The sequence below is a fragment of the Sus scrofa genome, chromosome 2 (genome assembly GCF_000003025.6).
Source record: "Sus scrofa isolate TJ Tabasco breed Duroc chromosome 2, Sscrofa11.1, whole genome shotgun sequence".
In the NCBI taxonomy this organism is placed as follows: Eukaryota; Metazoa; Chordata; class Mammalia; order Artiodactyla; family Suidae; genus Sus; species Sus scrofa.
The window spans coordinates 8,248,474-8,361,284 of NC_010444.4; the positions used below are offsets into that span (position 1 = coordinate 8,248,474).

The following is a 112,811-nucleotide window of genomic DNA, read 5'->3' on the forward strand; positions in this document are numbered from 1 at the left end:
AAATAAATGTTTGCTTTTGTAAAAAACTGCATTATAGGCTTGTTTGTTACACAGCATTAACACAGCAATAAGCCAACTAACACTCTGGACCCTGCATTTTCTCCCCAACCCCCTTGGTTCTTCTTATTTTATTTATTTATTTATTTTTTTCCTTTTTTAAAATTTTATTTATTTATTTATTTATTTATTTATTTATTTATTTATTTATCGTCTTTTTGCCTTTTCTAGGGCTGCTCCTGCAGCATATGGAGGTTCCCAGGCTAGGGGTCGAATTGGAGCTGTAGCTGCCAGCCTACGCCAGAGCCACAGCAACATGGGATCCGAGCCGCGGCTTCAACCTACACCACAGCTCATGGCGACACCAGATCCTTAACACACCGAGAAAGGCCAGGGATTGAACCTGGAACCTCATGGTTCCTAGTCGGATTCATTAACCACTGCGCCACGACGGGAACTCCTTTTTTTTTTTTCTCTGTACAGCATGGGGACCAAGTGACACATACATGTATACATAATTTTTCCTCCCATTGTCGTGTTTCCTTTTTTTTTATTATTCCTTAGTTTTATTCAAGAACTCATAAGAAATATTACAGATAACTGAGTTTTAATCTTCATCTTCTTCCTCCTCTTCATCTTGATTAATCTGGAAATAGCATAATTCATAACTCTCTTTGCTGTTAGCAACAACCTGGAACCAATCAAATATTTTTGGGTGAGATATTTCAAATACTTTTTGGAAAAAGTCACCTCGGAAGTTACAGTAAGTAATCTTGCTTTTGCTTCTTTCCATTATTACAACCCCTCCTCCAAGGTTCCCAGCTTTTTCATTCACTGTGATTCTTTCCTGAAGAAACTGTTCAAAATTGGCCGCATCCATGATTCCATCTTCCACCAGGTGCGGGCAATCAAGAGTGAACTTGAGAACCTGCTTCTTTTTTTTGTCCCCCTTTGTCTCCAGCTTTTTCACGGGCGCCATGGCGGCAGTGGAGGCAGAAAGGGAGTTGAGTGAACTTCCCTTGTTCTTTTTTTTTTTTTTAATGCTGTTTGTTTTTTCCATAATGGTTGGTTTACAGTGTTTGGTCAATTTCTGCTGTACAGCAAAGTGACCCAGTCACACACACACACATATATATATACATTCTTTTTCTCATATTATCCTCCATCAGGCTCCACCATAAGGGACTAGATATAGTTCCCTGTGCTATACAGCAGGATCTCATTGCTTATCCACGCCAGAGGCAATAGTTTGCATCTTTTAACCCAAAACTCCCAGTCCGTCCCACTCCCTCCCTCCTTGTTCTTTTTGGAACAATTTTATATGGGCAATGGTGGCATTAGGGGAACCAACCCTCTTGGTTTCACTGAGTGATTGAGGGGTTTCCTAGGACATGAAACTTTCAGGTTTTTAAAATAAGCTTTATTAAGATATAATTTATAGGAATTCTCATCATGGCTCAGTGGTTAACGAATCTGACTAGAAACCGTGGGGTTACAGGTTCAATCCCTGGCCTCGCTCAGTGGGTTAAGGATCCAGCGTTGCCGTGAGCTATGGTGTAGATCGAAGATGAGGCTCAGATCCCGAGTTGCTGTGGCCCTGGTGAAGGCCGGCAGCTATAGCTCTGATTAGACCCCTAGCCTCCATATGCCGGGAGTGGCCTAGAAAAGGCAAAAGAAAGAAAAAAAAGACATAATTTTTATTCCATAAAATTCACTCTTTTAAAGTGTACAATTCAAGGGAGTTCCTGTTGTGGCTCAATGGGTTAAGACTCCGACTAGTATCCATGAGGATGTGTGTTCCATCCCTGGCCCTGAGTGGGCTAAGGATCCGGCATGCTGCAGTGCTAAGTTGCAGATGCAGCTCGGATCTGGTGTTGCTGTGGCGTGGCCAGCAGCTGCAGCTCTGATTCAACCCTAGCCTGGGAACTCCAGGTGCGGCCATTAAAAACAAAAAAAACAAACTCTGTAGGGATTCTCTCTCTCTCTTTTTTTTTTTTTTGTCCTTTTGCCATTTCTTTGGGCCACTCCCGTGGCATATTGGAGGTTCCAAGGCTAGGGGTCTAATTGGAGCTGTAGCCACCGGCCTACGCCAGAGCCACAGCAACGCGGGATCCGAGCCACATCTGCGACCTACACCACAGCTCACAGCAACACCAGATCCTTAACCCGCTGAGCGAGGCCAGGGATCGAACCCGCAATCTCATGGTTCCTAGTCTGATTCCATAACCACTGCGCCACGACAGATGCAGCAGAAACAAATCCGACTAATATCCACAAGGATTGAGTCGATCCTTGGCCTTGCTCAGTGGGTTTGGGATCTTGCATTGCCGCAAGCTGTGGTATAGGTTGCAGATGCAGCTCGGATCTGGCCTTGCTGTGATTGTGGGGTACACGTTCACGTTTTCCAGTATATTCACAGAGCTGTACAACCATCACAACGATCTAATTTTAGAAAACTTTCCTCCCTCCTAAAGGAAGCTCCAGAGTCATCAGCGGTCACTTCCCATTGTCCCCACCCCCCATCCCACAGCAACCACTCATCTACTTTCTGTCTCTATAAATTGTCATATTTTGGACATTTCATATAAAAGGAATCATGCAGTTTGGTCTTTCGTGACTGGTTCCTTTTAATTAGCATAAAGTTTCCCAGGTTCATCCTTATTGTCACATGTATCAGTATTTCATTTTTCTTATTGCTGGACAATATTCAATTATATGTGTAAATGTGTAAATCAGCTTTTACTCATCGTGAGGGACATACATTTATTTATTTGGATATTTTAGGGCCACACCGCAGCATATGGAGGTTCCCAGGCCAGGGGTCTAATCGGAGCTACGGCTGCCGGCCTACACCAGAGCCACAGCAACTGCTGTGCCACCAAGCTGTGTCTGCGACCTACACCACAGCTCATGGCAACGCCGGATCCTTAACCCACAGAGCAAGGCCAGGGATCGAACCCACACCCTCACGATTCCTAGTCGGATTCGTTTCTGCTGAGCCATGACGGGAACTCCAAGGGACATTTATTTTGTTTCCACCTTTTGGCTACTGTGAATAGTGCTGCTATGAACATTTATGTACAAGTCTTTGTTTGCACATCTGTTTTCAGTTCTGTTGGGTGTATGCCTAGGAGTAGAATTGCTGAGAGATACGGTAATTCTAAGTTTAACTTATTGAGGAGCTGCCAAACTGTTTCCCACAGCTGCTGCATGGTACATTCCTACCAGCAGTGTCAGAGGGATCCGGTTTCTCCACATCCTTGCCAACACTTGTTATTGTCCATCTTTTATATTACGGCTATCCTAGCGGGCGCACAGTGCTACACTGGAGTGGTTTTGATGTGCATTTCCCTAATGACTAATGATGCTGAGCATCGTTGCATGTGTTCTTCCACCATTTGTGTATCTTCTTTGTAAAAATGTCTATTCCAATCCTCGGTTCATTTTAAAATTGTTTAGTACTCTTTGGTTGAGTTGTGAGGATTCATTATATATTCTGGGATCTAGACTCTTACCTGATATACGATTTGTAAACATTTTCTCCTATTCCATGGGATGTCTTTTTACTCTCAATTTGTAGCACCAATGTTTAAATTTTTTTGGGGGGGGCCAGGCCCATAGCAGATGGAAGTTCCTGGGCCAGGGATCGAACCTGTGCCACATCAGCAGCAACCCAAGCCACTGCAATGACAACGCCAGATCCTTAACCCACTGTGCCACAAGAGAACTCCCAAAGGTTTTTACATTTTGGCGTAGAATTTATCTATATTTCTTTGGTTGCTTTTGCTTTTGGTGGTGTGTCTACCAGCCTCCTTGTTTGGGGCAGACATCTCTAAGCAGTTATGGCTTTTTTTGTCACTGAAACTGGATGCCACTTACCTTGAAAATTTCCTTAACACTGTGCTATAGGCATTGTTGTGGTTAAAAGCCCAAGCTCTGGGAGTTCATACTGTGGCTCAGCAGGTTATGAACCTGACTGGTATTCATGAGGATGAGAGTTCGATCCCTGGTCTTGTCAAGTGGGTTATGGATCAGGCGTTTCGGGGAGCTGCAGTGTAGATCATGAGACATGGCTCATATCTAGCATTGCTGTGGCTGTGGTGTAGGCTGGCAGCTGCAGCTCCGATTTACCTCTAGCCCGGGAACTTCAATATGCTGCAGGTGCGGCCCTAAAAAACAAAGAGGAAAAAAAAAAATGCCCAAGCTCTAGAGACAAACGGGATTCAAATCCTCATGAGTGCCACCACTTACTGGTGGTGCTTTTTTCACCTCAGGGTCACTTAGCAGGTGAGCACTATGCTGGGTGTAGGTAAGAGAAGTCAAGAATGGGGATAGGAGTTCCCAGGTGGCTTACCAATTTAGAGTCCAGTGTTGTTATGGCAGCAGCTCAGGTCACTGCTGTGACGGGAATTCGATCTCTGGCCCAGGAACTTTCAAATGACACAGAAGCAGCCAAAAAAAAAAGGAGTGGGGATAGATATAGCTTATCCCATGCACCCTCTTGCAATGGACTGAACTTAATGGAGGCTCTGAACAGATCTGAGAGTTCAGGACACAGACCATACAGGAAGCTCTGGTGCATTACTTCACATCTTCTCAGTCATACCTCTTTCCCAGCCACTGCTGCCAGCTTTGCAAGGTACAGCCTGACTGCACCTTGCCCACACTTTGCACCTCTTGTTTCTTGCTCTGGGGCTTTCCTGACCCCTCAGCATAGGTCACTCGGAGATCCACTCAGCACTGACCCTTGTGGGTGAAACGATGCCCATGGAGCCATCATTGACCAAAAGGAATGGGAGCAAGTGAATAAATGCTTCTGTATTTGTCTTTCGCTTTGTTTCCAAGGATGCCAAAAGAAGGGGTGAAGGATGCTGAACAGATAATAGCAACTTCTACCCACTTTTTCTGCTATGTCAGAATCTATAGGAATTCCAAGGAGTAATGAGCCCTATAAGCGACTCCTATGCACACTGAAAAGTTTGCAAAACACTGCATTAGGGCATTTTCTGAAGGGATTTACATTATACAAGCAGCAGAGATTACAATTCCGGTGCATTGAACATTCCCCTGATCACACAGGAAAGCGCTACGTGACCGTCCGTCTCCATCTCCGTCTTCAGGGATGCTTCTCCGCTTCTGGCACAGCTCTCAGGTCCCCGGGTGCACCCAGCACGTATACATGAACTTCCTTCCTAGTCTCTACCTAAGACAACTTCTCTCTTGCAAGGAATTCTTCGCCCCCCTTCGACAGGAGGAGGTTTTGCTTCTGGGTTCCTTCCTGCATCCTGTTGTCTAGAGAGAATGGGGTCCTGGGCTTCAGCCGGAAGGGCACTGATGGTCGCTTCCTACCCAGCTCAGCAAGCCCTGGGTGATGAATGGCCTCTGGGACCCCAAGCAAGGATGCTGGTAGTGGACCCACCAATTTTAGCATAGTTGGAAGAATGAAAGCATCAAGGCCTGCTGGTCCCCTAAGTAAACACATCTTTCAAAGGCCCCCAGAAAAGTTTTTGGAAGCAGTAAGGATACATTTCTAAAAAGATGTTTTCAGAGTTTCCTTTGCTGCTCAGGGGAAACTGACTAGTATCCATGAGGATGCAGGTTCAATCCCTGGCCTTGCTCAGTGGGTTAAGGATCCAGCGTTGCCGCAGGCTGTGGTGTAGGTCACAGACATGGCTTGGATCCCACATTGCTGTGACTGTGGTGTAGGATGGCAGCTGCAGCTCTGATTTGACCCTAGCCTGGGAACCTCCATATGCTGCAGGAACAGCCCCGGAAAAAAGACCAAAAAAAAATGAATCTGACTAGGAACCATTTCCACTGCACCACAGCAGGAACTCCCTACACCTCTTTTAACTGTTAGGCTACCAGGGGAACTCCAAGAGAAAAAAAAATTTTTTTGTCTTTTTGGGGCCCATCCATGGCATATAGAAATTCCCAGGCTAGGGGTTGAATCAGAGCTACAGCTGCCAGTCTATGCCATAGTCACAGCAACACAGGATCCAAGCTGCGTCTGCGACCTACACCACAGCTCATGGCAACACGGGATCCTTAACCCACTGAGCAAGGACAGGGATCGAACCTGCATCCTCATGGATACTAGTTGGGTTCGTTACAACTGGGCCACAGTGGGAACTCCCTCCAAGAGAAAATTATTATTATTATTTATGATTTTTATTTTTTCTATTCTAGTTGATACCAAGAGAAAATTATTGATGACACTTGTCAAGGGTGATAAGGCAGACTTTTTCCAAAGGGGGGGCTACTGCAATGAGGTTTTGTAGGAGGGGCAGGAGATCTGGATCAACTTGGAATACACCAAGGAAAAGTGGAGACTGATAGCCAAGGAGCAAGGGTGGGCAGTGGATGGAAAGTTACTAGGTGGAAACATCAGAACATCAGGGACGGGGGTGGGGATTCTGGCAAACCGACCTCACAGATCCTCGCTGAACTGAGTAACGCAGAGTGAACACAGAAGCCCCCAGGTCGGGGCAGAGTTGAGAAGAGAGTTCAAAGGAGCCTGACTGGAGTTTGTCAAGGAAAGAATCCTTGTCACTGATACCAACCTTCCTAGCTTTCTCCGTGCCCGGGGAAGGTCATGCAGCCAGTTCTGGCCCCCGAGAGGCAGGGGGATATTTGTGTGTGTGTAGGGGGGGGGCGGTTCTGAGAAGACTTTGTGTCCCAGATAAAAACGCAGAGCCCCCCCAACCGCCCCGGTGTGGGGGGTGCTTGTTCCCTGCACCTCCCTTCCTACTTGGAAGGTTGGTGGGAGCACATGAGGTTTGGAGCTATGTCTGTCCTGAGACAGCAAACCTAGGAGTAAAAAGCCAGCGTGCTAAAAATGACAGAGCTGGGAGTTCCCATCATGGCTCAGCGGTTAACGAACCCAACTAGGATCCATGAGGATGAGGGTTCGATCCCTGGCCTCACTCAGTGGGTTAAGGTTCTGGCATTGCGAGAGCTGTGGTGTAGGTCGAAGATGCAGTTCGGATCCTGAGCTGTGGCTGTGTGATAGGCCGGCAGCTACAGCTCCGATTGGACCGCTAGCCTGGGAACCTCCATATGCCGTGGGTGCAGCCCTAGAAAAAATAGAATAAAATAAAAATAAATAAAAATGATGGAGCAGAAGAATGGGAAGAGTCTGCGAAAACTCCGGAGACAGCAATCCCAGGGCTTCTCCCAAAAACAACAGGCTTACAGTCTAGCCTCTGCCTCCTGGGGCTTTGCAGCCACAGCTCCCCGGCTGACACGCCCCTCCCCCAAGGCTGCTTTTCTCCCCCAGGCCCACAGCTCAGTGAACTGCACCACCTCCTCGCCTTTCCTGCAAACCGGAACTTCAAGGTCAACCCTGAGGCCCCCTCCCTCCCCGCCCCCCCCCATTTCTGCGGCACTTCCTCAGGGACTCTGGAATCTGCCCCTTCCGTGGTCTATTCCCAGCGGCAGCTCCTCGTTTCTCTCCTGGTCCACTTCGAAGAAGCCTGTCTACCCGCCTCCTGCCTCCACTCTTTGTTCCCCGATGATATGTTTCCACAGTTCTCTTCAAAATATTAATCTGATAATGTCAACCTCCCCACCAGTGTTTAAAAACCCTTCGGGAGGAGTTCCTGTCGTGGCGCAGTGGTTAACAAATCCGACCAGGAACCATGAGGTTGCGGGTTCAGTCCCTGCCCTTGCTCAGTGGGTTAAGGATCCGGCGTTGCCGTGAGCTGTGGTGTAGGTTGCAGACGCAGCTCGGGTCCTGCGTTGCTGTGGCTCTGGCGTAGCCGTGCTACAGTCGATTTGATAGCCTGGCCCATATGCCGGAGCGGCCCAAGAAATAGCAAAAAAAAAGACCAAAAAAAAAAACCGAAAAAAATTTTGGTTACCTCCTCTTGCTCTGAGAAAACAGATCACGATCCTCAACCAAAGCTTTGCAACCCTCCATGCTTGGCCCCGCCTCCAGCCGTACCTCATCCCTGCTACTTTCCTCTTGCTAAGAGTCCGTTCCCATCCACCACAGGACCTTTGCACATGCTGAAATGCCCAGTCTGCTCTTCCCACTGACCCACTCCTGCCCTGCCTGCAGGTCTCTCCATTACCCTGGCTTTCTCAGCGAGCCTTTTTCTGTCCACAGAGACCTTCTCAGGCAGGAGATAGATGGGCTCCAGGAGAGAGATTTGCAACTAACCTCTTTTTTTTTTTGTCTTTTCTAGAGCTGCTCCCGCAGCATGTGGAGGTTCCCAGGCTAGGGGTTGAATAGGAGCTGGACAAAAGACCAAGAGGTCACGTACTTGCCACCCTCAGGGTCAGGGAGACCCCCACTACACAGGTGCAGAGAGACCCCTCTGGGTCAAAAAGGGAGGGGGAGGAGTTCCTGTCATGGCGCAGTGGTTAACGAATCTGACTAGGAACCATGAGGTTGCAGGTTCGATCCCTGGTCTTGCTCAGTGGGTTAAGGATCCAGCGTTGCCATGAGCTGTGGTGTAGGTTGCAGACGCGGCTCGGATCCCGCATTGCTGTGGCTCTGGCATAGGCCAGTGGCTACAGCTCCAATTAGACCCCTAGCCTGGGAACCTCCATATGCCACAAGAGTGGCCCAAGAAATGGCAAAAAGACAAAAAAAAAAAAAAAAAAAAAGGAAGGGGGTGCCAGGCCATAATAAGTCTAGCTAACCTTCCCACCATGCTTTGCTTTGGACCCATCTTGGCCAAAAGATGGGCATGCAGATCAGGGGAGGGCCCAGGGTCTGGTCAGGTGTGAAAGATAGAAAAAGATAACTGGCCAAAGGAAGACAAAGACCTGGAAGAATTGTCCCATGTAAGTGTTGGGTTTGTTGGGTTTTTTTTTTTTTTGTCTTTTTAGGGCCGCACCCACAGCATATATATGGATGTTCCCAGGCTAGAGGTCCATTCAGAGCTGTAGCCGCCGGCCTACGCCACAGCCACAGCAACAAGAGATCCGGCAACGCTGGGTCTTTAACCCACCAAGCGAGGCCAGGGATCGAACCGGCATCCTCATGGATGCTAGTTGGGTTCGTTAACCACTGAGCCCCGACGGGAACTGCCCATGTAAGTGGTTTAAGTCAGCTCTCTGGCCTGCGCCTCCTGAGGGGACACCCACACCCTCACTCCTGTGGGTGTGTCTCACTGCTTTGCTTCTGCCTTAGAGGAACAGACTACTTCTCCGTCGGCCCTCCCACATGTTGTACTGTGTGGATAACAATAAACTTTATATCTGTTTTCACAGTCTTTTCCTCCTTGAGATAGTCTTGCTTTCAACAGGGGGCAAGAATCAGGGCAATCCTGCTTTCAGCCTCTACCTGGTCTAGTGGCTAGGATTCCTGGGTTTCATCCAAGCTGCCCAGGTTCAATTCCTGAGCAGAGAATTGAGATCTTGCTTCGAGCCATCACTCACTGCTGTCTTTCGGAATTCACTTCCCCTTTGCTCTCAGGACCTAGGAGACGTCTGGCAGGATCTCTTCCCTGCCACCCCTGGAATTCTTTCTGTTGACATCCTTCTGCTCTGGGACAATCCTGCTGCTTTGCTTCTATGTACACAGGCATTCAAATCAACGGCCTGCTAATTCTCCCACAGCAGGGAGAACAAAAGATAAATTAACATTTCAGTATGTTATTTTGACATACAGATAAGAAGGCAATTATTTTATTGTATTTTCCTAACTGGGTTTTGTGGGAAAGCACAGTCCCAGATGTGGGAGGTCCTTGAAATGCCTGCGGGAAAGCTGAAAGATGAGGGAGGAGATTTGAACCTGGAGCAGAAGGAGAAATGCACCCCAGGCCGAGGGCACTGCACGTGCACAGCCGCCTCCTTGAGAGGTGGTGAGAGAAGAGGATGAAGGGCAGCTGCACGGGGAAGGAATGGATTCTGATCCTGAGGGCAACGGGGAGCCAGAGGGGGCTTTAAGCAAGTCAGATGCGACACCAGGTTTGCTTTAGAAATTCTAGCGCTGTGAGGGAACAAGACTGGGGCAGGGAGAAGAGGAGGCTGACGAAGTGGTACCGGAGAAAGGCTGGTGTTAAATTAATTGAACAAGGAGGCTGTTAGACTGAAGTGGCTCTAATGCCATGTCCCCCATGGAAGCGAAGCAAAATCTAAGCCTGTGACTCAAGGTCGTGAAAGGAAAACCTAAGCACAATCAAGCCAACTGGGGTTTACGCTGTAGCCGATCAACAATTTCCTTACTCTGCTTCCAGCTTTTTTGTTTGTTTTTGCTTTTGTCTTTTTGCCATTTCTTGGGCTGCTGCTGTGGCATACAGAGGTTCCCAGGCTAGGGGTCGAATTGGAGCTGTAGCCACCAGCCTACACCAGAGCCACAGCAACACGGGATCCGAGCCGCGTCTGCGACCTACACCACAGCTCATGGCAACGATCCTTAACCCACTGAGCAAGGCCAGGGATCGAACCTTTAACCTCATGGCTCCCAGTCCGATTCACTTCCCCTGTGCCACGACAGGAACTCCCTATTTGAGCATTTCTTTCTCTGGACTGGGTCTGGGGGTCAACTGACTTAACAGAAACTGAACTGGGTCTGAGGTCGGACTGGGTCTGACTTAAGCTGGACTGGGCCTAGTGTGAGGCCTCTGGTAATAATTGGGGGAAAAAGAAAAATTGGTTCTTCTGAGTTCAAACAATGTGAGACTCCTCCATCTTGGACCCTGGCTAACTGTGTTTTTCTGAACCACTGGGTTAACTTTACCAGAGGAAACCTTGCATTAAGGTGGCCACAGGGGGGAAATTTTAATCTAGATAAGCATATCTTTACAGGGCACTCTAGAGATAAAGGTGTCCCAAATCGCCTCAAAACAATGGGATGCTTTTGTTTTTTTTTTTTTTTTTTTTTTTTGTCTTTTTGCTATTTCTTAGGCCGCTCCCGGACACATGGAGGCTTCCAAGCCAGGGGTTGAGTCGGAGCTGTAGCCACCGGCCTACGCCAGAGCCACAGCAACGCAGGACCCGAGCCGCATCTGCAACCTACACCACAGCTCACGGCAACGCCGGATCCTCCACCCACTGAGCAAGGGCAGGGACCGAACCCGCAACCTCATGGTTCCCAGTCGGATTCGTTAACCACTGCGTCACGACGGGAACTCCGGGATGCATTTTTTAACTGTTATGCAGAAGCTTCTTAGAAACTAAATGAATTAAAAAATGCCTCTTTTGGGGGGGTGCATGCCTTCGCCCCCCCAAACCTGTGGCATGGGGAAGGAGGGATGGAACCTGTGCCACAGAAGTAACCAGAGTCACAGCAGTGACAAAGCCAGATCCTTAATCTGCTGAACTTATTTTTTTAATTTATTATTATTTAAAAATTTTATTTGTTTGTTTGTCTTTTTAAGGCCACACCCGTGGCCTATGGAAGTTCCCAGGCTAGGGATCGACTCAGAGTTGCAGCTGCTGGCTTACACCACAGCCACAGCAATGTGGGATCTGAGTCTTGGAACTCAACTTGGAATTCTTTTTTTTTTTTCTTTAAAAACAAATTTTTTTTTTTTAAATTACTCAAATGAATTTAACACATCTGTATCAACTTGGAATTCTTAACCCACTGAGCAGGGACAAGGATTGAACCCGCATCCTCAGGGATACTAGACGGGTTTGTTTCCACTGTGCCACGATGGGAACTCCCTACTTGTTTATTTATTTTCAAGGACGTCCTGCAGCATATGGAAGTTCTCTGGGCTAGGAGTCAAATTGGAGCTGCAGCTGCCAACCCACGGCACAGCCACAGCAGCACTGAATCCGAGCCACATCTGTGACCTACGCCACGGCTTGTGGCAATGCCGCATTGTTAACCCACTGAGCGAGACCAGGGATGGAACCTACATCCTATGGACACCATGTCAGGTTCTCAACCCATTAAGCCATAAAGGGGACTAACTCCTAGGTGGTTTTAGGTTTTTGCTTTTCCTTTTTTTGGCGGCATATGACAGTTCCCAGGCCAGGGATCCAATCTGAGCCTCAGCTTCAACCTGTGGCACAGCTGTAGCAATGCCAGATCCTTAACTCACTGGGGCAGGCCAGGGATCAAACCTGCGCTCCTACAGAGACAAGCTGAATCATTAAGCCACTACGTCACAGCAGAATTTCCCACTGGGTTTTTCGATAGGTAAGATCAGTGTTACAGAGACGAATGCGTGGTATTATAAATTCTTAATTAAATTTTCTACATTTGGTGAAAGCCCTCAGAAAACTTTTTTTTTTTTTTTGGTCTTTTTTATCTTTTTAGGGCTGCACCTGCAGCATGTGTCAAGTTCCCCGGCTAGGGATTGAGTCAGAGCTGCAGTTGTCCTATGTTACAGCCACAGCAATACTAGATCCGAGTCTCATCTGCAAACTACACCACAGCCCACAGTATCTCCGGATCTTAACCCAGTGAGTGAAGCCAGGGATCGAACCCACGTCCTCATGGACACTAGTCGGGTTCATTAATCACTGAGCCACATTGGGAACTCCCCTAGGAAACCTGGTTTTAGTGGATACTGAGGCAATTCAGGCAGAAATTTGGAATGTTCTATTTGGATTTTGATGGATCTTAATTTTCTTGTGTCCCTTGAGGAAGAAGCCCAGAGGCATTCAGGACTCTGAGAGTTCGGAGTTTTCTTACTCAATGAAAAGTCTCAATTTCATCACTTTCTGCTTTCAGAGAGCAGAGCACCTCAGGTTCAGGAAGGTCAAGAAATTCTAAGATGGTTTTTCCCTCTGAGTTAAATCTCGTAGACTTTTCCTTTTAGAAAGCAAATCTCATCCTAACAGGTTTGCTGGGGCCATGTCACACATTGTCATCTGGGCTAGTTTAGGACACAGATATCCTTTGCATTTGGTTAGTTAGAAACCCCCGGTATAGGAGTTCCCAGCATGGCGCAGCAGAAATGAATCTGACTAGCATCCATGAGGATGTGGGTTTGATCCCTGGCCTTGCTCATTTGGTTAAGGATCTGGCATTGCCGTGAGCTGTGGTGTAGGTCTCAGACCTGGCATTTCTGTGGCTGTGGTGTAGACCAGCAGCTACAGCTCCTATTCAACCCCTAGCCGGAAATCTCCATATGCCATAGGTACGGCCTAAAAAAGCAAAAAAAAAAAAAAGAAAGAAACCCCAGTATAGAAATAATCTCTTTACTCCAAGCAATTTGCTTTTTTATGAACGTAGGTTTTTTTGTTTTTTTTTTTCCACTTTTTTCCTTTTTGGCCACACCCGCAGCATGTGGAAGTCCCCAGGCAGAGCTCAAACCCACGCCACAGCAGCGACCCAAGCCACAACATCAGATCCTTAACCCACTGTACCACCAGGGAACTCCTGAAAGTGGGTGTTAAAGCAGCCAAAGTGGCAGTGGGAAGTACCAACACTGCATAGGAGTCTCCCCTGTTTACCTTAGTTTCCTTTGCCCATTTAGAGGAATCCTCAGGAGCAATTTGCCGGACCCCTCAGCGCCCCATCAATGACTATTGCTATTTCAGTAATCAAAATTTTTGACTTCCCCAGTGGGAAAACAGTCTGGATTAATAGGTAAAGGTCTTTTAAATGCTGGGTTCAGCAAGGGCATTGCTTTTCCCAGTGCCCTGATTGTATACGGTGAAGGCAAACACTTGAGGGACAGTATTCATTCTTTTTTTTTTTTAGCTGCACCTCCGAAATGTGTGGGAAACCTGTGCCAGAGCAGAGATGACGCCAGACCCTTAACCCGCTGAGCCACCAGGGAAATCCAGGGACACAGTTTTCCTGGGGGAGGCCCTCTAGGTTCTGGCTTGAAATGTGTACTAGGAGGTGCCCTCACCCTGGAGGTGCCCTCGCTCTTAGAACTGTTGTAAAGGCAGGGCCATAAGTTGATTGGCTTTTTGAAAGTCGTCTTGCTCCAAGGTCTTTTGAAAAGACTCAGTTAAAGCTGTTAATTCAGCAAGGAAGATGGCAGAGTTCTTGCCGTGCTTCAGTGGAAGTGAATCTGACTAGGATCTATGAGGACACAGGTTCGATCCCTGGCCTTGATCAGTGGGTTGAGGATCCAGTGTTGCCGTCAGCTGTGGTGTAGGTCGCAAGGAAGACGACTTTATTAAGCCACTCAGTTCAGCCAGAGATTGCTAATGGATCAGGAAGTGAGAGTGTTTTCTGAGCTTTCGTTTAATAAAGAAAACTCAGAATGTGTCATAAACCAGTGTTTCTGATTTTGTCTTCTAATCTGAGACTGCTTCATTCTTTTTTTTTTTTTTTTTCCTTTTGGTTGTTTGTAAGATTGACCAACAGACCAGTCTTTCAAGGATATATGTTATCAATACTTTCAAACAGGTCTTGGGCTATTTTTCTAGTGCCCTGTGAGCCAGCCCTAGCAGAGCAGTTTGTATGTGGCTCTTTAATATCAATCTCAGGATCTTCCCACCTTGGCTTCAAAATCAAGATTTTCAGGAGTTCCCGTCGTGGCGCAGTGGATAACGAATCCGACTAGGAACCATGAGGTTGCGGGTTCGATCCCTGCCCTTGCTCAGCGGGTTAACGATCCGGCGTTGCCGTGAGCTGTGGTGTAGGTCGGAGACGCGGCTCGGATCCCGCGTTGCTGTGGCTCTGGCGTAGGCCGGTGGCTACAGCTCCGATTCAACCCCTAGCCTGGGAACCTCCATATGCCGCGGGAGCGGCCCAAGAAATAGCAACAACAACAACAACAACAACAAAAAAAAGACAAAAGACAAAATCAAGATTTTCAGGCATTATCAGGTCCTGATGTCATATTTATATATGACAGAGCCCCAGATCATAGACTTCAATTAGAAGGCTAAGGCGTTCCCTCTGTGGTGCAATGGGATAGGTGGTGCCTTGGGAGCAGGGGGACCCAAGTTCAATCTCAGGCCCGGCACCTGCAACTTAGGTCAAAACTATGTCTCGATCTGATCCCTGGCTGGGGAACTCTATATATCATAACGCAGCTGGAAAAAAAAAAAAAAAAAAAAAAAAAAAAAAAAAAAGAAGAAGAAGAAAGAAAAAGAATTCTAAAATCCTCATAAAAATTTTGAGGATTCTCTTGAGGGTTTGGAAAATCTTCAATGGCCTGAATTCAGCTGGGGTGGACAAAAAAGAAAAAAAGGAGTTTCCTTGGACTTGTTGCAGATTATTGTAGATATTGAGTTTTTTTTTGTTTTTTTTTTTTTTTGTCTTTTTGCGATTTCTTGGGCTGCTCCTGCCGCATATGGAGGTTCCCAGGCTAGGGGTCTAATTGGAGCTGTAGCCACTGGCCTACGCCAGAGCCACAGCAACGCAGGATCCGAGCCGCATCTGCAACCTACACCACAGCTCAAGGCAACGCCGGATTCTTAATCCACTGAGCGAGGCCAGGGATTGAACCCACAACCCCATGGTTCCTAGTCAGATTCGTTAACCACTGAGCCACGACAGGAACTCCTAGAACTTGAGTTCTAAACTTGCGATTTTCCTCTGATCACTATTCCCATATGGGCTTACGAGGAACTCAATTTAGAGCCTTTATCCTGGGAAGATAATCATGAGCAATTCTTTCGCCAACTAAAATTAACCCTGCACCCAACTCCAGCCCTTGGGCCCCCGATTATACTAAACCTTTCACCTTATTTGTCCAGGAGCACGTGATGACCAAACTCGAGAAATTCTAACACAAAAGCAAGCAGGAAAAGAGATCTATTGCATACTCCAACCTGCAATTAGACCAGGAGCCAGAGTGCATTCAAACTGTTTGAAAGCAGTAGCAGCAGCTGAATTGGTGGACGCCTCAGCTGAATATTAGGATATGACTTATACTTACAAGAACCTCGTGCTGTTGTGTGGCTATTAAACTCTGACCAGATGCATTATTTTTCAGCCAGCAAACTAACATTCACCTCCTAACTCCATTTTTTTGTTGTTTTGGCCACTCTAAGGCATATGCAATCCCTTAGCCAGGGGTCAGATCGGAGACACAGTTGTGACCTACGCGTTGGATCCTTTAACCCGATGTGCTGGGCAGGGGATCAAACCTGCGGAGACGCTACTGATCCCCTTGCGCCACAGCAGGGACTCCCCAGCCTCCACCCTGAGTGCTGCAACTTGCTCAGTGCCGTTGCCCTGTTATCCTTGCTGGCAATGGTACGGAACACCATAGCCACGTAGACGTGGTGTCATGGTTATTGACCCCTTGCGCTGACTCACACACCATTAGAAAACCCAGATGTGATACCTCTTCAGCCCTGGGTCCCAAGCTAAGGGAAAAATTAAGCAGGATATGATGGAACAGCTCAGTAGGAAATGTTGAAAAGGGGAATACTCCCCAATTTAACTCCATTCAACCAGCAGAACTACAAGCTCCCTCAAGGATGTCAGCTACCCAGAGGGAAATCAATGAATCTGTATTTATTTATTTTTATTTTTATTTTGTCTTTTTGCCTTTTCTAGGGCCGTTCCCTCGGCATATGGAGGTTCCCAGGCTAGGGGTTTAATCGGAGCTACAGCTGCCTGCCTACACCACAGCCACAGCAACGTGGGATCCGAGCCGAGTCTGCGACCTACATCACAGCTCACGGCAACGCCAGATCCTTACTTAACCCACCGAGCAAGGCCAGGGATTGAAGTCGCAACCTCATGGTTCCTAGTCGGATTAGTTAACCACTGCGACATGACGGGAACTCCCCAAATCAATGAATCTTTATACCGACAGCAGATATACCTTTGGGGTGGCCCATGACCTTGGTATACTATGGAAAACAGAAAAGTTCCTCACGTCTAGTGGAAGGCTGATCAAAAATTGGCCCCAGTAAATGATACACTCTCTGTCATTCTATTGTCTAACTGAATTGCAATTATTTTTGTTTGTTTTGTTTTGCTTTTTAGGGCTGCACCCATGCGTGATATGAAGTTCCCAGGCTAGGGGTCAAATTGGAGCTGTAGCCGCCAGTCCACGCCACAGCCACAGCAATGCCAGATCTGAACCGAGGCTGTGACCTACGCCACAGCTCATGGCAACACCGGATCCTTTCACCCACTGAAAGAGGCCAAGGATTGAGCCCGAGTCCTCATGGATACTAGTCAGGTTTGTTACGGCTGAGCCATGATGGGGACTCCTATGACAATTTATATAAAAGACAAAATCAGGCATCTGAGATGGAGCAACAATGTTGGGACCAAAAAGGGTGCAAAGTTAACGTAAAACGAGGATTCATTGAGGGTCTGAATGGCCGCCTGGTTCTTCGTGAATCCTTAAAAATGTCATCACTAGGAGCTCCCGTCGTGGCTCAGTGGAAATGAATCTAACTGGTATCCATGAGGATGCATGTTCAATCCCTGGCCTTGTTCAGTGGGTTAAGGATCCAGTGTTACTGTGAGCTGTGGTGTAGGCCGGCAGCTACAGCTCTGATTCGACCCCTAGCCAGAGAACCTCCATATGCCATGGGTGCAGCCTGGAAAAAAAAAGAAAGACAAAAAAAAAAAAAAAAAAAAAAAAAAAAAGCTGTGCATTCTGCAATCCATGGTGGCACAGATAAAATGATCTAAATTATAAAAAAGTATTAGTGGACTGACTATTCCAAGGTCACAAAATTGGTTTTTCACCAATATCTGCTTGTCAAACTCATAACCTGGAAAGACCGTTAAGGTGTTAGATGGAGCATTCCCACCACCTTCGGGGTGGGTCATTTGAACACTTACAAGTGGATTTCATTCAATTGCCTCCCTCAATGGGTTATCAACATGTTTCTTGTGATTGCTTGTGTGTGTTCTCAGGATGGATTGAAGCCTTCCTATACAGAAAGGCTGATGCCACATCTCTGGCTGAGAAACTTTTCAAAAATATATTTCCGTTATAGGGCTTCCCCAGAGAAACCTCCAATGATAGAGGAATTCATTTCGCCAACACATATATTAAACAAATAAAGCACTGCTGACCCAGTGGCATTACAATTGTCCTTGGTCATGTGGTAAAGTCGAACTGACAAATGACACCTATATAACTAAAGCTAGGACTTCCCGCCGTGGCACAGTGGGTTAAGAATCCAACTGCAGTGGCTGGGGTTGTTGCGGAAGCGAGAGTTCCATCCCCGGCCCAGTGTAGTAGATTAAAAGGATGCGGCCTTGCTGAAGCTGTGGCATAGGTTTCAGCTGTGGCTTGGATTCAATCCTTGGCAAGGGAATTTCCATATGCTGTGGGGTGGCCAAAAAAGAAAAAACAAAAACCAAAAACCTAAAAATGCAAAAAAACCCAAAAAACTAAAGCTAGCCAAATTAACGGAATCAACTGGACTTCCCTGGCCTAAAGTTCTACCACTGATTTTGATTACAATTAGATCAACACCTAGAGGAGAGCATAAACAAATGTCTTAGGAAATAGGGATTCCCGTCGTGGCGCAGTGGTTAACGAATCCAACTAGGAACCGTGAGGTTGCGGGTTCGGTCCCTGCCCTTGCTCAGTGGGTTAAACGATCCGGCGTTGCGGTGAGCTGTGGTTTAGGTTGCAGACGCGGCTCGGATCCAGCGTTGCTGTGGCCCTGGTGTAGGCCAGCGGCTTCAGCTCCGATTAGACCCCTAGCCTGGGAACCTCCATATGCCGCGGGAACGGCCCAAGAAATGGCAAAAAGACAAAAACAAAACAAAACAAAACAAAACAAAACAAATGTCAGGAAATAGTAACAGGGAAACCTATGCCTTTGATGATAGAACCACATGGGTCTCCTGTATTCACAAATTCTGATATGACTCAATTTGTACAGCTTTAATGTATTATGCCAAAGTGTATTTCCACCCATAAAGGAAGCTTTCCAGGACCTTCCTACAGAGGGCTAAGTGCTCTATAGCTTAGAAGCTGGAAAAAAACACCAGAGAAAGTCTGCCCTTGATGATTGGAAATGACCGTCTAGGTCCTCACTGTCCAGACGGCAGCCAAACTTCAGAGACTTGAACCTTGGGTCCACACTTCTCAGTTGTAAAGTGCTCCTCTGGACTCTTGGAACTGCATACAAGCCAGAGATCTAAAGTTAAAATCAGCCAGGGAGATTCCTCCCCAGAAGCAAATGGATTTTTTTTTTTTTTTTTGCTTTCTAGGGCTGCACCTGCAGTGTATGGAAGTTCCCAGGCTAGGGGTCCAATCAGAGCTACAGCTGCCTGCCTACACCACAGCCATAGCAACCTCAGATCCGAACCGCATCTGCAACCTACACCACAGCTCACAGCAACACCGGATCCTTGACCACTGAGCGAGGCCGTGGATCAAACCCGCAACCTCATGTCCTAGCTGGATTCGTTTCCGCTGCGCCACAACGGGAACTCTGCAAATGGGTATCTTGAGGTAGACAGCTATCCCAAGATCAAGATCAAGCTCTTCATCTCCGGTGTGAAATCTTTATATCTTTTGCCTATTTACAGTCGGCTTTCTCTCTCTTTCAATGCATGAGAAGATAACACTATAGTTAAGATTTCACAAACAATAGCTATTGCAGGAAACTTAACGAACTGCTGGATGGGTCATGCTAAACCAAAGTCGGTACCTGAAGGGAGAGATGCCTTAGTTCACCCTGTAAGTAATTTCACTGGAATCCCAAATGCTATTGTGTGCCGAAATTGTTCTGAAGGTCCCTGTTATAAAGTTAAAATACTAAATCCACATGCCTCAATTTAACCCAAACCTGGGATGGGAAATTAGGATTCACTTTGTATACATATATACGACACTGCAGAGCAGCTAGTGGTAAATCGGACCATTTGTAGGCTTACTGTCAGGCCCGTATAGTTGGAGATCGTTCAGTATTTTGGGTCTTGGTTGACCGATGCTAACATCTCCATCCCAACAAATGAGTCCACAAAGGCTTATATTTATGAGGGAACCCTCTGTACACTGCCAGGCCATGCCTTTTTCTTTCCTTCTTTTTTGTTTTTAAGGGCCACACCAGCAGCATATGGATGTTCCCAGGCTAGGGGTCAAGTCAGAGCTACAGCTGCCAGCCTATGCCACATCTCACAGTAACACCAGATCCTTAACCCACTGAGCGAGGCCAGGGATTGAACCTGCAACCTCATGGTTCCTAGTCAGATTCATTTCCACTGTGCCACGACGGGAACTCCTACAGGTGGAAGTTTTTGTGTTCACCCCTATGCTTGAGCACCTCACCGTCTTGACAGCTGGAGGATGAGAGGGCACTAGGTTCTTGCAGCATTTACTGTTCCATTTTCCCTTCATAATACCTTAGAAAGTCAACATTGATCACTCCCTTGAATTTATACTATGGACCAAAAAGAAGTTTATCAGCAGATATTGACCCTTCTGGATCAGCATCATTTGGACAGTCCCTTCTTCTTTGTCTTGGAGTTCGTACAAACAAACATACAGTTAGGGAGTTCCGTCGTGGAGTAGTGGAAATGGATCTGACTCGTATCCATGAGACGCACGTTTGCTCCCTGAGCTCACTCAGTGGGTGAAGGATCTGGCGTTGCCGCGGCTATGGTGTACGCTCTGATTCGACCCCTAGCCTGGGAACCAACATATGCCTCAGGTGCGGTCCTTAAAAAAGGTCCACAAAAACCAAAAAACCCCAATAAACAAAAAAAACCTGTAGGATTAGAAACCTATCCATAACTCTGGCAACTGCAGCTGAGTCTACTTCTAAGGCCATGGCTGCACAACAAAAGTCTCTAGGCTCTCTTGCTGAGGTGGTTTTGTTTTGTTTTATTATTATTTTTTTCTTTTTGCCTTTTTCTAGGGCCACTTCCCACGGCATATGAGGTTCCCAGGCTAGGGGGCTAATTGGAGCTGTAGCCGCTGGCCTACACCATAGCTCACGGCAATGCCAGATCCTTAACCCATTGAGTGAGGCCAGGGATCGAACCTGCAACCTCATGGTTCCCAGATGGATTTGTTTCCACTGCGCCATGAGGGGAACTCCTCTGGTATTGTAGAAACTCAAATACAATAAATTAACAAACAAGCTACTTGGCTATAACAGGTTGGTACCACGTCAGGTACATTCTTTGATTTATTTGCTACCAACTGGTTTAGTTCTGGGGGCTCTGGCTAAGGAGTATATTTCAGTCTCTTAGTGTTGTCCTCCCAGGGGTCAATGTTAGAGTCTCCCTAGTGCAGAGTTGTCTCAAAGATCTGAAACGCCTGTTCGCAGTCAGCAGCAGCACATCAGATCACCGTGCTTGAAGAAACGGAAACAAGATGTACAAGGGGGTAAACAGCAAAACAATCCTTCCAAAGACCTGACGTCACAGCCTGTGAGTTTCAGGATGAGATAAGAGCAATTTAACTGGCATGACGACCGAGAGTGGTGTGACATTAAACTTTGGGTCACTCTCTGGATGACCCAAAGGAGAAACTGTCAGATTTCATAAGGAGGTAATTAGACTGAGGTGGCTCTAATGCCTCCGTGCCTACACAAGCAAACCAAAATGTAAACTTGTAAATACCTCAAGGTTAAGAAATCAAAACATAACCAATCACTAACAGGTAACTAGTGTTTAAGCTATGGCTAATCAATGATTTCCTGGCTTTGCTCCCACCTTTTCTCTACAAAAGCCTTTTCCCAGCTCCTGTCTATAGAGCACTTTTTTACTTTTATTTTTTTGTCTTTTTAGGGCCGCACCTGAGGCATATGGAGGTTCCCAGGCTAGGGGTTGAATCCAAGCTACAGCTGCTGGCCGACCCCACAGCCACAGCAACCCCAGATCCCAGCTGAGTGTGCAACCTACACCACAGCTCACAGTAACACTGGATCCCCAATCCACTGAGCGAGGCCAGGGATCAAACCTTCATCCTTATGGATCCTAGTCGGATTCATTTCCTCTGTGCCACAATAGCAACTCCTATGGAGCACGCCTAACCATTTCCCCAGGGATGATGCTCAATCTAAATGGATTTTTACTCAATAAATTTCTAACACTTTAATATGCCTATCTTTTAATAACAGGCCTTGCAAGTTTGGTCAGCAGGGAAAAGGTTAGGAGGTAGAATCTAGAGGCATTTGTGGTCGATTGGACATGGGGATGTTGGGGACTATTCACAGTCCTCGGAATTATTTTTCTCTCTCTTTTTTTTTTTTTTTTTTTTGCCTTTTCTAGAGCTGCTCCCGCGGCATATGTAGGTTCCCAGGCTAGGGGTCCAATCAGAGCTGTAGCCGCTGGCCTACACCAGAGCCACAGCAACGCAGGATCCGAGCCGAGTCTGCAACCTAAACCCACTGAGTGAGGCCAGGGATCGAACCCGCAACCTCATTGTTCCTAGTCGGATTGGTTAACCACTGTGCCACGATGGGAACTCCAGTCCTGGGAATTATAAAATTGGTAGAATCCCAAAGAGGATCTCAATGTCCAATAGCCCAGGAGGCAGGCAGCTTTTACGTATTCCTGCACGGCTGTCATCTTTGTGCACTGGGCGAGTCCTTGATTGCAGAGAACATGACATTGGAGGGCTGCTGTTTCACAGAACTTCCCAAAGGCTGCATACGAGCAACAGAAATTGCGTATATATTGTACGAGTAAGTGGGGAGATAAACTTTTTTTTTTTTTAAGGGCCACACCCTCCACATATGGAGATTCCCAGGCTAGTAGTTAAATCAGAGCTACAGCTGCCAGCCTACACCACAGCCACAGCCACGTGGGATCTGAGCCTGGTGGCCCAGCGGTTAAGGATCTGGCATTGTTACTGCTGTGGTGAAGGTTCAATCCCTGGCCTGGGAACTTCCTCAAAAAAAAAAAAAAAAAAGAAGTACAATGACCATTTTTAGTGAAGGGTTAAGGGAAAGAAAAGACAAAGAAACAGGCAGGAGGAGACATGTGCAAAGGGCAGTGAGTGCTGAGTGGGCCAAGGGGGCGGAGGTGCCCACCTGCCTGCAAGTCCCAGCAGCCCCCAAGCAGCTCCAGCTCCCCCCACTCTTCCTCTTTGTCCCATAACAAATATATACACACATGTGTATATATAGAGTGTGTGTGTGTATGTGTATATATATATATATATATATATATATATTATATTTTTTTTTTAAGGGCCATGCCCAAGGCATAGAAGTTCCCAGGCTAGGGGTCAAAACAGAGCTGCAGCTGCCAGCCTACAACACAGCCACAGCAACACCAGATTGACTCCAGTGAGTGGAGCCAGGGATCAAACCCTTATCCTAATGTATACTAGTCGGATTCATTACTGCTGAGCCACAAGGGGAACTCCCTGTAACAATATTTTATCACATAACTTAAATCCTTCAGCATCTTGCTTTTATCACTTTAACACCCGTGGATCTACATCATTCTTTTTCACTGCCACGTAGTATTTATAGCGGGAACATTCTCTGGCTTATTCGGCTCTTTCCCTTTTGAACGGCAGTTAGGTAATTCCCACGTCGTCATTATTACCTGTCATGCTGCAGAGAATACCCTTCATCCGTGACTCCTTGTGTGTCTATGTTTCTCTAGCATAGACTTGCTAGATCGGAGGGTATGTGCATTTTGCAAGTCATTTTTTTTGTTTTGTTTTGTTTTGTTTTTTTGCCATTTCTTGGGCCGCTCCTGCAGCATATGGAGGTTCCCGGGCTAGGGGTCGAATCGGAGCTGTAGCTGCCAGCCTACACCAGAGCCACAGCAACGCGGGATCCGAGCCGCGTCTGCGACCTACACCACAGCTCATGGCAACGCCTGATCGTTAACCCACTGAGCAAGGGCCGGGACGAACCCGCAACCTCATGGTTCCTAGTCGGATTCGTTAACCACTGCGCCACAATGGGAACTCCCCTGCAAGTCATTTTTAAAAATGTGAGATAATTTTAGATATGCAGAAAAGTTGCAAAGGGTACTGAGAGTACCTTCATCCAGTTTGCTCTGTGATCTCTTACATTATCCCAGTACCTTTGTCAAGACCTAGGAACCAACATTTGCATATGACTATGAACTAAACTCTAGACTTCTTTTGGATTTCATTAGTGGTATTAGCCTTCTCAGGCTGCAATAGCAGAATACCACAGACTGGGTGACTTAAACAACATAAATTAATTTTCTCACAGTTCTGAAGGCTGGAAGTCCAAGGTCAAGGTGCCAGCAGGGTGGGTGTCTGGTGAGGCCTCTTTCCTTGGCTTGCAGATGCCACTTTATCATGGTGTCCTCACATGGCTTTTCTTCTGTGCACACATGCATGGAGAGAGAGAGAGCGAGCAAGCTTTGATGTCCCTTCCTCTTGGAAGGGACACTAGTGCTATGGGATTAGAACCCCAGCGATATGACCTCATTTAACCTTAATTACCTCTTTAAAAGCCCTATCTCCAAGTACAGTAACATGGGGGGTTAGATCTTTTATGAATGAATTGAGGAGGGGAACACAATGCAGTCAATAACGTTAGTTTTTCCACTAATGTCCTTTATCTATTCCAGGAGCCAATCTATGATTCTCCATTGCATTCAGGAGTAGGTGCATTTCTAGATGTAAATAAATTTCAGAGTTCCCACTGCGGCTCAGCGTGTTATAGAAAAGGGACAGAGAAATCCCACATGTCCAGTTTTGACGCATTTATAGGGACAGGGATGAAGGCCTTGCTGGTCAATTACTCCTCGTTGCCTATTTCTGCTCGTGGCTGGGTCAAGGCGTTGCACCTTTATGGGATTTGTCTCTCCTTAGCCGGGTGAGGCAGAGAGAAGACGAAAATCCTCAAATGTTTGCGACAGATCAGGAGGCGAAGACACGGGGACTGTCTTGGAGTCACCCCTAAAACCAGGAGCTGGGGAGCCAGGAGTAGTCCTGCATCTGAGGCTGGTTCCAAGGACATTTTGATACATGCTTTTCAAGTCACTTAAGCCACAGCCCTCAGAATTCTCCTTCCTTTGGCACCAACAGGTAGGAGCAGGAAAGCCATCCTGTATTTTCTGAGTGATCATATCACTCCAGTAAATAGCTATATAGTCTGGGCATTAAGAATATTTCACTGGGGAGTTCCCGTCGTGGCACAGTGGAAACAAATCCGACTAGGAACCATGAGGTTGTGGGGTCAATCCCTGGCCTCGCTCAGTGAGTTAAGGATCCGGCATTGCTGTGAGCTGTGGTGTAGGTTGCAGACGCGGCTTGGATCTGGTGTTGCTGTGGCTGTGGTGTAGGCTGGCAGCTGTAGCTCTGATTGGACCCATAGCCTGGGAACCTCCATATGCCGTGAGTGCAGCCCCAAAAAGCAAAAATAAAAGCAAAAAAAAAAAAAAAAAAAGAATGTTTCTTTGGGAGTGAAAGGTACAAACTATTGGGTGTCAGATAAGCTTAAGGATGTATTGTATGACACAGGAAATATAGCCACTATTTTGTAATAACTGTAAATGGAAAGTAATCTTTAAAAATTGTATAAATACAAACATTTTAAAAAATTAAAAACAAATAAATAAATAAGTGTTTCATTGGATCAGTTCCTCCAGAATCAGAATGTGAGAACTAGGTTTTCGTCTGGAGTCACTCAGTGGCGATATCTGGTATCATTGATTTATATGGTTTATGAATACATGACAGTCAAAGCATTTGAACTTGTATGCGAATGCTAAGCACCAGCTTCAGGAAGGGCTAACTTGGGGAGGGAGGGAGGAGATGGAGCAGGAAGGCTTGCCTTGGGACTTCAACTGTCTCTGCGATATTTTATTTCTTAAAAAGCATTACGGGAGGGAGTTCCTCTCGTGGCGCAGCAGTGGTTAATGAATCTGACTAGGAACGATGAGGTTGCAGGTTCGATCCCTGACCTCGCTCAGCGGGTTAATGATCCGGCATTGCCGTGAGCTGCGGTGTAGGTCACAGACTTGTTGCTACAGCTACGATTAGACTGCAGCCTGGGAACTTCCATATGCCAGGGAGTGGCCCTAAAAAAGGAGAAAAGACAAAAAAACACAACACAACAAAACAAAGAAACAACATTATGGGAGGAGTTCCCACTGTGGCTCAGTGGACTAAGAACCCAACATAGTGTCTGTGAGGATGTGGGTTAGACCTCTGGCCTCGCTCAGTGGGTTAAGGATCTGGCATTGCCCCGAGCTGTGGCATAGGTCACAGATGTGGCTTGGATCCAGTGTAGCTGTGGCTGTGGTGTAGACCACTGCTGTAGCTCCAATTTGACCCCTAGCCTTCCATGGCAGTACCATGCTTCACCACTCACCCAAAAGTTTTACTCAGCATGGAGGAAAAAATTAAAATAACTCCCTGAAGAAAATTATACATTTTATTTGAGAGAGAGGGGGCTTGAGAGAGGAGATGAGTTGGTGCTGGGATGGGCTGACTGCTGTGCGTTAGGGGAGGAGAGACATTACGAGCAAGTGCCCCAACCTGGCCTGAGTGCAGTGGGAAGGGGAAGGGTGTAGCCTTGGGTGCATTTCAATAAACACGTGCTGGGACCTCCAGTGATGGGGTGAGACCGGGCCCTTAGGTCTTTCAAAAAAAAAAAAAAAGGTGCAGAATTTTTTTTTTTTTTTTTTGCTTTTTTTTTGCTTTTTAGGGCCAGACCAGAGACAAATGGATGGTCCCAGGCGAGGGGTCTGACTGGGGCTACGGCTGCTGGCCTGCACCACAGCTCACAGCAATGCTGGATGCTTAACCCACTGAACAAGGCCAGGGATCAAATCCGCAACCTCATGGTTACCATCGCATTTGTTTCCACTGCGCTACAGTGGGAACTCCCAGGTGCAGATGTGAGAAAAGAAAGAGAAAAAAAATTATGTGAGCTCCTGCTGTGGTGCAATGAGTTAGGAATCTGACTGCGGCAGTTTGAGTTGATGTGGAGGCAGGGGATTGATCCCTGGCTTGGACGCGGTGTTGGGGCAGCTGTGGCTTCAGCTGCAGCTGCGGCTCAGATTCAAGGAACTTCCATATATCATGGGTGTGGCCATTTAAAAAAAAACCTCAAACCCCATTATGGAGCAAATATGTCAAAATGTTTAAAAATTTTAAAGCCAGAAGGCATGAGACTATATATGAGTACTTATATAGTTTTTTTTTCTGTATGTTTGAAAAAATTTTTTTTGACAAGCCCATGGCATGCATAAATTCCCTGGCCAGGGACTGAACCTATGCCACAGCAGTGACAACACCAGATCTTTAACCCATTGAGCCAGCAGAAAACTACTGTTTGAAATATTTTATAATTTAAAAAAAAGTGTCTTTAGATGTCAGAGTTTTGGAGACTGGCAGGCTGGGGTTTGTACGCTTTTCCACAATTACTTGCTGTTTCTTTTCCCACCTGTGAGCGTCCCTCTTGGGATATGTCACATCCTCTTCACCTGCACTGAACACTCGATTAAGTCATCACTGGGAAATAGCTTGCCAGTTTTCTCTTCTCTTAAAAAAAAGAGGGGGGAATTGCGTTGTGATCCAGTGGTAACGATCCCAGCTAGTATCCATGAGGACTCAGGTTTGATTCCTGGCTTTGTTCGGTGGGTTAAGGATCCGGCGTTGCTGTGAGCCGTGGTGTAGGGCACAGCGAGGCTCAGATCCTGAGTTGCTGCGGCTGTGTTGTGGCTGGCCGGCAGCTGTAGCTCTGATTTGACCCCTAGCCTGGGAAGTTCCATGTGTTACAGCCCTAAAAAGCAAAAAAAAAAAAAAAAAAAAAAAAAAAAAAAAAGAAGAAGAAGAAGAAGAAAAATTGGAATTCTCTTGTGGTACAGCAGGTTAAGGCTCTGCCATTGTCACTGCAATGGTTCAGGTCTCTGCTGTGGTTTTGGGTTCAATCGCTAGGGCTGGGAATTTTTATATGCTGTGGGCACAGACAATAAATAAGTAAATAAAACAATGAAGTCAGCTATAATAAAAAAATTTAAAAAACAAATAGGCTGGCACTGAGGTACGGTTGACCTTTGAAGAGTCAGCCCTTTCTATTTGCAGTTCTGCATCCATGGATTCAATAAAAAGCAGATTGTGTAGAACTGTAGTGTGTACTTAGTGAAAAACGCCTGTGTGGGAGTGCCCATTGTGGCTCAGTGGTTAATGAATCTGACTAGGAACCATGAGGTTGCGGGTTCGATCCTTGGCCTTGCTCAGTGGGTTAAGGATCCAGCGTTGCCGTGAGCTGTAGTGTAGGTTGCAGATGGGGCTCAGATCCCGCGTGCTGTGACTGTGGTGTAGGCCAGCAGCTACAGCTCTGATTAGACCCCTAGCCTGGGAATCTCCTTATGCCGAGGGAGCGGCCCTAGAAAAGGCAAAAAGACAAAAAAAAAAAAAAAAAAAAAAAAGCCTGTGTGGAGCTCCCGTCGTGGTGCAGCAGAATTGAATCCGACCAGGAACCATGAGGTTGTGGGTTCAATCCCTGGCCTCACTCAGTGGGTTAATGATCTGGCGGTGCCGTGAGCTGTGGTGCATGTGGCAGACGCGGTTCGGATCCCGTGTTGCTGTGGCTGTGGTGTAGGCCGGCAGTTACAGCTCTGATTAGACCCTTAGACTGGGAACCTCCATATGCTGTGGGCACGGCCCTAAAAAAAAAAAAAAAAGGAAAAAAAAAAGAAAGAAAGAAAAAAGCCGGTAAGTGGACCCATGCAGTTCAAACCTGGGTTGTTCCAGGGTCAACTGCATACACTTTATCCACTCAGAATTATAATCACACTCAGGGAGTTAAAAAAAAAAAATTAATAACCCCTCCCCAGAATGTCATTGGCTGACTTTCAAAGCTGAGTGCCTGGGATTGAAATTCTTCCCCTCTTTCTCCTCTCAACACACACATACGTTTGACGTTTTGCTTACACCTGGAGAAAATCCTTAGGTTTGAAATTCCTTTGGAATTTTACAAGGGGTGATTTCATGTATAATCTACATGGAAAGTCCCTTTGACGCCTACAGACTACATGACCCATTGATTTTTGTTCTTTGAAAGAGTCTGCCCTCTGGAGAGCACTGAAAAGCTACTTTTCAGAACCAGTTTTATGGTTTGGAAACGTATTGGAATCCAGAATTGGTGGCATATTTGAGGCTAGTGAGGTGGACATATTTTTGGCTTTATAAACTTCCTTTAAGAACACTCTTCACACTTCCTTGTTCTCGTTTCTTTGCTTTGTCTTTTTAGGGCCGCACCTGCGGCGTATGGAAGTTCCCAGGCGAGGGGTCGAATTGGAGCTGCAGCTGCAGGCCTATCCTGCAGCTATGGCAACAGCTAATCTGGATGCCAGCTGCATTTTTGACCTTTGCTGCAGTTTGGGGCAACGCCGGATCCTTAACCCACTGAGCAAAGCCAGGAATCAAACCCGTATCCCCACTGACACTACGTTGGGTTCTTAACCCGCTGAACCACAGTGAAAACTCCAGTCCTACCCTCTTGACATAGCTCAATCTAGGAGCCCTGTTAGCATCTCTGGGGCCTTTGTCTGAAATCAGTTAAAAGGCCCCTCTCTGGGCTGGTGAATTAAGAAAAGATGCTTGCTCTGGGTGAAGGCAGCTTTCAGGTACTCAGCTGGCTAACAAACAGCTTGGGGGTGAGAAGAGGTGTCCCTTCCTCCTGGCAGACGCCAGGAGGCGTGGCTTAGCTGGGGGCACAGGCGGCATTTCACACCCTCCTCCAGTGCCCATGGGGGCGGTGAAGGTGGCACCACGACATGGTGTGACTCTGCTCGAATTTTTGGCCTGCTCTCCATCCGCAGCTGCTGCCTTAAAGCCCTTCTGCGGCTGGGGTGGACAGCTCCAACTGCATCCAGTCTTTCTCTTCTCTCCCTCCTCCCCTGTGTTCCTGGGCTGCCTCCGCACTGCCCTGCACACTGGCTCCAGGCACTCCCTGTGCCTCTGGGACAAACGCAGACTCTCAGAGGGGCACCCGAGGCTCCTGTCCCTGGTCTTTCTATTTCACCTTCTGCCTCTCCCACCAGAAACCTTCCTTCATCCCGGAGCCTCCCTGGCTCTGTTTCTCATCCTGGCAACACGTCCTGATCTTTCAAGACTTGGCTCAAGCCATGCCTCCCCTAAGAAGTCTTCCCTGGCTGGATGGGTGGCCTCCCCCTTGGCACTTGCCACCCTGGATTGCAATCAAGGCTGGCCAACCGATGGGGTGGGGGGCACCAGGGGCACAGTGCCTAGAGCCCATGATAATCTTAGGGACTCATGAAAATCTTTCAACTTATTTGAAAGTCAGAAGAAAAAAAATGAACTTTAAAGGTCAAAGAAAATGTGTTATTTTTTCCTCATCTCAGAAAAAAATTTGTAGGGCCCACAAAAATCCACTAAATCACTTTTCCTTCTCTTTCTTTTTAAATTTATTATCATTATTATTGCTTTTTAGGGCCTCGCCCAAGGCATATGGAAGTTCCCAGGCTAGGGGTCAAATTGGAGCTACAGCCGCTGGCCTACGCCAGAGCCACAGCAATGCAGGGTCAGAGCTGCATCTGTGATCTACACCGCAGCTCACAGCAAAACCAGATCCCCAACCCACTGAGTAAGGCCAGGGATCAAATCCACAATCTCATGGACACTAGCTGGATTTGTTTCTGCTGCGCAACACCGGGAATTCACTGTTTTTTTTGTCTCTTGTCATTTTAGGGCCACACCCGCAGCATGGCATGTGGAGGTTCCCAGGCTAGGGGTCGAATCAGAGCTGTAGCTGTTGGCCTACACCACAGCCACAGCAACGCAGGATCCAAGCTGTGTCTGCGACCTACACCACAGCTCACGGCAATGCTGGATCCCTAACCCACTGAGCGAGGCCAGGCCACACCCATGTCCTCATGGATACTAGTCAGATTCATTTCCACTGGGCCATGACGGGAACTCCTTTTTTTTTTTTTTTTTTTTTTAGAGGAAGATGCCCATGGAAGCAAAAGTATCTAGAGCCCATGAAAAATCATAATGTGGCCCTAATGGCCATTGTCTCACCACTTCTCATAGTAGACTCAGGAGACAGAGAGCTCCTAGGAAGTGAGGGACGGCATCTCCCAGACTGTGTTAGGTAATTTTTAAACCGTGGTTTCCCCAGTTCACTGCTAGGTACTCAGGACTGGCTCAGTCAATGTTTTTTGTTTTGTTTTTAATTTTTTTTTTTTTTTTTTTGGTCTTTTCTAGGGCCACACCCTCCGCATGTGGAGGTTCCCAGGCTAGGGGTCGAATCAGGGCTGTAGCCTCCAGCCTACCTCAGAGCCACAGCAATGTGGGATCCGAGCTGTGTCTGCGACCTACACCACAGCTCATGGCAACCAAGGGAACTCCCTATTTTGTTTTTAATTAAAAAAAAAATTCAAGCATAGTTGATTTACAATGTTGTGAATCAATGCTTTTTCAGTAAGTGGCTAAGTAAATGATTGGCCTTGGGTGAGACTCTTTAACACTCTGAGTCTCTGCTTCTTCATCTGCAAAACGAAGCTTCATCTTTGTAGGGTGGCTCTGGGGATCAAATGACAAGTGGAAGATGCCCTGGAACCCTGGAGCTTGGAGCCAGTCCTGAAGCTACATACGCAGGATGTGGGCAAGGAGAGGAGACAGAGGTTGTTAAAAGTGGCTCTAGGTGGTGTCTGTACCTTTTTGTTGGTAACAAATTCAATTATCTTATTTATACACAGAGAAAAACAACCAGAAGGACATTTATCAAAGTGTCTCACCGGAGTTCCCATCGTGGCTCAGTGGTTAACGAATCCGACCAGGAACTATGAGGTTGTGGGTTCAATCCCTGCCCTTGCTCAGTGGGTTAACGATCCGGCGTTGCCGTGAGCTGTGGTGTAGGTTGCAGACGCGGCTCGGATCCTGCGTTGCTGTGGCTCTGGCATAGGCTGGTGGCTACAGCTCTGATTTGACCCCTAGCCTGGGAACCTCCATATGCCGAGGGAGTGGCCCTAGAAATGGCAAAAAAACAAAAAGTGTCTCACCGTAGCCAACCCTGAACACGAGTTATCTTTGTAATTTTTGAAAAACCATACTTAGGAACGTGTGAAGGTCAGGTCTGCGTCTTACTTTCCCTTTGTGTCCCTGGCCTGGCATAGGTGAGGTACATGTCAAGGAAGGAATGCCCCATTTCACTGCCCCATCAGCTCCAGGGCCCCTGCCCCAAGTGGGTAAAGAAGCGCAGCTTTTTCTGGAGAAAAAGGCCAGCGGTGGAGAGAGCAGGGCTGTAGGATGGAGTCCCTGTCGACCCAAGGTGACATCTTTCACAGGTCATCATGGGGACTGAGGAAGAGATGGGACACTTCCAATGGTGCTAGACACCTTTTAGGCATTTTAGACATTTTAGTTCCTGGCCCCTCTTCACACTTAGGACACAGGCTTCCTGTCTTCCAATTAATTTACTATTTCCATTGGCTCCCGAAGGGATGGAATTGTTTCTTTTTTATAAGTCTTGGGTGCTAAGTCAGGAACAGTATCAGACTTTCTTGTTCACTGCTGTCTGCCCAGCGCCTAGGAGCATGCTGGCACACAGTAGGTGTGGAATAAGCAAAGGAATGAGTCCAGGGTGACTTTAACGGATTGCTGGGCACCTCCCCAAGGAAGAGAATAAAACCCACCTCTAGATAATAAGACCCTGCATGGCCTCCTGCACCCTGTAATTTGGATCTCTAGGAATCGCCTTTGTTGTGGGCGACCAACCACAGGCAAAGAAAGCACCTGCTCCTCCAGCTGGTCCCCGCGGAAGGACCCCAGGCTGCCGCACTCCTGGCTGCTCCTCTAATCCCTCCTCTCAGCTTTCGGGGACCTGAGGGGCTCCAAGGCTTCCGGGGGCTCGCACCCAGGGTCCGCCCCAGATCTTCCCAGCTGTGGTGGCACGCGTCCCCAAGTGTCCGACACCACGCCCGGGGCCAGCGTTCTTCGCCTCCTCATGCAGAGGGTCTAAGGCCCCGTCTAGGGCTTCGTCTGGCAGCCCCGGCCTGCGAGGACTGGAGCCTGAGTCACCGCGGCACACGCCCTCTGCTCCCGGCTTCCATCCTGGGGCCACCTCCTCCCGGCAGCGTCGGGCCGCGGCGAAGCCAGCTCTCGCCGGGTCTACTGCGCGCCCCCTCTCCCCGGCCTGAGTCTCTGCGGCCGCGGTCCCCGCCCCAGCTAGCTCCGGGGGAGCTTCGCCCGTCCCCCCTCCAATGCAGAAGACCGAAATCCCAGCGCTCGCGGGCGGCTCCCGCGGGAGGGGGCGCGGCCGCCCCCGCGGCTCCACCCTTTCGGCGGGGCAGCAGCCATCAGGGGCCCCTGCCAGTCGTGTCCGCTCTGGGGCCCGCGCCGAGCTTGCGCGGGAGGAGGCAGCCCCTTGCAGGGACCCGGGCCTCCCCACCCGGCGACCTTCCAGCCAGCGCCTGTGCGGGGAGCTGGGCGCGGAGATGCCCCGAGGGGGCAGTGGCTGCGAGCCGAACCGGGGTGGAAGCGCGTCGCAGCAGACGAAGCGCCCCTGGCCACCTCGGTGACCCTTCAGAAGCCGGGACCTGAGCCCGGGAGGCGGCGGCGCGGGTCCGCGAGGTCCGTGATTCTAACGTCCGCGGCGGGCACCGGCTGCTGAGCCTTGGTCTGGCTCGTCGCCTCCCGCCTCTCCCCCCAGCCCCCCTAGAGCTGGCAGGAGGAAATAGCGCGCGGCCCCTTTAAATTTACCCAGGAGCCCTTAAAGGAGCCCCAGGGGCCCCAGACAGGAATCCCCACCCCGGTCCAGCCCGCGCCGCCGAGCTAGCAGCCAGCCGTCCGTGCGGCCGGCCGCCCCGTGCATGCGCCCCGCGCCCCGGGGCCCCGCGCACCGAGCGCCGCGTGCGGGCCGCCGTCGGCCCCGCGGCCCCACGCCCCGCCGCCCCGGGGCCCCGCTCTGCAGCGCAGCGCATGGAGCCCAGCGGGGACCACCGGAGCCGGAGCGGCGGCGGCAGGGGCGGCCCCGGGCCAGCAGCGGCCTCGGCACGGGGCCGACGGCTGCCGCCCTCTGGATCAAGCGGCGGCGCGGAGCCGAGGAGGACGACGGCGGTAAGAGCTGGCTGGGGCCGGCAGCTCGGGTGGGGGCCCCGGCATGGGGGAAGGGAGGGCTGCGGCTCCGGGCTCCGGGCCCCTCTCCGCCGCCGAACAAAGGGGGGGACGCGGGCAGGGCGGCCGGGGGCGCCACCTGGCGGGCGCGGATCGCGGCTGCGGGGCCAGTCGGGGAGCCCCCCGCCCTGCTCCCGGGGTTGGCCCGCGGGGCTCGGGCGGATCCCCTCCCCCTTAAAGGGCCCCGAGGCCCCCGCCTTGGAGGCCAAGCTGGGGGGCCCCGAAGGGCCCGGCCAGGCGCCACGGGGCACGCGCTCTAGGCTGTTGGCTCGCGGCCCCCGCCCCTTTCTCTTTCAGACTCCCAGGTGGTCTCCCTTATCCGGCTGTCTCTTAAAAGTCTGCTCAGACATTGGGTCTCTTTCCGGGCTTCCCCTCAGAAGAACTGAGCTGGGGACTCCGCTGCTTTAAGTTGGGCTGTCTTCTCTTCTGTGGCCTTGCCTAGAGAAAGGAACCCTTTTCCCCCCGCTGCGTTCTCTCTGGGAAAGAGCATGGCTTGCGCCTCTTGGGGACCTACCGGTACCTTCCCAACGGCGGGCAGTTTTTGAAGGGATGGGCTCGCCCACAAAGGCATACACCCCTCCTGTCCGCGCGTTATCCCCTCCCTTCTTTTCAGAACATTTGCCACAATTTGTCAGCTATAGCGGGACCAGCCGGTCCTCTTCATTGCTCTCAGAGGAGACTGTTTCTTCATCCCTCTGCTTCAGGGTCAACGCCTTAAGACCCCCGAAGCTTCTGTCCAGCTTGGGAGATTCTGTCCTAATCCCCGAGCTCCCCTCCCAGAAACTCCCCATCCCCTTTTGTTTTTAAGGAATCCCAGCTCCTCCCCTTTTTTCGGCTCTTAAAGGGCCAGTCCATCTTAGACTAACATATCCAGCGCTGGAAGGATGCTCAGAGACCAGCTAGCTATCCTGTGCCTTTGCAGACAAAGACGCTTAGGCCCAGAGAGCGGACATGACCTATCAAAGGTCACAGAGCAAGTTACCAGTGAAGCCAGGAGTCGAACCAGGTTTCTAACCCTGAAAGGAGTGCTTTCTTTTTCTTTGGATCTCCCTAGATCCAAAACCAAACAAAACCACAGTGATGACAGGGGCCCTCTCTGATCCTGCCTTTTGTTTCCTAGACCGTGAGATTCTCCACTGGGAGAATGACCACACCTGTCCATTCGGCATATGTGGTCAGGAGGCCCTTTTTTTAATAAAATAGGGTCCAAACTGTAGGGAGGGTGGGGATTGCTCAGCCTGTTTGGCGAAAGGGAATACCCCTGGGCTGGTGGCTTCTCCACTGCCTGCCCTCTGATTGCTGGGCAGTGGCCGGCTCCCTGCCAGAGCAAAAAATAAATCCCCAGAAAGACTTAATGGACTCCACTGGGTGGTGGCCACTCCCAGCCGCAGAATCTTCAGTGGCCACTCTGGTGGCCCTTCTGCCATCCCTTTTCAGTCATCAGCTCTCCGAGACTCTAGGACAGTCAGGGTCCTAAAAACTCCTTTCCATGGAGGTGTTGACAGCTTTGTCATGGGGATCTGTCCTGTGGGCCCCTAAATTTGGGTAACTGACCATGCTTAGTGCCCCTTAAAGTGGGACTCTCAGGACGGTGTATTTGAGGCATTATCCGAGAAAGGGAGATCCTCTTTGGGTGGGGCCCTCCTGGCTGGGGCCTCAGGCGGGTGGGTCCTGTGTGCAGCCCTGGAAGCAGACAGATGCCCCCTTTGTTCTTCTCGCCCCGCTGCTCTGCTCTGGCTGTAACCGCCGCAGCATGTACACCGTACCTCTACGGCTCAAAGAGGGGCCCTGGCAGGGCTTGCCGCCTCCTTGGCCTTCACCTTATTTCTCAGAAAGTCAGAGCTGTGCCCTGCATCCTTTTGTTCTTGAACCTCGCTCTCTATAAAGGGCCAAGGTTTTGACTCCCTGCTCACCCACCTCCCTTTTATTGCTGTTACCACCCCCCTTCTGCCCCCGGATGACCCCCCCCTCCCTTTCTCAGGCTGTGAAATCGAAGCCCTGGGTTCTTCCCTGGAAATCGGAGATTGAAAAACTGTCTCCTTCTCCCCTTCCTCAGGGCAAGAGCTTCAGCTGGAAGGGGGTGCCTTGGGGTCCTGGGGGAGTGCCCCCCTGCCCTCTTCCAGGGCCAGGGGACCCGCATCTTCAGGCAGGAAATACTCAGACCACTGTGAGGCCCGGGCCTCAAGGCCTGGAAAGAGCCGCATCCCCGGCCGTGACCACCGGCGCTACTACCACGACCACTGGAGGCTGGAGTACCTGATGGACTTCAACCCTGCCCGGCACGGCATGGTGTGCATGGTGTGTGGCAGCTCCCTGGCCACTCTCAAGCTCAGCACCATCAAGCGGCACATCCGCCAAAAGCATCCGTACTCCCTGCATTGGAGTCCCCGGGAGAAGGAAGTCATCAGCAACAGCTGGGATGCCCACTTGGGGCTGGGGGCCTGTGGCGAGGCCGAGGGCCTGGGGGCCCAGGGGCCTGAGGAGGAGGAGGAGGAAGAAGAGGAGGAGGAGGAGGAAGGGGCTGGCCTCCCGGCTTGCCCGCCCAAGGGCCCAGGTAATGTAAGACATGGGGAAGCAGGGGCCTGGGTGGTGGATGGGGCCAGGAGGGGCCAGCCCGGGCTTCTCAGCCAACTAGTTGCTTTTAAGGAGCAAGTTATTGCTCCTTTTTGGGATGAGGTCTGCTTATTGCACTATGGTGGAAGGGACAGTGAGAGGGGTTTCCAGCAACTCAGGCACCTTTGACATTCTGTGGTTTTAGAAGGATCCAGGGGAGTGAAGGCTGGAGGGGGAGGGGAAGGGCTGGGAGCAGAAGGTCCTGGAAAGGTTTGGCTGACAGTGAAGTCTAGGGAAGGGGCTAGAATCTGGGTCTGGGGGAGGAGTAGGTGGGGCTTGTGTGCAGGAGGATTAGGTGCTAAGACCTGATGGGAGAGGAAGGGAAGGGCAAAGGTTAGGTGGAGGGCTCAGAGGCCCAGCAAGGGAGAGGCTTGTGGATGGAGCATCTGGCTGTGGTGGGGGGGGGCTCCCCCAGAGGGCCAGCATCTCAGTTCCTTCCCTCCCTCCAACCCTTCCAGGCAAAGCCCCAGCTGGTGGGGGTGACCGGCGCCAGCGGCGAGGGGGCCCAGTGGCACCCCGGGCTCGGCGTCGGCGCTTGTCGGCCTCCCGGAGGGCTGGGGGCAGCAGGGGGCTGGGTCCCCGGCGTCTGGAGCGGAGGCTGAAGGAGTCCCTGCAGAACTGGTTCCGGGCAGAGTGTCTCATGGACTATGACCCGCGGGGGAACCGGCTGGTGTGCATGGCCTGTGGCCGGGCACTGCCCAGCTTGCACCTGGACGACATCCGTTCCCATGTGCTGGAGGTGCACCCCAGCTCCCTGGGGCTCAGTGGCCCCCAGCGCAGCGCCCTGTTGCAGGCCTGGCGTGGCCAGCCTGAGGCACTATCTGAGCTCACCCAGTCCCCTGCAGGTGCGAGGCTCGCCCCAGGGCCAAGACCCCTTCTTATAAGGGCTGCAGAGTGGCGTCTGTGCCCCAAACCGGGAGGGACACATCCCCCCCTCCCCCACACACACATTCACTGATGGGGGCCTCTAGCTTGGGGTTGGGGTGAGGAGCAAGGGACCCCCTCTGTGTGGGTAAGGGCAACCCGGCCAGCAGGCTGAGCCCCTCTCCCTCACCCCTTCCCCAGCAGACGACGACCTCGTCCCCCAGGACCTGACCAGAAAGAGCCGGGACTCGGCCTCCGCTGCTGGAGCCCCTTCCTCTCAGGATCTCAGCCCTCCAGACGTAAAGGAAGAGGCTGGCTGGGTCCCTGAGAGGCCCGGGCTGGCAGAGGAGGAGGAGCTGGAGGAGGGCGAGAGGGTGGGGGTCCAGGACCGGGCTCCGCGGGGCCGCGACCAGCGCCGTCACTACCGGGAGCGCTGGCGGCTGGAGTACCTCATGGAGTTGGACGGCGGCCGGCGCGGCCTGGTGTGCATGGTGTGCGGGGGCGCGCTGGCCTCGCTCAAGATGAGCACCATCAAGCGGCACATCCGCCAGCGCCACCCGGGCTCCACGCGCCTCAGCGGGCCGGTCAAGGCCCTCATCGCCCAGGAGTGGAGCGACAAGGCCGCCCACCTGCTGGCCCTGGGGCTGCCGTGCCCCGAGTCCCCCAGGGACCCTGCCGCCCCCAGCACAGCCGCAGCCTCCGAGGAGGGGGGAGGGGAAGAGGAGGAGGAGCCGGAGGAGGAGGAGGAGGAGGAGTGGTGGGGTGAGCCGACCGAGGGCCAGAGCAGGTGGAGAGGGAGAGTGGGGGGTCGAAGGGGAGATGGAGGGGGGGACTGGAGGGCAGAGGTGGGGGTGAGGGTCACGAAGCCGAAACGCCGCGCCGGTCCGCCTTCCCCCCACGGCTCCAGTGCGGTCCTTTGTCCCGCCCTAGGCGACGTCCCGCTTTCCCCTGGGGAACCGTCAGAGCGGCCCGCTGAGGAGGAGGACGACGACGAGGACGGCCCAGAGCCCGCGGGCCTGGCCTTTCCGCCCCTGCCCCCGCCCCCGCCTCCGCCGCCCCCGCCGCCCCCCCGCAGCCGAGAACAGAGGCGGAACTACCAGCCGCGCTGGCGGGGCGAGTACCTGATGGACTACGACGGCAGCCGGCGCGGCCTGGTGTGCATGGTGTGCGGGGGCGCGCTGGCCACGCTCAAGGTCAGCACCATCAAACGGCACATCCTGCAGGTGCACCCCTTCTCCATGGACTTCACGCCTGAGGAACGCCAGACCATCCTGGAGGCCTACGAGGAGGCGGCGCTGCGTTGCTACGGCCATGAGGGCTTCGGGCCACCGGCCCCGGCGCCGCGCGACGGCGGCGCGGACCTCAAGGCGGGCGCCGTGTGTCGGGCGTAGGGAACTCGCCCTCGAGGGGCCGTGCCCCGCCCTCGGGCTGGGAGCTCCAGCTTCCTGCGGCCCCGACCGCTGCCATTGCCCCCCGCTGGCCGGGCCGGGCGGAGATTGGGGATTGGGCGGGGTCGCCGGCTTCCGCTTGGTCCCAGAGAGCTCCCTAAACAAGTCAGGGCGCCGCGGGAAGCGCGCGCTCCCCTCGGACCCGGGGCCCAGGCCCTCCAGGCTCAGGGCCTCACGTTCCTGAGAAGCCACAGCGTTTGCACGGAAAGCTTCCGGCCTCTGCCCGCACCCCTCGAGGTGATGTCGTGCCAGGCCGGGACAGGGGCGCCGACAGTCAGTATTAAGACCCCCCAGTAGGGTGGGGTGGGAAGACAGGAAGGACGCGCCAGCGCCCCGCCCCGGGGGCCCAGCTCTCGGAGCTGCACGCCGGCAGGGACGGCTCCGGTAGGGACGGCTCCCGGGCCTGGGCGCCTGCCGCCCAGTCCTTATTGGCGTTTTCGCCCTCCCCGGGCCTGGACTGCAGAGGAGGGCCTTCCTCGCGAGGCGGGGCTACCGGGCTGGGGAACCGGCCCGCCCGCGGGTGGGGGGCGGGGCGCCTGCCTCCGGGCGGGCCCTGCGGGGACGGCCGCCCTCGCCTTCCCGCCCCCGCCGCGACGCCCGCCCGGACCCAGATCTTGTAAAGGGATTAGCACTTTTTTCCTTTGCTCCTCTCCTGTTCCGAATGCTCCCGTTTACCCCTAAACTCAGTTTGGCGCTCCTGCTTCAGCGCCCCCGTCAGTTCGAGCCCGGGGCACTGGAGGTCCCGGCAGTCGGTGTTAAGTTCCCGTTCCCTCCCTGTCCCTTTTTGTACTCGGTGGACGCGCCACCCGTTCTCAGCCCCCAGGGCCTGGGGCCGGGCCTCAGCCTTTCTCCTCCACGCGCGGCAGCGCCAGGCCCTGAGGGGCCGGGAATGGGCCCCGCGATCTCCCAGGCAGGTCCGAGAGGGATGTGTAGATTCATTCTCCTGTGGAGAACAGGTGGCCCCGAGATCAGGCCCTTTTTGCTCTTTGTATTTTATTTTGAAACTGTATTTAATGCTTTTATATGAAAGGGGGAGGGGCGGGGAGAGCTGTCCGTCACCCTTATGTGCAAATGTCTTATTTATTAAGCGTGTATCAGAGATAAGCTGTGAGGTGGTGGAGGAAGGACCTAAAGGTAGGAGGAGCAAGGATGGAGGCGCGGTCGGAAGAACCCCAAACATGACAGACTTACGTGTGCCTCTCCAGGCTCCTCCTGGGAGTCTCTGGGCCCCAATTTCTGCTCTTCACAGAGCCAGGCCAGTTCCTTTGGTCTTAAAGCCTGAGAGTGGGGCGGGGGCGGGGGGCAGTCAGCGAGTTGGGACTTCAGGGCTGGGTCTGGAGGGGAAGAGGCCCTGGCACTTGGGGCCAGGAGCTGCCCCTGTGGGTGGGAAAGCAGAGCAAAGAGAAGGCTTCCTCTCCTCCCAGCGCCCCCAGGTCGGAGCCCAAGGTTCAAGTGCCTCAGGCCCAGGTCCCTTGACTCTTCCTGATTGGGAATTGAATTTTATACCACGAATTTTATAGGATTTTTATATAATTCAAGGTTGTCAGAGTTGGAAAGACCTTGGAGATCAACTCGTACCCACCCCCACCCCTTTCAGATAGGTAAAATGAAGCCTAGAAACTGAGATTACCACATACCAGGTAGGGACAGTACCAGGGCTAGACTAAAAACCTCAACTCGCAATTCAGTGTTCTTTGCACTATACCACATGGCCTCCCGATCTCTGGTAAGTTAAAAGTTTCTTTTACCGTTAGGCCTGCCAAAGGCTGGCGTGTGCTGGGTGCCACAGGCCATCACAGTGCACTTGTGGCCTCTTGGGGATGGCGAAGAACAGCACACTTCCCTGGAATGAGCTTTCTGCAGGGCAGCTCTTGCCACCATAGGCTTCAGCCCGAAGCCGCTGGCAGCAGCCTTCTCCATCAGAACTCCAGAAGTAGGGCTGACCGCCACCTCGCCCAAGGCTTTGCTACTGGGCAAAGGCTCTAGCATTGCGTTTTGATGCCACTAGGGATTCAGGAAACACTGCATGGGCTGTCAGTTGACTGAAAAGTGAATTCCCAGAGTGTTTAAACCTCCAGGTTTTGAAACAGTATTAAAAGCTTGAGAACAGGGATTATGGGTGGCACTGCCATTTTTATTTTCCTTCATGCATGTTGTTTTCAGATCCAGACGGCGTGTTCTGCCACTTTTGCTACTCTGCCTATTCAAAAACAGTAGGCACACTGGGGCAATTATCATAGTCATCCAAGCCCTCTGCCGAACTTCAGGTAAGCCCGGGCAGAGAGCAGGGTGGGACTGGTTTTTCCTCTCAATAGGCAGGAAGAGGCCTTAGGATGCCCTCATTGAGAGGCAGCCCCAAGCACTTCACTGGTTCTCAAAGGCGTGGCCACCAGAACAGCTTCACCCCATTAGGAGCTTACTAGAAATGTGAATTCTTGAGTCCCAGCTTATGGATCAGAAACTGGGGTGGGTGGGGCCTAACAATGATTCGATAAGCCCTCCAATGATCGTGAGGCTTACCGAAGTTCTGAGCACCAGTGATCTAGAAAGTTCCACTGTAGTGAGTACTGCTTTGCAGCTATAGCCTCACAAGTTAAGGGTCAGGAGATGAGGTGGTCTCAGCTCTCGGTGCCTCCTCCTTGCCTTGGGAGTCTGACATGAACAGGTGAAGTTTCTTCATGAACTTTTTTGTTGATGGTATGCTTGCTATTATGGCCAATATGTAAATGTTACTCTGAATACATATTTATATACCATGTTAGTGACATTATTTGAACATTTGTATGCGTATTTGTGAAGTTGTTTGCATCAGTTATTTTAAAAAAATTTCAGCCTAAGTTTTCTAAGAGGTATGTTGAATAAATTTTTTAAATCCAGTTTAAGGGTCATGGCAGCCTTAGTTCTGGGAAAGACCAAATCCAAGGTGACAAGTTCTTTCAGCAAAGACCTGATGCATTTGGTTTCCATTTCCCATCTTAAGTACATTGTGACTGTGTGATTTATAGGCTGCTTCGTGTTGCAGGTGGGGGAACCCTCCTAGGTTGGTGTGAACTGGGACAACAGACCTCTCTGGCCTCTTCCACGTCTCATCTTTCTCCTAAGGTCACTTACTTTCTTTCAGAAACCAAATGCTTTGCTCTACTATGGAAATTCTGCAATCTTGGAAATCATTACCAGTATCACTACTTTTTAAAGTTTCAGAAGTGGAGTGGGGATGGGGGCCAGTGGAAGCCTTGTTTGGTTCTTACTTTACCCAAACTGTGTATAAAGAATAAAGTTAGCAGATGACACCACAGTCATTTTGTTCTTTTTATTGATACCACATCAATTTGCAGTTTTACAGGAACCAAGAGTCAAGCTCCTTAGGTGCTACTGTACTGTCATGTTGCACGCACATACACGCACATAGTTTCATTAGTAATTTTTCATCTATAGATTTTTCTTAAAAAAAAAAATTCCTGTGTGGCACAGAGATCTGTCCAATTATCTAAACACAGCAGTAACAAAACAAAGAGCTAGGTGTGGAGGCTTCCAGTGCAGAAAAAGGTCCTTTGGAGGGGGAAGCCCAAAAAGATCATCAGTGCACTGACTTCCTGGGAGGGCAAAGGGTGGGGATGGAGAAGGGATTTTCTACTATGACATGAAATCAGTTAAAACATTTTGAAAGCAAAAGGGGCTAAGAAAATAAGAGTGGAGTAAGGCAAGGGTACCTTTTACCCATCTAAATTCCTAAGAAATTTCCTCAAGAGAGTAGAAAGAAAACTTTCCTCCACTAACTTCTAAGGACTTGCACTGCTTTGGGACTGTCAAAGATTGTAGCCCTTACTTTAAATTCGCCAGTTCACATTCCCTCTGGATTAACATGAAGAAACTCGGAGATGACTTTTCTTTCAAGTTTACTGAATTTTCATGGTGGAGGGGGAGGAAGACACTTAAGAAGTCTCAACTGGGAATCACGTTCCCAAACACCTACCATTTGATGTCAACGTGAACTGTTGTCTTTAAACTGTGCATGAAACTCATCAATAGAACATGGCCCTGCCCGGTCACCCATACCTAAAGCTCCTTGCAAAACACTCAAAAGGAGCACCCCGCACCACAGGAGAGGTGCTAAGACATCTTATGTGCCTGAAGGTGAAAGGTGCCCTCAATGCGACACACTCACAATAAGCTAGCCTCGGAGTTAGAGTTTCCTATGAACCACGAAATGTGCTTCTCTACCCTAATCTGTGGTCTCTTAACCACAGACACCAACAATCTCCTCTCAAGCCAGTCGGGCTTTGGTCCTTAGGTAAAACGATGAGCACAGGTTAAAGATACAGCATGTGAAGGAGGAATTTGCAGGGAAAAAAGAAAAGAGAAGAAGGCCTTTGTGTTTCTGTAGTTCACCTCTTGAGAATGTTCCCCCCAACATGGACTGAGACTTACAAGGATTACAATAACTCAGTAACTGAGGAGCCCACATGCAGATTAATTTTTTTCTCTAACAAGTTTACAGCAGTGTACAGCAGTTACAGACATTTATTTTATAATAAGAAAAGTACAACCATATTTATTCAACTTGAGGGTAGGAAAGAGGGAGGAAAGCACATTCAGGAATAAGCTCTCAAACTAAAGCTCAGAACTGGTGTCCAAAAGAAATGACAGACGCCACGCCCCACTGGCGGAGCCTTGCCTTTCCTAAGGCTGAGTGGGAGGCACAGCAGCGCTCCTGTGCACTCCTCCCTCCCGCTTTCCGTCTCTGTTCTCGGTTATCAGATGGCATTCTGGCAATCGGGAATTATCACTATCACCTCTAAGTTATTCATAGAGTTGAAAGTTATCTCACCAAATGAAGAATATTAGGAGTAGCTGCTCACATTGTGGGGCAGAAAGATGGGATCAGAGGACTGCAAAAAAAAAAAAGAAAGAAAAAAAAACAAGAAAAAAGAAAAAGGAAGAAAAAAAAAAAAACAACACTGAAACAAAACCCCCCGAAACACAAAAAACCAAGGGAAGGAATCCCACTTTTGTCCCAGATAATTTCTTCATAAATTAATCATTATTTCTTAACTTAAAAATAAGGGCAAAACTATGATGGGAAGCTGTGTAAAACTATTCCTTGAAACTTGGATAGAAGAATCCAAGAGATGTGTTCATTTTTCATTTTCTCCTTACTTCCAATCTTTCCCCTCCTTTCAAGCTATAGGTAAAAGCTCCACCACCCTTAAGGTACTGATTTATCCTATTAATTTGATCCTTTCTTTATTCTTTCGGGTTCTAAGATATCAGTTCTTTTTTTAGTCCAATCATTCTTGTGCTTGATACTGAGGATAAAGGGAAAGGTGGGGAGAAAACACCAAATTAAAAAAAAAAAAAGCTTGGAATGCAGGCTCAAGCTGACACTGAGCACGTTCCTTCATAGTACAAGTAACAACATTATAACTATTAAATGGTGTTTTAGTAACTGTTGCATCTCCGGTGTCCATGTACTTATTCTGCCTTTTTCTTTGCGATTCCAGGGACTTTTGCTTGGATCCTATTGAGGAAAGGAAAAAAAAAAAAAAAAAAGGGTGAAAACACAGACATTAGTTCTAGGCTTTTATTTTAACAGTGATGCTAGAAGACAGTCCCGGACTTCCTGGAGCCGTGTGAAGAACACTCCATTTTCACAGGGCTTACTCTGGATGAAACGAGGCAGGGGCTGAGTGTGGCCTGGGAAGAGCTGAGGAGTACGTCAAGATCCACACCCTCTCCTGCTACTGTGCCTGCTGCCTGTCCTCTTTCGCTGCCTGAACCTTCTGGCTCCTTCACTGGGGGCTCCAGAGGATAAGGTGTGTCTGGACACAGTGCTGGCTGCCTGTGCTCTACATGCTGACAGTGCAAGAGCCCGTATCTCCTGGAATGCCAGGTTACCCACTAGTGCCACAAAAGGAACCAGGAGTCAAGTGTCATAGTGACATATAAAAAACCCCACAGGAGCTGGCAACAGTTCCCAGTCCCTCATAGGACACTAAAGCCGTCCTTTATTTTGTGCATTTAGGTTACCCATCACTAAGGGTACTAAGGGATATTCACACCCCTCAGCTAATGCTGAAGCTATTCCCCACAAATGATACATCCACAGCAGGGGGCCAAGCCAGCTAACACTGCTAATCAATACATTGATCTTTCACAGTCAGGAGTAAATGGCAACCAGGTAAAAATTTGTGCGAACTGCCCTTGCCCGGCTTTAGATCCAATGTCTATCTAAAAAAGCAAGAGTAGGTAAAGATCCTAGCATCAAGCCAGAGCTTTCTGGATATAGCCAAGGTTTCCTCTTTTCCCTTTCTTTCCTTTTTTTTTTTAAGGGCCTAGGTTGAGGCATTTGGAAGATTCAGGCTAGGGGCTGAATTGGAGCTGCAGCTGAGACCTACACCACAGCCACAGCGACACCAGATCTGAGCTGCATCTTTGACTTCTGCTGTAGCTTGCAGCAACACCAGATTCTTAACCCACTGAGTGAGCTCAGGGATCAAACCCGCATCCTCATGGATACTAGTTGGGTTCTTAACCTGCTGAACCACAATACTAATTCTGAAAGCTGAAAAAAAGCACTAAAAGCTGGGGTGTGAAAGGGACTGGTGGGGGCAGGTACAAAGAGGATTTGACTACTTATGTTTTGTTTCTTAAAAAATATCTGATGAAAATTAACATTAACATTTTAATTCAAGAGTTCCCGTCGTGGCTCAGTGGAAACAAACCTGACTAGCATCCATGAGGACGCAGGTTCGCTCCCTGGCCTTGCTCACTGGGTTAAGGATCCAGCGTTGCTGGTTGCAGACTCGGCTCGGCTCCCGCATTTCTATAGCTGTGGCTGTGGTGTAGGCCGGCAGCTACAGCTCTGATTTGACCCCTAGCCTGGGAACCTCCATGTGCTGTGGGTGCAGCCCTAAAAAGATAAAAAAACAAATAAACAAGAGCCCCCAAAAACATTTTAATTCAAAGTGTTGGGTTCCAGTGTTTGCTAAAAATAATTGAAAATTTAAAAAGAGAAAACAGTTCCTTGATACAGAGTCATAAAAATGTCTATATTGATTTTATAACTTGGTTTAAATATTAAATTGGTTCAAAAAGGAAAACAGAAGAATTTGGTAGTCTTAGAAAAGAGATAGCTTTGAGACTTAAGACATTTATTTACTAAAACTTTTATTTCTGAAAAGGGATGGAAGAATTTGGTTTAAAATGGATATTTGTGAAAATAAACCAAGGTGAGTAGACAACCACAAACATTTAAAAGCCACTTCAAAAAGGCAGAGTGGTTCTTTTTAGTCTATGATACAAAAGATGTTTTACAAAGAAGATGAAATAATTTCCAATAAAATCAAACTATTAGTCAAGGTTTTTTTTTCCCCCACCATGGTAAAAATTACTTTTGTGGCATAAGCTTTTTACACAGGAGACTAAAAATAACTAGAGGAAAAAAAGCATGTATCACAGTGAAACATGGAATCTAAGCATACTTACTTTTCAACAATGGACTTGGTCTGATCCCGAGCGATGCCAACATAGTGATCAATCTGGGTCTTTAAGGAAGAAAAGTGACTCAGCTGTGGCAACACATCGATTAACAATTTTCCCGAAGGTCATGTGCTTTTGTCCAGTTTAACCATTTTAAAAAAACACTATTGAATATTCTGGCAAATGAAAATAACGCTTAGTTTTAAAAAGTACTTGCTAGGTATTTCCTTCAGAGGCACTGAATACTGGAAGCTGTGTTGTGCGTCTGTAATCTACATACTGTCATCACGAATACGTTTCATTTAATACCAAAAAGCCATGAATAAAGTCTGTGGATGGCTGACTTCATCTCTAAAGCATCCAGTGTTCTCTGTATACACCACTCTACAATGCAAAGGTCTCTTCGCACTGATGGATTCTCAGAACAGCCTCAGAAGTTTACATTTCGTTTCAGACACCAGCATTTATTTATGTATTTAATGCCCACACCTGTGGCCGACAGAGGCTCCGGGGCTAGGGGCTGAATCGGAGATGCAGCTGAGGCCTACAGCACAGCCATGGCAACACCAGATCCAGGCTGCATCTTCCACCTACACTGCAGCTTGTGGCAACATCAGATCCTTAACCAGCTGAGTGAGGCCAGGGACTGAACTTGCATCCTCATGGACATTATGTCAGTTTCCTAACCTGCTGACCCACGACGGAAACACTGTGAGCTTTTATTTATTTAAGCGTCTTTTTCAACTGGTCTTTTTGGAACAGAGCCATGTGATAAAATCTCAAAAGGCAAACACGGCAAGGTATAAAAGTTAAGTTTTCTTCCTACCCTTCTCTCTCCTAGACATTCAGTTTCCTTCCTTATAGGAAACCACTGTTTCTTGTAGGCATATGACTTATAAAATTAAACTGTAAAAATGGTTAGAAAAAGACTGCCCTGCACTTTCGATGCCTAAAAAATGAACTAAAACCAGTCATACATCAACTGACACATCTGATTTCAAAGAGACAAGAGCTTACCTTGTACTTCTCATAGACGACTGGAACACTGAAAATGAGCAGTTCGGCTGTAAGACAGAACCATGAGACATGGCAAGTGGAAATGTGAGATGGTCACAAAATCTTAAGACTCAAGTAACACATACATTTTTCCCTCATTAAATATAGGGAAACACAACTCTTCTTCAATATGAGAAATCCTGGCCAGAGTTCTCAACTAAGGACAGTTAGATACAGGTACACGGGCTCCCTTCTTTGTACCACAGATAAATTTCCAAATCCTAAAAATGGTTTCTATAAATAAGAACTGCATATTTAACCCAAATCTAGACCACTTTTTTTTTTTTTTTTTTTCTTTTTAGGGCCTCCCTTGAGGCATGTGAAAGTTCCCAGGCTAAGGGCTGAATCGGAATTGTGGCTGCTGGCCTATGTCACAGCCACAGCAACCCCAGATCCAATCTGAATCTGTGCCCTATGCCACAGCTTGCGGCAATGCCAGATCCCTAACCCAATGAGCGAGGCCAGGGATTGAACCCTCGTCCTTGTGAATACTTGTCAGGTTCTTAACCTACTGAATCACAATGGGCTCTTTTATTTTTAGCTGTTTGGATATTTCTTTACAGGTAGCATACCACCTGATTAACCTATGGCCACAAACACAGGTTCCTCCAAGTCCAGTTCAAGGTCTCTCTGGATGTCGAAGGCTGGGCCAGTGTGGAAGGACTACAGCCTTGCTCAGCACTCTCTTTGTTCTTACTCTTACTAATTACTTCAAAGCGCCTTGAGACATTGTCCTTGCTGCCTTACCAAGAATCAGAAGGGTGATCCCATTGAAAACGGCACCAACATAGGTCATCAGCCACATGAAGACAGCCAGCTGTGAAGGCCAATATCAGAGGGTTAAGCAGTAATAATAATGCAAAATTCAGGTTAATTGATGCTATTATTCTCTAGCTAACTAAGTCTGCATAAATTTAGTGATGTAATGCCATATATAATTTCAAAATGAAGGTGACCCCATGTGTACCATATAAGAGGATTCTATAGTGCACAGGAGGGTGCATAAGAGAATGCTGTAGTTCTCAGGCCCCCAAACAGACTGTAATTGCATTTACGTCAATTACATTATCCTTGGTTGTTTTGGGGTTTTTTTGCTCTTTAGGGCAGCACCTGCACCATACGGAGGTTCCCAGGCTAAGGGTCTAATCGGAGTTGTAGCCGCTGGCCTAGACCAGAGCCACAGCAACTCAGGATCTGAGCCGCGTCTGCAACCTACACCACAGCTCACGGCAACGCCAGATCCTTAATCCTCTGAGTGAGGCCAGGGATCGAACCTGCGTCCTCATGGATACTAGTTGGGTTTGTTACTGCTGAGCCACAACAGCAACTCCATTATCCCTGTTTTGATGTTAGTTTTCTAGGTGCAAGAGGTACCTTCTCTACTAACTCCTATTCCCATTTTTACAGGTTGATTGAGATAAGCATACATTTGCTTTTGTCGGATAAAAACCTACTTACTGTTTTTCCTCTGAATTATAACCTAGTTCCTGGTTTTCCTTAGCCTCACCCCTAAAAGCTGCAGCGGCAACTAACCTTCAAGGAGTCAACTAGATCTTCCACCAGGAAGAGACGAATGATGAGTTTCAGGGCCTTGTTGATGTGCACCATGGCAGCATTCACATAATTATGGAAAGCTTCTGAGGACAGAGTGATGTCTACATCCAGGTAGGCTCTTCCAGAAGAAGAAACAACAGTCACACATTTAACAAAGCATGAGAAGATTTTTCTGTTAGCACAGAAGTTCTGTAGAGTGTGAAATTGCCTGAAGGGTGCATCTTAGAAATCTGGAAGGGCATTTCTTGCTGCAATGGCGTGGGGTGGGGACACCACTGTCATTCAGCAGGCAGAGGCAAAGACGCCAGATGTCTGCAGTGTGGGACAGTCACGCCAAATGAAGAACTCCCCTATGTCCTGCATAGTCTGTACGGCCACACAGGATATTCACAAAGGTGAACTTATTCATAACTATCAAGAGCCCAGAACGTATAAACAGTTTTTTCCCACAGTTTTAACATATCCTGAATTTTCTGAAACTGTATTTTGTTTATGCTAAAACTTTACTGAGAATTGTTTTCACCATCTTAGAAAACCACACCTCTATGGGAGATTATAAATGTATGAACAAGTATCTGATGTCTTTATTGTGGGGTTTTTTGGGGTATAGTTATGTCCAAACCATTAAATATGGACTGGAATACATATTATTTTATTGTCAATGACTTTCTATTTTATCACTCCTTATAATTACGATCAATTTTTAAAATTTTGTTTATTTGGTATATTATCAATGAATTTCATTTCAAAATGATCACAGAGGCATTGTAAAATACTTTTTAAAACTTAAAAGACCTGGGTTCTGTCCCCAGATGCATTACAGAGTTGAGATATTACCATTTGCTCATAGCTTGTTCATTCGCTCAGTATTGAGTGCCTGCTGAGTACCAAACCCTCTGCAAGGTGTAGGCATATCAGGAAAGATAAAACTGCTTTTGCCTTAAAAAGCCTACAATCTTATGGGGTAAATAGAAGAGTAACAGGCATGTTTTTCTTTCCCATGTAGCAAGAAAATATTTACTACCAAATACAAAAGTTATAAAAATTAGATGTTGTAACTAATACAACCTAGCAAAATACATTTTATAAATCCATACAGTATCACACAAAAGGGAAAAAAACCCTGCTAAGGTTATCAGTGCTTGTGGCAAAACAGTAAAATTTATCTATTCATTCAATCAACAACTATTGATTTGTTAAAACTAATTTGCAAATAACTTTTTTAATGCCTCATATAGTTTAAATTATTCCTTCTATTTTCGCCTGGAGAAAATATAAGGACCAGAGCTGCAGCCAGACTCCTATTCTGTCATACTTCTAAGAGATCACAGAAGGGCTTCTTCCTCCATGAGAAAGGGTTTTAAAAAACTCATTTGCTGATGTTAAAGTCTTCTATGGGCTAAGAATTTTAAGAGGAAAAGTGTGAGGAAAACATCTGTTAAAGTCACGGCAGTTAGAAAAGCTAGCAACTGGACTCTAGAAATGCATGACCTACTGACTTCAAGACTTGCCCCTGGTACTGAGCAAACTAAAGCGAAGATAGGAAGGAAATCAGTAATTACACCAAGAGTAAGCACACCAAGCTCTGATAAGCCAAGGGCCTCAACAGCAAGATTTCAAAGTTGCTTTAAGAGTTAACTCTGCGGGTGCTTAAACATATACTTGGGACCTCATGTAACTGAGTGTTGCCCCAGATGCTCTGCTTTCCCTACCAACCCCACCCAGGAATTTAGACAGTCCTCTTCAGCGAGCCTCTAGCTTGTCAAAAAGTTCCTGGCTCCTACGTGGGTCACTTCATAACGTGGTTTCGAGTTGATGTTTCATGCCACTGATAAGCTGCATTAGGCTTTATACCTCTTTTGATTTTAATCAGGTCTGATTTAGATCTGACCAAGCTCCGTGAACCCCTTTACTAAACTGAAGAGTGTTACTTGAGATACGTCAACTCACTTGAATGGATGGCCTTCTTCTGACTTCTGTACAGCTTGGATGACAGACTTGTAGACTCTGAAGCTGATGGTGACAGACAGAAGAGCAAGGATGAGGTAAGAAACCACACTGATGACACTGAAAGCTGCCAGGGAAAGCAGCATGATCAGTGTGGTGCCAAAGACAAACCCAGTCTTCTTCACATCTCGCCAGAAAATCAGGTCGTGCACTGCCAAAAGAAAAGGGAACATACCTTGTATGAACACCTACGAGCCATGAGGCCAGGACTATTCGCTCTGGCTGTGTCCTGCACACCTGAGAAGCATCATACTAGCACGCAATCATGCAACTACAGGTGCACCCTCCGTAAGAGAATGTGATAAAGAAAATCAGATTACATCAGGGATGATGATTCACACTGCTAAAGAGTCCTCTGGTCTCTAGGGAGGTTTAGAGAAACTCAGAAACTTATTTTTTAGTCATGACTAACTGAAGTGCAATGGCATAAAGTGTCATTTACTTTTAATGTTTCAACAGAGCAGGTATAGGAAAATCTTGTCTTTTTTTTTCTAGGGCCGTACCGTGGCATATGGAGGTTCCCAGGCTAGAGGTCGAATTGCAGCTATAGCCGCTGGCCTGCACCAGAGCCACAGCAATGCCAGATCGGAGCCGTGTCTGTGACCTACACCACAGCTCACGGCAATGCTGGATCCTTAACCCACTGAGCAAGGCCAGGGAGCGATCCTGCTCCATGGATACTAGTTGGGTTCATTTCCGCTGAGCCATAATGGGAACTCCAGAAAATCTTGATAAATGCTGACTAAATGAAGCAAACCATGCTTATAAATTAGTCAGGTCAACAGCTATAGTATAAACCAAAGGTAACCTGAAATGTGGAAACTGGAGTGGGGGCAGAGAGAGTGGTGAATAAAAACCCATCAAGTTCTGTCAGTGTTGGTTACAATGAAACAGCAGCCCCTATGCTAATCTGAAGAGAGCTCAGGAAGGATTATGGGTAGGAGACCATATAATTATCTAAACCACACTACTTTTGAAAATGAATGGGGATAACTGTTAGGAAATAGGTATACCAAGGCTGTTTGAGGCAAGTGGTTCGTAGGGTTGGGAAATCCAAAATGGAAAAATCTAAGTTCTTTTACTTAAAGACACTTCAAAAACTCTGAGTATGAGGGCTAGCAATTACCTCCAATCTAGCAATGATACAACATCTGAACTTCAATCTGTGAAGAAGGCTAACTTCAACACTAATAGCCCCAGGCCAGTTTCTTCTGTACTACTCTTTGCTTATAAAGAAAAGAAATATGGACTTTGGGGGTTGGAGAGACAGGAATTTGAGTTTAGTAATTTTTAGCCATATTACCTTAATTAACCGTTCAAAACCTATGTTTTCTCATCTGTATGATGAAGAAAGTGACACCTATTTCTTAGCGTTGTTTAAAGGAATAAAGCTAATTAATGTGGAGAATGCTTAGTACTATAAATGACCCACAGTAAACACTCAAATTTTATTTTATTTTATTTTTTTTATTTTGGCTTTTTTGTCCTTTTTAGGGCCGCACCCATGGCATATGGAGGTTCCCAGGCTAGGGGGCTAATCTGAGCTGTAGCCATAGGCCTATGCCAGAGCCACAACAACACCAGAGCCACAGCAACGAGGGATCCAAGCCACGTCTTTGACCTACACCACAGCTCACTGCAACGCCGGATCCTTAACCCACCGAGCGAGGCCAGGGATCAAACCCGCAACTTCATGGTTCCTAGTCAGATTCGTTTCCGCTGCTCCACAACAGCAACTCCTCAAACATCAACTATGATCCAAAAGTATGGTTAGCCTAGATAACTGTAATTGAGGGTCAAGTGAACTAGAATCAGATTCAGCTGACCCAACAGCACCCAGTTCTTCCCCATATTCAGCTAAAACACTCTCCTGTGAAGCCAAATCTTGCTAGAGCCAAGGGACCTAACTTGAGACTAAGAAAACACTAAAGATATGCTGATTGTACAAAAGGACTAATCACTGGTTCAGAGATTCTGTCTAAGGGCTGTGACTCACTAGGAGAAAAAAAAGAGGAATTATGATTCTTTTTTTTTTTTTGGTCTTTTTTGGTATTTCTTGGGCCGCTCCTGCATATGGAGGTTCGCAGGCTAGGGGTTGAATTGGAGCTGTAGCTGCCAGCCTACACCAGAGCCACAGCAACGCTGGATCCGAGCTGCGTCTGCAATCTACACCACAGCTCACGGCAACGCCGGATCGTTAACCCACTGAGCAAGGGCAGGGACCGAACCCACAACCTCATGGTTCCTAGTCAGATTCGTTAACCACTGCGCCACGACGGGAACTCCGGAATTATGATTCTTGATGGGAAGCTGAGTCCCAGAGAGTTATCTTGCAAAGGGAAGACAGAACTAGGAGACAGTTCAGACTCATCTGATTGAACAGGAAAGCTGAAGAGAACACTGCCTGCTTACAAGAGCAAACGCTTAGCAGAATTCCTACAGTCAGAGCCCAAGTATACGTACGACACAGTTCATATGAATACAAGAACAGTTTCAACACAGAATGCTTAGGGAACCAAGAATAGCTCAAGACGGAGTAAGGCTTAGTAGTGGAACCAATGGATACCATGTGCCTCCCAATGTAAAACGCTGACAAGGACATAACATCACTCGATGTATTTTTTTTTTTTGCTGCACCATGCCATGTGAAGTCCAGACAGACTGAACCACCCACAGTGACCGCGGATGCTTAACCTGCTGAGTCACGAGGGAACTCTCAAGGGACGGTTTTTAAAAGATGGGGAAACACTAAAGCATACTTACATGCAGTCACAAACAAGGAGAGATGAAGATACGGGGCAGAAACAGTGAGGTCCAGGAGAAAGGAGGAGTGGATATCCAGAGCCCAGGTGAGGGCCGACACTTGCTAGAGCGATGCAGTGAAGAGGAACAGGTCGCACACAGGCCCATTCACAGATCTGAAGATTGGAAATGGAGGGACTCCTTTCTGAATGTTTCTATTTTCTCAATAAAAGGGAGCTGAGGTCACTGGTTGGAACAGGGGCAAGGGGATGAAGATGGTTTACAGAGAGAGCAAAAGATATGAAATGGTTGTTTCGGAAAATTGAGAAAGTGTCTTAAAGCTTTAGAAGAAAGCAGGAATAAGCCTTTGTGATCTTGGATTAGGCAACAGTTTCTCAGATGTGATCGCAAAAGCACAAAAGTAAAAGAAAAAACAGATAAGCAGGACCATATCAAAATTAAAAACCTTTGTGCTACAAACAATACCAAGAAAGTGACAAGAAAACGTTCAGAATGAGAGACTGTATTTGTAAATTATTTATCTGATACAGTATTTGTGTCCAGGATATCTATATGAATATATAAAGAATTTTAACTCAGTAATACAAACAGCCCAAATGAAAAAAAGAAAAAGAGTATCTGAATAGAAGTTTCTCCAAAAATATACAAGTGGCCAATAAACACATAAAAAGAGGCATAATACCATCAGTCATTAGGGAAATGCAAATAAAAACCACAGTGAACCCACTAGAATAGCTATAATAATAAAAAGTACACTAACAAATATTGGCAAGGATGTGAATAAACTGGAACCTCATGCATTCCTTGTGGGAATGAAAAAAATGGTGCAGCCATTTTGGAAAACAATTTGGCAGTTCCTCAAAAAGTATAACATAAAAGAGTTATTATATGACTCAGGAATTAGAGGAATAAAAACATACAACACAAAAAATCTGTGTACACCAACGTCCAGAGAACATTATTCACAATAGGAAAAAAATGGAAAACAATGCAAATGTCCATCAACAGATAAAGGACACATAAAATGTAGTACATCTGTACAATGGAATTATTACTTGGCAATAAAAAGAAATGAAATTCTAAGGTCACATATTATAAGCTGGATAAAACATGAAAACAGGAGTTCCCGTCGTGGCGCAGTGGTTAACGAATCCGACTAGGAACCATGAGGTTGAGGGTTCAATCCCTGGCCTCGCTCAATGGGGTAAAGATCCGGCCTTGCCGTGAGCTGTGATTGCAGACGTGGCTCAGATCCTATGTTGCTGTGGCTCTGGCGTAGGCCGGCGGCTACAGCTCCGATTGGACCCCTAGCCTGGGAATCTCCATATGCCGAGGGAGCGGCCCTAGAAATGGCAAAAAGACAAAAAAAACAAACAAACAAACAAACAAAAAACCCATGAAAACAACAGGCTAACTGAAAGAAGCCAATCACAAAAGATCACATATTGTATGATTCCATTTACATAGAAGATCTAGAATAAACAAATCTATAGAGACAAAAAATAGATTAGTGGTTGTTTAGGGCTGTGGTGGTGGTGATGGTGGGAAATGGGGAATGACTGTTAATGGGTATGGGGTTTCTTTTTTTGTGGGGGGACTAAAATGTTTCAAAATTGGATAGTGGTGATGACACAAAAAAATCTTATATACTTTAGGAGTATACACTCCGTTGTGGCTTGGCAGAGTTCCAGCTGTGGCTCAGCAGGTTAAGAACCTGACTAGTGTCCATGAGGATGTGGGTTCAATTCCTGTCCTCGCTCAGTGGGTTAAGAATCCAGCATTGCTGCAAGCTGTGGTGTAAGTCACAGATGTGGCTTGGATCTGGCATTGCTGTGGCTGTGACATATGCTGGCAGCTGCAGCTCCAATTTGAGCCCTGGCCTGGGTTCTTCCATATGCTGCAGGTGTGGCCCTAAAAAAAAAATTATAGTTGTATACTTTAATGGATGAATTGTACAGTATATGAATTATATCTCAAAGAAAGTGTTAAAAAAGAAATAGTACAGCAGGAATCGACACGACATTGTAAATCAACTATACTCTAATAAAATTTAAAAAGAAAAGAAATAGACAAATTCGTAATTATAGTCAAAGATTTTTACCTTCATACCTCTCTCAGTAACTGGTAGAACAAGATCAGTAAGAGTATAGGTGACTTGAACCCTATTAACCTATCTGACCTTCTTGACATTTATAGGACACGCCACACAGTAACAGCAGAACATAAATTTTTTCAAGTATATACCAAGATAAATCAAATTCTGGGCCTTGTAAAGGACTCAAGACACTTTTATGTCTTCTGACTACAAGTAATCACATTAAAAACAATAACAAAGATAATTAGGAAAACCAACAATAAACTTTGAATAAACTAAAAAATACACTTTTTTTTTTTTTTTGTCTTTTTGCCATTTCTTGGGCCGCTTCTGCAGCATATGGAGTTTCCCAGGCTAGGGGCCAAATTGGAGCTGTAGCCACCAGCCTACACCACAGCCACAGCAACGTGGGATCCGAGCTGCGTCTGTGACCTACACCACAGCTCACAGCAATGCTGGATCATTAACCCACTGAGCCAGGCCATGGATTGAACCCTCAACCTCATGGTTCCTAGTTGGATTCCTTAACCACTGCACCACGACAGGAATTCCACTAAACAATACACTTTTAAACAACCCATAAACCAAAGAAAAAAGTCAACAGGGCAAGTACTGAAAGAAAATAGAAATTCATGGTTCCAGCTAAGTGTCTAAATTAGAAAAGAAGAAAGACGAGCTCTTTGGTGACACAGCTGGTTAAGGATCTGGTGTTATCACTGCAGCAGCTTGGGTCGCTGCTGTGGTGTGGGACTGGCCTGGGAACATCCACATGCTGTGAGCATGGCCAAAAAAAAAAAAAAAAAAAACCAGACAAAATACCCCCAAACCAAACCAAACCAAACCCCCAAGATGAGAAATCAGTGTTCTCAGTTTCAACCTTAAAAAACTAGAGAAAGAACAACTTGAACCCCAAGTAAACAAAAGAAAGGCAAAAATAAAAACCAGAGCTGAAGAGTTTCTGTTGTGGCTCAGCAGTTAACGAATCTGACTAATATCCATGAGGACTCGGGTTCAATCTCTGGCCTCGCTCAGTGAGTTAAGGATCCAGCGTTGCCATGGCTGTGGTGTACACTGGAAGCTACAGTTCTGATTGTACCCCTAGCCTGGGAACTCCTATATGCTTCAGGTGCAGCCCTAAAAACAAAACAGGTAAAATCAGTGGAATAGATAATAGAAAAACACCAGAGAAAAATCAGTGAAACCAAAGTCAGCTATTTGAGAATATCAATGAACTAGATAAAACTAGCTAGACTGATCTAGAAAAAGTAAAAGAATAAAAAAAAACTGCCAATATCAGAAATGAGAGAGGTGACATCACTACAGATTCTTTTTTTTTTTTTTTGCTTTTTAGGGCCACACCCGCAGCATATGGAAGTTCCCGGGCTAGGGGTCAAAATGGAGCTGCAGTTACCGGCCATGGCCATAGCTACAGCAAAGCCATATCCGAGCTGCATTTGTGACCTACACCACAACTCAAGGCAGTGCCAGATCCTTAACCCACTGAGCGAGGCCAGGGATCAAACCCTCATCCTTATGGGTACTAGTTGGATTTGTTACTGCTGAACCACGACAGGAACTCCACTACAGATTCTAAAGACATTGAAAGGATAAGAGAATATTATGATGAATGTTATTCCAATATATTAGACAGTTTAGATGAGGTGAACAAATTCCTCTAAAGATACAAACTGTCAAAGCTCACTCAAGAAATAAACGAAAATATGCAAAAAAAAAAAAAGAAAGAAAGACAGACAGAAAGAAATAGAAAACTCCAGGAGAATTCTGCACCACTGGGGAATTCTGTCAAATACTGAACAGGAAATAATCCTCACGGTTCCTAGTCGGATTCGTTAACCACTGCGCCACAACGGGAACTCCCAGGTAAAACCTTTTTAATTTGAAGTCTTTTAACTATGAACTCAGGCTTCACAATAATCCAACCAATCCACGCTTACCTCTATATTGTCTATACTTAAAAAGTGTCTGATAAATAAAAGTTTTCCAACCCCTGCAACTACTCAGAAGTACTATTTATAAATGATAAATGTATACATACTTATAATGCTTAAATCTTATTTTAAAATGACCAACAAAGAAAATTTTACTCTAGACATATGGTTACTGTGTCAGAGATGAGCACCCTATGGTCCTGGATGCTAAGGAAACATCAGAGATGACTATAAAAAACATTAACTCAATATAATTGTGAATTAAGTGATGCTTATTTTAGGAGGTATTCCAGTTTTATTTCTGGAGCCACTTCATGCCTCCTGTCTTCCACTTGGCTCCAGATCCCTACCTGATAACACATTTTATCCCCAGTTTTAGAGTCAATACAGCAAAAAACAAACTTTGCTCCAGACTGCCTGGGTTTGCATCCTCTTCCATGTACTAGCCATATGATTCCGGACACGACACTTAACCTCTCTGTGCCTTGGGTTCCTCATCTACAAAATGGAATAATACGGTATCTGCTTTATAGGATGCTGCCTATATTAAATGGGCTAATGTGCAGAAGTGCTCAGAATGCTACTGACAGTAAAACAACATTAGCTATTATTACTATCATTATTATTATTAATTTAACTATCAACCCTTACTACAATTAAAATGGAAAGTTGAACTAAAATATGCTACAGAGAACTACCATATGATCCAGCAATCCCACTCCTGGGAATATATCCAGAGAAAACCATAATTCAAAAAGATATATGCACCCCAATGTTCACTCCAGCACTATTTACAATACCCAAGGCAAAGAAGCAACCTAAATATCCATCAACAGAAAAATGGGTAAAGAAGATGTGGTGTGTACGTATCTGTGTTTTATATATATATAAAACGATATATAACAGACTATTAATCAGCCATAAAAAAGAATGAAATAATGCCATTTGCAGCAACATAGATGGATCTAGAGATTGTCATACTAAGTGAAGTCAAAGAGAGACAAATATCATATGATATCACTTATATGTGGAACCTAAAAAAATGATACAGGAGTTCCCATTGTAGCTGAGTGGGTTACGAACCTGACTAGTATCCATCAGATTTTGGGTTTGATCCCTGGCCTCGCTTAGTGGGTTAAGGATCTGGCACTGCCATGAGCTGTGGTGTAGGTCACAGATGCAGCTCGGATCTGGCATTTCTGTGGCTGTGGTGTAGGCTGGCAGCTGCAGCTCATATTTCACCCCTAGCCTGGGAACTTCCATATGTCAAAGGTATGGCCCTAAAACAAAACAAAACTAACCTATTTACAAAATAGAAACAGACCCAAAGACTTTGAAATCAAATTTATGGTTTCCAAAGGGGAGAGGTGGGGGTGGGGTGGGGAGGGATAAATGAGGAGTTTGGAATTTATACATATGCACTATCATATGTAAAAGAGATAATTAGTAACAACCTACTATATAGCACAGGGAACTCTATCAACATTCCCTAACAATCTACATGGGAAAAGAATCTGAAGAAGACATATGTACATGTATAACTGAATCACTCTGCTGTATACCTGAAACTAATACAACACTGTAAATCAACTACACTTCAATAAAAATTTTTTTTAAAAGATCTGCTAGAGAGAGGTAGATTTTTTCCCCCTTTCCTCTCTGTTGTGAAGATACTAAGAAATTAAGATTGGGAGATTAGCTTTTCAGATGGGCGCTGAGTGGTTCTTTGGATCATGTCTGGTAGCTCTGCAGATTATAACAGAACATGGTGGCCCAGAAGGAATGGGCCCCGATGGTGTCACTGAGAGCAACTGGAATAAGACTTGATAACACTGACACTATGAACTTAAAGGAGCCTCTTCTTCGGGGCATCTATGCTTATGGTTTTGAGAAGCCTTCAGTTATTCAGCAGAGAGCTATTATTCCTTGTATGATGTGATTGCTCAAGCTCAGTCAGGTACTGGCAAGACAGCCACATTTGCTATTTCCATCCTGAAACAGTTGGAGATTGAGTTCAAGGAGACCCAAGCACTAGTATTGGCCCCCGCCAGAGAAAAAGAAAACAAAAAGACAGCTTACAGAATGGGAGAAAATAGTTTCAAATGATACAACTGATAAGGGCTCAATCTCTAGAATATATAAGCGACTTATATAACTCAAGAGCAAAAAAGCCAACAACCCAATGGAAAAATGGGCAAAAGACCTGAATAGACATTTTCCCAAGGAAGATGTACAGATGGCCAACAAGCACATGAAAAAATGCTCAACATCCCTGATTATTAGAGAAATGCAAATCAAAACTACCATGAGATACCACCTCACACCAGTCAGAATGGCCATCATTAGTAAGTCCACAAATAACAAATGCTGGAGGGGGTGTGGAGAAAAGGGAACCTTCCTGCACTGTTGGTGGGAATGTAAGCTGGTACAACCACTATGGAAAACACTATGAAGGTACCTTAGAAATCTATACATAGAACTACCATATAACCCAGCAATCCCACTCTTGGGCATATATCCGGACAAACTTTCCTTAAAAAAGACACATGCACCCGCATGTTCATTGCAGCACTATTCACAATAGCCAAGACATGGAAACAAACCAAATGTCCATCGACAGATGACTAGATTAGGAAAATGTGGTATATATATACACAATGGAATACTACTCAGCCATTAAAAAGAATGAAATAATGCCATTTGCAGCAACATGGATGGAACTAGAGACTCTCATCTTGAGTGAAGTTAAGTCAGAAAGAGAAAGACAAATATGATATCACTTATATCTGGAATCTAATATACGGCACAATTAAACCTTTCCACAGAAAAGAAAATCATGGATTTGGAGAAGAGACTCGTGGTTGCCAAGGGGGAGGGGGAGGGGTGGATTGGGAGCTTGCAGTTAATAGATGTAAACTATCGCCTTTGCAATGGATTAGCAATGAGATCCTGCTGTGTAGTGCTGGGAACTCTGTCTAGTCACTTATGAAGGAGCATGATAATGTGCGAAAATAGAATGTGTACGTGTGTGTAACTGGGTCACCATGCTGTACAGCTGAAAAAAAATTGTATTAGGGGAGTTCCTGTCGTGGCGCAGTGGTTAACGAATCCGACTAGGAACCATGAGGTTGCGGGTTCGGTCCCTGCCCTTGCTCAGTGGGTTAACGATCCGGCGTTGCCACGAGCTGTGGTGTAGGTTGCAGACGCGGCTCGGATCCCGAGTTGCTGTGGCTCTGGCGTAGGCCGGTAGCTACAGCTCCGATTCAACCCCTAGCCTGGGAACCTCCATATGCCGCGGGAGCGGCCCAAGAAATGGCAACAACAACAACAGACAAAAAAAAAAAAAAAAAAAAAAAAAAAAAATTGTATTAGGGAAATAACAATTAAAAAAAACAAAAAAAAAGGTTGGGGGATTACTAGGGACTCTCAATCAAATCAGCTACTTTGATCTATTTTACATATCAAGCTCCCATATGAAATTTCCTATGAAAAAAAGAGTTGCCGCACTATGAGTAAATAAAGAAAATGATGTGTGAAAGGTTAGAGGGAGGGAGAGGACGATATGTGGGCCTATGGGGCAGACCTGACTAGCACAGATTTGGGAAGTACTGACATACAGGTGGAAACCTGAAGCCATGGGAACAGAAGAGATCACCTAGGGGCATCTCATAACACCTCAAACACCACTGATTCTACCTTTCACGCAGCAACCCAAGACAGAATGAAACCTTAGCTAACCTCTTTCGAAGTCCTGAGTACTAACCTGATGGGTACTGGGAAGAAATAAAAGTCAAAAGTTCTCAAAAGCACAAAGTCAACAGTCAGTGTTTTCCTTACTTTTGTTATCTCTCTTTTTCACTCTTTTTCAGCCACCCCCACAGCATATGGAAGTTACTGGAGCCAGGAATCAAATATGAGTCAGAGTTGTGACCTACGTCATAGATGCAGCAACAGTGGTTCCTTAACCCACTGCTCTGGGCTGGGGATTGAACCAGAGCCTCCACACAGATAAGCAGGATCATTAACCCACTGTGCCACAGAGGAAACTCCTGTAACTGTATTTTTACATTATCTAAAGTTTATTTTCATTTGAAAGACCCTTACTTTTTTCTAGTTATATTTCAATATATTTAAAGTCCTGAGCTGTATTAATTATGCCCTTTTTTTTCTTTGCTTTTTAGGGCCACATCTTTGGCATACGGAGATTCCCAGGCTAGGGGTCAAACTGGAGCTACAGGTGCTGGCCTACACCACAGCCACAGTAACTTGGCATCTGAGCTGTGTCTGCTACCTATACCACAGCTCATGGCAACACTGGATCCTTAACCCACTGGGCGAGGCCACAGATCAAACCCACATCCTCATGGATACTAAGTCAGGTTGGTTACCGCTGAGTCACAACGGGAACTCCTGCCCCTTTTTGATTAGAACCCCCCACCTTTTTTTGTCTTTTTTAGTGCTGCACCTGCGGCTTATGAAAGTTCCCAGGCTAAGGGTCAAATCGGACCTGTAGCTGCTGACCTACAACACAGCCACAGCAACGCCAGATCCCAGCTGCATCTGTGGTCTACAACACAGCTCATGGCAATGCTAGATCCTTAATCCGCTGAGTGAGGCCAGGGATCGAACTCGCAACCTCGTGGATCCTATTTGGGTTCATTACCACTGAGCCACACGAGAACTCCCTCTTAGAACTCATTCTAATACATAATACAGCTCCATTGTATAAGTTTATGTATGTTAAGTCAATCAATTCAGTTAACTTAATTATTCTGCTAATGGAAAATAAAGCATCTGACAGAATTGGAGTTCCTGCTGTGGAAGTGGGTTAAGAATCCAACTGTGTGGTTTAGGTCACTAGGAGGTGTGGATTCAATCACCAGCCTAGGAACTTCATATGCTGCAGGAGCAGCCACAAAAAAAAAAAAAAAAAAAAAAAAGAAAGAAAGAAAGAAAAAGAAAATGAGTTCCCGCCCTGACACACAGAAATGAATCCAACTAGGAATCATAAGGTTGCGGGTTCAATCCCTGGCCTTGCTCAGTGGGTTAATGACCCAGCATTGCTGTGAGCTGTGGTGTAGGTCGCAGACTCAGCTCGGATCCGGCGTTGCTGTGGCTGTGGCACAGGCCGGTAGCTGTAGCTCCAATTAGACTTCTAGCCTGGGAATCTCCATATGCCAGGGGAGTGGCCCTAAAAAAAAAAAAAAGGAAAGAAAAAGAAAATGAATGTATTCACCAGAAGTGCTTACACTGCTGGCAGAATTATGAATGATACTTTCCTCTTATTTTTCAAATCTTCTATAATGTGAGCATATTTTTTATTTTAAAAATGTTAAAGGCTGCCTACTTCTTGCCCATATTTTTTAAGGATGCCAGCTGTAGTGCCCTTCTTACACCAAAAGAGGGCAATGACACACTCAATGATAATCTCAAGGCCAAGTAGGAAAAATCCATTCCTGCCAATTCAAATGAGAATGGAGCAAATCTTGATTAACTACTCACTGATTTTTATTACTAAATTTGGGGAAATTTCTTATTTTGATTCCAACATCAACTATTTCCAGAATCATTCTCCAAATTCCCAAACTTTAACCTACTCTCCCAAGTATACACCTCAAAGGAAGATAAATGCTGCTCAAATGCTTATTCTGAAAAAGGATACAGGTGCAAGAAATTTCAAGGTTTAGTAGCCCATCAGTTTTAATTTCATTTTCAAGAATAAACGTCTGAGTTCCCTTTGTGGCTCGGCAGTAAACAAACTCGACTAGTATCCATGAGGATGCAGGTTCCATACTTGGCCTTGCTCAGTGGGTTAAGGATCCAGTATTGCTGTGGCTGTGGTGTAGGCCAGCAGCTGCAGCTCAGATTAGACTCCTAGCCTGAGAACTTCCATATGCTGTGAGTGCAGCCCTAAAAAGACCAAAAAAAAAAAAAAAAAAAGAATTCTCCAACTAAGGATCCATACATGTTCTATCTTCTGTGCACTGCAAAATTTGTAAATATTTATCTCTAAGTTTTAAATGTGGCTTATGGGGAGCTCCCGTCATGGCTCAGTGGTTAACGAATCCAGCTAGGAACCATGAGGTTGTGGGTTCAATCCCTGGCCTCGATCAGTGAGTTAAAGAGCTGGTATTGCCATAAGCTGTGGTGTATGCCACAGATGCGGTTCGGATCAGTTGTGGCATAGGCTGCAGCTGCAGCTCCGATTTGACCCCTGGCACGGGAACTACCATAGGCCACAGGTGTGACATTAAATAGAAAAACGGAAATGAAGCTAAAACTGTCACTGTCAAAGACAAACACACATGCTTTTGGCCTGGCAGCAGGCCAAATAAATTTTAGGAACCTCTTTCAAGCTAGCACTCCTCTCAAAGACTGTCAGAAAAAAAAATGGTTTTTCCAAAAACAAATGAACCCAAACAAAAAACAGGAGTTCCCGTCCTGGCTCAGCAGTTAACGAACCCAACTAGTATCCATGAGGACATGGGTTTGATCCCTGGCCTTGCTCAATGGGTTAAGGATCCCACGTTGCTGTGGCTGTGGTATAGGCTGGCAGCTACAGCTCCAGTTCAACCCTTAGCCTGGAAACCTCCATATGGCACAAGTGCAGCCCTAAAAAGACAAAAAAAAAAAAAAAAAAAAAAAAAAAAAAGTTTTCATTTATTAAAATAACATTCTCCTTGCCTTAAATTTCAGATTTTAAAAGTACAGAAAACAAAACGATATTGACTACCTCTCCCCAACAAAACAGGTAGATCTGAAAATGTGAACTCTGAACTTTTACCCAAAGAATGTAATTAAAGATAATAAATGCAATGCTGAATCATGATGGAAAGGATAAAGATACAAAACTCTAGCTTTAGTTTCCCATCCTTTATTTTTCCCTTCTAGGCCCAACTGGTTATTTGCACATACTGGACTACTTATAATTCTCCAACTAAGAAAATCTAGATTTAACTCTGCAGAAGACATCAGATCCAACCTAAAACTTTATTTTTATTTTTGGTCTTTTTATGGCCGCACCTGCAGCATACGGAAGTTGCCAGGCTAGGGGTCAAATCGGAGCTACGGCTGCCCACTTGCGCCACAGCTACAGCAACACCAGATCCGAGCAGTGTCTGTGACCTATACTGCAGCTCACGGTAATGCCGGATCTTTAGATCACAGGGCCATGTCCTCATGGATACCAGTCGGGTTCATTACCACTGAGCCACGATGGGATCTCCCCAACATAAAACTAAACAAAACAGGAGTAAAAGTTCCTGTGGCACATCGGATTAAGGATCTAGCATTGCCACAACTGTAGCGTGGGTTTGATTCCTGGCATGGGAACTTCTGCATGCCATGGTGAGGCCAAAAAAGAAAAAAAAAAAAAATTAAATAAAACTACTTAATTGCTAATAACTGTGAAAACACAATCAAATTGAAAACATTATTTTATGCCCTTTGTACACATCTGTTTCTACTTCAATCTCTGAAGCTAGTCATGTTGCGGCAATAAGACATTTATCCTATGGTTACGACACACTTGGACCTGTACGCTTCTTTGACAGTCTGTTAAACAATACATGTGAGTGACATGGTTTCAGATGATCGTAACATATGATAAAATTATTTTCTTCTAAAAAAAAGCTGCTACTCTCTAAAATCTTTACCAGTAATAAGCATAAGAAGTTTTAAAATGAATTATTAGGTAACATACACATGCTACTGAGTGTCCCTCATAGAAAAACTGGGAATCTGATCAATAACTGGGACCGCTTTTCTCCCCTCAACATTTACTTTCCTTCCAACATAAAGTCGAAAAGAGTTTAGAGTACCTATATGATGGGTCACTACCTAGATTTTTCCTAGTAATGTCTTATTTTGTTTCTTTTAATATGTATTTTTTGGTTGCACTCACGGCATGCAGTTCCCAGGCCAGGGATCAAAACCATGTGATAGCAGTGACCCAAGCCACAGCAGTGACAACATGGTATCCTTAACTGCTAAGTCACCAGGAACTCCCATTTTTTAAAAAATGTACTTCAAAGTAAATGACAAATATCAGGAAATCTACTTCAGCTTGCATATCATCATCAAAGTTCAATATTTACTGTCTTTCTTTTGATGTTACATTTACACACAATGAAATATACAATACATTCGCTCAATCTGGACACATGCACACACCTATGTAACCCTATCAAACTACAGAACCCTATCACCTCCCCAAAATTTTGTTTCTTTCCAACCAACACTCCAAAATAACCGCTGTTCTGCAGATTCTTTTCCCTATGTAGACTAGTTTGCTTGCTCTACAATTTCACTTAAATGGAATCATACTGTATGAATATTTTCTGTACTGCTTCTTCACTTTTCATAACTTCTGAGATTCGTCCATATTTGTTGCAAGTATCAAAAGAAAACTAGTTATACCACAGGTTAACTATTTCTTTATTGATGAAGAGCTTTGAGCTGTGATGAATAAAACTGCTAAAGACATACAGAAGTGTTTATATGAACACATTTCCATTTCTCTACAGTGGAGTTGCCAAGTTATGAGGCAGGTGCACGTTTAGTTCTCAGAAGAAACTGGCCAACTTTTCTCCAAAGTATCTGTACTATTATGCATTCTTACCAGTAGTTTGAAAGTTTTAGTTGTTCCACAAGCAACATTACGTTATTATCTGCCATCTAGGTGAATGTGTAGTGATATCCAATTTTGATTTTTTTGTGTGTGTGTCTTTTGAAGGCCGTACCCACAGCATATGGAGGTTCCCAGGCTAGGGGTGCAATTGGAGCTGCAGCTGCCAGCTTACACCACAGGCACAGCAACACCAGATCCAAGCCGCATCTGTGACCTACACCACAGCTCAGGACCTTAACCCACTGAACGAAGCCAGGGATCAAACACACAACCTCCTGGTTATTAGTCGGATTCGTTTCTGCTGCGCCGCGACGGGAACTCCGTATTTTGATTTTAATTACATAAAGATGTGATGTTGAACACATTCATTGGACCATTGGTTATTTATATATCTCTTGTAAAATGTCAAGAAATTTTCTGTCCAATTTCCTTTATTGTGCTGTTTGTCCTTTTACTGTTGAAATGTAGTCTTAAATATTTCCTGGACACTAGCCCTTCATCAGATCAGTGTTTTGTAAATACTTTCTCCTAGTCAATGGCTTGCTTGTTTAGTGGTATCTTTTAATGGCCAAGGTTTACTTTACTGGAGTCTAACTTAGAAATCTTTATTTTATGGCTAGTGCATTCTGTGACCTAAGAAACCTCTTCTATGCTCACGTCATGAAAATACTCTCCTATGCTTGCTTCTAAAAGTTTTATGGGAGTTCCTGTCATGGTTCAGCAGAAATGAACCTGACCCAGTATCCATGAGGACATGGGTTCAATCCCTGGACCTGTTCAGTGGGTTAAGGATCCAGCGTTGCCTCGAGCTCTGATGTAGATTGCAGACGCTGCTTGGATCTGGCATTGCTGTGGCTGTGGCGTGGGCCAGCAGCTATGGCTCTGATTCAACCCCTAGCCTGGGAACTTCCACATGCCATGTGTGCAGCCTAAAAGACAGGCCTCTGATCCACTTTAGATTCATTTGTGTATGTCAAGCAGGCATTTTGGCAGGCAGAATGATCAGAGGAACCCCTTGGTGTACATCTTACTTGCCTAATACTTCCTTCTGCCCCCAAATATTAGCAGAACCTGTGAATATGATGAGATAGTCACACTTGTATTTAAATATCAGTTATATAAGACCCTGCAGCAGACTGGAGAAAAATTCTCCTGAGAGCTTTGAAGAAGCAAGCTACCATGTGTGAGGAAGGCCATAAGACCAGGATCTGAGTGCAGCCTCTTGGAGCTGAGCATGATCTCCAGCCCAGAGCCAGCAAGCAAGAAAATAGGGATCTGGTCCTCCAACCTCCAGGAACTGAATTCTGCCAATAATCAGTGAAGTTGGAAGAGAATCCTGAGCCTCAGATGTGACCCCAACCCTGATTCATGCCTGTTGATTTCAGAATCTCAGTTTATTTCAGCGTGGCATGATCTGAGCAGAGGATCCAGCTATAACCTGTGTCTGGACTCCTGATCCATCAGAAACTGAGATAATAAAGTTGTGTTACTTTAAGTTGCTAAGATTTTGGTCATGTGTTATTTCTGAATTTTCCATTTCTTTGATCTGTTGACTCTTTTGCAAGTTTCATAATTTTTATTATTCTTTTATTATCTGTAGGGTCTGAAATAACCCCCCTTTCATGACTGATATTGGTAATTTGTGGGGTTTTTTTTGTCATTCAAGAAATCAATTTTTTTAATCTTTTTCAGGAATCAAACTTTGGCTTGGCTATTTTTGGCTTCCATTAATACTGCTCTTATCTTTACTTCCTTCCTTCTACTCACTTTGGGTTTACTTTACCTTCTTTTTCTAGTTTAAGTTGAAACTTAGATCACTGAAATTAGATATTTTTCTTTTCTAATACAAACATTTGAAGTTATAATTTCCCTTTCAGCACTACACTGCAAAGGTTTGATATACTGTATTTTTATTGTCAGTTTAAAACATTTAAAATTTTTCCTTAGAATTTCTTTTTTGAGCTATAGACTACATAAAAGTGACTTGCTTAACTTCCAAATATTTGGAAATTTCCCCAGGTATTTTATTTTCATTGTTTAAAAATTTAATTTCATTATGATCTTAGAACATAGTTTGTATTTTAACTTTTTAAATTTGAGTTGTTTGAGGGCTATTATCTATATTGGTGAATGTATATGTTGTGCATTTGAAAAAGAACGTGGTTATGTTTCTGTAGGGCACTGTGTTCTATAAATATCATGTAGGTCAAAGTAGCTGACTGCACTGTTCAGATCTTTGTATGTATGTAGAGTTGGTTCATCAACTGCTGAGAAAAGTATTAAAACCTGCAATTATGATTAAAGAACTGCCTACTCCTCCCTTATATTTGTCAGTTTTTGCTTTATTTATTTTGATGCTGTTATTAGGCACATACACACTTACAAGTGTCAGGATATCCTGGTATCTTTTATCATATCACTTTTTATTTCTGGTACTATTTTTTTTTATTTCTATGCCTACTTTTGCATGGCATATATATATATATATTTTTTTTTTGGCATACCTTTTCCATGCACTTACCGTCAATTTATGTGTCTTTAAATTTAATATGCATCTTTTACAGTCAGCATATAGTTAGGTCTTACATGTTTATGCAGTCTGTCACACTGACTGTAGTCTTGAGTCCACTAACATAATGATGTGACTGCACAGTCTCTCACTTTATTACCATGTTACCTGTCTTTCCTTTGTATGTGTCATTTTTCTTACCTTTTGTTTCAGCAATGTGACTAAGATATATGGTGCAGGAAAGGGTTAACTCAGCAGTTCTGGGATGCTAAATCCCTGAATATGCCAAAGAAAGGTCTATCTTCAGGACTGGCTCTTGGGAGTCCTTGGAATATTCTGGCTGATAACTGTTTTTCATGCCTGGGGCTTTGGGCCATGCTGTCCCAGCGTGACTGCTTAAGTCGATCCTAAGAATATGATTTATGGCAAACACCTGCTTCTGCTCTGGGTGGCTTGGGTCTGAGTAGCTAAGGTCAGTTATGTGAGTATTGCACGTCACCCTGAACACCCAGGATGAGATGAGCTTCCTAGTTGGCAACACTCAGCACATGCCGTCATATATCACTGATGGGAGAATGAAGGACAGCCCTGTGTGACTCTACTAGACAGCTGGAAGCTTGCACCTAGTTCCTCCTGGACTTTATCCCATGTGCCTTTCCCCCTTTGCCAATTCTTTTTTTTTGGCAGGGGGAGGCTTTTCAGGGCTGCACCATGACATAAGGAAATTCCCAGTCTAGGGGTCGAATTGGAGCTACAGCTGCTGACCTACACCAGTTCACAGCAATGCCGGATTCTTAACCCATGGAGTGAGGCCAGGGACTGAACCTGAGTCCTCATGGATACTAGCTCATTTCCACTGAGTCATGACAGGAACTCCTCCCTTTGCCAATTCTAATGTGTCCTTTTTATTGCAATAAATCGTTAATGGTGAGAATAACAGCTTCCGAACCTTCTGAGTCCTGGTGAATCACTGAGTCTGTCAGTGGTCTTGGGAACCCCTAACACATGTACCAAGGTATGGTTTTCTTTGTCCTTATCCTAGTAGGTGTTTGCTAAGCTTTTTTAATAAGGTAAGTGTGTTTTTCATAAAATTTGAGGTGGGCTTTTTTTGCCATTTTATTTTCAAATATGTTCTTCTCCAGCCTCTCACTTTTCTCTCTTCTAGGACTCCAACTATATGAATTACATCTTACAATATTGTCCCAAAGGTGTCTGAAGCTTAGTGATATTTTTCCTTTCTGTTCTTCAGGTTGGATAGTTTCCTGTTCATCTGTCATTAAGTATATTTGACTCTTCAATTGTTTGTTTTACTATTTAGCCCACTTGGTGAGTTTTTATTTCAGCTGCTGTATTATACAGTTCTAGGACTTTCACTTCACTCTTTTTTGTTTCTATTTCCCAGTTGAGATTTCCTTTGTTTTCATTCAATGAAAGAGTATTTTCCTTTACTTCAAAAGAGCAGTTATAATAGCTGCCTAAAACCGTGTCTCAATTCTAACATATGAAGTTAGTTTCTGTTGGTTGTCTTTTTTTTCCTTCGGATTGGGTTATATTTTCCAGGTTTTTAAAATATTGTATAGTTTTAGATTTTATCTTGGACATTGTGAATACTAGGCTGTATAGCCTCTGGACTCTGTTATATTCCTCTGGAGAGTACTAACACTTCTGTTTCAGTATGCAATTAAATTTGGTTGGACCCAAACTACAAACTCTTGTTTTTTGGGCAATATCTCAAATCTTAGTTCACTTCCTTTATCTTTAGCTATGGTTCAGGGATTAAACAGAAGTTTATACAGAAAGCTAATACTCAGAATTTTAGGCTTGCACTCTCTAGATCTCTGCTTTCTAAGATTTCTCCTCCCCTCACTGTCCAGTGGTCAAATGGCTGTGATTGACTGGAATTCTGTCCTCTAATAAGTTTTCTATGAAAGTTTTAACCAACCTTCCAAATGCCAACTTCAGCCTTCCTCTGGCTAAAAGCAGTTAAAATAGAAATTACCTTCATGTTGTTTTTTCTTAGAAGTGTCGGCCCTTTTCAAGAATCTGCCCATTTTTCACTCATTTTCCAGTGCTTTCAGGTCTCCCTCCCTGCCCCCACAATTTTGTGCAGAATATACAGTCACATGCACAAAGGTCAGGTCAGGTAAAAGCATACTTGGCCATAAAAATCCTTGTGATCTTGTTCTTAAAAATTTACTTCAGGAGTTTCTGTTGTGGCTCAGCGATAATGAACCCAATTAGTACCCATGAGGACAAGGATTCAATCCCTGACCCTGCTTAGTGGGTTAAGGATCTGGTGTTGCCGTGAGCTGGGGTGTAGGTCGCAGATGCGGCTTGGATCTGGCGTTGCTGTAGCTGTGGTGTAGGCCAGCAGCCACGTCTCCAATTTGCCCCCCAGCCTGGTAACTTCATATGCTGTGGATGTGGCCCTAAAAAGACATACAAAAAAGTTTTACTTCAGATTTACTGTGTGTAGGTATACAGCGATTCACTTTTTTAAAAAAATTAAAGTACAGTTTATTTACAATGTTGTGCCAATTTCTGCTGTACAGCAAAGTAACCCAGTCATACATACATATACATATATACACACACACACACACACACACACACACACACACATATATACACATTCCCTTTCTTTTATCATCTTCCTTCATGGTCTATCCCAAGAGACTGGATATAATTCCCTGTGCTATACAGTAGGACTAGATTCACTTTTATAATACTAAAATAAGTATGATTCTGAAAACCTTGTTTTCTAACTTTTTTTTTCTACTTTAGGCATTCATCATATAATAAAAACTCTATGTTCAATAATGTAGTTTTTATTAATAATAAAATATGAAAATCTTCACATAACAGAAGAAACTCCAACTCTGACAGCAAAGTGACAGTAACTAGAAAAATAATGCACATACCCAGAAGTGAAACTGATAAGAAGTGCAACAATGACACTAGAGAAATATCTGCATGTTTGTAAAAACAGACAAGTACAAGGATGTTAACTTCAGCATTGTCTATAACAGTAAAAAAACAAACAAAAAAGAAAATAATCCAAATCCCTAATCAAAAAGGGATGTTACACAGTAATAAAATGGATTACTACAAACTGTTAAAATAAAATTATAGATATTTCAACACGAAAAGAGTTAAAAAAAAACCTAATGTTGAATTAAACAAGTTGTAAAACAAAGATGCTAATATCAATAAAGCTTTAAAAGCACAAAAAATCACACATACACACATTCAAAGTATAGTAGAAGGATGTTATCAGCTTCACAATGGTGGTTACCCCCGGGGAAGGGAGAAGAGGGAGTGGATCTGGTGGTAATCCAAGGGTCCTTTAGTTTGAAAGCAAATATGACCATTAATTAACAATTAATAGAAGTTAATTCTAACATATGGAGCTACAAGTGTATGTATTTTTGTACTTTATATTTTCCATTTCTTTAAAAAAACAAACCCTCAACCTGCAACAGCTCTGATATTTGACTGCACAGAGATAACATACTCCACAACCTGTAATGGTTAAGGCACTGAGATATCCGCCACTGTCATAAACAGCCCTACAAGGATCACCTCTGTAATTGTTTTTCCACATACATTCTTTTTTTCCCTTAGAATACATTTCAAGAAACTAATCTGCCAGGTCAATTTCAGGTCTTTGTTACAAAACGCCAAGCTGCCTTCCAGAAAAGTTTTAACAACTTACATACCTATCACCAAACTATATACCTGACTATTTCCTTGGATTCTTTTTTTTTTTTTTTTCTTCAAACTCTTTATTTTGGCCAAGGCATGTGGAATTCTCAGGACAAGGATCAAACCGGAGCCACAGCAGCAACGAGCCACTGCAGTGAGAATACACGATCCTTAACTTGCTGCACCACAAGGGAACTTTCCTTGCATTCTTCCCAATCTGAATACTAAAATCCAAAAAACTATTTTCATCCAATTAGGTGTATGAGTCAGGGATCTAATTTTCTCTAGACGATTAGTCATATACTATAGATCACACCATAAGTACTCAAAAGCTAACCACAACATCATCAAAAACTTAGGCCTCATTAGGAACTTGTATACAATATACCATAAAATAGCAAAAAGAAAAATAAAATACCATTATTTTTTTCATTGTTCCTTTTGCCTATTTTCCCCAACAACTTTAAGCAGGACATAAATACAGAACTGATATTACTTTAGAAAGGAAAACTACTCAGATATACTACTCAGAGACTGACATACTTTACTGTAGTTTGTATTTGAAAAGACTTCCTTATAATGTAAGGCAATTTTTAAAGGTTTTCAATTCTGAAACCTGCAAAAGAAGACCTTTTGGCTTCTTGGTCTAATTGTACTAGTCTTCTTTAATTATCATTTAAACATACCTACTAATCACAGAATTTAGTCAGGGACAAATATCCTAAACTGCCACACCACTTTTCAATCTCTCACACTAGATTACATAACTCACTTGAGATTTACCAATAATTAGTACTTACACAGTACTTTACTCACTATAAAGCCATGAAGCAGGGCAAAATAATTACTACCATATCAACAAAGGAAGACACTGAACCAATGCAGCTAGCTGTCTACATCAACACTATGGCAGAAATTTAGGCACTGGATTGTCTAATTTCGATACGCCTTGTCACTCAAATGAATTTAACAATTATGACAAAAACTCATGAAGCCAGAATACACCACAGTTAGAGAATTGTAACTGGAGTTATACTGATGATTATCTACTTCAATGTCCTCAGTTTACAGATAAGAAAACTGAGGCCCCCAAAGGTGATGTAACTTAATTGTTTGAAGTCACACTTCTAGACAACACAAAGGAACAATTAAAATCCAGCTCTTTTTTTTCTTGCTTTTAGGGCCGCGCCTGCTGCATATGGAGGTTCTCAGGCTAGGGGGCAAAAATCAGAGCTGTAGCTGCCAGCCTAAGCCACAGCCACAGCCACAGCCACACAGGATCCAAGCCACTTTTGCGACCTACACGGAAGCTCACGGCAAGGCCAGATCCCTGACCCACTGATCAAGGCCAGGGATTGAATCTGCAGCCTCATGGATACTAGTCGGGTTCATAACCCCTTGAGCCACAATGGGAACTCCAGTTTTTTAAAGTGAAATTTATTTCCACTGTGCTGCAACAGGAACTCCCCTAGAATTCAACTCTCTTTAATCTAAGCTCAATAATCATCAACAACTAAAGTATAACAACTACCCTTAACTGCCATTTCAAATTTTTTGAGTTTATAAAAAAGCCTCAAAGATAATTATTAACAATTCATTGGCCGACAAATAATTATTTAGTACCCTACTTCATAAGCCGGGTCTTTTCTTGGTGCTAAGTGAATGTTTGCTAAATACTAGACAATGAGTTATCTACATTTTCATATGTAACCCTCACACTATTATTATAAAGTAAACACATTATCTTTAAGGATTAAAACTTAGTAAGATTAAATAATCTCCTCATGGTCCTTAAGTAAAGAAATAGCTTAAGAAGTAAACGGTGCCCTTCTGCTGCAGGCACTGAAGGGAGCAGCCATGGTGCTGGGGCACCCCATGGCTATGGACCTCAGGGTGACCCAGAACACAAGCAAGACAAGGCACAGTTGTGATCGGGGCACCTCGCCAAGCAAAGCAAGTTACTGCAAGATAAGATCTGAGAGATGTGTGGCTTTGTTCTTTACAAGTGGTGCCCCGGCAGGAGGAGCTGAGGAGTGTTCCAGATGCCATGTGAGGAAAAGTGGCTGCTAAGACTGCTGAGCCCCCTTTTCACTCTGTAATTAAAACCTGTAATTAAAAAAAAAGTAAATGACAGGAGTTCCCTGGGGGCTCCGTGGAAACAAATATGACTAGGAACCATGCAGTTGCAGGTTCGATCCCTGGCCTCGATCAGCGGGTGAGGGATCCTGGGACAAATTTGATTCCTGGAAACTTCTGCATGCCATGGGTGCAGGCAAAAAATTAAAAAAAAAAAAAAAAAAAGTAAACAGTATAATCTCACTTATATACTAACAAAAACCCATTTTTCTTTCATTTTATTTTATTGTCCCCACATGCAGCATGTGGAAGTTCCCAGGACAGGGACAGAACCTTTGCCATAGCTGCAACCCCAAGCCACAGCAGTGACAACACCAGATCCTTAACCTGCTGGGCCACCAGGAAACTCGTTTTTTTTGTTATAAATATAACTCTATATGATTTAATTTAGAAAAGGGATATACTAGAGTTCCTGCTGTGGCTCAGTGGTAATGAACCTGATTAGTACCCATTAGGATGTAGGTTTGAGCCCTGGCCTCACTCAGTGGGTTAAGGATACAGCGTTGCTATAAGCTGCAGCGTAGGTAGCAGAATCAGCTTGGATCTGTCATTGCTGTGGCTGTGCTGTAGCCCGGCAGCTACAGCTCCAATCTGACCCCTATCCTGGGGACTTCCATGTGCCACAGGTGCAGCCCTAAAATAGGAAGGGATGTACTGTTTAAAAGGTTTAGAAAATCAAAGAGACTTAAGTAGCACCTAATACTGACCATATAGTAAGGGTAGAACTTGGTACTGGATTAGAGGTTGTGGATCCCCTTCTTTATATATCCTTTTTTCTTTTCTTCTTCTTCTTTTTTTTTTTTTTTTTTTTTTTTGTCTTTTTGCCATTTCTTGGGCCACTCCAGTGGCATATGGAGGTTCCCAGGCTAGGGGTCTAATCAGAGCTGTAGCTGCCAGCCTACGCCTGAGCCACAGCAACGCAGGATCTGAGCCTCGTCTGCGACCTACACCACACCTCACGGCAACGCCAGATTGTTTACCCACTGAGCAAGGGCAGGGATCGAACCTGCAACTTCATGGTTTCTAGTCGGATTTGCTAACCACTGCGCCAAGACAGGAACTCCATATATCCTTTTTTCATTACATTTTCTAAAACCTCAGAATAGAGAGCTTTTGAAGTAACTGTTAACTGAAGTCCAACAGCTAGGAAAGTAAGTCAAACAAACAGGAGACAAGGGGAAAGGCTTCTAATACTATGTGAGTTTGCCTGAAGAATTTTTTTTGTCTTCTCTAGGGCCGTACTACCGGCATACGGAGATTCCCAGGCTAGGGGTCTAATCTGAGCTGTAGTTGCCAGCCTACACCAGAGCCACGCAATGCTGGATTTGAGCCGCATCTGCAACCTACACCACAGTTCACAGCAATGCTGGATCCTTAACCCACTGAGCAAGGCCAGGGATCGAACCCCAAACCTCATGGTTCCTAGTCAGATTTGTTCACCACTACGCCACGACGGGAACTCTGGCCTGAAGAATATTAAATAAGGTCCAAAGTTTAAGAATGCATAAGTTCTCTTAAGTATTAATGGCAAAATTGTACTACAATAATGGTTACCTACTTTCAGAGCATAAATTCTCTGTGGTATAAGATCAAATTAATTAAAAGTTTCATTTATTACCTTTCCCAGCAGGAATTCCTTTATCTTTGATTGCTAAATAGATTTTACAAGGCCCACAGCAAAAAACTCAAGTGCTAAGCAGTGATACTACTATGGAAATTTTAAAATAAGCTCTGGAAATAAATAAGAGTCTAATGATATTCTTCTCTTTTTCTTTTTCTTTTTAGAGCCGCACCTGTGACATATAGACGTTCCCAGGCTACGGGCTGAATCGGAGCTACAGCTGAGGCCTATGCCACGGTCATGACAGATTTGAGCCATACCTTCGACCTATACCACAGCTTGTGGCAATGCTGGATCCTTAACCCAATGAGTGAGGCCATGGATCCAACCTGGGTCCTCATGGATACTAGTTGGGTTAATTACCACTGAGCCATGACAGGAACTCTCTAATGATATTCTATTTTTTTTATTTTTTTTATTTTCCCACTGTACAGCAAGGGGATCAAGTTATCCTTACATGTATACATTACAATTACATTTTTTCCCCACCCTTTGTTCTGTTGCAACATGAGTATCTAGACAAAGTTCTCATCTAATGATATTCTTAAAAGCAGCAACCCCCCTTGGGCCAATCTAGGAAAGGAGAACCTTGAAAAAACTGGAGCATAAATTTTTTAAAGGGGACGATGTAACAAGTGGCCTATTCCTTTGGGAATTAACTGTATAAGAAAACCACATCAAGTAATCATTAAAAAATCTAGGAGTTCCTGTTGTGACTCAGCAGGTTATGACCTTGACTAGTATCCACGAGGATGCGCATTCCATCCCTGGCATCGCTCAGTGGCTTAAAGGATCAGGCATTGCTGTGGCTGTGGTGTAGGCTGGCAGCTACAGCCTAGGAACTTCCATATGTCACAGGTTTGGACCTAACAAGTAAAAAAAAAAAAAAAAAAAAAAAAAAAAACAATAAACCCAAACCCAAAAAACTACCTTTCCCCATTATGCAATGTGTTTTTATTCTAGCTAAAATTTCAGTGATAAAAATCAGAAACTAGGGAAAATGGCACTCTGATAAGTAATTAATCATAGCAGAACCACATGCAGTATTTCTAATGTAATCCATTACCTGAGAAGTCTGTCAGAAGTCTTGCTAAGACATGCTTGTTTACCAGTTCGGTCTTGCTAAGGCTGGAAGTAATATCTACACTAGCAGTTTCTTTGTTAAGAGTGGGCTTCTTGGAAATTCCAAGATCAGATCCAGTCTTGACATCTTTGTGTTGTAGGATATCACATGATCTCTGTGGCCAAGATGATTCTGGAGCAAATGTTAAAGTCGGCTTGAGTATTTCTTCAGGAGAGTCTACTTTATCCTGTGCAGAAGCGAACTTCTCAATCTTCCTTTCACTCAATTCTTTAAGGGCTCTGATTGTGAGCTGTTCCTGTTCTAAGTCCAGAGAGGCTGCTGGAGTAAGCTGGGTAGAGAGAATATCCAGAAGTTCACTCCTATCTGTTTCTTTGCTTTGTTCACTGTATTTGCTTTTTACGTTTTTAATTTCAGAACCACCTGACTCACTTTCATGCAAAACATCTGCAGAATTTGTTTTTAAGTCCTCAGTTTTCTCTGATACTGCTTCAAAGGTACTTCCTTCACCTTTACCTAGTATTCCTTTCTCTCTGGTTTCTGAAAAGGCTGCTATCAGGTCCTCTGGGGAAGAATCATCTATATCTTTAACACTTTTTTCATGCAATGACTCCAAAGAGGCAGAGGCTATCACATTTAGTGAGAATTCTGTCTTATCGTTAAAAACATTTGGAGACTCTGCTGAAGGAAGTTTTGGGTTCTCAGCTGCAACAGGCATTGCAGGAGCAACTACACTCATAAGATGAGACTGCTTCACCTCTTCTGAGATAAAATTCCTATCAGGTACTTGTGAACATGGTGCCTCACTGCAGGTCTCCTTTGAAGAATATCAGGCTGAACTTGTGGCTCAGAGTCACTGACTGACCCTTCAAAGTTTCCAGATATTTTGTCTTCCCTATTACAATTAAGAGTCTCTTTGATTTCTCTTTCATCTGTTTTTACAACAGCACTTGGAATGGGAACAGGTTTTTCAGTCTGAATTTTGTTGCTTTCAAATGAAGTATCAGCTGTGATGTCCTCTATTACTGTGTCATCAGACTCACCAGAACTATCAGCCTCTGTCATTTCCCCCAACACAGAGGTCTGCCAATTCATTTCATCATTTTTCAAGTGGCCATCAGGTAAAACCACTTTCACTGTGGCCACTCCAGAACCCAGAGAGACACGTTTCTCAAATGGAGATCCAGGTAACTCTGCAACTGTGTCATCTCTTTTCTGTACACTGCCTTGCACACCTTTGGTATTGATTTCCTGCATGGAAACAGAGTCTGGCATAGCATTTTCCTGTGGGAGAGACATTTCTGCCCAATCGCCTGTTGGTTTAGGGACAGCAGTGCTCCCATCAATAGAACATACAGGAATTTTCTGATGAGTGTTGGTTTTAAGATTTGCAACCGGAATTTCTGAATTATATTCACTCGTGTCTAGTCCTGTAGTTTTTGTGATGTAGTCAGACTTAGCACTCTGCTGTTTCACTTGGGAAACCAAATCCCAAGTCAGTATTTCATTAGTAAAGTTATGCATATCATTCACACATCTAGACACCTCCTCCAAGCTGCAGTTGTGTGTGAAAACTGTCTAGTGAGCAACCCAGAGGCTGGGTAATGCCCCGCTTCCTTATTTCTCAGTGGAAATACTTTGTCCTTGGACTCTGAAATGTCTGCATGTGATTCTCTATCAGTATGCACTGCCCAGCTACCAAAGTCATTTGCACTTTCCTTATATGTGTCTTTAAATTCTTTGTCAAATGCTGCTTTGTCAATAATTACTTCAAATGGTGATTCCGGGGAATCCTTTTCAATAATACCACCCCCTGAAACTTCAGAGGGGGATAAAGAATATGTACAAATGCCTTCTGCTTCAGACTGTTCCGTGGGTAGTTTCTGGGATGTTGGCAAAGTGAACTTGTCATCAGCATCCAAGGAAGTTTTATCATTGCAACTTGGTACCTCATTTGGGTTCTTGGGCTCCTCATCTTTATTTATTTGCTGTTCCTTTTGACCAACTTCCTTTGAGAGAGAAGCAGGACGAGCTGGGAAACTGGCTGGAACGGAAGGACGGTCACAGTGAACTCCTTCTGCAACAGAAACTGGGGAGTCTGCTATGTCTCTACTCGTCTCCTGAGGCTTTTCCATCTTTTTCACATCTAGAAGAGCCAAGCCGTCTTTTCCTTCTTTGGCTAAAATAGGCTGGCTGCCTAACACTTTACTTTTTTCTCCATGTAGTACTGTAAGGTCAGTATAATGTATTTCAGAAGATGAAAGAAAGGAGGAAGTCATAATTTCTGAAGGTGGCTCATCAGAGCAAAGAGAGCTCAATTCCTCTACGGTCAGAATTTGAAAGAAAAAAAATTGTTTACCAGGTACATTTACACATTAGCTGGTCAGGCCAAGCAGCATGCTTTTTATTTTTAAATTCATATATATACACACAGGATGTATATATACACACACATAAAGAAGTGAGGAAACAACGATCCACAGTTTTAAGACATGCATAAAATTGCCAGCAATGAAACAGAAGGCGTGTCATGCCACAAACTGCAAATGACAACAAGTTTTCATGACAAAATACTTTTCAGTCTACTCTTCCCCTTTAACAGCAAAGCGTAAAGAAGGGTATAAGACAGGATAATTTGGGGAAATGTTTTTGTCCTTTGGTATTTGGTAGAGCTCTTCAAAAGAATCAATGTAATCTATATAAAACAACTTGATTATTATGAAGTACTGATATGTTCTCATGTAGGTGGAACAATTCAGAACACACTGCTTCTATAAAACCACTGTTAGAGTTTGACAAGCTGAAAAGGAAAAAAAGAAGTGATCAGAGTTCTCTTTGATTTTCAGGAGATACAGGGAACCCTCCTGCCTAAAAATCAGGCTAGAAGTATTCTATTCCAACCACAAGGAAGATGGTCCCAGGTACAGATGCCCTCAATGTTTTAAACTAAAGGTACTGAAAAGGCTGGCCTGCTCCAAAACCTCTTGTACCCACTCGCCAACTTAAACAAAACTGAACTGTGTAAATTGATTTTCTTTATTAAAAAGAGTAAACACCAGGGAGTTCCCTTGTGGTCTAGCAGTTAGGACTCAGCACTTTCACCACTGCAGCCCACGTTCAATCCCTGGTCTGGAAACTGAGATCCCCTATCAAGCCGCTTCACATGGCAGCCAAAGGTTGGAGGGAGAGAGTAAACTCCAGAAATTCTTTTAAAACAGAAAATATCCTCCTGAAAGTAATACCTTAATTACTGCAGTTTTTAATACCAGAGTAGCCATTGATTTACTACATTTTTTTCCCAACTTTCCAATCTAGCAAGTTTTTTACTGGGGAAAAGATCAAAACAACTGTCCCAAGGGAAGGCACCATCCTTACACACTGCTGTATCTGTGGAGGTGGTACAAAGTAGGTCTTAAATAGTTCCAAATGAATGAATTAATGATTCGGCCTGCTGAGGTGAGACCAAAGTAGGCTCAGGAGAGCAATGCCTTCCTTGAGTATGAATGGGTAATCGGGACGATGTAAAAGAAAAAAACCTTTGGGATTACTTTTATTCAGCTTATATTCTTTTTCATGTTAGAATCTGAATTATAGTAAGACAAAAGCAAAATTATGACTTAATTAAAAACGATTCTATAAAGGTGAAAAGTAAAAATCAAATATCTTACTGCAAGAAATAAAATTCCACTATTATAAAGAATGTTTCCAAAATGCTACATAAAGTTCCTCTATTTCAACACATCACTGAAATTTGATGCAATTGTTCCCTGACCTTTAGAATATTTAACTGTAATCTGGGGAAAAAGTCTTTGTAAATTGAGGGAAAATAGTTAAAGTGTGGTGGTACAAACTGTACCAGTGAGACAGAAGTAAGCTGTAATTCATACTTAGTTCTAATGCAGTGTAAATGGTTTGCACCTATCATTGTATAATATGGATACTCAGCAAGATTGGATTATGGATAAATGAGGCTCACCAGTGCAGGCTAAAAGGTTTAAAAACCTGATATTTAAAGAACTATGGGCTACATTTAAATCAGAAATATTCCACAATCTGAGCTATGTATTGTTATTGAATTTACTGGTGACTGTCTCTATCAGAAACAGTCAATGAACTAAATCTGGATAAGGTAAAACGGAGAACTCCTCCCTTTAAACAGGAATGGAACCTCAGGGTGAACAGAACTAACTTTAACTCAGAGGGAATGGTCAGCTTATGTTTTATAGAGATTGAGATTTCAGATGATTTAGATCATCTTACAGAAAAAAGTGGACAAAATGAATTAGTAATAATTCAACCAATATTTACTGAGTGGCCACTATCATGTGACAGATACTGTTTTAGAAACTATTTTAAAAGCAGTGAACAGTTTCCATTTTGGCTCAGCAGTAATGAACCTGACTAGTACCCATGAGATTGCAGGTTTGATCCCTGGCCCTGCTCAGTGGGTTAAAGATTTGGCATTGCTGTGTGCTGAGGGGCAGGATGCAGACTCAGCTCAGATAAGGCGTTGCTGTGGCTGTGGCCTAGGCCAGCAGCTATAGCTCCAAGTTGACCCCTAGTCTGGGAATTTCCATATGCTGTGGGTGCGGCCCTAAAAAAGGGGGAAAAGAAAGCAGTAAACAAAACGGAAAAAAATCCTGGAGCTTACAACACAGAGGGGGGAAGACAGAAAATAAGCAAAATCAACCAGTAAAATGATGATGATATGGAGGTGGATCTGATGAAATTAAAAAGAAAGCAGCCTACAACTGAATGTTAATGAAAGAATGCACACAGTTCTGGGGGTGGGGTAGGGAAATATGGGAGAAATGTTCTTTGCCTTGTTAGGACACAAACTTGTCAGTTTTCTAAGACTCGTCTGTTTGTTTGTTTTTGTCTTTTTGCCTTTTTCTAGGGCTGCTCCCTCAGCATATGGAGGTTCCCAGGCTAGGGGTCTAATTGGAGCTGTAGCCGCCAGCCTACACCACAGCCACAGCAACGCCAGATCCAAGCCACATCTGCGACCTACACCACAGCTCACGGCAACACTGGATCCTTAACCCACTGAGCAAGGCCAGGGATGGAACCCGCACCCTCATGGTTCCTAGTCGGATTCATTAACCACTGAGCCACGACAGGAACTCCAAAGCCTGGTTTCTTTTCTAACTTCCTTGAACTCTTAGTATTCCAAAAGTTTTGCGTTAGGTATATAATAATCTGAGGTAAAACTAAATTAGGTTAGAAATCTTATTCTCAGAACAGTTCTGTACTGAATGCCATGACTGCTTGACAGACTTCACATATTTTACTAAAAATTCCTTTTTTCTTTTTAGGGTAGCACTCATAGAATATGGAAGTTCCCAGGCTAGGGGTTGAATTGGAGCTGCAGCTGCCAGCCTACATCACAGCCACAGCAACACCAGACCTGAGCCATGTCTGCCACCTACACCACAGTTCATGGCAATGCTGGATCCTTAATGCACTGAGCGAGGCCAGGGATTGAACCCACCTCCTCATAGATATTAGTCGAGTTCGTTACAATGGAACTCCTAAAGATTCCTTAATATGACATGACTATTATATATACAAAAATAATTAATCATGTTCCTTGATAATAATTTTGTGACTTAGTATTAGGAGTGGATAGTGTTTTCTGGGGGCAAGCTTAGGAGGTAAACAGTATGATGCTGCATTCACTCCTCAGTGATTGTGACATATGAATGTTAGTTCTCACTAATGTCAATCAAGCTTTCCCACACATAGCAAAATAAGTTAGCATCCTTATCTTTAATTTTAATAAAATTACCTCATTTAGGATTTCAGCAAATGGAAAGACATTTATTTGGCAAGTTGAAACTCTAACAAGCTTGAATATAGCTGATCTGTGCCAAGATAATGAAAAAAATTGGTCTGGAAGAACTTATAATGGAATGAAAACATTGAATAAAACAAAGACCAGAACCTAGTAAGCCTGGAGAAACTAAGCTCCTATAAGCAAAGACTCTTCCAATTAGTCAATATGGCACTTAAAAGTCACTGGTGATGTTAAAAGTCTGTACCTGGCAAAATTGCAAAAAACTCTGGTGTTTGAAGGTTGTTAGTGTTAAAAATACTATGCACTGTAAAACTGCCCAATGGCAAAACTCTGGATTATCTTACATCTCAGAAAATGTCCACTACCTTTCCTTTTTCTTTCTTTTTTTTTTTTTTTTTTTTGTCTTTTTGACTTTTCTAGGGCCGCTTCCGCAGCACATGGAGGTTCCCAGGCTAGGGGTTTAATCGGAGCTGCACCTGCTGGCCTATGCTGGAGCCACAGCAACACGGGATCCGAGCCATGTCTACGACCTGCACCACAGCTCAAGGCAATGCCGGATCCTTAACCCACTGAACAAGGCCAGGGATCGAACCAGCAACCTCATGGTTCCTAGTCAGATTTGTTAACCACTGTGCCATGATGGGACCTCCCACCTTTCCTTTTTCAAAAGATCCAGCCCTTCACATGCACTGCAAGAGATTTTCAATTCTACTCAATACAAATGTCTGTCAAAAAAATCTCATTATGAGCATTTTCTACATTAGCTATTTGCTGAAATGGGATTTAATGTGTGTATTCATTTTTAAGAAATCTAATCACTTAAAAATTTGGCATTATTCTAATTATTAACAAACAATGGTTATATATCTAATAGATTTGTCAAAAGGGGAATCAGTATATAGTAAGAGGTGATAGATATAACCCCACAATGATCATGAGAAAGTCCCCAAATTTTCCAACACTGAGCTCCTTACTTACTCATTTCTTCTTAAACTCCAAATACTCAGAAGTCTCCATTTCAGTATATTATCTAAAATAAGCCTAGGAAATTAAGTTGGCAGTCCTATTCTAAATTTCAAGATCACTCCCAAACCAAAAATTTCTATTAAAAGATGCAAATCACTTCATCACACTTATTAATCATGTAGCCTTGTCAACTGCTTAATCTCACCTGAAAATTGGGATACTAAAGCACCTCATTTGAGAATAGCTGTGAGGATTAAATGAGTTAATTTATGTGAAATGCTTAGAACAGGATCTGGCACTTAATAAATCTACAATAAACATCCTTAAGAAAATCTCTCCTGACAGAGACTCCAGATTATATGCCTTTTTGTCTGGGGAAGAGAAAAAAGGCATGGTGTCAAATCGTAAATACCCTCACTTGGTATATAACACAGATTCCTCTCATTGAGGGTGTCAGACACTTTCCCTCCAACCATTCACAAAAAGGAAGCAAGAGCTTTATCTACATCAAAATTTTGGGTGATACAGCTTCTGAATCATTTAGTACAAACGCAATGGCTATGACATTCCAAGAATTGTGAAAGGTACCATGTGGATGAAGCTATTTAATATAGCCCAATACATAAAAAATTCTAAATCATGCTGAAAGATAAAAGAACTTTTCCTGAACAAAATGTTTAAGCAAATGATCTTTACTATCAAAGTGTATTTTAGCTCAACGTAGAACTAGCTACACAACTTAACAACTTAGCACAAAAACAACCCCTGGCACCATCTTTTACAGTCCTTTTCAAACTTCAGAGCAACTATTAGTACTTCATGGGCTCTACTTCTGACTTGCTCAAGAATTTCCTGAGGAATGTAGCTTAGGAATCTGCATTACAAGTTTCCCATGTCATGAATCCTGTTTGGGAACCACAGCTTTAATGCATTTTATTAGTTTTCAAAGGGCAGAAAAACTGAGCTGTACTTCAGAACTCTAGCCTTGTAAAAATCCCACAGATGTAGAGACTGGCACTCTTCACCCTCACTCACCACAGACTTTGTCCAAGAGCACAGCGTACAGGTTAGTAGGCAAGGGGCAGGGGCGGCCCTTTATTGTCTGCTTTAAATACTTCCATATACTAATTTTAAAGTACAATACTTGAAATTTTGATTGGAATAAGGCAAAAGCTCGAATTGAGGAATAATTTTCCCTCTCCTATGCCCAGAGTATTTTATCTCACAGAACATGGTGGGGAGTTAAAAACCACAGGATGAAAAAACACTTCCAAGTGAATATTTCAAACTGAAAAAGTCTCTTCAGGGGAGGAGGCATAAATTAGGAGGTTGGGATTAACACATACACACTACTATATAGAAAATAGAAAACTAACAAGGACCTACTGTATAGCAATTCAATATTTTATAATGGGAAAATAATCTGAAAAAGAATGAATATATATATATAACTAATTCACTTTGCTGTACACCTGAAATTAACACAACATTGTAAGTCAACTATACTCCAATAATTTTTTTTTAAAAAAGGTCTATTCGTATACTGTTCATTCTATCGTTCAAAATATCTTCTCAGAGTTCTCATTGTGGCTCAGCGGCTTAAAGACACCATGTCTTTGGGAGGATGTGGGTTCGATCCCCAGCCTCACTCAGTGGGTTAGGATCTGGGACTGCCAGCAAACTGCAGTGTAGGTGGAAGATGAAGCTTGGATCCAGTGTTGTTGTGGCTATTGTATAAGCCTCAGCTGCAGCTCCAATTCGACCCCTAGCTGGGAACTTCCATATGCCACAAGTACAGCCATTAAAAAAAACCCCTTTGTTTCTTATTACTCAAACTGTCTTCTAGAAAAAAAAAATATACTTTTTAATTCAAGTATTTTATAACCCAATAACGAAAACATGGAGTTCCTGTCGTGGCTCTCTGCTAACGAACTCAACTAGGATCCACGAGGGTGTGAGTTGGATCCCTGGCTTCGCTCAGTGGGTGAAGAATCCAGCATTGCCGTAAACTGTGGTGTAAGTCGTAAACACGGCTTGGATTTGGTGTGACTCTGGCGTAGGCCGGCAGCTACAGCTCCGATTCGAGCCCTAGCCTGGGAGCTTCCATATGCCGGAGGTGTGGCCCTAAAAAGAAAAAAAAAAAGAAAGAAAGAAAGAACAATGTGATCTAGAAACAAGTTAAGCAATAAAGAATGTTATATCAGAGTTCTTCCTTAAAAGAGCACATAACTTAGAATTATACTATAGTCACCACTTGGTTATTATCCCTCCTCAGGAATGTATTACCTTATTGTGGGGGGCCATGCTGTGGGGAAGTTTCTGGGCCAGGGATTGAACCTGTACCACAATAGTGACCCGAGCCACAGCAGTGACAATGCTAAGCCTGATAAGCCACCACAGAATTCCTGAAATTATTACTTTTAATTACAAAGATACCTGCAATGTGGAAAAAGCATATACATCAGTGAAGAAAGGATGTCAACCCCATACTAAACCACTAAATTACTTTTCCACATACATAGCACGCATTTTTATACAAGGGAGGCTTGAAATATTCAGGCATAGGTTTTTCTACACTTGAATTTTCTTCTATTCATAAAACGAGGGGAAAAGACAAATTATCGTGCAAAACAGTATCAGCAACTTTCAGCCAAAGCATCAAAATAGGAAGTTAGCCAGCAGACACTTTGCAGCCAAGCTAGATCCTAAACAAAAAGTCTCTTTTGTACAAAGAAAAATGTTTTGCTTTTGTTTAAAAAAAAAAAAAGGCTGTAACTGGCAAATTTTTTTTCCTCAACACTTGCCCCAAAGTTCAGTGTTTAACTTCCTATTCCAGATGCCTACCACATTACTCAAATTGAATGCAAATATTCATTACTGCAAATGTGCTTCCAATTCTGCATGGTGGCTAGATCCTCTCTTTCCAATGTTATTTTCACCCACTTTTCTTCCAATGTTCTCTAAAGAAAATCATTGTATTTTCCAGCCTCCACTTTTGTCAAAGATTTCAACACCAGAAACCAAATTTCAGTTTGATTTTGTGTCTGATGGAGGGAGCATATTCCTCAGATGATACTAAATCACATCATTAATAGCCGTAATACAGTTAAAATATTAATTTCTGCCTCTTCTGCTCTCATGGTTTTATTTTATTTTTTGTCATTTTAAGGCCATTATCCATGGCATATGGAAGTTCCCAGGCTAGGAGTTGAATGGGAGCTGTAGCGGCTAGTCTACACCACAACTCAGGCAATGCCAGACCCTTAACCCACTGAGGGAGGCCAGGGATCGAACCTGCATCCTCATGGATACAAGTCAGCTTCATCTCCACTGAGCCACAACAGGAACTCCTGCTCTCATGATTTTAACATTAATCTCAAAATGACATCTCTAAAAATATCTGTAAATCCTAAAATACAACTGATAAATCATCTTTTGCAGGTAGTGGTTATGCAGATGGATTTTGGAGTCCTAAGTCTGTCATTTACTCACTGCGTGACTTTGAGCAAATCATTTCACCACCAGTTTCCTCAACAGGTAAGAGCCAGTACCTTTCCTCCACAAAAAAACTGGCTATAAGGATTACATGATTCGCATAAAGTACTGAGCATAGTAACAGCTAAAAAAAACCCTGGTCACACATGACATCCACACCTCTTAATAATCCTTATTTAACAACACAGGAAAACATCATTTAAATGTACTCGCCTATTTTGAAATGCTCAGGGATTAAGCTGAAATTTAACTCTGCTTAAGATAAGAAAACAGGAATCAAAAAGCAAAAGACTGCAAGAACCTACTCAGGAGTACAACTTATTTAAGAAGGAACTAACTATTCCACTGACATTCTCATCATAAATCTATTCATTAGCTTCCAAAAAGCTTAACTTGCTACCTTAAATAGCTGTATGCGTCAAAGGAGTATACAGTTTAATAGATATTACATAATTTCCTTTTCAAAGATTTCATTGTTCTTCTTAGTCCAAATTAATGACAATCTTTGGTACATGAATCTCTTCAAAGCCCAATAATGATAGGCATATGTTTTAAATTTGAAAACGTTATTCTTAAATATGAAAATGTCCTGTTTAATTGTTGCTACATATTGCTTCATACAGTTTATATATGTAAAAAGTAAGGCACAATTCTCCAAGGCTAAATGGCTAAGGGATATGGAAGCCAGAGAAAGATTAGTTGGGTTAGTGCTAGTGATGGACTCAAGGTGCCTGCTGGTGACACAGTCACTCTGAAAGGCTTATGGTTGGGTGGGATTGGTCCTAGCTATTCTCTCCAGGTTTTACTCCAGTTAACCAAGTACACCAACAACTTCCTTTCCCCCCTCCTTTTTTTTATTAAGGCAGACTAGACTAGAAGCTACCAGTCTTGTCTACCCTAGAACATACCTAATCACTTGCCAAGGAGGTTCCCTCAAAAAATTGAAGAGGCTGATATCTAGACCTGCCAATGAAGCAGAGTACCAACTGGATTGCTTTTCCATTATATTCTTTGCAGGAGAAAAAGTTAGTCATAGGGGCTAGATTGGAACGCCTTCAGAGTAACATTTTTTTCCCTCGTTTTTTCCCCCTTTCTCTTTTTACTTTTTTTATGGCCACACCTGTAGCATATGGGGTAGGGGTTGAATCGGAGCTGCAGCTGGTGTCCAATGCCTCAGACACAGCAACACTGTATCCGGAACACATCTGTGACTCACACCAAAGATTGCTGGCAACTACTGGGGTCCTTAACCCACTGAGTGAGGCCAGGGGTCAAACCCGCATCCTCATGGAGATTACGTCAAGTTCTTAACACTCTGAGCCACAATGGGAATTCTCAGCGATAATTTTTAACTGCTTCTTTATAATACCCTTTTAACAATAACACTACCCTGAATCCGCACTGCTCAAAATAACTCTTTATAAGAAAAAGTAAGAATGGTAAATCTATTCCTTTTACAAACTCTCATACTCACTGTAAAACTGAAGTCTAAACATTTGCTTTAATTAGGAAAGTCCTTTTTATTAACCCCCATTCTACTTGAGTGTACATGTTGTTTCTCCTAACTGGGATTAAATAGGACTTTTTAAAGCTATGACACTTATCTTCTAAACATTCTAAACATTAGATATGTCATGCTTAGGCTGCACTGTTACACTATTTAGGATATCAACTATTCCCTTCCTGTAAGAAAAGTGACTAGAGGAATTTCCGTCATGGTGCAGCAGATACGAATCCGACTAGGAACCATGAGGTTACAGGTTCCATCCTTGGCCTCGATCAGTGGGTTAAGGATCTGGCGTTGCTGTGCGCTGTGGTGTAGGTGGCAGATGCAGCTCAGATCTGGTGTGGCTGTGGCTGGCAGCTGTAGCTCCAATTAGACCCCTAGCCTAGGAACCTCCATATGCCACAGGTGCAGCCCTAAAAAGCAAAAAAAAAAAAAAAGAAAGGTGATCGGAAGGTACAACTATGAAAAATTTACTTTAGAAGATCTGAAATATTTATAATAGAGAAAATATAATTACTTCTTCCATTTACACTATGGTATTTTTTTCCAGTTTATTTTCCAGAGTAGAATAAATGTAATACCTATTTGCCTAAATTATTAAATTTCTCATGAGGTGAAAAAACAAACCCAAAAACAAATCTCTTTGGGCTCCAGACATCAAGAATCAATGTGTAGGAGTTCCCACCGTGGAGCAGTGGTTAACGAATCCGACTAGGAACCATGAGGTTGCGGGTTCGGTCCCTGCCCTTGCTCAGTGGGTTAACGATCCGATCCGGTGTTGCCAATCCGATCCGGTGTTGCCCTGAGCTGTGGTGTAGGTTGCAGACGCGGCTCGGATCCCGCGTTGCTGTGGCTCTGCCCTAGGCCAGCAGCTACAGCTCCAATTCGACCCCTAGCCTGGGAACCTCCAGAGGCCTCCGGAGCCGCCCAAGAAATAGCAAAAAAAAAAAAAAAAGGATCAATGTGTAAATCTGAGTTACTTCCTAACATCTAGCTTTTAATGTAAACAAGTTAATTTCAAAGGTCATGATTTGACCCACAAGATACCCAGATTCACACAATTAGGCACCTTATAAAGAGGCTGGGGACTCTAAGGTTAACAGTCTGATTAAAAACAACAAAGAGTCTACAATGTTTCCTAAGAAGCAGACTAAACTGAAAAACTTTTACTATATTCGTTTTATCCCATTATGGTCTTATTCTTATAAGGTCAAAGTCTTCCTAACAAACCAACACCCTGACTTTACATTCCAGCTAGGATAATAAACTTGCACAAGGCTCCTTAGATCTATCTAGTGAGTTTAATTACCTTTTTAAAAATAGGCTTTTCCATTGACCTGTATTTGAGATGGCGTACAACAGTACAAATGAAACAGCACTTTACTACGACTGCAAACCAACCAAGCACACAGTATTCTCTCTTCTTGGTAGTTGCCGCCCGACAAACATAGCTATCAATTCTGATACCCTTACTTACTGGTTGGCAGATTAAACATAAACTAACAAATCCCTCAAGTCCCCAAAACCACCACAGCTTAAGGCAAGCAAACCTTGCTTGCCAAAAAGTCAACCAACTTGTTCAGTGTTCCTAAGCAATTTGGAACTAGCCTAGCTCTTGGGATGCACCTTGGGTAAGTTCACACTAAAGCACTCTAACTAGGTTGGTATATTCATTCAGTGGAAGCACACTTTATATTATACAGTTTTTCTAAATCTACTACCTCTCCAAATCAGTTACATAACTGCAAATGAATAGATCAAATGCATTACAGAGGTGGGTTGTTTTCTGAGCCACGATTCTATCTGCCCAAGTTCTGTAGGCAAGTTTTTAATTTTAAGAAATACTCAAAACTACACCTAAAGCTTATGCTATGATAAAGAGTCTACTTAATTTAGACTCATCCCATTTTATTAAGTTTTATAGGAAATCCATTAGAAAATGCTAAATAGACAGGACTGGCTTGTATTTAGTTTTTGGGGGATTTGGGGGCAATAAAAACTTGTGCCTCTTATCCCCAGTTACAGCCTCTTTCTCAACATTTTTCTTTATTAATGCACACGAAAAAATGACAGACTTGCCTTGTGAAGTCGAAAATATAGATACAGGCTGAGAGGAAGAGGAAGAAACAAAGGAATCTGAAAGAAAATATACAGCGTGAGAATTTGACAACCTCACACAGGAATCTGAACTTTAGCTTTCCTTTTTCTTGGCCAAGTATCATAATTTTATTGGGTTTAAGTAAGAGGGAAAAAAACCCCAATCTGTATTTCCAATTACTGTTTTCACTCACCTGGCAGCAAAATCTTATTTCACTTTCGAATTGCATTTCTAAAAGTTAAATCAATTAAAATGTTTCTGGTCAAACATTCTCACCCACAAAGGAACAAAAAAAGAGGAACCCCTAGAATTTTTCTGTAAGTATAACCTCAAGAAAGATAATGCTCCCTTGCAACTTCGTGTGAGAAAGGAAAACTAGGTATCTGAATACTAAAAGATTTTGCTTTTAACCATTTTCAACTTCATTTTGAGGAGTTAGTCACAAATATGAGCATTTAAACATTTATAACTGGCAAATATACAAGACTGACCCTGAATACTAAAAAATTTTTTTAAAATCACAATTAATCCACTGCGAAAATAGGACCAACTTGAGAACTCTCCCATCTCTAAAATTATACTCTAAATTTGGCAACTTATATCAAAATTTTAAATGCATAAACTTTCCCCACCACCTCCTACACAAATTATTTAACTCAGCAGATAATATTTACATACATGTATGAAGACATGTATAGGAGGATAATCTAACTGACCATCAACAGAAGTCTAGTTAAATAGTTACACTGACATAATGGAATAATTGCTGCTATGGAAAAGAATAAGGTTCAGCTGTATATGTTGATATATTAAATTAAAAAGCAAAGTACAGTGTGTCTCAATTTGTAATCTGGCAACAAGAGTGACTTTGAGGTCTGGGACAGGAGGGTGATTTGATTTTCACTACAACCTCCTATAGTTCCCGTTGTGGCTCAGTGGTTAACCAGTCCGACTAGAAGCCAAGAGGTTGCGGGTTTGATCCCTGGCCTCACTCAGTGGGTTAAGGACCCGGCGTTGCCGTGAGCTGTGGTGTCGGTCACAGATTTGGCTTGGATCTGGGGTTGCCAAGGCTCTGGCATAGGCTGGCGGCTACAGCTCCCATTAGACCCCCAGCCTGAGAACCTCCTAGAAAATACAAAAAGTCAAAAAAAAAGAAAAAAAAAAAAAGAAAACTATTTGGCTAATAAATATGGAGCATGTTAACACCAAAGCATGTTAATACACAATCACAATAGGCAGTAATTCAGTGACGCAAGACCCGAATTTTAAAATTCACTGCTTTACCACATTTACTCCTACAAATGAAAAAGTTCTCCTCCCCACCCCCCCCTTTTTTTTGCTTTTCAGGGCCACACTTTCAGCATATGGAGGTTCTTGGGTTAGGGGTTGATTCGGAACTGCAGCTACCGGCCTACACCACAGCCACAGCAACTCCAGATCCAAGCCGCATCTGCGACCTATACTGCAGCTCACCGCAATTCGGGATCCTTAACCCACTGAGCAAGGCCAGGGATCGAACCTGTGTCCTCGTGGACACTAGCCAGGTTCGTTACCACTAAGCCATGACGGGAACTCCCTCCTTTCCTTTTTTTAGTCTTTTTGCCATTTCTTGGGCCGCTCCCGCGGCACATGGAGGTTCCCAGGCTAGGGGTCTAATCAGAGCTGTAGCCACCGGCCTACGCCAGAGCCACAGCAGCACAGAATCCGAGCCACATCTGCGACCTACACCGCAGCTCACGGCAATGCCAGATCGTTAACCCACTGAGCAAGGGCAGGGATCAAACCCGCAACCTCATGGTTCCTAGTCGGATTCATTAACCACTGCGCCACGACGGGAACTCCGAGGTTTTCTTTCTTTCCTTTTTTTTTTTGGCTTTATAGGGCCACACTTGCAGTATATATAGGGAAGTTCCCAGGCTAGGGATCTTATCAGAGCTGCTGGCCTACACCACAGCCACAGCAAAGAAATAGCAAAAAGACAAAAAAAAAAAAAAAGAGAACTGGGAGTTCCCATTGTAGCACAGTGGAAACGAATCCAACTAGGAACCATGAAGTTGGAGTTCAATCCCCGGCCTCGCTCAGTGGGTTAAGGATTCAGCGTTGCTGTGGCTGTGGTGTAGGCTGGTGGCTACAGCTCTGATTAGACCCCTAGCCTGGGAACCTCCATATGCCATGGGTGTAGCTCTAGAAAAGACAAAAAGACAAAAAAAAAAAAAAAAAAAAGAGAGAGAGAACTGGCAGCAGGGTAGAGCATGGACTTAATTAAAAGGTTACTGCATAATCTTGACAAGATATGAGGGCTTAAACTGAGGCAGTGAGGATGGGAATGAGGAGATAGATATGACAGGACCTGGAACCACCTGGATGTTGGAGACTGGAGAGGCAAAACTCAAAGGACTGAAGAGCTAAGTGAAATGCCACAGGTTGGGGTATGGAACAAAGGAGAAGGAATTCTTTACATTAAATTCCACTAAAAAACAAGTTGTCTAAGGCATATCTAATTAAAGACTATTTACCAGTATGGACAGGTTCAGAAGAAAGGTAAGGATTACAGATAACTATCTAGCAGTTAACATCTGAGTGAAAACTGGCGCCACTGAGTGAATGAATTTGCCAGGGAGAATCAGAGAAGTGTTAACTATGAATCTTGAGTCATAGTACCAATATTTACAGAGGAGCAGGAAAGAACCACCTATGAAGGAGATAGAAAGGAGTCGATTTGGGGGGAAATGTGTCACTTGGAGAAATCCTGGAGAATGATTAACAGAGTCAAAAGCCAATGAGTGCTCAAGACTTTGGGATGACTCACTGAAATGAAGTAATCAAGTAATTTAGCACTGATGATTCTACACAGTGATATAGAGGGGATCAGACACTGAAGACTGAGGACCGGATTAAAAAGACACTGATAGCAGAGTTCCTGTTGCTGTTCAGTGGGCTAAGAAACCTACTAGTGTCTGTGAGGATGCAAGTTTGATCCCTGGCCTCGCTAACTGGTTTAAGGATCTGGTGCTGCTGCAAGCTGTAGTGCAGGTCACAGATGCAGCTTGGAGCTGGCATGGCTGTGGTGTAGGTCTGCAGCTGCAGCTCTGATTAGATCCTAGCCCAATAACTTCCATATCTTTCAGGTGTGGCTTAAAAAGAACACTGCATTGAGAGCAAGTCTGCAAAGTATGGGTGATAAAGGGAAGGTCTAAAAACTGGGCAGCAGCTAGAGGGAGAGGCAAAGTCAAGGAAAAAGTTTTTAAGAATGGAAATGATAAACTTTTTTTTTTTTTTTTTTTTGCTTTTAAGAGCTGCACCGTTGGCATATGGAGGTTCCCAGGTTAGGGGTCTAATCAGAGCTACAGCTGCCAGCCCCCACACCCACAGCAATGCCAGATCCTTAACCCACTGAGCAAGGCCACGGATTGAACCCGAAACCTTGTGGTTCCTAGTCGGATTGTTTCCACTGTGCCACAACAGGAACTCCATAAACATATTTATAGAGAGGAAGGAGCAAGTAGAAAGAAGCAGACTGAAGATACATAAAAAAGAAACAGAAGTTCCTGTTGTGGCTCAGTGGTTAATGAACCTGACTGGTATCTATGAGGATGCGGGTTTGATCCCTGGCTTCACTCAAGGGGTTGGGGATCTGGTGTTGCAGCGAGCTATGGTGTAGTAGGTTGAAGATGTGGCTTGGATCCCTAGTTGCTGTGGCTGTGGCGTAGACTGGCAGCTGCAGCTCCGATTCGACCCTTAGCCTGGGAACCTCCATATGCCAAGGGTGCAGCCCTAAAAAGATTAAAAAAAAAACAAAAAAAAAAAACTATATTTGCAGGAACAAAGTCCAGGAAGTTGCTAGAAGGGATAAAAAAAAAAAAAAGCAAAAGAGGACCTGATGAAATCTAATTCCACTAAATTTAATTTGATCTAGATTTCTATAATCTAATTATAGATTCATAAGTAATAAATCTGTGTAAATATGTGGTTAAAAGATTGTTCAGGAGTTCCCGTTGTGGCTCAGCATAGACAATGTGACTAGTACACAGGAAGACGCAGGTTTCATCTCTGGCCTCTGGTAAGGATCTGGTGTTGCAGGAGCTCTGGTGTAGGTCACAGACATGGCTCAGATCTGGCACTGCTGTGGCTGTGGCCAGCGGCTACATCTCTGATTCGACTCCTAGCCTGAGAACCTCCATATGCCTCCTTAAAAAAAAAAGATTGTTCATCACAAATACATATGTACATGTCCTCAACATTTGAATCTTTATCTTGACTAGAGCTATATTTTGAGTAATTAGAGAAGTTCAGTAATTTATTTCTCTAGAGCTCTAGATCTTTCATTTCTATTTTATCTTTTTCAAGCCCTATGATTATTATTGAATTTTATTTCTCATGGGTTATATAAACAGAGTATTTAGTGTCATTTATTGACTCAAAAATTTTTTCTTCTTTTCCATGGCCACACCTATGGCATATGGAAGTTCCTAGGCTAGGGGTTGAATAGGAGCTGCAGCTGCCAGCCTACACCATAGCCATGCCAGATCTGAGCAGCATCTATGTCCTACACGGCACTGGACCCTTAACCCACTGAATGAGGCCAGGGATTGAACCTGAATCCTCATGGGTACTAGTCGGGTTCTTAACCCGCTGAGCCACAATGAGAACTCCAACTCAAAAATGTTTATAGATTATACTTCATTTAAATTATAAAATATTGGCTACATTCCTTATAGCTTATCTATTTTATATATATGGGCTTGTACCGCTTAGTCCACTACCATTTCCTGTCCATCCCCCTTCCTCTCCCCACGGGTATCCACTACTTGTTCTCTACACCTGTGAGTCTGTTTCTGCTCTATTTTTCAGATTCCACATAGCAATAACTTACATTATTTGTCTTTGTCTGACTTATTCTTTTGTTCTCTTCCCTTGTAATTTGATAACTATCTTTAGTGTGCATTTATGTATCAGAGTTTTGGCTTGTGGTCGCCATGAAGTTTATATATATATATATATATATATATATATGATTACTTTACATTGCCAATCTATTGATTTCAAACGAATTTTAACAACCCTGCATTTTCACTCACCTCCTCTCTAAAGTCTATATATATATATATATATTTTTTTTTTTTTTTTTTTTGGTCTTTTTGCCTTTTCTAGGGCCGCTCCTGTGGCATATGGAGGTTCCCAGGCTAGGGATCTAATTGGAACTGTAGCCACCAGCCAGAGCCACAGCAACTCGGGATCCAAGCTGAGTCTGTGACCTACACCACAGCTCACAGCAATGCCGGATCCTTAACTCACTGAGCAAGGCCAGGGAACGAACATGCAACCTCATGGTCCTAGTCGGATTCTTTAACCATTGAGCCACGACGGGAACTCCAAGGCTTTATTTATTTATTTAGCTTTTTAGGGGCTGTATCTAAAGCATACAGAAGCTCCCAGGCTAGGAGCTGCAACTGCCGGCCCACACCACAGCCACAGCAACACCAGATCTGAGCCACATCTGTGACCTACACTGCAGCTCAGAGCAACACTGGATCCTTAACCCACTGCACTGAACAAGGCCAGGGGTTAAACCCAATTCCTCATGGATACTAGCTGGGTTTGTTACTGCTAAGCCGTGATGGGAACTCCGGCTTTCTCTTTTTAAAAATAAAATATTTTATAATAATTATAGATTTACAGAAAAGGCAAAAAGATCATACAGAGTGTTGCTTCATATCAAGTACTAAGTCCCCCCCCCCACCCTTTTTGTCTTTTTGGGGCCATTCCCAGCCTAGGGGTCGAATCAGAGCCTACACCATAGCCACTCCAGATCCCAGCGGCGTCTGTGGCCTACACCAAAGCTCACAGCAATGCCAGATCCTTAACCCACTGAGCGATGCCAGGGATCAAACCTGCATCCTTATAGATACTAGTCAAATTTACTTCTGCTGAACCAGGATAGGAACTCCCAAGATGTTCATTCTGTACAACACTAAAAAGAGTTGAAAAGCTTTCTTTGTACATTTGTGGAGCAAATGTATAAGCAATTTAAGAGAAGGAACAAAAGTTCCCATTGTGGAGCAGCAGAAATGAATCCAACTAGTAACCATGTGGTTGTGGGTTCGATCCCTGGCCCTTGCTCAGTGGGTTAAGGATCTGGCACTGCTGTGAGCTGTGGTGTAGGTCACAGATGTGGCTTGGATCCTGTGTGGCTGTGGAGTAGACCAGTGGCCCGAGAACCTCCATATGTTGCGAGTGTGGCCCTAAAAAGAAGAAAAAAAAAGGAAGAATAAGCAGAAATTTTGCTGCAGAAGAAACAAAATTAGAAAGTCTGACAGAAACAAAATGGACTGTATAAGTAGTAAATTGGCTACAAACATTTTAATAACGCAATTTCTACAGTAGTGCCACATCTGTTAGGACTATCTTACACTTCTCTAGGTAATGTTTGATATGTATCAAATCAAAACCTCAGATTCTGTTAGAAATGGGAATTAAACTTATTTTAACATATTTTAAAATTCTGACACATCAAACTAGCCTAGCATTGAGTCCCTATTGCAAGTATTTTTCTTTCCTTTTCTCTCTTTTTTTCTGCTTTTTAGGGCTGCGCTTGCGGCATATGGAGGTTCCCAGGCTAGGGGTCAAATCGGAGCTACAACTGCTGGCCTACACCACAGCCACAGCAACACCGGATCCTTAACCCACTGATCGAGGCCAGGGGTCAAACCTGCAACCTCATGGTTCCTAGTTGGATTAGTTTTTGCTGTGCCATGACAGGAACTCCCAGATGTGAGTCTTTTTCTAATGACTAAAATAAGGCATTCAAGTGATTATAGCTTTTTGGATTAAACATAACTTTTTGCATTAAAGCCATTAGTGGAAAATACTTGGAGTTCAGAAGGAAAGATAGTAGTAAAAAAAGCCAATTTTAATGTAAGATATATTTATTATGAATATAATTTTATGTGCTTACATGAAAACTCTCAGCATCTAAATGAATATGTCAATTTCCATATGAATAAATTTTTACAAAGCCTATAATTTGATTATTAAAAATAAGATTTTCAGGAGTTCCCATTGTGGCTCAGTGGGTTAAGGATCCAGTGTTGCCATGAGTTGTGGTAGGTCGCAGACATGGCTTGGATCTGGTGTTGCTGTGGCTATGGCATAGGCCAGCAGCTATAGTTCCAATTCAGCCCCTAGCCTGGGAACTTCCATATGCCAGAAGTGCGGCCATAAAAAGAAAAATAAATAAATAATATAAGATAAAAAATTTCTTAATCTGAGGTTTATGAGTGAATTTCATAGTAGTTCATGAATCTGTAAAAGTTTACTCCATACTTCATTCATATGCATATTTTTCTGGGAATAGTTTCTCCATCCATCCATCCATTCCATAAACATTTACTGAACACCTATTATGAGCCAAGGAATAGTTATAGTTGCTGAACAAAAGTGACAGGGTCTCTGCTCTCATTCAAAAATATCTGAGAGCCTGCTTTGTATCAGGTTCTATTCAGGCATTAGAAAGCAGTAAATAAAATGGCAGAAAATCTCCTCTAGTGGAACTTATATTCTATTGTGGAAGACAGACAACATACAAAATAAGTAAGTCGAATGCCATAGGATGGATTATGACAAGTGCAAAGAAAAATAAGGCAGGAAAGAAAGGCCTATAAAGTCTTCTCGTGGGCAATTTAGATAAAGCTGCCAGGCAGAGACCTAAAGGAGGTGAGGGAAGAGCCGCAAGAATATACAGGGGGAAGGGCATTCTAGACACAGGAAACAGCAAATAAGACTCCGAGGTATAGAGGTATTTGTTGTGTGAAGAACAGTAAGATCAGTGTGGCTAAAGCTGGGTAAGCAAGGGGGAGGCTGGGGCCAGATACTACAGGGCTTCATATAACTTCTAAGACTCTGGCATTTAATCTAAGAGTGATCAGGAGCCACTGGAACATTGACAATGAGTGAAATGATCTGACTTACATTTTTCAAAGGCTTTACCAGCAGCTGTGTGGAGGAAAGACTGGAGACAGCCATGGGAGAAAATTTGGAGACCAGTTAGAAAGCAATTTGCAATAATGCAGGAGAGCTATGATAGCAGCCTGGACCAGGGTGGGCGCAATGAAGCTTGAGAAAATTTGTAGTCGCTTAATATATTCTGAAGGTAAAATCAATAGGATTCGCTGACTGCTGTATGAAGAACAGGGGTCAAGGGCATTTAAAATGAGGAAGAGAAATGACCACTGGACTTAACAATATGGAAAATAACTGGTGAACTTAACAGAAGTTTCTGTAGAGCAATCGAGCAAAAAGATGCCTCGCTTAGGAATCACGGGACCAGAAGTTAAGGTTTCTAAGTTAACTGAACTCAGTTAACCAATAGAGTGAATTCAAGGGGGCGACAACCATTTTTATCACTTGTTTTAAATTTGAAAGAAGAGGCAGTGTACATATTTGAAAGAACTGAGTTAGACCCTCAAGCCCTGTTGTATCCTACCCCCAAACACAAACCTTTGGGCCTATCACTTAACCTCCGTTAAGTCTGATTTCTCATCTGTAAAGTGAGATTTATTTTGTTAGCAACTTCACCGGTAAACATAACACAAGTCTTTCTCCTATTGAATACAGCCTCTTAAAGAGATGATCTACGTTTTTTTACCTTCCTACCTCCTAGAGCACCAACAAAGAGCTTTAACGTATGCTTAGACACTTGTTGAATTAAGTTAATGCGTGGGCACAACTTAAGGCAATACACGAATCTAAGAATCTAAGAGAGAAAAATCAAATACTTCCACCGTTTATATAAAGCAAAGACAATGCACACTCCTGAAATGCTTTCAAGTGGCTCTGTATTAGTTTTGCTAAAAATGTTTTCCAGGATAGGAGTTCGCATCGTAGCACAGTGGTTAACAAATCTGACTAGGAACCATGAGGTTTTGCGTTCGATCCCTGGCCTCGCTCAGTGGGTTTAGGATCCGGCGTTGCCGTGAGCTGTGGTGTAGGTCGCAGACTCGGCTTGGAACCCTCGTTGCTGTGGCTGTGGTGTAGGCTGGCGGCTACAGTTCCAATCAGACCCCTAGCCTGGGAACCTCCATATGCCGTGGGAGTGGCCCTAGAAAAGACAACCAAAAAAAAAAAAAAAAAAAAAAAAAAAGTTTTCCAGGATACCCTTCAATAAACTCTCAAGGGCAAACTGCCAGTGAGGAATATGTCAAAAAGATTACCTCTCTGCCCCCTCTCCCCTGACCTAGGTGTTAGGTTATGATGTGCTTACTGGGAAAATTAAATCAGTTGATTGGAGAAAACAGGTAATATTTCTTTGAAATATAAAGAGACCATCACAAGAGGAGGCTAACTGCTGACAATTATCTATCCCACCACAAAATGTAAAACAGAAATACAAATCCTATACAGGATTTTCCTATTTATTTAAGGGATTTACTCTGAAATTGCAGTATCACAGAATAATATGTCTTGCTCTCATAAAAGATGTTACCAGTCACAGATATGTAGTAAAAGACTTCAATGATGCAACCACAAGCAATACTAATTACAGCTAAACTTATTCAGCATACATACTTTTTTGAAACATCTACAACATACCCAGTGATCCAAAATAATTCTAGAATAGCTATTACAAAGAAACACAATAAAAATTAAACCAGTTTCCTGGGCAACTCCTGAATGACTTAAATTACATGAACATAAAACATCAATTTGGTAATTTTTTTTTTTTTTTTTTAGGGCCCCACTCACGGGATATGGAAGTTCCCAGGCTAGGAGTCGAATCAGAGCTACAGCTGCCACAGCCATAGCAACTTGGGATGTGAGCCAAGTCTGCGACCTACACCACAGCTCACAGCAACACTGGGTCCTTAACCCACCAAACGAGGCCAGGGATCAAACCCCCATCCTCATAGATCCTAGTTGGGTTTGTTAACTGCTGGCTCCACAACTTGGTAATTTTTTATCTAAAAGTTTCACTATGAAACTTATACGTTTTCTTTAATTTGTACAGTTCAGGAGGCAGTTATAAACTTATCATTAACAATAAAACTGAGTACAAATTACAAGCTAGACATATACAACCAATATGCACAGTTAATCATTTATTTGGTGCCTTTGTAATCCTGCTCATAATTACAAAAATGGTAAATTCTAGGTTTATGGGTAAGGAGAACTAGCCTTCTACAGAAAAATCTCTTGGCTCAAACAAAACTGGGAACCTCAACTTTCCTTTTGTCCTTCGATGACACATCGCCAATTCTTTCACTACCAAGTTTCATTTACAAAATGCTTATCACCTGATTGAACAAGTGACTCCTAAATCAGGACAAATATAATTTCCTCACCACAGAACACAATAAAACACAATATTAGTTTTGTTTTGAGACCATCCCTAAAATAATACAAATTAAAAAAACTGATGCTCTTACCAGCTACTTCGTAAACAATTCCCTAGAGATTTGAATTTAAGGAAAATATAACTGTTAAATATATGTAGACTGGAGAAATAAGGTGGTTAAATTACTTGCAAATTTGACTCTAAAGGAAAACAGCATTAAAAGAAGAAAAAAGAAAGAAAGAAGCCTTCTATGAGTTCCCGTCATGGCGCAGCGGAAACGAATCTGACTAGGGACCATGAGGTTGTGGGTTCAATCCCTGGCCTCAATCAGTCGGTTAAGGATCCGGCACTGTGAGCTGTGGTGTAGGTCACAGATGCAGCTCGGATCTGGTGTTGCTGTGGCTCTGGTGTAGGCTGGCAGCTGTCACTCTGATTTGACCCCTAGACTGGGAACTTCCATATGTCGTGAGTGCAGCCCTAAAAAGCAAAAAAAAGAAAACTTCTATTCCTGGGGACTAAGAATCATCCAAGTTAATAGACTGACAAACCATTCTTGCTGTCTTCTGCGCTCTTGCTTTCACTGATAGGACTTCTATAATGTATCATAACTATACTTAATGTCAGAATGCTGCAGAAAATATTTAAACATACCAATGACAAGCCTCTCCTCAGCACTCCACCACCATTTCTTTAACAGATCAGCTGAGCAAATGGTATGGCAACTTTAAGACATTAATATGAGTGGTCAAAGGCTGAAACGACTGACTTTTAGAAAGAAAAAAAAAAAGGCCTAAGATTCTCTTTCCTGTGAAGAATTAGAAAGGAAAAATAAGGCATAAGATCTTCCTTCACTGTGAAAACTATGGTTTCTCTCTTGTAATTCAATTTTTTTTTTAATCTTTGTGTTTGAAACCTGCAAATAGATGTATCAAATACTAGATATTTCTTTTTTTCTTTTTTTTTTTTTTTTTTTGTCTTTTCTAGGGCCACACTTGCGGCATATGGAGGTTCCCAGGCTAGGGGTCTAATTGGAGCTGCAGCCACCAGCCTATGCCAGAGCCACAGCAACTTAGGATCCAAGCCGAGTCTGCAACCTACACCACAGCTCACGGCAATGCTGGATCCTTAACCCACTGAGAAAGGCCAGAGATCGAACCGACGACCTCATGGTTCCTAGTTGGATTTGTTAACCACTGAGCCATGACAGGAACTCCCTCAAATACTAGGTACTTCTACTGAATAAAAGTTAGGGTTTAAGGAGAGCAAAGCAGATTTGTCTAGGTCATGGTGTTGAGGCTTAGCATTTGCACAAGGTCATACAATTAATGAGACATAGAAGATTGAAATCCAGGTATCTCAGCTGTTCAAGTCTGTGATTTTTTTTCTTTTTTCTTTCTTTTGGCTGCACCCACGGAAGTTCTGGGGCCAGGGAATAGAACCTGTGCCAAAGCAGTGACAAAGGCAGATCCTTAACCTTGTACACTACAGGGAACTCCCCAGTCCGTGTGTTTATTATCATGTTATACTGCCATTGCTAATCTGACATGAATATAATACAGATAATGTCAGTGCTGAACAGGTGGTCAGAGTTCTTTTTAACTTAAGAGTTAAGACTGAAAATACAAATTACATATTCATATAGCTGATTGACATGTTAGAACAAAATGTTGAAAACAATGCCATAAAAAAAGGGTACACAGAACAACGCAGTTTCATGAGTGAGGAAAGATTTAAAGCGAAACCTTTTTTTTAAGTTGTTCAAGGTGTTTTTGTTTTGAGTTAATTTCCATGAACAGATACAAGAAATGTAGCTTTATTTTGGGGCTATGATTTTTACAGCAATAATAAAGAAGTCTTGGAGTTCCCGTCATGGCTCAGTGGTTAGAGAATCCGACTAGGAACCATGAGATTTCGGGTTCAATCCCTGACCTTGCTCAGTGGATTGAGTATCCGGCGTTGCCATGACCTGTGGTGTAGGTTGCAGACACGGCTCGGATCCCCACGTTGCTGTGGCTCTGGCGTAGGCTGGTGGCTACAGCTCTGATTGGACTCCTGGCCTGGGAACCTCCACATGTCACGGGAGCAGCCCAAGAAATGGCAAAAAAAAAAAGACAAAAATAATAAAAATTAAAAAATAAAGAAGTCTCTTGCAAGTTATAGAATTTCAAAGGCTATAGATAACAAACTATTAAAGCACTTTTAAAGTTCAGACAATAGACATTTATCTATACTTGATGTCTAATACAGTGACTCTCATCCTGAAAAGAACTCTAATTATTTAAATTATCTTTCACCTCAACCTCAGATTTCTGCCTTTGAAATCTTTGCTTTCCTTCAAAGGCAGAAGTCTGGGAAGCCAATCTTGGCCCCTGACCTTCTCCAAGCATAATTACTACCGGCTGCACTAACACTTGAGTCAATGGACCAGAGAATGTTATCACTGACTATCTACCTTTGGACAGGAATTAAATATCTAAAATTTGTTACTGGACAAGTCAGTCAGGACACAAGTGTTTCCTGCAGGCACCAAGTGACCACTTACACTTCCTTTTTTAATTTTGGGAAGTCTCTAAAACCAAGACAAGCTTGGTGAAAGAAAGTAAAGCTGAAGGTTATCGTCAACACTTCTACATTTTTTTAAACAATCAAGGTAGATTTTTTAAGAATCCTTTTTCAACTAATCAAATTTTGGAATAACAAATTTCATCTTATTTTCATGGTGCAGAAGCCTGAGACATTTCCTCTGAGAGATGGGAAAAACATTCTGCAAGGAGGAAGAGTTCTGCAATGAAACGATGACTATACACTGCAGTGTCTTAAGCTAAACTTTTCAATTCGTGACCTGACAAATAAGGATCTTGCATTGAATCCACTGTTAACGATTTTTAGACAATATTAATACATATTTGCAATGGATAAGAGTTTAAGGTAGAGTATCAGATTTATTTCTCAAGTGAATCAAAAATTTAAAATCAAGAGGTATGCCCAAGTGAACAGTAAGTAAGCCATGACAAGTGATTAAAGCCAAAACACCAAGTTGCTAAGTATATAGGAAAGCTGCTGTTCATCTGGATCTTTTCCCAGAACACAAAAATTTGAAGAAACAGTGGTGGTTTAAAGGGGACAAGGGTTCTAAATTTGCTGCCTCATTCCTTTATCTGGACAGCTAATCTTGACATTACAGAAGCTTCCTCTGATAGGGTTCTACTGAAACGGCCATAAGCACACTGGAAAATCCAAATGGGTACCAAAGCTCTTATGTGGAAATCCACTGTTGAAAATTCACATAGAGAATATTTTTAAAACTCAGATCAATTCTGTCCTTTAGAACAATCAACCCAAGATTCTGCCAAAAGAGACAATGAAGTATTTAGAAACCTCTCCAAATCCTTTAAGGTGACTAAATAAAGAGCAAAATTATCTGTACTCTCCTGAGCTTATGGCCCTTCCTTTAACAAAAGGCTTTTTTTTTTCTTCGAAGACTGAGTTCCTTTAAGAACCACCACCACCTGCTCATGGTGCATTTTTTTTTTTTTTTTTCAGGAAGGCATCTGCACTGCAGATCTCTGCACGAGGGGAGCTTGCCAGCCAGCTCCCACCAGCAGGCAGACGCGTATACAATGGAAACTAAAAGCGGCCTGCAGCTTCCCTCCTAGTCTTTCACAGTGATGGGAGGAGAAGGGGGTTCAACCAGACCCTGCTTTGTCTGAATCTTCTCTCCCTCCCCTCTTTCTGCGGTAACCCCCCCCTTTTGTTATATTTCGATCATTAACAGCCAACGGAAAGCATGAAGTTAAAACAGGTTGATAGCTTGAAATGACTCTATTCCCGTCTAGAATATAAGAAGCTAATTACATGTCCCCACCCCCACGCCGCGCCAGTGAAGAGCAGGCTGTGTTGCAGATGCAGCCACGGATCCATCTTGGACCATCAGCGGCTCCCTCCCAAATCTTCCCTGAGATATTCTCATCACGCCTCCCTCTACCCCGCAGCCTCAGAAAAATCAGGCATTTAGAGTCTGGCCGCAAAAAATCTAAGGAAGATGAAAACAGTATAGAAAACACTGTAGCGTGTTTCCATGAAACTTCCTCATCCTCCCCACGGGCAACCAAAAAAAAAACATTTTTTTTGGAAGACTACCATGCATGTCTGATTATGTCAACACCTGCCTGCGTGCCTGCAATGCAACCCTTTCACCGCCATCCCCTCGAAATCGTTAACGAATCATCTCTTCGACCACCAACCTGCCCCAATCCTCTCAATCTCGCTAATGCTCCACTAAATCACCCCGGTTCAGTGGACGGCTCGCCCGCACTAATGTCCTTCCCCACCTGCACCGTCTTGGCGTTAACGCCCACTCTCTAGAACATCCCCTCCCCCAACCTGTTTTCCTCACACGCCGTTATTTCCTCACCACCAGCACCACCTTACACGCCCTCCCCTTAGCCCATTTTCCAGACGCTCGTTCCTGGGGGCTAAGGCCCCCGTAGGCAAGGGTGACTCGCCGGCCTCACCCCCCAGGACCCCCCCCCAAGCTTAAGGTCCCCCCACGGCGCGCCTCACCCGCACAGGAGGAGCCGCAGCTCTTCGCCCCCAGGGCGGGGCAGGCTCCCGGGCTCCCACCGCCGCCACCGGGCGCAGAGGACTCGGCCCCGGAGGACGACGAGACGGACGGGGACTGAGTGGCCGCCGACAGCTCCGCCATGGCTGCGCGAGCAAGGGAGGGAGAGGGGTGAAGAGAGCTGTGGGACGGGAGAGAGGAGGGGAAAGAGAATAATCGAGTCCGGCAGCTAGCTCTCCGAAGTCGCTTCGCCCCTCCTGCTCCGAGGACAGACTCCGACAGACTGACTGACTAAGCCCAGCGCCGCGAGAGGGCGGGAGCGCGAGCGCGCAGGCGCACAAAGGACCCTCGGGCGGGCGGCGGTCGCCTTGAGGCACCCAGCGACGCAAGGCGCAGGCGCAAGAACAGTTCCCCCCCCCCCCGCCCTGTCCCCTCCGCTAAGCTCCTGCTGAGAAGGAGGGGCAAAACCCGCCCGGCGCGGCGTTGAGGCCGGAGGCCGGGGTGGGCCGCGCCCCTCAGGGACCGGGCGCAAGGGGCGTGGCCAAGCAACAAGCCCCGCCCACCACTGCGGGCAAAGTGGGAGGGGGGCCTGCGGTTTAGAGCTTCGCGGCTTTTTATGTGAATGCGTTGAGTAAACTGATTACGTGTTTTAACGGTAGAAATTTATTTTTGCTTCCATTAGTGGAGAATATTTTTCCTGCAAATTCTAGAGCCCAAGTCTTTTGTCTGATGCTTCCCCACCCCCACCCCCGTGACTCTAATAAAGTGAAAACCACAGTGAGGGCCCATTCTGCAAGGTGCTTTCTGAATTTTTCTGGATGTGTCATAATACCTCATCACCATGAGGCAGCCATGACACGATCTCCCATTTGGCAGTTGGAGAAAGACGCTGCACAGAATGAAAAACTATTACTCATTCCAGTCACATTGCATTGCAGCTGCAGAACCTGCTTCAAATTCTTATCGCCTTAAAAAGAGGGGTCCACCTTGGGTCCTAAGGTTGTCCGTTTCTCTTAATAGACTAACAGGTAGAGAAGACATGTTCTGATTGAAAAAGAGCTGAGCTAATGAGAAAAAAAGAGCCAGGAGATAACATCCCGGCTCTGGTTATGGGGGATGGTAAAATGAAAAATGACGTAGTAAAAATTGAGAACGTGGCCCAAAAGACACATAATTCAATTTTATTCGTAGCCTAAAAGGCGTCCTTAACAGAAACTGTATTTGAAAGCGGATATCTAGCTTATGCTGGATTTTGTTCATTTTTTGGCTTCTCTTCCATTGGCTTGCAAAAGTCTCCATATACCTGGTCAAACGATTTGAAATGTGCACTATTCTTTTAAAAGGGGGAAAGTAGACTGGAAGTAATAAAAAGCAAGGCTATAGGCCTTGTTATTGCTAAGGCAGCAATCGATGACCTGATTCGGCAATTGCAGGATCAGCAGATCCTGTAAAGATGCAACCTCATGAAGGCGGAGGTAGTCAGCCAAGCAGTCTCACAGAGGAAAAGGGATCTGACCAGTGGAAATCTTCTAGAACAGGCAGTGGACTACATCTGCCCTTGACAGGTTTTAAGGTCAGGTAAAGCCCAGACAGGAAAAAAAACTCCTGGCTTTTGAAACACTCTAAAAAAGGCACAGAAGAATATTTCCCAAAATAACTTCATGGCAAATATCTTACTCTGGCACTTACAGCATCAGTTGATAATGCAGCATTCTGTCCTCTAGATGACAAAGAGAAATACAAGCCAATCTGATAACCAAGCCAGTTATTTACCCATTCTGATAAATGCATACATTTAAAAAATTTACATTATTAAGGACTGGATAAGGAAATGAATGATGCTCATCCCTACCCCAACAGCAATTGCTAGGATCTGCAGATCCTGGCTAGAAAGGAAGTCTGTTTCCATATCTAGACACAGAGAAAAGAGGATAAAAGTCAAGACATGGATGTGGTCTTGGTGGTCTCTTCAGATCTTCAGACCCTTCAGATTTTTTACATAAAAGGTCTTTGTGCTAGGTCCAGTTCCTGAAGCTGCCTTTCCTTCCTGCTCCTTTTTGCTGTACCAGTCAATTTCCCTGAGACTGACTCTTGCTTGGAATGTTATTTGTATACATGTTTGTTCCACAAATGTTTGCTGGTCACCTGCTGTGTGTATGACACTACTCTGTTGGGGCTTGGAACATATATAAAGTTAAAAAAAATACAGACTAAATAGCAACCAAAAATAACCAACAACACAAAACTATATGCTATGATTAGATGACGAGTGAATTGTACGGATCTAAGAGTAGAGGGAGGGGAGTTCCTGTCGTGTTTTGGCGTAAACAAATCTGACTAGTATCCATGAGGACGAAGGTTCGATCCCTGGCCTCATGCAGTGGGTTAAGGATCTGGCATTGCCGTGAGCTGTGGTGTAGGTTGAAGACGAGACTTGGATCTGGCATTGTTGTGGCTGTGGTGTAGGCCAGTGGCTACAACTCTGATTCAACCCCTAGCCTGGGAACCTCCATATGCCACAGATGCGGACCTAAAAATACAGAAAGAGTAGAGGGAATCATTACCAAATTACAGTGACTTGGGGAGGTTTTATGAGGAAGCTGAGTTGGATGGGAGTTTGGACTGGTAAGGAGGTCATTAAAGGTAAGGGAGAATAGTATGGAGAAAACGCATGGGTTTTGCTTTGTGCAAAGATGCAATAAAACCTCCTTGTAGGCACACCAACCATAGAAAGACACCCCTTCCTCCCAGCTCAGCCCATGATGCACTTCAATGCTGGCTTGTCTAGCAGAACTTGGCCTGGATTTGATCCTCTCTCGCCCCTCCCCTCCACAGGCTGCGTTAGGGCAATGGGAGACCACACAGTCTCCCGTGGTGGCTGCACGGAAGGCTTAGAAGTGTGAAATGTTTTGGGTGTGGTTAGCTCAGGTTGGCTAGAGTCAAGGGTTTGAATTGGGACCAGAAGGAGATAAGATGGGGCAGATGTATCGGAGCTAGAATGCGGAGTAGTAACAGAGCCTGAAAGAATTGAGGCTTCATCTGAAGGCTAATGGGGATTCAGCGTTAAGTTTTCTAGCAAGGAATGCCTCAGATGGGATTTTAAAATTTTTCTTCCATTTTTGGCTGCCCCGGGGCATATGGAGCTTTATCGACAGGAATCAAATCTGAGCCGCAGTCTTGACTTAGGCTAAAGGTACGGCAGTGCTGGATCCTTTAACCCACAGTGCCCAGCTAGGGATCCAACCCAGTGCTTCCAAGAGGCTGCATATCCCGCTGTTACACAGCAGGTAGCACAGATGGGATTTTTAAGGTGCTCACTGAAGTATAGTTCTCAGGAGTTCTGCTGAGCAATTTTTTTTTTTTTTGGTCTTGTCTTTTCAAGGCCGTACTCTCGGCATATGGAGGTTCCCAGGTTAGGGGTCCAATCAGAGCTGCAGCTGCTGGCCTACACCACAGCCAGAGCAATGCAGGATCCAAGCCGAGTGTGCGACCCAAGGCTCAAGGCAATGTCGGATCCTTAAGCTGCTGAGCGAGGCCAGGGATGGAACCCGTGTCCTCATGGATGCTAGTTGGGTTTGTTAACCACTGCCTCGATGGGAACTCCTGCTGAGCAATTTTTACTGCTGAGGCATTGAGATGGGAAATCTTTCTTGGTCCTGTCCTTATGAGACTATTTCTGGTTTTTTTTTTTTTTTTTTTTTTTTTGCCTTCAGGGCCACATCCACAGAGTATGGTGGTTCCCAGGCCAGGGGTCAAATCAGAGCGATAGCTGCCAGGCTACACCACAGCCACAGCAATGCCAGATCAGAGCTGCGTCTGCAACCTACACCACAGCTCACCGCAACGCTGGATCCTTAACCCACCAAGCATGCCAGGGATCAAACATGTAACCTCATGCTTCCTAGCTGGATTCATTTCTGTTGCGCCATGAGGGGAACTCCCAAGACTGGTATTTACAAAGCTTATTTCCCATCTCATCTTCTACGCTATCTTATTATCCTATTTTTCCTTGACTCTTAGGAAAAAAATGTTTTTAATTAGAAAAGTAAAGTATATGGCATATATTCACATGCCATATATGTGTTTATACTCAAAAGCATACATACGCTAAAGTTTTATTCTATCACTAACCCCTCCCCTCTCCACGCACTGGTCCCCCCCCCGCTACACTCACATAGGTAACTCCTGCTAGGAGCTTTTTGTGGCAAAAGCAAAGGTGAATGTAGTAAATCTACCTCATCCACCCTTTTAAACAAATGGTAGTGTGCTATACCCACAGTTAAATATGTTTGTATCTTGCCTTGACAGCAATTCTAGAAATTTTGTCGAAGTGTTAGACAGCTGTGCTGTTGGCTCTGCTGTTGCTGCAATAACAATAACAAAGCAGCTGATGGGTCTTGAGCTTTTATGGTGTGACCATGTTGAGGGCCTGATAGTTAATAACACCCTACGAATTGGGGTTGACTATTTTCTTTTTATAAACTAGGACACCCCATATTATACAAGAGCAAAATAAGGTATTTAAATGACATCCAGGGATGCCAGCAGTCCAGTCTGTTCCTTCGTAGTGCCAGACTATTGCTTACACATGGATCCTGCGAGTAGTCAGTAGGAGAGGAGACTGAGCTGTACCCCAGCACAGTCCGTGAGTGATAATTATTGACTTGGCTGTTTACGCCACAGGCTGTGAGTCTCTGGAGGACAAGAATGTTCCTTATGCATTGTTGCAGCATTACTGCCTAGCACTGTGCCTGGCACATAACAAACACCCTATTTTTGGAAAGCTTTGGAACCTGAGTCACAGTGGATGCTACTGCAGAAAACAATTTTTGCTATTTCTGTGCTTTGCTACATACTTCAGTATCTTGAATATTTATGACTTTGTTTTGCTTTTCCGGAAGGAACAAGATTACCTATTTTTGAGCACTAACCTGGCATCAGTCATAATTGCCAAATGCTTACATCTCATTTAGCCTACAACAACACGATGACTTGAGTATTCAAATCATTTGGCAGATGATGAGTTCAAAGCGGTTAAGTAACTCACCCCTTTTCACAGCTGGTAAGCATCAGAGCTAGAATTCAGAGCCCTGTCAGTCTGACCACAAAGCCAGTAGCCTTGACCATTCAAACATGTTTATAAGTCATCTACTTCTGGAAAACCCCAAGGAAACTCAGCCTCTGGTTATACTACATGACTCAATTCAGAATGAGATGACTGAAGGCAGTCTCTCATCAGTCTCATCAATATTTAGCATTTTGAATCTCCACTGTTTTTTTTCTTTCTTTCTTTTTTTTTTTTGTTGTTCTGTTTGCCATTTCTTGGGCCGCTCCTGCGGCATATGGAGGTTCCCAGGCTAGGGGTCTAATTGGAGTTGTAGCCACCGGCCTACGCCTGAGCCACAGCAACGCAGGATCTGAGCCGTGTCTGTGACCTACACCACAGCTCATGGCAATGCCGGATCCTTAACCCGCTGAGCGAGGCCACGGATTGAACCTGCAACCTCATGGTTCCTAGTCGGATTCGTTAACCACTGCACCACGATGGGAACTCCAGAATCTCCACTGTATCTTTTGATGACCTTGGATATTTGAAAAGGAAACTACATGTTTTTCATTTACAGGGGTTGTTTTCTAAACTGTGACTAATCCTAAAGTCTATGTATAATTTGTATTGTGTTGCTCCAAGTGCCCCAAAACTTCTACAATGTATGAGGAAGGCTGATGTGCTAACACTGATTTTGATGATGCTATATTGAGAAAGATATAAGTCAGTATAAGGTGGTCATTTCCTGACAGGATGGATTTCAGTGGATCTCTATTGGGAGCCCTTAAAATAGAACAGGGTATGTTGCTCAAAAGCAAAAACTCAGTATTAAAGGAACAAAAAAGCAAGTAAGTGGTGTTAAGTGTAACACAAAACCTCTTTAATCATCCATTCAACAAACATTTGAGGTTGTACTATCGGCACGCCACTGGTGGGGGCACTGGATTTACAGTAGTGAATAATTACAAAAATTTCTGTTTGGAACTTATATTCTAGTGGGAAGAGACAACAAAAAGAAAAGTAAAACATAAGTTAGATGGAGAGAAGTCTTATGAAGACAGATGGGCAATGGGAATACACAATGGATGTTGCAGTAGTGACAAGTCATTGGCCTCTGGCTCCCCTCTCTTTCTGAGCATGCCACATAACGCCCTGGATTTTTTTGGGGGGGGGGCTGCACCAGGGGCGTATGGAAGTTCCCAAGTCAAATCTGAGCTACAGTTGCCAGCCTATACCACAGCCGCAGCAACACGAGATCTGAGCTGCGACTGTGACCTATACCACAGCTCATGGCAACAAGAGATCACTGACTCACTGAGCAAGGCCAGGGATTGAACACGCATCTTCATGGATACTAGTCGGGTTCGTTTCTGCTGAGCCACAACTTGACGTCCAATGCCCTGGATTTTTTGTCTCATTTTGCAAATCCTGCTTTCTGCATACCCAGTGTGAAATCCCTGTTCTGATGTTCACACCTAGTTTCTTGCCGACCAGATTAGGTCGAATTTAGACTCAAATCTAAAGCCTAGAGCAGGGTATTCAAATAATCCTGAGAGTTTGCAGAGAATCAGAAGGGGCAGGGAAAAGAAATCAAAACAGATCCTCTTTAGGAAAGATTAAGTGTATCTTTACCTTTTCACCCCTGGCCTCACA

At 44.5% G+C, this 112,811-nt stretch overlaps 2 protein-coding genes and 1 pseudogene across 2 annotated transcripts; 1 reads left to right on the plus strand and 2 right to left on the minus strand.

Annotated features, from left to right (window-relative positions):
• LOC100511546 lies at window positions 529–1,023 on the minus strand (annotated as a pseudogene).
• C2H11orf95 (chromosome 2 C11orf95 homolog) lies at window positions 33,567–43,792 on the plus strand. The gene is given in 6 exon segments (XM_003122601.4): window positions 33,567–33,774; window positions 33,777–33,791; window positions 35,905–36,402; window positions 36,920–37,306; window positions 37,530–38,087; window positions 38,256–43,792. Coding segments are annotated over 6 exon segments (2,040 nt in total). The 5' UTR covers window positions 33,567–33,653; the 3' UTR covers window positions 38,717–43,792.
• Window positions 43,277–106,447, minus strand: RTN3 (reticulon 3). Its single transcript, XM_021082903.1, is given in 11 exon segments — window positions 43,277–44,291; window positions 46,259–46,317; window positions 47,270–47,316; window positions 48,056–48,125; window positions 48,842–48,980; window positions 50,813–51,020; window positions 77,343–78,167; window positions 78,170–78,913; window positions 78,916–79,401; window positions 91,202–91,258; window positions 106,114–106,447. Coding segments are annotated over 11 exon segments (2,823 nt in total). The 5' UTR covers window positions 106,256–106,447; the 3' UTR covers window positions 43,277–44,245.